Genomic DNA, 144,179 nt, shown 5'->3' on the forward strand with positions numbered 1-144,179 from the left:
GCGAATGACTGATGACGGTGTTTCTTTCCGTTTCCCTATATAGTGATGGCAGAGTCGAGCGGGGAGAGAGAGCTGGACTGGAATGGACTGTTTCCCTTGAGACCTGAGCTGTCAATAAAATACAAATACAAATACAATCACCGTGTGTGACGCATACTTTACAGTAACTAATTACTTTTGAAAATAAGTAATCAGTAAAGTAACGGGATTTCTTTTTTGAGAAGTAAATAATAATCAGTAATTAATTACTTTTTTCAAGTAACTTGACCAACACTACATGTGTTATATATGTTTCAGCACATTTAGCTTTTTATAGACAAAATGAGCTGCCTGTGATGCATCACATACCAGGAAAAAATGTGTTTATACATCTGTGGATGTTTAGACACAGTTAAGTCCAGGTTAGGTTTTTATATTATGTTTATGTTAGATATTTTTTGTGATGTTGCCTTTGTACACCACCACAGATTGAAGTGCAGACTTAATTCAATGAGTGTAATTTAGGCATTAAAAATAAGAAATATTTACATTTTAACCTCATAACTAAATAGTGAAAACCAGCAGGCAGTCGTGAAATTCTGAAAAAAATGATCAACCGATCTCCACACAGCGTCACCACTATCTTATGCTTATGGAAGAGCAGCTCCCTCTTCCTGCAGTTTGTAGTAACCATCCCACCCCCCGCCCCACCCACAGCAGGTTATTTTGTGTGTGTGTGTTGATTAGTGGTGTGGTGGGGGATGGGGAGATAAAAGGTAGATAAAGTCATATCTGCACAATATGGCTGCCAGTAGTGGCTTCCAGCTGTTTATGGTCCTCATGTAAAGCTTTAGGTAAATGAGAAATGTACGGTTCCTTAATTAAACAATATAAAGCGACTTTAAAATGTTGTCCTTTTTGTCATGCTACCTCATTCATGTTCTTCTCTTACTGTCTTGTTTTCTACAGGTACAGCGACATGGCTACACCCGCTGTGGCATTTAAGTGCATTTGAATTGATTTGAGAGCGAAAGAGAAAGAAATAGAGGGAGAGGAGGGAGAGAGGGAAGGGTGTGCGTTGCCATGACAACTGCCATAATAATCTTCCTAATGATTGATGTGCTGCGCTCCATTTCTCCCTGTTTGGACTCTCTCCCTCTCTCTCTGTTTTACTTTTTTTCATTTTGTCTGCCTGTCTGTGTCTGTCTGTGTGTCAAAGACTTTGTGTCTTGTTTTTCTGCATCCATGCATTATAACATGATAAATGCTCATGTGCTAATGAACAAATAAGCAAACACAAACAAACTGATGCTCATTAAAATCTTGGCGGAACAAGGAGAAATTGTCATTTTACAAAATGCACCTTTGTTAAAACACATTTTCTGCTTTTGTACTGCCATGAATAATGTAGAAGAGAAGAGAAGAGAAGAGAAGAGAAGAGAAGAGAAGAGAAGAGAAGAGAAGAGAAGAGAAGAGAAGAGAAGAGAAGAGAAGAGTATTTAATATGATGTGGCCTGTTTAGGAGCTTGAATCAATCCCTCTGTGTCATTGCATTAGACCATTCAGGCGTTGTGTCTGTCTGTGGGTGGCTGGGTGGGTGTATACAGTGTCATAATAGATAGCCCTGCAATATACTATGCACAAATTGCTCCATAAATGTTGAAATGGATTACTTTACTAGCCTGTCTGTATCCAGCCGTTTGATTTGAACTAAACTGAAAAAAGTGTACGTCTCTTGGTGAATCTGTTACTCTTTTATTTTGGCCTTTTGAATATGAGGTCTTTTATATGTGATGACATCTTTTTATGGCTTGGGGGTAGAAGGGGGTAGCACCTCTACCTGCACCCTGGTAGAGGTGCTGGCACGGACTTTCTGTCATAAAAATCTCACTTTACAACATAAATGAGAAATTCAAAAATGTTAAAAGGAATTTGCTTGTGCTTCTTCTTTTCCTGCAGATATGTACACTGGTGGCTACATTAGACAGAGGGAAAGTCAGAGGTTAGTGCACAAGTAATCCCTGTGAGTCACAGCTCAGATTTTAGACTGCTATGAATGCTACATTTCAGATTTTTTTTTTCTAATTTTGCCTTTACATGATGTCAGCAAGAAGGGATATACCTAATATGGACATGTGCGGCACACGACTCTGGCTATAAGCAGAAGCAAATCCCACCTACCTCCTGTTCAAACTGTCTGTTAGGTCTTTGCTATTGGCTTTCAAAGGGGAAGCCAATAGGAAAGACAGTTTGAAAATATGAAAATATAATCCAGTAATTAATAATGGAAAAACATGGAGCTGGAAATCTTGTCTAGATGTAAAATATGTACAATTTTACAGATGGCTGACATTTTTTCCAACAGTATTACAACATTGTTTTGGTAAGACACCCTCCATGTCCGCTTCCATCTCATGAGTCAGTGGAGGATTATAATATGGAGATCTTAAACTGTTCTTCTTCACAAAAGCAGCCTGTTGTGTGTTTCACTGCAATGCTGTTTGAACTGTTTGCTATCTCCAGAACATTAACCTGAACATTCAGTTCTTGTGCCTTATTCATTTTAGTCCATGATTTTACTGGTGGTTCTCTTCTGTTCACACATCACCCATTCAGCTTTGTCATGACAGGGTACGCCAGTGTGTTTTGTAAACAGACTCAAATGCACACACCGAGAGAAGAACTGTAGTCTTTAAACAAAGGCGAGCCTTTATTAGGGCTGATGACGACAAGTGCAAACAACATGAACAGTAACGAGAACTCAACTAACACCTAAACTGGAAAAAAAACCTAAAACTAACAGCTAACGGTGATAACTATGAATCAACTACGAAGACTATGAAGACTAAGACAAGATGTGGAAGGTAAACAGATGACCTGACAATGAACATAGGAAGACAAAGACACTTAAATACACACAGGAGGTGACAGGGGAAGGGAAACACATGGGGAAACAGCTGACTAGAATCAACATAATGACGCCACAGGGGAAGTGAAACTAAACACTATGACAAAGACACACAAGGCTCTTTCAAAATAAACCAGGAAACACTGAGAAAATAACAATAATCAAAGAATAAACCTAAAACACACAAAATACTGGGACCCAGTACTGTGACAAGCTTCCCATTGAATTTGTTTTTGTTGCTTTTAATAAACCTTGGATATACTTTGGATATGAAATATGAAGTTTAAAAGAAAAGTCTTTTTATTATTTGTTTCACCTTTTCTGTTCCTTTCTGTCTTTTTGATTTGACGTATGCAATTTATTTCTTTGACTGCCAGTTTTGATGGTGTATTTTTTAAAGAAAAGAATCATTAAGCATATTTATGTATTAGCTTATTTTTCAGACTATAAGGCGCACTAAAAATCCTTTAATTTGCTCGAAATGTTTCTCTAATTTTCTCGACAGTGTGCCTTATAATCCGGTGCACCTTATGTATGAATTCTGGTTGTGGTTACTAACCTCGAACGGATTTTATGTGGTACACAGCCCTCATAAATCTGGCAAAAAATGTTTTAGTTCAACTTTGGTAAGCTACGAAGCTGCACCGCTTGATGGATTGTCGGAGCATTACGGCTACTGTAGTCAGGAGCCTTGTAGAGTAATACATACTATGCTTCAACATAATATTACTGTATCGTGTGTGTATGAGGACCCCAAAAATAGCACCTGTTAAGAGACATGCTTACGAAGCAGATTTCAAATTCATTCAGTCAGTAAAACATGGGAATAAAGCAGCTGAGAAGACGAAGATTTGGATTTGTGGAAGAGGAATGAACCGAAAAAGTAAGCGTATTGTTCTGAATTTTATGTGTTACAACTGAACAATGTTGAGAGTTATTGTGAATGAGTTGAATAAAGTTTGACTTATCTGACTCTTTAGTTTCACTTAATACGCATTATGGTCCGAAAAATATGGTAATTGAGTTTTACTTATGTAGTTCAAATTCACAACAATAACTGCCTCAAGGCTCTTTATTTTTTTAACACCTTCAGTTCTAGAGAGAAAACTCCACAAATTTGATGATCCCCTCAAGCAGAACCACGCTTGGTGAGGAGTTGGTAGTTCAGGAGAAAGAGAAGACAAAAATCTATCTTGTAGGTCAGAAAATGTGCATAGTTAGATTCAGCAGGTCATTAAAAATGCTATTGAAAAATGCTATTATGCTATAGTGCTAGCAGGGTATAGTGACATAGTGTTGTGCCCAAGCAACCGTTACCAGTATTACCAGTATTACCAGTTAACAACATGATCTTTATCAGTAGAGAGAGATTGACACAGACCAAGTGCTGCCCCACAGGCAACTGCATTTTCCCAGTGGCCACAGTCTTAGCAGGACAACAAAACATTGGAATGGTCTTCCAATTTCCACGATCAAGTTAATTTAATCATCCATGGGAAACACTGGACTGAGTCTGATCTTCATTGTCTTGAAGGAAGACGAGGCTAATGAATGTGGTTTTAATGTTTGGTAAGACAAATAAGGAAGCATAAAAAAACAACTACTTTAGGGTTTCACTTGTTAACATCTACCAGGTTGTTGGTAGGTTGGAGTTGGGTTGTTTTTAGGTATGCTGTATAAGCAATGTTGGGGAGTAAAGGAATACATGTACTGGCGTTACATATTTAAAATACAAAATATGAGTAACTGTATTGGGCAGTGTAGCCCAGTTGTAAGTAAGCTGCTAAGACTCAACTGTACACTGTGTTCGTGTTTTTCTCCAAAACAATAAGTACTGTTGGAGCAGCCTTTCAACGCTTCTCTCTGTCTCTCGCTAGCAAAGTTCACCCAGACAACAAAGTAAAGCTAGTTTTTTCGGCTACGAGCCCGACACGGAACCTGACGTATTGGCCAGAGGTCCCTTTACTACAGTTCGGAGCCGAGGACCTGTTTTATATACGCCCGGAATAGTTTTCTATATGAGATCGCTTCAAAAAGTGCAGCCTTACCTAATGTGCACCTACTGTTACGCATATATTAAAATTTAAAAATCTAGTTTGTATTGGTATGGCGAATAACCTTCAGTAATAGTAATAAATCACACAGCAATAGTACATTCATGTAGTTGTAAAAAGTTTGACAATATATAAAGTAATCCAAAGTATTCAGAATACGTTACTCTCATGGAATATGTTACAAAATACATTTTGGGGCATGAATTCTGTAATCTGTAGTGGAATACATTTTAAAAGTAACCTTCCCAACACTGTGTATAAGTGTAAATTCCATCCCTTTATCCTAGCCCAAATAAAATGTCACCGGTGAAGGGTTTACTGAGTCTAGCATAATATTATGAAATAATAACTGAATGCAAAGCGTATTGAAGGGCATTTAAAATATCTTCTAGGAGCTGTAACTAAATTCGACAAAAAAATTTAGAAAAAAGTTTGAATTACAGTGAATTACAGAAATGCATTAGATATGAAAGGGAACACACAAAAAAGCCTGAAGTTGTAGGACCCTCTTATATCAGTGTGCATATTCTTGTTCTGATTAGTTTTTTGTTTACTACTAATCAGTTCAGTGCCATAGTATCTATAGTTCTTTGCCTCACCTCTCTGTCACCTTGACAACTAGCAATTACTTTAAAATCATGTGGTCCAATTTATTATTCCCTTTCTGCAACATACACACACTCTTGTTATATCGGCGTGTGTGCAAGTGTGCGCGAATAGGGCAACCTGTCAAAACGGAGTAGACCTCATCGTCACATTGTTGTCAATGCAAACTGACGGGCTGTCACCAACACTATCCCTTCTCCCTCTCTCTTACTTTCTCTCTCCAAGCCCCGTGGTGTGTGGTGATCACATATAGACAGCAGCCAAATAGAAGCTTGAGTCTCTCTGCAAATACATATTAATGCACAGTGAGCTGGTATTGGAATTTTTCAACACTTTTCAAGTCTTATTGACCTCACTTTAAGCAATTTAACATGAAAACCCACACTCATTCATGTATGCATTCATAAAGAACACATGAGGAGTGACTCAGGGTTCAGTGGCTTCAGATTTATCTTGGTTAAAGCTGAAACATTTATTAAACTCCGCCCCCCCCCCCATTCTATCCAAACTTTATCAGGTATATGGGCGAAGTCACATACTTGCTCTCCAGTCTGTCTCTTGGAAACAGGTCAAGGCTACTTTTTCTGACAGTTCACATTTTTCAGCATTTTCTGTCATTTTAAGCTTACCATCATCTGTACAGTAGTGAAGGTGCTGGGACACACTTTCGACATGTTCACTAGTAATGATTTTATTTCTGCCATGGCAGCGGAACAATTAACATACCTTGGGAAAATCCTGTAGGTTAACTTGTGCTAAGGGAATTTTCAGATAAAACAGAGCAATACAAACTCATAAATTTTAGCCGTGACTTGGCCTGATCACAACCGATCTCAGCTTATGTCTTTTATGATCTGCTTGGGTTCGCTGGAAATTTGGATCCCGAAAAAAATTACAGGAAACAAGAGTGTAAGCAAAATGGAAAAAAAGCCATGAATGATACCTGCTGTCTTGTGTAAATACTAAAAATTAATGAAAATTTGTCAATGGGCCACATAAAGACGAGGTGGGTTGTTGATACTTGAGAATCATGCCATCATGTCATTTGAAAGAAAGTTTTTAGCTCCTTATGATCAATGTTGAAGAGATGGATGAAGACAGTGAGCTATTTGTTAAAAAAAGGGTAAATATTCATTTATTCATTTGTTGTGCTTCTTGCTGCTTTCCCCCACGAAACACAAATGAATGAAACAGAGTAGTCCTATAGTTTTAAGTCTATTAGAGCAGCAGTCCCCAACCCCCAGGCCACAGACTGGTACCAGTCGTTTGGTACCGGGCTGCGAGAGTTGATACTCGGATATTAAATCTATGGTTTTCATGGTTTTTATCATTAACTCGGTTTCCCTGGGTCTTTTCCCGTGTTGTAGTTGTGTGTCTTATTTTGAAAGAAATATTTGTTCGTTACCACAGCGACCAGAGAGCATTAAGGGGCAGAGAGGAGGATGTTACTCTCAATGTTGTTGGTGCATTTCAGGAGGACGCTGCTAATAAAGTTACACAATTACAAAGTGAATTTTGCATTTACTATTATATATATATATTCACAAAATACCACAGTTTTTGTCTTGGTCGTATCATTTTATTTTGTTGTATTTATCCGCGACACCTTAAAGGCCGGTCCATGAAAATATTGTCTGACACTAAACCGGTCCGTGGCCCAAAAAAGGTTGGAGACCGCTGTATTAGAGGGTCAATTATTGTACTGCAATTAATGTAATATTTATACTAAACTAAACAAGTTCATGATTTTCTTCAGGACTGCCAGTGACAGTGATCTGATAGACCTTACCTCCACTAATTCAAATCTCACAACTGGACCTCAGCACTGTGTTTGTGCTGTTGCCCCCTTTTGGAGCATTTTAATGGACTTATCTGATAACAGTGTCACTTTCTCTGTAGCACAGTCCAGCATGTTCTTGCTTCCATTTTTGTGAGTAAAATTTGAGCGTTTCATTGGTATATTAGCACAAATTAGGCATAACAAATGCTAACTAAGTTTGCTAGCGTTAGCTGATAACTAGCACTTGTTAGCCGATAACTAGGCCTGCTGACTTCTGGCAAAAAAAAATTTAATCAAATTAAATTAAATTTTTTTTTAAATAAATAAAAGACTGGCCAACTTGTCACTGTGGTGACCTCTTTTATTTACAGTTTTTGGAGTACATAAAATTTTTGTGTTAGCGCTAACAGATTCTGATGAACAGAGACCACAGAGATGCACAATAAATGTTGAGTTATCCTGGAATTACTTAAGTAGATGCAAACCTCAGTTTGATATTTGAAATCAGTGAATAAATAAAATGAATACATCAAATTGTATCTATTTGGCCGCCCCTCCCTGAGCCTGGTTTTCCTGTTAAAATTGAGTTTTTTCTTCCCACTGTTGTCAAAGTGCTTGCTCATAGGGGGTCATATGATTGTTGGGTTTTTCTCTGTATGTATTATTGTAGGATCTACCTTACAAAATACAGTGCCTTGACTGTTGTTGTGATTTGGTGCTGAATAAATAAAATTGAATTGAATTGAATTTGCTGCACTGTGCTTTGCTATGCTGAGTAAGATGAACACATGGAAATGCTACCAGTCTCTATCTCTACATACATTTTAAAATAGAAGCGTCAGTGCCGCCCTGTCATACTGACTGAGTTTTACCTTCAAAGAAGCACAGGTCAGAGCTGGAGTCGGGTCATTTTCCATTCAGATTATCTCAAAATGCTTCACTGCAAACCTCAACTAATTTCCTGTCACACATATTCCCTGTCAGCTATCTGAGTGAAGATGGAAATGGCGAATGACAGTCTGGGCATGATATGATGTACAGCAAAAACTGAGGGGAGTGTTTCTGCAAACCGAAACAATAATAGTTTGAGAAGGAAGTGTAAGTGCACATTTTATCTTAATGTAATGAAGTCAGAGATAAATTCTTACTGAAATGATCAGAAATGCTCTCACTGACAGACCATTGTTTTCTCCCACAGCATCCCATCTCACAGTACAATTTTCACTTATAGTAAATGCATACTTGTGAGTTGAGCCACTCCTCCTGCTCCTACCTGCGTATGCAAATGTTAAAATAGTTTTTCCCCAAAACAGGATTGTTTGTTCACAGTGTCCAATGTTGCTTCAGCCAGACACCTTTTCTTATCTCTAAGACACCAATAAATAGCTTTGACAAAACTACTTGCTTGACTCTCTGCAGATGAAATTACCCCAAACAATCTCCTGCCGAGTGGACTTAAGTGATATAAATGTGGTGTTGCACCAGTAATAATTGGGAAGATAATCCAGTCTTACAGAAATATCATTTCAAGGAAGACCTAGCTTTGTGATTCAAGGAAGGAAGGTTCAAGGAAGCTTCATGATTAAAACTGGAGAGAATTTGATAAGTAAAGTTTTATACAGTACAGTAAAAAGGTATTTGTCGCCATTCTTTCTTGTTTTTTATTTTTTGCATTTTTGCCACACTGAAATGTTTCAGATCATCAAATAAATTTTAACCTTTTAACGCCGAGTGTATCATATTTGATACGTGGGTTTTTGTGAGTTTTTAGAACTTCTACATCAGTGGGATTTTTCTTTCTCCTCTGAAAAACTGAAATAAGTTGAAGAATAAATATTTAATGAATACATTGCAAAAATCAATCAATAAAAAAACCAATCAATCCCTGATGCAGCAAATATGGTACAAATTAAAAGTTGTAAATGCAAATTAATATTTCATTTATTTTCTAATGTCATCACTAAATGTTCACTAAACTCCATTTTCAAAAAATTTGAATTTTTTGGCAATTATTTAATGGTTCAGGTTTAAATAGTTTAAGATTAGGGTAAGATAATTCGAGTAAAAGCAAAATGCAGTGTTTAAACGGTGATTTTAATTATTACAGGGAAAAAAACTATCCAAAAGTAACCGTCTGTGTCCAGTCCCCCTAAAGACTGGATCTATGGGGTAAACACCTTTGTACTGGTTTTTTTTGCACCCTTGCCAGCAAGAACAGTGTTCAAGAATTAGCATCTACTTCTTGCTCAAGGATACTTTGCTCGCAGCCTGGAGCAAACTGGGATTGAACCACCAACCTTCAGGTTAGCAGGTGACCTGCTCTACCAGCTGAGTTACAGCCGCCCCGCTATATTGAGTCATACGGAGGTGGGTGTGCTGGTGTGTTTCAGATCATTGTCCTGTTACATATACTAAGCAAGCTTGAGATTCAGGGCATAAATTGATGGCTAAATATTCAGGCTACCACGGTGTTTGCTGGTAAAATGTTCCTTTTATGAAATTCAGTCCTGTGACACCTGACTTTCACCCAAACCTTCAAAAAAAGTTCCACTTTTGTCTTGTCATCTTTTTTAAAATCTCTATGAATAAATCATGAACTGAGGCCGCAGTTATTTTATTTGCATTCTTTAGCAGATGAGCTGTTGGTGAGTTGTGGATTCAAATTTGATGCTAACTCTGGACTCAGGAGAAAATGCGTCCTAATGTAGCAAAGGACTTGTATGTAGATTTGCTAGATTTTAAAGAAAATCTAAATGATAGACACAGAGTATAAATGACGAATAAGCTAATCACTTAAATGCTAAGATAACACAAGTGAATTTGAAGACAACCTGCTGCAGTATTTTCACCATACAAAAATTAACCTGAAATTGATCAGGGGGAACAGTTAGAAGTGACTGATAACAATCAGTCATTATATTATATAATAAAAATCATATGACAGCTACAAAAGTCTTCAGACAAAATGGCTTGTTTAGTAATGATGTAATTTCCCATTTAACATCAGTAAGTCTGTTATATACTATAAAAGAAATAATACCACCACCATCACAATTTTAAAACCTCAACAAACTAAAAAATTAACTACTTCTTTTATACCACTGCTTAGTAGAGTCAGCAGCCATCAGTTATGTAACCAAACAGGCCCAAACAGCGTGAGGCAGAAAGAGGAAGTTACCCCATAACACTGAAATGTATACCCTGGAAGACGTGTGATTGGTTGAATTATTAAGAGATCTTAATCTGAGTTACATTTATTTTGCCTGCACTCACAGCTGTTAAGTACAGTACAAACACAGGGCTTTTTCTCTGTACACATCGACACACTGAAGCTGACACTGCTAAAACATAGTCCAGTATTAGAGACACACACATACACATACACCCCGCCCCTTTGTGTTAGCTTTAATTTTATATGTGTGTGTGTGTGTGTGTGTGTGTGTGTGTGTGTGTGCGCGTGTGTATTGACCAATATCGGTGAGTTAAGCATCCAGAATAGCTTCAAGGTTCTTGTGTTAGATTCTACAAGTATGCTGGACAGGAGGAACGAAGGTCATTCTTCCAAAACAAATTCCCTTACTTGGAAGTATTGTCACTGTGAGGTAGGGTCAATATATAAAGCTACATCATTTCTCTGGAAATCTATTTAGGTTTTCCCAAATACAAACCTCACGTCACGTCATGTGAAATCTACCAGCAGTTAAAGTAGTATATAAAACTGTATAAGCTTAAGAGCAACTGATTGATTTGCCTTTGATTTCAGTTCCAAACAGGCTGCTTCTGTATTTATGCACATCTAATCTGTATTCATGCGGTGTATATGAAGCCATACAGAGGGTTTATTCTAGTGTGTGTGCGTGTGTGTGTGTGTGTGTGTGTGTATGTGCTATACAGTAGCATAATAAATAGCCTTGTATGAAATAATGATGAGATGGGGTGTAAAACAGTGACTGCGGGGAAAAATAGGTCTGAATGATGCATCAACCTTCAGCTAAAAATGTGCAAATGAATTCAGTGGGCATTCATCGAATATGAGACTGTCAGATCAGAGGAGACTGCCTGTGTGTGTGTGTGTCCAGGTATTTCTCACATTATGGCAACAAACCAAGTACCTAAATATTAAGATGAAGACATATTTGAGTAGTGCTGGATTTGGACTGCATAATGTCAGAACAAGTATGGTCTAATCCTGACATCAAAAGGCCTCGTTGAAGATGAGAATGAGAATAGGTGTCATGTATGATTTTGTCTTCTGTCATACTAGACAAAAAGTGGGAACGCATCTGGCAAACTTCACAAAGTTTAGGCAGAAGAACAAGTGAGATGTTTTTGGTCTTGCACAAAGGTTCTGTCACTTTTGTGAGACCACAGAGCTGTTGCAGGTGTTCCAAAGGTTAACTGTGAAACACAGGGCGTCACACAAGAAAGAAAACTATAATACAGTGCTGTGTGTTTATTTTCCCATCCTGCAAGTGGCTAGCTAGCACCTCCTTCCCTGACTGTCCAGCAATGGGTAGTCTATCATTTTGAGAAAAAAAAATAACAGCTCTACGTTTGACAGGAAAAAAAAAAGAAAAGAAAAAAAGACAGCAGCATAAATTAAAGTAAACTTAAGAAAGCTTGTATATACATAATACAGGGGAAAGACAATATCTGGTCTGATTGTGCTCCATTATAACACAACTAGCTTTCTTTTGTAGTCGGTTAGTGTGAATATGACTGAGAAAGGCTAGAGTTGCACCAATGACACGCTGTGCTGTCCTCACCACCTGTTGCAAGTCTGTTTCTGTTCTCTCCAGAAGGTCAGAAGGCTCTCTACTCTTGACCAACAGAGCTGATCAGCAGAGGGAAAACCTAGTAAACTACACAAAAGCGCTTGTGTGAATGGGTGAACGAGACAAGTTGTATAAAGTACTTTGAGTGCTCAGAGTACAAAAGTGCTATTTAAGAACCAATACATTCAATAAACTATTTATACAGTGTATCCTTTTGTATTTTTTTTTGTGTGTAGGAAAATTGCACATTTAGTATATTTTCTGTCATGTCTAGCTGAGGAACTTGGATCTATATCTGTTTCTACAGTGGGGCAAAAAAGTATTTAGTCAGCCACCGATTGTGCAAGTTCCCCCACTTAAAATGATGACAGAGGTCAGTAATTTGCACCAGAGGTACACTTCAACTGTGAGAGACAGAATGTGAAAAAAAAATCCATGAATTCACATGGTAGGATTTGTAAAGAATTTATTCGTAAATTAGGGTGGAAAATAAGTATTTGGTCACCTCAAACAAGGAAAATCTCTGGCTCTCACAGACCTGTAACGTCTTCTGTAAGAAGCTTTTCTGTCCCCCACTCGTTACCTGTATGAATGGCACCTGTTTGAACTCATCATCTGTATAAAAGACACCTGTCCACAGCCTCAAACAGTCAGACTCCAAACTCCGCCATGGCCAAGACCAAAGAGCTTTCGAAGGACACCAGGAAAAGTATTGTAGACCTGCACCAGACTGGGAAGAGTGAATCTACAATAGGCAAGCAGCTTGGTGTGAAAAAATCAACTGTGGGAGCAATCATCAGAAAATGGAAGACATACAAGACCACTGATAATCTCCCTTGATCTGGGGCTCCACGCAAGATCTCATCCCGTGGGGTCAAAATGATCATGAGAACGGTGAGCAAAGATCCCAGAACCACACGGGGGGACCTGGTGAATGACCTGCAGAGAGCTGGGACCAAAGTAACAAAGGTCACCATCAGTAACACACTACAACGGCAGGGAATCAAATCCCGCAGTGCCAGACGTGTTCCGCTGCTGAAGCCAGTGCATGTCCAGGCCCGTCTGAAGTTTGCCAGAGAGCACATGGATGATACAGCAGAGGATTGGGAGAATGTCATGTGGTCAGATGAAACCAAAGTAGAACTTTGTGGTATAAACTCAACTCGTCGTGTTTGGAGGAAGAAGAATACTGAGTTGCATCCCAAGAACACCATACCTACTATGAAGCATGGGGGTGGAAACATCATGCTATGGGGCTGTTTTTCTGCCAAGGGGACAGGACGACTGATCCGTGTTAAGGACAGAATGAATGGGGCCATGTATCGTGAGATTTTGAGCCAAAACCTCCTTCCATCAGTGAGAACTTTGAAGATGAAACGAGGCTGGGTCTTCCAACATGACAATGATCCAAAACACACCGCCCGGGCAACAAAGGAGTGGCTCCGTAAGAAGCATTTGAAAGTCCTGGAGTGGCCTAGCCAGTCTCCAGACCTCAACCCCATAGAAAATCTGTGGCGGGAGTTGAAAGTCCGTGTTGCTCGGCGACAGCCCCAAAACATCACTGCTCTCGAGAAGATCTGCATGGAGGAATGGGCCAAAATACCAGCTACTGTGTGTGCAAACCTGGTAAAGACCTATAGTAAACGTTTGACCTCTGTTATTGCCAACAAAGGTTATGTTACAAAGTATTGAGTTGTATTTTTGTTATTGACCAAATACTTATTTTCCACCCTGATTTACGAATAAATTCTTTACAAATCCTACCATGTGGATTCATGGATTTTTTTTTTTCACATTCTGTCTCTCACAGTTGAAGTGTACCTCTGGTGCAAATTACTGACCTCTGTCATCATTTTAGGTGGGGGAACTTGCACAATCGGTGGCTGACTAAATACTTTTTTGCCCCACTGTACCCTTCTTGTTACTCTACTAAATAAAATATAATTGGAGTGTTTCCTGGTTGAGTATAGTTATTTCTCTGAGTCTCTACTGGGTCTTTGCCAACCCCACAGTAACAACAGAGCAGGAAGTTGGTGTTACTGGCCAAGAAACAGTCAGGCATGAAAAAAAAACCAAGTTTTTTAATCATGAAAAAAATTAAGGAGACAGAATATAGAACTTTACCTTCAAGAATCTATTTTGTCCAAATCTATTTTGACCAAAGACAGATATAAAAAGACCTTTGTTCTTTTTATATCTGTCTTTTTATATCTATCAAAATAGATTCGATTGCAATTGTATTTCATAATAACAGCTGTAATCGGTTAATTGTTGAAATGTTGCAGACCAAAGCAGTGCCAAGTAATCATTTTGCAAAATTCTAGGTTAGCCGACTCTTTTTGAAAGGGAAATTAGTTATACTCAACCTTTCTTCATATTTATTTATTGGTTTTTAAGGAAAAACTAACCTCAGGCTGTCTTGCTAATAAGAATGAATTCAAGCCAAACTTACAATTTGCCATTACAATCAGTTTTGAGTACCACTAGTTATTCCTTTTCATTTCTTCTCAGTTTATTTGGACAAGATAATTGCTTACTTTTTCTTGTCTACTGTAATGGAATTATAGTGATACACCAATTTTGTGGAATATAAAAAGAAACAAACACAAATTGAGTTTAACTAAATAATGGTTAAGTTCTCAATAAAAATCAAATCATTTATTTGACTTGCATTAACAACCATTACATTTTCATTTCATTTTCTGTGATCAGAGGCTGTGTGTACCTCATTCAAAGATTCAAACATCTGACTCTGATGGGTTTACAGTACACAAATATGAATCATGCTTACTGCCGTAGTTGGTCATTCTGAAAAGTCTGCATTGACTACACAGTCTAACACATATTTTACATATGAATCTAAAATTGCTCTATGTATGTGGATATGGTTCAACTATTTACGTCCATTATCCAATCAAACACCACCTGAGATTGGTCTCGCAATCTGGAATCAATACTGTCGGTCCAATCCGAAGTAAAGTCTGGGTTCAGGCTGAGGCCAATGTCTATCAGTTTCTGCAGGAAGTGATTAGTGCGTTGCAGAAAGATGCAACGAAAAGACATAAAAAACACAAAAACAGAAACAAGTGCCCAGTAGATGGGAGCACTGTGCAAACATCTGACTGATGCCATAAGCTCATCTGGAAGTTCCGAATCAAAGTATTTTCCAATAGATGTTGCAGCTGGAAGTGTTTTTCCAACAGCAGGATTTCCCTAGCTGCCATTAGAAAGAATGCATAGCAGTATCTGAATGTACTTACTCCAATAGAAAAAGTGAACCATAGCTCAGGTTATGACCAATTATTCAGACTTTCAAGTTCTGTTTATTATTAAATTTTTATTTATTTTAACTCTTAGTTTCCTTAATGTTTATCTTTTCATCTTTGTATATTTCCTGGGTCTTTTTAGTCCTAAGTTCCTAAATTCAGCTTTTAGAATTTAGAATTTCTTTCCTTCAGTGTTTCTTGGGCCAGCCTTTTGTGTCAGCTCCCTCATGTTAAATTCATTCATGTGATTGCTTTTGCCCTTTATTGCCCTTATTTTTGTAGTTACTTGTATTTAGGTCTTCTTCTTACCAAGTCAAGTCAAGTCAAGTCAAGTTGGCTTTATTGTCACTTCAACCATATACAGTTAGTACACAGTGAAGCGAAACAACGTTCCTCCAGGACCAAGGTGCTACATAAATTTACAACATAAATTAACAGAAAACACTAAACTAGCTAACTAAGAGGCCTAGTTAGCTGGCTAGCAGAGACAAGACAGACTGACCTAACATAAATTACAACATAAATTAACAAAAACTAACTATCTAACTATCTAAGGAAGACTGTTTTTTTTTGTTAACAGACAGCAGACAACAAAGTGTACATGCAAATGTGCAAACAAGAGCAACATAGTGACAATGTGACAAAAAAAACACAACGTAACATAATAATAAGGTTTTGCGATGATGAGTTGAAGTAGTGGAGGAACAGTAAACATTCCTTAGTGTAGCAGCAAAAATTAGGAAGTAAAGAAGTTAGTGCAAAAAGACCAGTAATAATATTGTGCATTTACAGGTTGGTGTGTACGATAGTTTGGTGGTGTAGGTCAGTGTGTTTGCGCTTGTGTTGATTAGACCGTCCAGTCTCAATGTTTTGAGGTAGTTGAGTTAAGCTGAGTGATAATGTTTGTGTGTGTGTGTGTGTGTGTGTGTGTGTGTGTGTGTGTGTGTGTGTGTGTGTGTGTGTGTGTGTTTATCAGTCCAGTTCCTTTTTGCTGAGGAGACGGGTGGCTTGTGGAAAAAAGCTGTTGCACAGTCTGGATGTGTGTGCCTGAATGCTTCGGTACCTTTTTCCAGATGGCAGGAGTGTGAAGAGTGTGTGAGAGGGGTGTGTCCGATCAGCCACAATGCTATGGAAGAAATATAGTATCATCAGAATTCAAGTTCATTAAAGTTCATCACTTTTGCAGTTGAATTTTTGCAGGTGAATTTTTTGCAGGTGAATTTTTGCAGGTGAATTTTTTGCAGGTGAATTTTTGCAGGGAAATTTGGAGGATAAAAATTCAGTGTCATAAATTCAATGTCTAAAAATACTGTTTTAATGACTTTACAATATTATTTACATTGTGTTCCTTACATTTTCCCCAATTGTATGTTATATTAATCCTATATTTCCGTTTTAATATTTCTAATGTTTGCCTTGTTTTCTTCACTGTCTGGTCTGCCTCTGTCTCACCTTTATGGATGCATTTACACCTAAATGTCCCCAACAAAGGATGTTTTAATTCACCACTATTCCAGTGAAACACGAGTCTCCCACCTTCCTGCTACCGGTCTGGAGTTTTTGTTCACCAAAGCACACACCAACTTCATACTGACGGACAGATCACTGCCCTTTTGCCGCCTTGTCTGACCGTGTTTTGTGGCTTTGGTTCACTTCGCCTCACTCTTCCCCATTCTTGTCATTAAATCAGGCCGTTCTGCAACCATGGCAGCCATTCAATCTATGGCTTTATTCATGGTGTATTTTACCACTTCACCAAAGGCCGTTTTCGTTTACAACATTATATTTGCAGTGTTCGTCTATCTATCAATATCTGCGGAGTATTTTTTAACGAGTATCCTATTTTCTAAAGCACAGGATGCTAGCATGTAGCGCTTAGTGAGACACGCCTCAGACGAGTTGAGCAAAGACCCCGTCTGTGTACTTTATACGTGAGCAACGGATTTAAATAAAATTAACGTTTCAAAAGACAAACTTGAAGATAAAAAACAATATACTTACCGGAGAATCGCCAGGGTTTGCCGCTTCCATCTTGCTGCTCCTAAATTCAAAACTGCCTCTGCAGTCAGGCAGGGGAGGCGTGGAAATTGTCTTTGAGTTAGTCAAACGTTTTCCTTAGTTCGAGTAGATGATAAAATAAAAATAAATGGGATTTTAAGTAGGACTAGGCGTTCTGTAATGATCTCTATTTAGGAGAAAAACTTAATCACTCACCTCTAAACAGCTCTCTTTTAGGAGACAAACTGCTGGCTAACGGTGTCATGTGATCAAACAGCGTAATTTAGTTGGCCGAGAGCCACTCGACTCGATCTGGTGCTGATTGCTCTGGCTTGGGTCATTAAAGTTCATCACTTTTGCAGTTGAATTTTTGCAGGTGAATTTTTGCAGGTGAATTTTTGGCAGGTGAATTTTTTGCAGGTGAATTTTTTTCAGGTGAATTTTTGCAGGTGAATTTTTTGCAGGTCATAAATGTGTCATAAATTCAATGTCTAAAAATACTTGAATTCTGATGATACTATATTTCTTCCATAAAAAAACAACACATTAGCAATATCGCACTGTGTTCTTTTCTATGCAACAGTTGCCTTAATAAACTCTTTTTTTTTTCTGATTTCCTTCCTCTTTTGCATTGTCTCTTTCCCACTAGAAAGCTGTAACACATATAGCACTGGCTGTTTTCATTCAGGAGTGCATGGCTGTGCCATGAATCTATAATGTAATCCCCCAACATGAAGGGACACACATCATTCATATGCTATAGTACACTGCAATTTTAACCCAAAATATGTTGGAAAGTTCATGCATGGCAATCTTAACACTGTATGAGGCAGAGTGAGTCATGGAGAGAGAGAGAGTGCGGTCTTTTGTTTGTGCACATATTTGTGTGTGTCTTGACATGCATTAGCATGTGTGTTGCAGCACAGGCATGTGTGTGTGTTTGCAGTTCTGTCCTTGCATCTACTCTTATAGGTGTGTGAGTGTGTATGTATGTGTGTGTGTGTTGACTGGCTCAGTTCATGTGCACATCGTGTGTGTATACAGTCTATGTATGTGTGGAGTTTTATAGAGAGGAACTGTGTGTGGGGGAGGAGAATGTGGAAGTGAATTATGCCTTTTTCAGAGGGGAGGGGTGCATATATGTATGTGTGTATTTGGGGGGATGGGCAACTCAAACACTGTATGTTCGCTAAGTATGTGTGGGCTGGTCTGTGCTGTGTGTGTTTGTGTGATGTGAGAGTATCAGGGATGTATAAAAATAAGAAAATGTATTTTATGATACCTGCTTGTGTGTGCAGTATGTTCGTGAGTGTTCTGGTATGAGCATAGACATGTTTCCTAAGAGTGTGTGTATTTGGACTGCACACAAATGCTTATATGTGGCTGTGGCATAATTATTCCATATAGGGTATAATTATGTGGGGTTCTGCACATACTTTTTGTGTGAGCAGTTTTTTTTATATTTGATGTGCATGTGTGACCATCTGTTTAAGTTCACTGTGTGTGAATCTGCAAGATGAATATATTGTGTGTGTGTGTGTGTGTGTATTTTAGCGTAGGGGGAGAGCTTTTCTTTGTTTATGTGCAACTGTGTACACATGTGTAATTGCAGATACTGGCTATATGTTTTGTCATTAAATATCATGAAAACATGAAAGGAATCATTCCTCTTTCGTTTATATTGAATGGTCTCTTTCTTTCACTCTAAAACACACAGCCTGCTTCCTTGTTTCTTTTACAATATCCCTACCCTATGATTATCTTGTTTCATCTCCATGATTTACATGACTTTTGAATTTGACACTATTTATACTTTGCCCAAACCTAAATTAAGGGCTACACTATCAATTATCTGATTTAAAATGAGCACAGGAGACTATAAAAATAAGTCTTGTTTATATCCATACACAAACAAATTTAAATGCATTACTTTTCTACCACCACATCTGAAATTAGAGACAACATTGCAGTTTTTCCATTTGCTGTTTTTAAATGAAAGTAAATGATTTTCACAGAGAGACAGACCATCACACTTTCTCACATCAACATCTATAATATGGTAAATTTAGAATAACCACATAATAAACTTGCCCTTTGATGGACTGGAGACCTTTCTGGGAGGAGGGGGACCCCAACCCCAATGCAACCCCTGATGCCCCCCCCCCCTCCCTGCCTACCAAAGTTCACACTCATTTATTTGTTTTCCTGTCTACAACTAAACCTAACACTGTCCCAGAGTATACCTCCCAGACTGAAAATTAGTGTCATTATTTCTGCTTTTGAAGTCCTCCCCACCCCATTATTTTCTCTGTGGCAGCGTTTTGGGACTTCAATCCACCTTTTAGGAATGCTGTTTGGGACATCTGTAGACAAAACAGCAAACAAAAACTGTCACACCATACTGACCTGATAACAGACTGAAAAATGACGGCTGGGCTGAACTGTATTCTGATCTGTAATAAAGTAGATGCTGCATCAACAAAAAGAGTTTTAACCCAGTATCTGAACCTTTCCATCGATTTTCTGACAGTTTCATAGAATGTGCTATGATGCTGATCAAAAACAAAAAAATGAGCTAAAGGACAAACAGACTCTGGCTCAGCTTCTCCAGACAGGTCCACCCACTGCTTTCCTTTCTTGTTTCTTTACATTCTTGTTTCTACAAGTGCATATTCTGGTGCATATTCATCGTGTGTAGTCAAAATTTGACATTGCACAGCTTGTACTTTTGAAGAGAAAACCTTTGTCTGTTGAAGTGACATCAGTTTCCATTTACGTAAAGGCATTCTGACAGAGGAATAAAGAGAGATGGTGTACTCTGCCAACACCAGTTAGACTGCATTGCTCAAACTGAAAAATTAAAAATTAAGTGCAGTTATCACAGGCCCTTTAAACTCTGGTGGAAACATTACTTGAATGTCAGGAGAATGTATTTTAAAGGTTCCACATACCACCTTAGTTCGATAGATTGATCTGCTGCCAGTTCAGGCTTTATTTCTGAACTAGCTCTCAGAAACTCTTTGGAGATCCAAGGAGAAATATGGACCACCAGATTGATGATCATGGCTCCACTGCTACCAGAGCCAGCTCAGACAAGAGAAATGAAAGTAAAATTTAGCTTACTTGTGTAGCATCAAAAGAAATGTGAAAGACGGTATCAGGCCTGGCTGGCCTAACCTGTTTTTTTGTACAGTGAACCTGTAGCCTGAAAATTTGCATTAGGCTACATTCTGCTATAGGTTCACTGTAGCTACCACCAGTGTAACCACCGAATTCAGAAGAGAATGCAGAAGTGTAATTAAATTTACCAGTCAGTCACTGATAGGGTGACCAGGTGTCCTACTTTATGAAACATTGCACAGCATTTCCATCTTTTCTGCCCCTGTCAGACATCTCTAAAGACTGCCTTTTATCCAGTGGCTGTGAAGAGAGCAGGAAGGGCTGCCATTATGGGCCAAGTCACACTATGCATATTTCAGCAGACACGATGGAAACTACCACAAAGAAAGGGAACTGCAGCTACAACAAAGACTGGAAATATTCTTATCACATGGGTGAAGCTGGTAGAAGGCAATTCTCAGTTTTTGCTTAGCTCTCAGGTGTATTGTATTTACTCAGAAAAGGAGTGTGGAAAGTTGAATAAAAATATTAGTATTATTAATTATAATAATATTAATATTAATAAATAAAAGTCCTGTACATGCTAAACATTGGTAACCTGTGTAGTTTTGTGTACTTGTTTTTCATACATAACAACATTTCAGTATACCTCAGCAGACTGAGTCATTAAGCATGTACAATTCTGGAGTGTTCTGGAACAGGTTCATTTCATAGAAAGTGGGAAACAACAATATTCCTGCCTTGTTGTCTCTGGCAAACCTATGTCCTGGTAAGACTAAACTATAATGATTAGCCAAAGTTTAACAGATAAGCCAACAAGCTGTTCAAGGTGATGACAGTCAAAATTAATACAGCTAACTGTACAGCACTGGCTGGACCTTATAACACTCTCCCCCCCTCTAGATGGAGCACGTGCTGCCATAAGCTCCATCTTTTTTTGCTAAGGTAGCTGCAAACGCCTCATACAGTCAGTTACCACCAAAATAAAGTCACTCTCTGGGGAATAGTATATTCTTTTAAATCATTCATCATTATTTTAGTCAGCGTGTTAATTCTACGAAAAGCCTGAAAAAGGTAATATTTGTATTGTCATCGCTAAGCTCTTATTTTTTTCTCCTGACAGAACCCGGGCTTTGTGAGGTGAAACGTACTTCCGGCTTCGTTGTGGCTAACTCTCGCTAACTTGACAGAAAAGCTCTTTGTATGACTGGTCCGCGAGGCACCGCAGCACTGAGCACACGCGCAGCGGCGGCATCAGCAGCAGCAGCAGCATCAGCAGTGGAGGAAAATTCAAACAGAGTCCCAAGCAGGGACAGACAGGGTCCACGACGTCCCCTGTCCGAACCATACACAGGGCTAACGGACGCACTAGAGGAAACGGTGCTTTTTAAAAGCACTACTTCATTTTAACGTTTGTTTTTAACGTGAGAAGTACGTGAACAGGGAACTTTGCTCCCCAGAGCAGCAGTTTCTTGGGCAGGAAAGCCGGTGTGTGGAGAACAGCGTCAGCCTAAAACTTCGCTGCCTCTCACAGCTTGGTTTAAGAATTATTTCACCAGTTAGTTTTGTCTTTGAAAAAGTTGTTTTTTTAGAGTAAGCTCAGGTTTTTGTTAAATCTCTTTAATTTTGAAATTACAAAAGCAAGGAAAGAAACTCGGAAGAGAAGTGGATGTATTTCCAGCCATGGATGTAACAGTTTACCCGCCTCCTCCTCAGTCTCTAGCCGCGCCAGACCACAATAGATTGGGACAGATTTCCTACCCTGACCCGGCCTTTGGGACCAACAAGGTAAGTGGGGGAAAGAAAGCAAACTACCGCACATAGGCTTCTCCTGTTAGCAGATAAAATACACTTTTGTGTTGTCTTATTCTGACTTATTAGTCCCACTCAGCTGTCTCCCCTCTCCGTGTTCATGTTCCGCGCCCTGCCAATTAAGGGGTAATTAATTGGCTTGTTAGGCTCCAGTTAATTATCGTAGTTACTGAAGGTAACTACATTTGAGTGCTTCTTTTTATATTTTTCACTCACTAGAGGGTGCAGAGCCTGTAATTTTATTCCGGCTTTGTCGTCTGTGATGTGATGACACCTATAATTAAAAAGACGCCCACTGGTAATAGAAAGGCCATCGGGTTTAAATATGCTGCATAGTTGAAGTCCAAACAGAAGATGTATGTTTGGAATGAAAGAGATGGCAAGCATGAGGGAGGAAAACAGGAAACCAGGATCTCTTTTTGTAGTATGCTTACAGAGGTGATCTTGTGTAGAATTTGCAGTACTCGTTTCTGATTCTATCTTGGTCAAGGTGAATGGAGTTTGGGAAGCAAAGGTCAGGGTTAGATTTACAGTAGAAACCTGGACCTGATAGGGATCCAGGATGGGTGGATGTGGATGCTTAGCTTATAGGTAGATTGCAGTTAAGGACAATCCATCCTCATCCAGTGTATGGGGATGTTTGTCAGAGTAAATTGTCTTGGTTCAATCAAATCATGCCCATTTGACAGTGAAAAATTGCCTAATTATTTAATTAGGTTTAGCTAATGACTGCATCCAGGTGAATTGACTGCTACTATTAACCTCGATTATCCTCTGTCTCAAATAGACTGGTTCATTTTGTAGTTTGGTACTTTTAAATAGAAGTAAAAAAAATAGTAATAATGAGTTCATTACAAGAAAATACTGACTTTAATGAACTATTAATCAATAAATCATTCTAAGTCAATTGTGCACCTGTAGTTAAGGTGTGTTGAACCCTTTCTCTCTATTTTCGTTTATACTTCAATTTGTTTTATTGACATACCATGCAAACAACAGCAACTGGAAGTTCAAATTAAATACTCATGTCATATGAAATTCTCCTAACAAACCCGTGCAGTAGTTTTCATGATCGGATGAAGGCCTTTTAACATCAAAATATCCATCAGGTCACTGACAAAGCATGTAGGATTAGTGTAAGGGTTGGATTTCATTCTAGCCACAAGCTAAACATGCAAATGTTCAGAAACTAGAAGAACTAAGTTTCCAAAGCAGGTTATATACATTCAAGTTTGCATTTCATTTTTTTTCCTGTAGAAACTTTTCAGCTAGTGCTGGAAAAAAGGTTGGAGGTTAACCTAACCCAGACTCTACTCGTAATCCTAGATTGGTCGCTAGTAACCTACTTCAGAGGGTAAAATGTAATGCGCACCGGGGGAACCAACAAAGGCAGGCCTGTAGCCTGATGTCATAACTTTTGACTCCACCTTTTCTTTGTTTCCACTGATGAGTTTAACTGAACTCTTTCTCATACGATTGGGTCTGTCCCATTGCGTCTTTGCCCGACAGTTCAGACCTGATTATTTCCGAAGCTCTGGAACCCCAAAAATGCCACCGTCAGGATAGTTCCTTCATTGTTGGCCACATGAACAACTGGAGACCATCTAATGAAACAGTCACACCAGCTACGGTGCTGTTGAGCTCGCTGACAAGACAGATGTTAGAAAATATTATATATCAGAGAATGACACTTCAAATGGAGAGAACTTACTTACAAATCACAAATTATGGGATGGGGCTGTAAAGTGGAAGTTGATTAAAATCAGTGAGAACCCATATTTCCTTTGGTGAAGCCCATTTTGAGTTCAAGACTTCTTGAGTTGCTTGAAGTGGTTAACCAATGATAGACATATTTAAATTAGTATGCTCATTGTTAAGTTCTTGTTCAATAATAAAATATGCTGATATACGTGTATATGTGCTGGAATAAGAAATATGCTCGGCTGATGGAGTCTGTGTATGCCACCGCTCTGTTTGGATTATGAAGCAGTTTGGTAAAAGTGGGGAGACTATTTCTTGACTCTGACATGACTGTGCTGTGTGATCTCTGATGGTGCATAAATGTAATTTTTCTTTGAATAAAGTACAAAAATAGCAGATTTGGAGAACTTCTAAACTATATGCAGTTTGTAGGTCATGGAGCAGAAGTGATGACAAAGCTGTTGTGACCTCTGACCTTAATCTGTGGTTATTGGGCGTAAGCAGCACATATGTTAGTTATTCCCCCATTTTTTTTTTTTTGATTTATTTATTTGTTACCGTAATGACCAAACTCACTGTGGTGTATACTGGGCTGTGTTTTTAAGCTCATAATCACATCAAGTGTGGAAAGGCCCCATATAGCACTGCGCCATGTTGTTGCTAGTGTGTATTTGTTTCAGAAAGAGGGAAGGAGAGATAGAAGATAAGAGCTCGGAGGATGTGGAGAGAGAGCAAGCCTGTGTGGTTGGGGGTAGGGATTGGAAAGAGAAAGAGAGAGAGAGTTGTTGGGGGTAGGGATGTTGTTGATGAGAGAGAGAGAGAGAATGCGAGTGAGGGAGACGCGCGCGCGCGCACACACACACACACACACACACACACACACACACACACACAGAGGAGGTAGAGTGTGTGTAGTGGGGGTGGGGCCACCAAGGTTTGTACTATATTTTTTTTTTCCTCTGTGTCTTGATTCACGGCCCTGTCGGCCTGATAGAAGAGATCATATTACTGCATAGAGAGGCAGAGAAAAACTGAAGAAAAGGGAGAGAGGCCAAAAGTAGGAGAGTTGATTAAACATTAATTCAGTTCTTTTAAAGACGTACTTGAGCTTCTTGGTTGGCTCTGAATCTGAAATGAGTGACTGTTTTCAGGAATTCAACCTCAAATACAGAGCAGTTTTACTTTTCTAAAGTGGCCAAAATAAGTCTGATTGCACCCTTTGCTCTTACACCAAAGGGTGTAATGCAGGCCATTTACCATTTACACCCTTAAAATACACTGCATTGAATAGCTTCACGGTGAGGCCCATGCTACTTTTAGCTTGTGAGTCTCTCTGTGTTACTGTCTGTGTCTGTTTGTATATCTTTGGCAGAATGTGGTCTTAGAATCCTCACTTCATCAACAAATGGATTAAACAAGCTAAATTATCCATCAATCCAAAATAATCCATTCTGATTAGAGCTCTGCATTAAGGCTGCTTTATAGCCAATTCATAACAACCTATTTCTCAAGGTTGAGTATGACAGCTACTGATAATGTAGGGTGTTTAATAAAAAGAAAAATGTTGGTGCAAAAATAATGAGTAGCTTGGTTGTGTGGAGAAATGTAATAAAAAAACAAAAATAAATATAAAGAGATAGTTTACAGCCGAGCCTTCTGGCATGCAATTGGCTGCAAATAAAAACCTTGAAGAATTGCAAGTAAACTGTGCAGCATGTCTGAATACAGTCAGAATTTTACAGATGTGTTGCTACATGTTAATGGGTGTAAAGTTCAATAAGAGGTTGTTGTCACATAGGGTTGGGTGATTGGACGAATATATCGATAGTTTTTACAAGGGCGATTTATTTCTTTATTTACCAGTGAGTAAGTTTGCTAATAATGATGGAGCTAATAGATGCAGTCGAACAGAAAAAAATAGCACTGTTTTAACAGCACCCTCTTTCATCTGCGAGCAAATGCACCCTCCTCAGAGTGCGCCCAAATGCTTGTTGTTGGAGCTGCAGAAGCTGGTGATAGCCTAGCATACTCAGGTGGATGGTGGACACGTACATGCTCATGCAAGTTAGTCGTGTTTGAGTATTTTGCTGGCAAAGTACTCAAACAATTTGTACATCTGCACAAGTGGCATGCCGCTTTGGTCACATCCTTAGGTATACCTCTTTCATCTGGTTTAAAGCCAAAGAAATCCCAAATTGGTGACTATATATATATATATATATATATATATATATATGATAACATTGCCCTGCCCATCAAAAAGTCTGCGCATGCGCAAATGCCCATCGGTGATTGTTGGACTGACGATTGCCGGTTGGAAAATTTTTATACATCGCCCAACTCTGTTGTCACATGATTCTTCCACCTCTGTCCAACATTGCTTGTGCTTTTAATATAGAGCTGGGCGATATAAGATTTTTTCATATCACGGTATGTTTTTTCATTTCAGGCGATAACGATATATATCACGATATAAGCCAAATAACTATATTTGTAAGATTTAAATGTGCCTTTGCTCACAAGTAAAATGTGAAATAATCAGCAGCTTGTTTTGATTTAAATATTTATTTCCCATAATAAGTTCAACAGGGTAGATGTACTTAAGGAACATGAGACTTTTTCAGATAAATAAAGGCAAATATTGCAAACTACATAAAAGGCAGCCGCTAAAGTGTTTAAGTTTCAAAATAGAACAAACAAAACAGACTAAATTGTCAATTCCACTTAGAAACAAAATATTAATTCTAAAAATAAATCTTAGTTTGTTTTACAGAAGAACAGACAAAATTGACTAACTTTTGTCAATATCAAATAAACTGAGAACTAAAAGGAAATTCTCAATCTCTCCTTGTTGTATAGCTTAGCTTTTCAAACAGTTTTAACAGTTACTTTAGTCTGCCAAAACCCGAATGACGAATTAGCGTTTTCAGTCATTGAGCATGCACCGGTTTATTGTATTTTCAGACTTGCTTTCAGCACAATTTACAGTGCGCGCTACTCTGTTTTTTTGTCAGACTTGAAATAGCCGAAATACCTTCACACTACGGAACTTCTGTGGCTCTTCTGTTCGACAATCTCTCCGGCATTGGAACCATCATCTGTTTTCTCTTTGGTAACCTTCGGTCACACTCTCGTTTCATTTTTCTCTAGTCAGCACACTCATTTCCTCCATTACCCGGGCGGCACGGCGGCTGGCTGCTTCCCAAACAAATACACATGTGCGGCTTGGCACTTGTGCTGTACGTAACAAGTCACGTGACGCTGTGGCTGTGATTGGTTCGGCTCTGCGCTAGTTAATTTGGATTGGTTGTAGGGGTGGGCGACATAAACGATATACGATAGAAACGATATAAATTTAGCCAACGACAGAGATTTTGACTCTATCGTGATAGCGCATGTTGATGATGTCATCAAGCTGTGCCTGTTTTGGTCGAAAGCATCGCAGCGGCTAAAACCATTCTCATCTGCAAATTATGGCGGGCGACAGTCATAGCAAAGAGATCTCGTCTCTCACTCTTGAAATATGGGGAAAGCCAAAAACTGCGCTTCCTCCACTTCCGTAACATTGATTCATTAATGTTGAATTCTCTCGCAGCTGCTCTATTCCCATGTTGTTGCAGTATATTAATAACTAACCTCGTATTGTGGATGAATAATCTCAGTTGTTCTCCTAGCTGAAGTTTGGCCCGTGTATAGCATCCTGCTATACGATTGCATTTGTCCCTGACCACCAGAATCCCACACATTAACTTTTATCGAGTGGAAAAAAAGTTGGCGTTTATCCTCCAGCTTCACTGTGCTAATGTTATGCTAACATAGCTGTATTGCTAGCAATCACGTAGCACAACATTATATACCAGGTAGTCCAACTTCAGTAACCCTGCAAACGTCACTGCTGTTTAGTTTTCTGTCTTCATTTATGTTGGAAGTGGTAGCAGAGCTGTACGTTTTAATTAGTTTCAAAAATCTCTCAGTCAGAACATGGTATGAAATGTTTAGGTGTAAACTAGCGAGCTAACTTCCTGTTAACTTCTAACTCCGTTAAATTTAATAAATTCTGTTTTCATGGATGCATGGATATTAAACTTAATTGTTACACCCGATAAAGCAGCAACGCTGATGATTTTATTAAAGATGAAATAATTTAGACCGTTTTTAACGCTTAGTGTTCGTTTGACTTTGGGACCTGACAATCCATCAAGCAGTGCAGCTTACCAAAGTTGTACTAAAACATTTTTTAACAGATTTCTGCAGCCAAAATCAGTTCGAGGTCAGTAAGCACAACCAGAATTCATACATAAGGCACACTCTCAATTTTTGAGAAAATTAAAGGATTTTAAGTGTGCCTTACAGTGTGGAAAATGCGTTATACAGAAGAAAAGAATATATCGTGATATATATTGTTACTGCACATGCTTTAAATTATATCGCGATATGAATTTTAGTCCATATTGCCCAGCCCTAATTGGCTGTTCTTCTTCTTTTTTTTTTTTTAAGAGGACAGGAGAGATGAGGCCTAGAGCAGGGCGATATGGCCAAAAATATTTATCACGATATATATTTGAAAATTTGCGATAACGATATAACTGACGATATATTTGATGCGAGACAAAATACAACTCCACAACATTAATAGCGCAAAAAGACAACCTTCCATTTATTTTCACTTAAACAAGAAGCTGGTTTTTATGTACATTAAAGCTTTATAAAAATGTAACAGTGCAAATGCAAATTCCTTGCTGAAAGTTTAACCAAAAGGCATTTCCAGTAGAAATGGGCTGACATATCCTGAGCATAACCATGTATAATATCCACTGAAGTTAAAAAGAGGTGCTTTGCAACATTAAACTGCAGTGTGCAGTACGTATTTTTTGGACCATAAGGTGCACGGGATTATAAGGCACATTAAGCGAAACAAAGCAGTCAGATAAATCAAACTTTATTAAACTCATTCTTCTTGCTTCCTCCACTTCTGTACCATTGATTCATTAATGTTGAATTCTCTGGCAGCTGCTCTATTCCCATGTTGTTGCAGTATACTAATGACTAACCTCGTATTGTGGATGGATTATCTCAGTTGTTCTCCTGACTGAAGTTTGGTCCGTTTACAGCATCCTGCCATGCGATTGCGTTTGTCTCTAACTATCAGGAACTTTAACGTTAACTTTTATAAGTGGAAAAGTGTTAGTGTTCGTCCTCCAGCTTCACTGTTTATGTTATGCTAACATAGCTGTGTCGCTAGCGATCACGTAGCACATCATTATATACCAGCTAGCCCAACTTCAGTAACCCTACAAACATCACTGCTGTTTAGTTTCCTGTCTTCATTCATGTTGGAAGTGATAGCAGAGCTGTACGTTTGAATTTTTTCAGAAATCTCTCAGTCAGAACATGCAATATCATGCTTAGGTAACTAGCGAAACTAGCGAGCTAACTTCCGCTAGCTTCCTGCTAACTTCTAACTCCGTTAAATGTAATACATTTTGTTTTCATGGATGCCTGGAAGTTAAACTTTATAGTTACACCTGGTAAAGCAGCAATGCTGATCGTTTTATTAAAGATGAAAGAATTTAGACAGTTTTGAACTCTCAGTGATGCTGCAGTGTTGTTTGACCTGAAGAATACGGAGTTTAGGACCCAGATTACTCCCAGATTTAAGAGCATCTTAGTCCGACAAATACGACAATAACAACGGCCGCTTGCATGTTCTGCAAAAAAATGTGCTTTGTCGTGTATCTGACGGACAAACACCAAACCAGTTCCACATCACTGAAGTTGCACCATTTTTACAAACCAATTCTGGTTCATCTGTTTCACTCAACAAGCGGCCATGTGCATATGAAAACAAAGGCACTGCGCATGCGCGTTTTACTCCCATTCTATCGCGATGTTTCATTTCCCTATCGTTGCCTAACATTATACCGGTATTACCGTGAACGGTATAATATGGCCCAGCCCTAATGAGGCCTATCGCAATAGTTTAACTTTTCTATTGAGAAAAAGTTATTTCGCAATACATATCGTTATCATTCTATCGCCCAGCTCTATTTTAATATACAACTTTCTATTTCATCTGCATATACACTGTTCTCCACTTTACTTGGGCATTTGTCCATTGGTAAATTGATTGCCATTTGCAATTAATTTAGTAATAAACAATTCCCCTCTGTCTCATTTTAAAAGTTCAGTTGCTGTTGTCGTTGTGTTCCTGAATGTTTCATCTGCCTCTCGGAGGGCTTTCAGCTAGCAGTTCTTGTTCTACTCAGAGATCCTCTCAGTGAACAGGAGGGCAAATTTAAAGTGTTCATGTCCACAGGTCGCCAGTATCCTGTTTAGAGTTTGTTTTACAACTAGCTCTTCTCACAGAAATTCTCCCTGTATGCTAATGGAAGTGTTATCACAGAAGGCCAGATGCCTGAAGACTTGATATGTAAGGTAACGTCTTCTAGCTTCTGAAACTGTGCTTGTTTATGGCTAAAAGCAGGGCTCGCAAAATGTCAAAATCCCTGTTAGCCCTTCGGGCAGGCACTATTCAGTTTTTGGTAGCCCAAAATAAATTTAAGTAGCCCGAATAAAAAAAAAAAAAAAAGAAAAAAAAAAAGGACAATTTTTTCATTAATGTTTTGTTTCCTTGTTATACTTTAATGTATAATATTGTAAAGGAAACAAAACATCAATCTAAAAAAATTTCAAACACAAATTACAACAAATTACAATCATCAACTCAAATATTTGGTTCTAATTGAACAGAAATTTCTATGAACTTGCAAGAACTGTGTAGAACATGAATCAGTGTTCAGTAAGAGGCAAGTGGAACCAAGATCTAGGACATTTGCTTTTTGAAGTTTGCAAAGACTGCTAAATCTTGCCAGTGGTAGTTCACTCTACAACATAGTACGCTGTTCTAAACAGCTTTTTCAGGACTTCTTGTTGTACTTGGTTTATTTTTAGTATGTTTTTTGCAATTGGTGTTTGTTCTGGGAAAGATACTGCAGACTGAGCAATAATGCATTTCTTGCATTTCTCATGGGTTCTGATGGGGTCTTTCTTAAAATGACTGGTCCCAGTAACAAAGGCGCTTGTCGACTCAGAAATCGAGGGAAACTCACAACACACCCGGCAGAACATTATGTTATTTAGCTCGTCATATTCCAGCCACATAAATTCTTTTGTCCATGAAACCAAAAAAGCTGCGCTTTCCTTTTGCCTCATAGTCTGATTTGTCATGACTTTTCCGTTTTGTGGTAGGCTTTTCTTTGGCTGCCCCTTCTTCACCCTGACCTGTCTTGTTTGGCTCTGCAGAACTAAAATACCTGCGTAAATCCATCTGCTTTTACACACATACTTACATAACGATCAGCAATTCTCTGCGCAATCAACCTCTCTCACATGTTCAAGCTTGCTGCAGGAGATTTCACTTGTCATGTTTGATAGTTGATAAGACGATGCCAGAGGAATTGTTGCGCAATTAATCTGTGACTTACCAATCAGTGCTGCCGCTCTCTATACACAGTTCGCGCGATCGCAAAGTCAAAGCAAAAAACAAGTGCAAATTCAAACGCGATTTCAATAGTTCAATAGTTTCAACGAATCAACACCCCCGAGTCATTCTAACTACCAGAAATCTCGAAGCACAGGCCGAGGGGGCGGTGTGGCAGCAATTTTTCACACCAGCCTATTAATTAACAAAAGACCAAGACAGACTTTTAATTCATTTGAAAGCCTGATGCTTAGCCTCGTCCACCCCAGCTGTGAAACTCAGAAACCAGTCTTACTTGTTACCATCTATCGTCCACCTGGGCCTTACACAGAGTTTCTGTCTGATTTCTCAGACTTTTTATCTTATTTAGTGCTCAGCTCAGATAAAATAATTATTGTGGGTGATTTTAACATCCATGTAGATGCTAAAAATGACAGCCTCAACATGGCATTTAATCTGTTATTAGACTCAATTGGTTTCTCTCAAAATGTAAAAGAACCCACCCACCACTTTAATCACACTCTAGATCTTGTTTTAACATATGGCATAGAAACTGAACATTTAACAGTGTTTCCTGAAAACCCTCTCCTGTCTGATCATTTCCTGATAGCATTTACATTTACAATAATTGATTACACAGCGGTGGAGAGTAGACTTTATCAAAGTAGACGTCTTTCTGAAAGCGCTGTAACTAAGTTTAAGAATATAATCCACCTACTGTTATCATCTTCAATGCCCTGTACCAACACAGAGCAGAGCAGCTATCTGAACGCTACCCCAACAGAGGTCGATTATCTTGTTAATAATTTTACCTCCTCACTACGTACGACTCTGGATACTGTAGCTCCTGTGAAAACTAAGGTCTCAAATCAGAAGTACCTGACTCCGTGGTATAATTCTCAAACACGTACCCTAAAGCAGATGACTCGTAAGCTGGAGAGGAAATGGAATGTCACAAATTTAGAGGATCATCATTTAGCCTGGAGAAATAGTTTGCTGCCCTCCGCAAAGCCAGAACATCTTACTATTCATCACTGATTGAAGAAAATAATAACAACCCCAGGTTTCTCTTCAGCACTGTAGCCAGGCTGACAAAAAGTCAGAGCTCTTTTGAGCCAACCATCCCTTTAACGTTAACTAGTAATGACTTCATGAACTTCTTCACAAATAAAATTTTTATCATTAGAGAAAAAATTACCAAAAATCATCCCACAGATGTAATATTATCTACAGCTACTCTTAGTACCATTGATGTTAAGTTAGACTCTTTTTCTCCAATTGATCTTTCTGAGTTAACTTCAATAATTACTTCCTCCAAACCATCAACATGTCTTTTAGACCCCATTCGTACAAAACTGCTCAAAGAAGTCCTGCCATTAATTAATTCTTCGATCTTAAATATGATCAACCTATCTCTAATGATCGGCTATGTACCACAGGCCTTCAAGCTGGCTGTAGTTAAACCTTTACTCAAAAAGCCATCTCTAGACCCAGCAGTCTTAGCTAATTATAGGCCAATCTCCAACCTTCCTTTCATATCAAAAATCCTTGAAAGAGTAGTTGTCAAACAGCTAACAGATCATCTGCAGAGGAATGGTTTATTTGAAGAGTTTCAGTCAGGTTTCAGAGCTCATCACAGCACAGAAACAGCTTTAGTGAAGGTTACAAATGATCTTCTTATGGCCTCTGACAGTGGACTCATCTCTGTGCTTGTCCTGCTAGACCTTAGTGCAGCGTTCGATACTGTTGACCATAATATCCTATTAGAGAGATTAGAGCACGCTGTAGGTATTACAGGTACTGCACTGCAGTGGTTTGTATCATATCTATCTAATAGACTCCAATTTGTACATATAAATGGAGAGTCCTCTTCACACACTGAGGTTAATTATGGAGTTCCACAGGGTTCAGTGCTAGGACCAATTCTGTTTACATTATACATGCTTCCCTTAGGCAGTATCATTTTAAGACATAGCATAAATTTTCACTGCTATGCAGATGACACCCAGCTCTATCTGTCCATGAAGCCAGATAACACACACCAATTAGTTAAACTGCAGGAATGTCTTAAAGACGTAAAGACCTGGATGGCCGCTAACTTTCTGCTTCTTAATTCAGATAAAACTGAGGTTATTGTACTTGGCCCTGAAAATCTTAGAAATATGGTATCTAACCAGATTCATATCACCCTATTAGAGCACTTCGCTCTCGCACTGCAGGCCTACTTGTTGTTCCTAGAGTATTTAAAAGTAGAATGGGAGGCAGAGCCTTCAGTTTTCAGGCCCCTCTTCTGTGGAACCAGCTTCCAGTTTGGATTCAGGAGACAGACACTATCTCTACTTTCAAGATCAGGCTTAAAACTTTCCTTTTTGCTAAAGCATATAGTTAGGGCTGGACCAGGTGACCCTGAATCCTCCCTTAGTTATGCTGCAATAGACGTAGGCTGCCGGAGATTCCCATGATGCATTGAGTTTTTCCTTTCCAGTCACCTTTCTCACTCACTATGTGTTAATAGTCTCTGCATTGAATCATATCTGTTATTATTAATCTCTGTCTCGCATCCACAGCATGTCTTTTATCCTGTCTTCCTTCTCTCACCCCAACCAGTCGCAGCAGATGAGCCTGGTTCTGCCGGAGGTTTCTTCCTGTTAAAAGGGAGTTTTTCCTTCCCGCTGTCGCCAAACTGCTTGCTCATAGGGGGTCATATGATTGTTGGGTTTTTCCTCTGTATCTATGAAGCGCCTTGAGGCAACTTTTGTTGTGATTTGGCGCTATATAAATAAAATTGAATTGAATTGAATGTAGATGTTCAGATGTAGTTTGTTTTGATTTATTTTCCCCCAAAAAGTACCTAACAAAAAAATCTGTGGGCAGATCTGCTTTTTAGATTTTGCTCTCCTCCCTGTACCTCTGTGCCGCTAGTGAGGCACTCCTTCTTTCTCACCCTCTGTTGGAGAGTTAGTAGGCACCCAAAGTTTATGCGTTGTGGTAGAAAAACAACAGACATGTTCTGGCACGCTCTGTGATTGATCATTAAACTTGTAAGTTTAACCAACATTGCATCAGGGCCAATGACTTATGTGCAGTTGCAGGTTATTTAGTTACACAATGTAGTGCTCATCCCCACATCCAGCTGTGAAAATATAGAAGTTATTGTCAATGTGTTATTTTTGTAAATCTTAGAATTCACTAAATGTTTCACACCCCCTGTCTTATTTGTAGGGCGTCATTTGTGTTGCACGTAACATTGATTGACATCAGCTGGACTGTGCTCTCGCTGCCAGATGGCATGGTGTATTTTTAATTGGAGCAACAATGTGTGCTTCATTCTTCTAGTTCATTTCTGGGTTTTGTACTTTTTGTTAACAAAGAAACAGAAGGTAAAGAGCATCAGGCTCGTCATCCCTGTGGCCAGCTGCTAGTTTTAATGAAAGTATATACAGAAGTGAGTTGTGCTGAACTGTGATTGGCTGACAGCGCTCATAGTGACTCTGAACAGATGTGAAAAGGAGAAGGTAATTTGATCCAAAAGTGAATTCACTGTAAATCTGAAGTACCGTGAAGTAACATAAGTGCATATATGTCAACACAAGTATTTGTGGTGAAACTGTATGCAAGTGAGAAAGGAATGAATAAAGACTCACTGAGAGAAAGAGAGAGAGCCTAATGTAAACATGATGATTGGGTAAGCTGGGTGAGGTATTTCTAAAGCAAATACTGAGGAAAAAGTGAACATGGCGGAAAAAGCAGGGCATGAGACAAGAACAGAAAAACATGGGGGATAGACAGTAAGCTGTAGCTATCGAGTAATCTAGTTATTTCAGTATTCTATGGATTATTTTGTGTTGTTAATGAGCAGCAATAAATATTCTAAAGAAAAAATACAGGTTGTTCAAATCAAACTGTTCATGTGTTTAAAAATTGCAGTGTTTTAATAGTTTAACTGCATACAACATCTGTGAAAAACCTAAACCCTCGCATTGTGTTTACATGCAATATCATAATCTTAAAGAAAACATGTTCTTAAATGTAAAATAATCACAAGTACAGTCATGTCAAGGTGTACATGCAACCTAAAGTAAGGCGTAAAATCAAACTGCCTTTACTGTGGAAGGCTTTCTTACATTAATATGTAGCAAAGGAGTTCTGACAGTTTTGTGTCTCCTGGATATGAGGGAGATTTGGTGTGTGTTCCTGTGAGTGTGTTTACATGTTTAAGTGTGCAAGTGAAGGGGTGAGTGTGTGTGCCTTTAAGCCTGTAAAAAGAATACGTGGTGCCTGCAATGAAGAATGGCGAGCAGTCTTCTTTGCCCTGTATTTTGATGCAATGTTTCCTGGTCCAGAAAAAAAAGGACTTGATGATGGTGTAGATGTTAATATTTAATGTTAATAATCATTCAGTGTCCAACCTAACAGCGTTTTACTGGTCGAGGTATATTTTTACTGTCCTGTAGAAGAAGGGGGTGAAAAAAGCTCTTGTTTTTATATTTTTAATTAATCTTAACTCATTCACTGCCATTGACGGCTATAGCCGTCAATGGCAGTGAATGAGTCAATGGGTTTAACTCATTCACTGCCAATGGCTGGCAGTGAATGAGTTAATACTTATATTTAAGTGTGCCTATGCGAAGGCACACTTATTACTATTGCTCGGATTTATTATTATTATTAAGTGTGCCTATGCGAAGGCACACTTATTATTATTATTATTATTATTCTTTTTCCGCCTGAAATTTTGGACCTTAACTCGCCCCACAGTTTTGAGACAAGGTTCACATATGATATATCATTGTGTGCGGCTGGAGCTGGAATGAGTTGCTATGACTTTTGGTGTTTATTACTTCTATAGTTTTTTAAATATGAATATTTTAATGCAAGTTTTTTCCCATTGAAATGAATGGAGAACAAGAAAACTTCATTTGTGGTGTGCTGGCTCACTCTAGTGGTATGTCGGGAGTAATGCGAGGCGGCCGCTGTGTCCCTGTGGACGCTTTTATTTTGTATAACTACCGGAAGTAGTTCCTGTGTACTGACGCTAGCTGGGTAGCTAGCGCCGCGTCGCTTAAAAAGCAGCCGGGCTTGTCTTAAACTTAAGAGGCTGACACTCGCTAAACCACCCGATCGCTCGCCAAGCGACTGTTTCACACTGGACTTATTTTTCGTTTATATGGGCCGATGATGCTGGTCGATGAGGAAAAACTAACTGAGTTGTTTGGTGGTGGCTAACGCGGAGCTAGCTAGCCACCGGTATGTGTCTCTTTCCCCTCATATGTGGGGAAAGAAACATGTGAGGCGGCCGCCGATCGACCGGTTTTCAGGTGAGAATGTAGGTGTGTAAACGTCAAATATCTGCTCGTTTTGTCAAAACATCCCATATTAGCAACAGATTTCTCACGATGTTGCTGCTAGCCGGCTAGCTAGCTCGGCTAGCTAGCGCCGCTTCGCTCAAAAGCACCCAGGCTTGGCTTTCAGTGAGGCGTCTCTAACTCCTTTCACCCCCGATCGCTCCGCAAACAGTCTTTGTCTTAGCTGGACTTATTTTTCGTTTATATGGGCCGATGATGCTGGTCGATGTGGAAAAAATAACTGAGTTGTTCATATACCGGTGGCTAGCTAGCTCCGCGTTAGCCACCGGTATATGTCTCTTCCCCTCGTATGCGGGGAAAGAAACACCGATCGACCGATGGTGGCTAACGCGGAGCTCAATCGTGGATAAGGGAAACCCAATGCAGGAGAAGCAGGCGGCTGGTGAACTGAATTTCAGGTAAGACGTTATTAACTGCACTCTATTTGGGTCAGATATAAACCGAGTTTAGGTGTAGTTTATTTTCGTTGTGCTGACAGTTACAATAACTGTACTGCGTGCTAGCTAGCACGACGGAGTTTCTATACAGCTGTGCGCGCTAAGTTACTGATTTTGAACTTTATGACAGCCTCCCCTATTTTCAGGCGAGAATGTAGGGGTGTAAACTTCAAATATCTGCTCGTTTTATCAAGAAGTCCCATATTTTATCAAGAAGTCCCATATCTCTCACGATGTTACTGCTAGCGCCGCATGGCAGCTAGCTGGCTAGGGCGGCTTGGCTGATACCCAGGCCGGCTCACGCTCACGTTTCACCGCCGCATGGCAGCTAGCCGGCTAGCTGGCTAGCGCGGCTTGGCTGCCACCCAGGTCGGGCTGGCTGCCACCCAGGTCGGGCTGGCTGACACCCAGGCTGGGCTGGCTGACACCCAGGCCCGCTCACGCTGTCGTGTCACCCCTAGTCTTTCGTGATGACTCTTGGTTGGCTGCTGGACTTATTTTTCATTTATATGGGCTGGTGATTCAGTATGAGTGTCCGGTGAACTGAATGTCAGGTAAGACGTTATGTATATGTAAGGTAGTGACTGGAATAAGTCACAAGGTGTCGCTGTTGAGCTGCATATATGTTGTAAATTTTAGCAATTTTGACCATTTGTCCTCTGCAGGACACCGTAGTTCAGATTTCTCGTTCGCGTGGGCGCCATCTTGGTTCAGTGTTTACTGTGATGTGCAAAGGTAAGCACTGTCAGTGGCGAACTGCATTGGTTTTGTTTAAAAATAAGTGTTCCACTGTGTAAAATAGCGGTTTGTCATTTAAGCCGAGCAAATATTTTGTTTATTGAGAGGTTCATGTATTGTCTGATGAGAGTATGAGACAAAGATATACTTTTCTTTCTTACTCTCATATAAAATATTTAGCTTTTATTAAATAGTTATCTGAATCTTATAACCAAAGTTTGTATAATAATACACAAGATTGGCTGTAGACCATTGTTAATCATTCAGAACACTGTGTAAAAATAACAAAAAAAAAAAAGTGAATGAAAAGTGCATAAATATTTATTTTACGTGTTTGATGTGTGTGGCAGGGCGTGGTCTGCAGTGCCGCTGCAGGGGAGGTGGACCCACCTCAGCGGCATCTGCAATCACGCCTCTCAGGTGTAAAGTCTGTGCTCTCTCTGCTTTTTTTTTTTTTTTTTTTTTTGTGTATGTGTCGGGCTATGAGATGAAAAGCTACAGCCGGCTGTGTGGGTACAGCAACTATGTGTGAAAAGTGGTCCATAACGTAATGCTTCAAAGTGTGTTCATGCAAACATTGTCGGGTCTGCTTATGAACCTCTGCGCACAGCGTCTACAAATTGGGGCTGTACGAAGTCACCTCATCTTTACACAAAACTGTAAGCTGTCATCTGTGAGGCGCGAGCGGTGTTTGGTTTTACCATAGTTCATGGTGGAGAATGGCTGCTCCGGTGAGTTTTGCTCTCTGTAGCCGTTTGAATGGCAAACTATACTGATTAGCGGCGGCATAGGCACACTTAAAATTTCTTCAGAAATTTTCGCTTTCTAGTTTATATTAATCTACATAAATATGGCCTCATACACCCTGCTGTGTAAAACAAACAGCCATGGATGGGCGCAGCTACAAAGTTTGCTTTTCTTCACTTGGATCTTATTGAACAGGGGGTTTGATTTCTGCCAGCTGTTGTCAGTAAAGGTTTTAATGGCAGTTACAGTAACAAACACTGCTCTTTTTGCCGTCTCTTCATTCGCCTCTTTGCTCTTAACGCGCGTGTGTGTGTGTGTGTGTGTGTGTGTGTGTGTGTGTGTGTGTGTGTGTGTGTGTGAACGCGTGTGTATAGACCGACTCTGGCTTCATGTTAAACTCCTTCCATAGTGACAACTGAAGCATTGGAGCAAAAAAATTTGCGTTGAGGACTTTTTCTAATTGAGTTATTCAAGTTACTCGATGAATTGTTGCAGTCCTAGTAGACAGCAAGGGGAAAGACGAGGATTTGTGAAACACAGAGATTTTTTATTTTATTTTTTTAAAGAAAGAAAAAGATGGAATAAGCGAAAATAGAGAACTGAACTTGTCACATCTTGCACATATTTTAGTTTAGTGCATATAATGTACTGTATCATGATTATTTTCTCTTACTGAACATGGTAACTGAACTATAGGTTTGGCTCTCTTTACTTTCTGTAGGTTGTTAGTAAGTATTGTGTTATGGCAGGTGATGCTGGATTGTTTGGTGACAAAGAAACCACATAGCAATAATCAGCTGCCTCTCCATATCACTTTATCTGACACTTTGACATCAATGTCCATCAATGGTCTTACTGCCTCTGGTTCAGATCCCGGGCTATTTTAAAGTAGAATAAGTTTAATTTGCTTCTTTACCTTCATATGCACCATTTTGGCATTAACCATCTTCATCCAACAGATGTCTTAAGAGTGCTTACTTAAAGGCTGCTGGCATCCCAGATCAGTAGCTTTTGAGATGGTTTATGTGCAGGTGGTTATGTGGACTCCCCATTTCACCACAAGTATGAGTTTTTCAAGAACTGGGTCACAGCCTCTGCTATTGCTTCCTAAAACTGGCTTTCAGCTTCCTTCTGAGGAAGTATCCGACCAATCTAGGGGTCCAGGACATACCATGAAAACAGTGAATTGACAAACTTGGGAGCGTCAAATCCTTGGGGTGAGCCAAGGCTTAATAATACAACATCACCAGTTAACAGACTCTTAGATGTCGACTGCAGGTTTTCATACAACCCCAAATTAACCCAACAAACATGCCGGCTTTTACCAAAGCCGACAGGTTATTTGTTAAAGCATTCTAAGTCACCTTGGGGGACTTTACATTATCATCATCATCACACCCTGTTCTCCTCAGGCTCAGTGTACGCCTGCAGGGAACATGCTCTGTGTTCATGTAATAATAAATCTGCTCCACATGAGCTGGCTGACTTAGCTTACTGTATATTGTAATTGCTGGCTCACAGCCATGTCATAAACAGACGATCCTCTCCACTGTGAAAAAGAATGCACTCCTCACCAAACCCTGATGGAAGTATTAGCATTTTTAAAGAACAATCGCTGTCACTCAGGATTACAAAAAATGAATTAATAGGGATTTGGCAGTGACTTTAAAATGACATATCAGCAGTATGAAAATGTGCTTCTGTGCACAGTGAGTGAGAACAGTGAGTGAGAACTAACCTGCTCTTTGAGTAACAAAGTGCTATGCTGGACTGCTAGAATGCTCTTGTCATATATCAGCAGTGCTGGGTATTTAAAAAGTTGTACAGTACCTCTACAATAGTCTTACTCCTATAGCACTCTCCAAAGTGTCGGCATTTCATCTAATTATCTATCAGAACACAACCAATCAATCTGTCCGTCCGTCTGTCCAAGTTGGCTGTCATACACGCTACTGAACATCATGCCAACCCCCCCCCCCCCCCTGCACGATTGGGTGAGTTTCAGCACTGTTGCTTGTGTGCCGGTGTGTCTGAAAGTGTTTCAGTTGGTGGAATCATGGGGACAGGGTGGCGAGGGACTCCTGGTTGGTGGAGGGATGCCAAACGGAACAGACGGGCAGAGACAGTGCGCTGCCAGAAGGGACTAATTATCAGGATTTCATTTCCAAAACAAACATATTGCAATCAAATCACATACTGCATTCGTTGCTGCATTGTTCTGTGTGTGTGTGTGTACTGTATTAGTGACAATGACTTGGATCAATTGTCGTGGAAGAGATTGGATCAGTTCCCGAGGCATTATTCAAGAGCTGTTGCGGCCCGTATTTATTTTTTTTATTTTTTTTAGCACTCAGCTTTTGTTCCTGATCATACAATCATAACTGTTGCAGTGAACTGCTAATTACCATGGATAGATTGAAATAACTTTGTCACATTAGAAATGTGTAAACTTGTATCTGCTTTGACCCTGTTTCCTCTTCTCTTATAAACTATCTGAGACTTCAAACAAACTTTTCTGTGATTCTGCTGCTCGTCTCAGTGCATGGAGTGTGACGTGTCAGTGTCAATTTAATTCTCTCAGGAAAGGTCAGACTTTTTTCACAAAGGTGCTTGTTTATGATGGATTTTCATAAATGTTACTATCACAATGTAAACCTCAAGTCCTGCTGCAAGACAGTAAACGAAAACATAGCAAAAGTGAATGCACGCTCTGAAGTTCTTTCAGGTATTAAAATTTCTTGCAGTTATATAGGAAATGCTGGTCATGCCATGAGGAAATTGTGCATAACATCATTGTATAATTAGTTGTGTAACAAGTTAAAGCTGTGTAACTGTGGAAGCTTTCTGGTGATAAAACTGCAGACATTTAGGTGTGATCTGATTTACAGCCCCCCACAGCTCTAGAGTGACTTTCACTTCATAGTTTAGCAGTTTACTGTTTACTGCTGCCCAACACAATTACTGACATCTGTTACATTGACACACTTGGAGCAGGCCCTTAGTCCGACGGCATTTGTTGTTACTTCTGCCTCTTACAGTTATACCTGTGTCCCTGAGATGAACAGCTTAGAAACATCCACTTTCTATAACATCATACAAAACCAGTAGGGTAAAAAAGAAAACCTGTCTGGAATATCAGTGGGTCTGCTATTCGTGCTGTGGTTGTCCCGCGTCCTGCCTCCTGCATGTTCTATCATGGCATCTCCTTCACCTAAACCACAGTATTTCCAGCAGCGAGGACATCATCTAATGCTCCATCTTACAAAAGGCAAAACTTCACACGGTTTATTCTCCCAGCATTTGATGCATTAAAAAAAAGTTGTTTTTATGCATCACTGTTGGACATTAGTTTAACTCACTGGTTGAGCAGGTGGATGGCTTAAATACAGTGGCCAGAGTTCGAGTCCAACTTACAGCCTTTTGCTCTTGCTCTGTAAAAACAGCAGACTACTAAAGGCCACTATGCATTCTCTGCTCAGCACCAAACAGCAGTGTTTTTTTGTTTTTTTTTAACAGTGAATAAAAAAACATTTCTCAATATCTTCTTCTCTTTTGGTCATTAGTAATGACACATAGCTATTAGACACAATAGACCTCTGTAAGTGCGTTTTTTGATCACAGGGTCTGCTGAGCTGAACGTTTGTTATCAAACAGGTCCGCCAGATCTTCTAGGATAATAACACATACCATTATCACTAGGGCTGCCACAAACGATTATTTTGATAGTCGACTAGTCACCGATTATTTTTGCGATTAGTCGACTAATCAGATCATCATCCATTGGACGTACAGCTTATTGCACCAGCAGCATCTGGTCTTATATAACTATCGTTAGCTTACAGCTTGAAGTGTTTGTGCTAACTAAAAATAAAGACAAGATGGTAGTTTATTAATTTTTAATGAAATTTGCAGATTGTTTCGGTGAAGTTTAATAAACTCCTTGCTTTCTAAAATATAACAGGACACCGGAGTATATTCTCCAGCGTCTCACACTTCTGATAATCAGCTGTCTGCTTGACAGTTTTAGCTGTGCAAAAACTATAACTTTAATCTCAGCCAAACCGATTTACTCAGGAACAAATAAAATACTAAAGAAAGCCAAACAATAACATTTTTAAGTTATCTAAGTGACTTATATATATGTTTAACCTGACTAGCGAAAGACGGCGGTGGGTTTGAAAACGATTTGCCGGGAGTCCGGTGTTCTCACGGCTCTAGTTAGCCTTGCCCCCGCCTAGCTAACGAGCTAGTGGGTAACAGACGTCTCCGAAAACGTCGGAGCGCTTTTGAAAATATGTGGTGTCTTGATAAACTGAGCAGATATTTGAGGTTTACACAGCTACATTCTCGCCTGAAAATATGTTAAACGTTTATTTTGTGACCAAGAAAGAATAATAAGAGTAAAGTTAAAACTAACTAGCTGCCGCCATTGTTGACAACTGCGCTGGGCTGCGCTATGAATTCTGGGACACAGCTTCTTCTTCTTCGGGGTTTAACGGCAGCTGGCATCCTTGTACATGCAGTGCTGCCATCTTCTGTTTCAGTCCGTTATTACACTCTTAAATCCTACTACTCATTCCTGCGTCCTTTGTGATCTTACAAAGCTTCAAACGATGCGTCGACTATTAAATTAGTCGTCGACGATTTTAATAGTCGACGTAATCGTGACTAGTCGACTAATCGTGGCAGCCCTAATTATCACTACAGTAGCGGATTAACATTAAGGAGGTAAAGAGTCAGAGGCCTTCTGGAGTTACGGTGGACCAGAAACAGAACAAAAAGAGAGTGCATATTGGGCTGACAAATTAACAGGTAACCACCAGCACACTTGCAGTTGAAAGTTTGTGTTGCTGGCTAACTGCTGGATGTGTACACAAGCACATTAATCTCATTATGTCAAAGTGATAGCCAGTTGTGTTGGTGTATTGAGTAATTTTGGCAAAGGCTTGAACTACACTTTAACGCTAAACTAACTTTTTTATGATCGTGCTAGATGGTGTAAAATCATAGACTGTATTTAAAGGATGGTTTTCAGATCTGAAATATGAAACTGATGCAGAAGTTTTGTTAAACAAGCATCCTTTGTAATTGCCAGTGGTGGGCAAATGTCCTGGTCTGATGTTATAGAAGACTAAATAAGAGTGACTCTTTAGCTCACTTGATCTGTGGGCTCAGCAAATATTTTCCTAAAGACTGGATAGTCTGTTTTGAAGTCTTGTTGAACACAACATGGAGCAGATTTAAATGAAATGTGTATAACAGAATGCGTGACTTGTAAATCTTTTAAACTCATATATTGTATTCACAAAAATAAAGAAAACATTAATGAAAAATCCGACAAAGAAGACCTGGGACTGTTGAGGAGCTAGAATCCTGCATCAGACAAGAATAGGACAATACTCCTCTCAACTAGTCTCTTCTGTTCTGGAAGTTCAGACTGTTATTAGATGAAGAGGAAATGCTACAGTGGTAAACATGGCCCTCTCCCAACTTTTTTTGCTATCCAAGTGAAAATAACCTTGTTTTTTCTTTAAAAAGTACATTTTCTCACTTTAAACAGTTTGTTTTCTATGTTCATAAAATATGGGATTATGAGATTGGAAAATCATTGCATTTTGTCTGTATTTACATTTTAGACAGCACCCCAACATTTTGGGGATTTGGGGTTATATATAAAGTGTATAGCAAAAGATTTGTCCCCTTGTTTAACACCAAATTTGCCAAATGTGTTAATAGCCTTTTATTTGACTGCGTTGCCTTCGTAGACCTACTTGCCTGTGTTTTGCTAGTCGAAACAAGTAATTCTTGAATAAGAACCTGTGTTCAGGCTTTTGTTTGCTGGTGGTAAGACGCTGTAATTTACAGAAAATATATTAGAAACTCAAAAGACAGTTTGTCTCATGAGATTTATTCAGATTTTATACTTGGATTACTCTTAGCTCCAAATTTAAAAAAAGATTGCTGCTATTTACTGGCAGCATAATGGGGAAATGGCCACCACAGAGCCAGCATAAACACACAGAAGAATATGATTAAACAGCTGTTTCAAGAATGTAAAATTTCTCTTCACACTCAGGCACGCATATTTGAACGATATTTACATAAAAGTGCACACACACAGTCTAAATTTACAGTCAGGGTGAATACATTTAGCCAATAAAATTTGGTTTATATTGTTGTCGGGGTGACAAAGAAAAGACAGATAAACAATTGCAGAGCTGAACTATCATAGCTCCCCACACAAGCACGTACACACACACACACAAAATAAGTCTTCCTGTCCTTCTCCATCTATCTCTCTGTACACACTTGTATTTTGATTTATGTCTCCTGATGCAGTTCAGAGTGAGCTTAAATCTATTCACTCTGGTCCAGCCAAGTAGTTTCAACCTCCACCCAAAACCATGAGTGATAAATATGGTTACTTTGTCTTTGTGACACATTTAGTCAAAGATCTTCACAAGAAGAGGACATGTCATGTTTCCCACTCCAGCTTGAGCTCTGTGCAAAGAGTAAGTCGAATCCAACGCTGCAAACACGCTGAGCACAGATCGTTTGTTGTACACGCATCTGCAGTTTTTATTGCTGTTCTAACACCTAAAGCTATGCCGTGATCTCTTTAAGCTAAAATTTTACTTTATCCTAAAAATTAAGCTTTTTTTGGTTTTATGATTGGGGATTGATGATTCCTCACACTTAAGATGTTTTTCATTTGATTTTCAGACTCAAGTAGATTACAATATTGAGTGCGAATTAATGTAAAAAACCCCTGAATGAATTTCTGTAACCCTCACAAATGACTTCTTTTGATCTCGTTTACTACACATTTTATTTCTAACCTCTCCCCCTTTCTCTTCCACATTCTGCTCCCCTTTTTCTTGATGCACTGTATTCCACTGTATTCTTTTCCTTTGTCCTTGTCTGTCATCCTAATAGTCTCTCTCTCCCATTTCTCCCCCTTCCTCCGACCCTGACCCACTTAGCTGGCTGCTTGTTATTCAAACCTTTGCTTTACCCACACAAATACAGACTCACATACACAGAAATGAAGAAAGGGAGCAGCAGAGATGAGAGAGTGTGAGAGAGAGAGAGAGAGAGAGAGAGAGAGAGAGGCATGAGAGGGGAGAGAGTAAGAGATAGGAATTTGGTTCGACTACAAACCTTGCCATCCTTTTTTGTTCTCTCAGTGGTAGGTTTGAGATGCACACTGATAACTTTTACAATCATTCCTGTTTTGTGGTACGACTACTGATAAGCCTATAAGTGTAAGAATGTCTGATTTTTAACAGCAGAGTGAAATCGAAGACAAAACACCCCAAACAACACATTTCCACATAAAAGCCACACCGTGCTAATGAGGGTGCTTCCCAATCAGACTGACGCAGAGCTGCTGCATCAGCCGTGAACTACTAAACCCCAAATTAGTTTTAAATACTAAATTAAACCTAGCTAGCTAGTCTTAATCAGGTACTTACGGTCGACAGGGTTTATAAAACTGATGATTTTATATCTACAGGGTATAACACATTACACTAGGTTGGTTGGTTACAGAAATGCCGCCCAGAGAAGGTCACAGGACATATAGACCATTCATTGTACTGCACATTAGGTCTGCGCCAGCAGAACACCATCTCCAGAATTGCCAGTATCTTGCTAGTTGGGACTATTTTTGCTCTTTTTTTCACCCCTTTTCTTTCTTTTCTCGCAATATATTGAAATGAATGTGTGTGTGAGGATCACAAAAAGCGATCCTTTAGAAAGTAGCAGAAAACAGAGAAACAGAGCTTGCTGTGATTAAGTGGTTAGCACAGCAAGATGGTTCCTGATCTGAATCCACTGGCCTCTCTGTGCCTGCATGGGTTCTCTGTTGGTACACTAGCTTTCTTCTAAAGTTCATAGAAATGCATGTTAGGTTAATTGGCTGTAGATGTGGTTGTGAGTGTGACTGGTTGTCTATCTCTCTAGCATCCGTCTCAAAATGTACCCTGCCTCTTGCCCTGGGCTGTAGCCCCACCGTGACCTTGGATTGGGGAAGTAGTAAGTTTTCTTTAAACAAAAACACTATTGCAATGCTAATAATAAGAAACACAGACTTTTTGTCTCAAGCTTGTCTCAAACTTATGACTTAAACTTTGCCAACCTGACACCTAATTTGCTACAAATTAGCTGCTATAATACCCGTACCCCCCACCCTAAACTGGCTAAGTAGTTAAGAAAATTGATGGATGGATTTTTAATATAGAGCTTAAAGTAATTTTGTTTGCAGAGACACTAGTTTCTCCCCTCTGCTCCATGTTTCACCCTGTGTGTATGTGGTGCATAAACACAGACTGTATATGGATGGAGAGAGGAACAGAGCGATCGTATCTCACATCATCAACTGAAAAGGATGATATAAGGTCGGTTGGTTTATAGAGAATATAACCCAACTGTCGGTTGGTTTATAGAGAATATAACCCAACTGACTGTATGTTAATTTTGTTGGAGAAAATCCAGTAACCAGCTTGTTGCCCAAAAAAGTAATGGTTTCAAGTTGTGACTTTTTTCTTTTAATTTATATGAATGTTTACAATGGTCATACAACAGTACTGTAAACTGTAGCCATCTGCAGTGGGGATGATGTCAACTCTCTGACATAATGTCTTTAGGAAATTAACAATAAATGGCAGCCCAGCTATCAACCAGCTCATTAGTAACCTAAACAGATGAGCTGTGTTTTTGCTGAGATTGAGTATGTTGCACTGCTAATCAGCATTTGTGACTTTTTGCCCTCAAACATAATTGTGGTTTAGGGTTGTAACAATTCATCAAGTAATTTGAATAATTTGATTGTAAAAAATTCTCGACACACATTCTTTGCCTCAATGTTTCTTTTAAGGCACGATTCTGCAGCAGATGTTTTAAATGATGTAAACAAAGAGCGTTTCACCCTCATTTGACGACTAAGAGGCGGAGCCATTATTGAATGAAAGAAAATATGTTTCTAGCTTCCAAAACAGCAGCGCTGTTCCTGTGATCAGCATTAAAACCTTTACTGGGAAAAAGCTGGTGGGAGTCCTTCATCAAAGCACCTGATCAACAAACTCAGGCGTGAATAAAAGCAAACTTTGTAGCTGCTCCATCCACCACCGTTTGTTTTACACAGAAAAAATCGGCAGTAAGCCTCCAGAAGTTGTAATAAAATATGCAGATGAACTGTTATCTTAGTCTGATACATGTTTAAATTATACAGCCTAATGACGGCCGACAGCAGCCGTCCTATCTTACATGGAAGCCGTACCTGCAGCAAACGGGTGCGTCTAAAGGGGGGGATGGGGTGTACTAGACCTTATTAATTTCAAGGCTTTCGTAACTTTTTTAGATTGAAAGTGAAATCATATAAAATACTGTAATAATTCAACTGCATTAATATTTAAAAATATAAAAAATTCACAAGCCAATAAAAATGAGCCAACAACCTGAAGGTTGTTAAGTAGGCCACTGAATGATTATTAATATTAAATATTGCCTACACCATCATACGATCTGTTTTCAGCAGCACAAAAACATGCCACCTATTAATTTCAGAAAGCCTTCCAAGAAGACAGAGTAAGGGTAACATTTTTATGTCTTGCTTTAGATGATTATCTTTTTTTAAATTTGACTTTGATCTTTTAATGTACTTGAAATTATTTATATATTTTTGCATGTAAGAAAATGTTTTCTTTAAAAATTTAATTTCAACATATAATCAAAAGGTTGGATTTTTTTTTTTGACAGATGTTATATGCAGTTAAACTTGTAAACATTGGTTTTCATTTTAGAAATTGCAATGAGCAGTTCATTCTGAAAAAACAGTGTTTTTTTCTCTTTTGAATATTTATTATTGCTCATTAATAAGACAAAAGTATTTTTTACACAATTACTCGATTAATCAATGGAATAATCAGTAGATTACTCAATTACTTAAATAGTCCACAGCCGCAGCCTTATTGTGGTTAATGAATTGAAATGTGCAATCAGTAATAGTCTCTACAAACGTAATGATACTAGTGAAATCAAGAAATATTTGTCCTTGGTAATGTCGACGGCAAACCACCACCTAATGGTACCTTGGTCAAATAAATGTTAGTGTTTAGGTTGAGGCTGCATCTTTTCAACACGGTTGCTGAGCGAATAAGCACAAATTCAAGTCATTGAAAGCAACTGAGATCTCTGTCGGTCCTTCTGACTTAATGAAAAGCCTAATAGATTCCACTCTGCCTCCCAGACTGAGCGCCCGTTGAAAAGAAATCATCACCATTTCGCTTTTTTTCACCTCTCTGCCCTCATTCTTTCTCATCTCCTCTCTTCTCATGGTACTTACTGTAGGTTGAGAGCTGTATTTGTCCTTTAGATAGCAAGAACACATTAGCCACTTGGCTTAGCATGTATAAATGAGTATTTGTACCCTGGTTTGTAAATGTGGGTCTTGAAATTTTTCATGTTTTTTATGTAAAGTTCAGGAATTGATGAATTGTTATTTATGATTTGCAGAGGGTAAGTGTGCATGGCATTAACACCACAATTTACAGTCTTAAGGCACCAGCATCAGGCTGAGGTTAGCTCATACGTCAAAGCAGGTGGTTAAGATAAGAGCTGAGGCAGGTGCTCACATTGGTTGTCCTCGTGTGAGGGATATTACGCTGCCGCAAGACTAGAGGAACCTTCTTAAATGAATGCAAGCGGCACCTGAAGTGGAAATTATAAACGTGGATGAATTTGTCAGCTGATCAGTGGAAAGTAGCGCAGACTGTATTGTCAAGCTGTTGCTATACATCCTCCCAATAATAAATTATACTGATGCGAAAAAGTATTTTTGTTTTTTAAGTATTTGTATCCTTACACACTTGGCAACATACATCAGTTATGGTTAACTAACAATTGTTTTTGTTATCAGAGCAAATATATTTACTAATACTTGGCTAATAATAGCGGTTTGAAATAGCAGCCATACTCCTCCTTAAACTATTTTGTATGCAGATATATTTTAACCTATATTAGTTTGTTTTCCACTGTGTTTAATGAGATAAAGAAAGAATCAAATGTAGTAACAAATGGTAAACTTGTCAGTCATCAGTCTTGATCCATGATGGTTTTTTGCATGTTGCTATTTGTGTATATTTCTGAAGGGCTTCCCTGTAGTTTTTGTGTGTGTGCCTGTGAGATGTCATATATTCAGGTCAAAGGTAAATGGAAGAAGCTAGGTTAGCAGTGAAGTCAGCAGGTCTGCTTGTTTCTTTTTGTCCTCTGATTTTTCTGGGAAACCCACACAGAGAGAGAATGGCGAGGAGAGAGATGCAAATCTCACCTTTCCTGTAATTGTTATGTTTTTTTGAGGACGTGTTCCTTGTAAGGCATTAAAAATTAACTGTTAATTCTACCAGGCAACAAGCAACACTGTTCTTTGACTTTCTGTTGACTCTGTAAACCTACACCTCATTTGCATAATACCCAGCAGCTGGCAAATGGATAGAGCAGCTACACCTGTCTGTCCACCTGTCACCTGTGTGTGTATGTGTGTGTGTGTGTGTTAGTCTACAAGAAACAGTGCTTTGCTTTTACCCACCTGTTCAAATGTTGTTCTTATGTTTGTGTTTGTCAACCAAGACAATGATTATCTACCAAGGATACCATGATTGATTTGAATATGGTTTCTGGATTCAAATACTGTTTTGTTTAGTCCCATGAGTTGTGTAGGCTTTTATTAGTAATAGTCACTGCTGTTTTACACTAAAGCAGTAGCAGTCAGTACCTTTATACCATAATAAAAGTACAGCACACCTAGCCTAGTCTGGCTTTACAAAAATGTGTGAACAAATGTGTTGTTCTAAAGAGCTCAAAGAATTGAAGTGTAGTATTTTAAATAGGAGGCCACTGTTGTCAGTTTGTGAAATTTCTTCCCTCTTAGTAGGGCTGGGCCATATCATACCGTCCACGGTAATACCAGTATAATGTTGGGCAACAATAAAAAAATGAAATATCGTGATAGAATATGGGTAAAACGCACATGCGCAGTGCCTTTGTTTTCATAAAGTTGTGGAGTTGTAAAGTATTTTGTCTAGTGTCAACTAAATAATGTAGCTTCATGGGCAGTGTAGTCTGTGCTGCGGGGAGAATGGACTGCCATACCCGTTATGTGTCTGTGAGCGCGAGGTGGGAGAAAAAGGAGAGTGGAAAAGTACGAATTGTCACCGACCAGAAACGGGAAGTGGAAGCATGTAAATATAACAATAACCACTGCAGCCAAAAAGAGTGGCTGACGAGCCCAGTTGTAAGTCAGCTATTAAGACTCGACTGTTCGTGTTTTCCTCCGAAACAATAAGCTCCGTTGCAGCAGCCTTTCAACGCCTCTCTCTGTCTCGTGCTAGCAAAGTTGACCCAGACAACAAAGTAAAGCTAGTTTTCGGCTACGAGCCCGACACAGAACCCAACGTATTAGCCAGAGGTCCCTTTACTACAGTTTGGAGCCGCGGACCTGTTTTATATACGCCTGGAATAGTTTTCAGGGATTGCTGCAAAAAGTGCAGCCTTACCTAATGTCCACCCTACTGTTACTCATTTTATATTAAAATTAAAAAATCTAGTTTGTATTGGTATCGCAAGTAGCCTTCAGTAATAGTAATAAATTACACAGCAATAGTACATTCATGTAGTTGTAAAAAGCTTGACAATATATTAAGTAGAGCTGGGTGATATGAGATTTTTTCATATCACGATATGGTTTTTTTTTTCATTTCAGGTGATAACGATATCTATCACGATATAAGCCAAATAACTATATTTGTAAGATTTAAATGTGCCGTTGCTCACAAGTAAAATGTGAAATAATCAGCAGCTTGTTTTTATTTAAATATTTATTTCCCATAATAAGTTCAACAGGGTAGATGTACTTAAGGAACATGAGACTTTTTCAGATAAATAAAGGCAAATATTGCAAACTACACAAAAGGCAGCCGCTAAAGCGTTTAAGTTTCAAAATAGAACAAACGAAACAGACTAAATTGTCAATTCCACTTAGAAACAAAATATTAATTCTAAAAATAAATCTTAGTTTGTTTTACAGAAGAACAGACAAAACTGACTAACTTTTGTCAATATCAAATAAACTGAGAACTAAAAGGAAATTCTCAATCTCTCCTTGTTGTATAGCTGAGCTTTTCAAACAGTTTTAACAGTTACTTTAGTCTGACAAAAGCCGAATGACGAATTAGCGCTTCCAGTCAGAGACTGAGGCTACGTCCACACGTACACGGGTATTTTTGAAAACGGAGATTTTCCGTTTTCGTTTTAAAAAATAATCCCGTCCACACATAAAGGCAGAAATGAAGGAAAACGCTGCTATGAACATGCCAAAGCAGCAGGTGGCGCTAGATTCCTAACCGTGCAGAAATGTTGGCCAATCAGAAGTCTAGAAGCCTCGGTGGGAAAAAGTAAACAAAGCTGGGGCATAGAAGCAGAACCGAGTCGTATGTGTGGACGGACAGTAACTGTGTGTATATGTAAGCATTTAAACACTGCAGAGAGTACAAGTAACAGTATTGTAGAAATTCATTTCACCGAAACAATAACGTGGCGCACAGTGTGACGCATGCACCAGTTTATTGTATTTCCAGACTTGCTTTCGGCACAATTTACAGTGCACGCTACTCTATTTTTTGTCAGACTTGAAATAGCCGAAATACCTTCACACTACGGAACTTCTATGGCTCTTCCGTTCGACAATCTCTCCGGCGTTGGAACCGTCATCTGTTTTCTCTTCGGTCACGCTCGGTTGATTTTTCTAGTCGGCACACTCATTTCCTCCATTACGCGCTGGCTCCATTACCCGCTGGCTGCTTCCCAAACAAACCCACGTGCGGCTTGGCACTTGTGCTGTATGTAACAAGTCACGCGACGTGACGCTGCAGCTGTGATTGGTTCGGCTCTGCGCTACTTAATTTAGAGGACAAGAGCGGCGAGGTCTATCGCGATAGCTTAATTTCTCTATCGAGTAAAAGTTATATCGCGATACATATCGTTATCGTTCTATCGCCCAGCTCTAATATTAAGTAATCTAAAGTATTCAGAATACGTTACTCTCATTGAGTAACGTATTCTGAATACGTTACAAAATACATTTTGGGGCACAATTAATGTAGCACCATCCACGTGCTATATTGCTAGTTGTTAAGTGTAGTTGCACGTTTAGAGCAGCTGAGCTATTTGTATGTAGCTCTGCACACAGGAAGAGAGAGGCACCATGGAGTTTATTACCCGCTTCCAACATGAAGACAAACTAATCTGTATATATAGCAGCAGGAGAACAGAAATCATATTTAACCTTATTTACATGGAACAGTGAATGACTGTTAACTTGCCGACTTAAGTGTTTAGATATCAAATGAACAGATGAAGCAGATAAACAAAATACAAGAGAAAATTTCATATAAATCATTATTTTGCATGTTGATAAAAAAAGGTTAACTGGAACAGTAGGCTAATAGAGACCATAGCAGTTAATGAATTTAGTTTTTTATCACATGAATAGACCTGCTGGGGGAGTCAACCTAGTCTATAAATACACTGCCAGAAACATGTATTTAATGAGCAATTATAATTATCTTCTTCACTATGAATGTCTTTGAACATTAAATGCAGTTAAAATGAAAAACAAATAGAATACTGAAATGTAAAAACCATCTTGTAGACTGTTTTTCTTCTAGTGGCTTGCCTGTGACATGCAGTGACATTAAAACCCTTTGTTCTTTACTGCTGTCTGTGATGTAGGACAAATAAAAGCTATTGTGAAAGAAAGGGCTTCACAGGAGGAAGTGTTGTGCAGATAAGAGAGAGAAATAAGGAAGTAAAAGGCCCTGCATACAAATAGGATGCTCTGTGTAAATATAATGTTTTATTCTCATAGTATATGAGTTGCCCTGATATAAAGTATAGAGTAATATTTCCTGTTGTGAAAGTTATGTAACGTGCTTTAACAAATGTCAGTCACACAGTGACTTAAAATGGCAGGATCAAAATTCTAGATTCAGCATATCAAATTTGCAAACAACAAATACTAATATCTGTCATTCTGAAAATGTCAAATTCTGAAATAATAGGGTTGTTTTATGGTGACTGGCAAAGACAGTCACTGTTAAATCACCTCATCTCTGCTTGTGTATGATGGACATGGACAGTAATAAAACAGAAGTGTGTTTACGGCCCTCTTACTCAGGCAGGTTGCAGGATTTTCAATGTCTGAAGAAGATGGCAAACAGATAGTTGACTGGCAGCCAGCCAGCAATCTGCTACCTCCATCTTTACTTATTGTGTCCTTGCCGGCTTTCCGTTATGTGTTTGCTGTGTTTGATTATGGTTTGTTGACATTGTTGCTCTTGCTTTTTGTTCTCTCCAGCTGGATGGGGACACCATGTTCCTGGGTATGCCAGAACCAGGCCTTGACTTCGCCTCAACCAATCAGGTGTGTGTTTATGAGACTGTGTGTGTGCGTTCATTTGTGTGTAGAGACAGAGTGTGCCCTGTGAAGTTGTTTGTTTGACTTTCTGCTTTCAAATCACACTGAGCTGTTCTCTAAATTCCTTTTAAAAGTATGTCAGCAGTAATGTTGGATGTTCCATATTTTATTGAATATGGTTACTAATGAGAAACCGTAATCAGAACGCATAGAGTGCATTTTGAGAAAGTTGCAGCTTCTCTGACGTGCAGCCAAATTATCTTGGGGATATCTTGCACCATGGATCAGTGTAACATGGTGACTTCATGGGATGAGTGTTCCCTTTTTTCTAAAATCATGCAGTGTGGTTGTCATTTATCCGGAGTAAACAAAGGCAGCAGGTGTGTGTGTACCGGTTTAGACATCGTTGTGGGGATCAAAAATTGGAAGTTTACTATACTTGTGGGGACCAACAGCCTTTATGGAGACCAAAATCCCGGTACACACAAGTTGGAAGGCATTTTTGAGACTATTTTGAGACTTTACTATGTGATCTTGGAAGGTTTTCTGACATTAATAGGAGGAGTGCGTGCATGTGTGCTCGTGTGTGTGTGTCACTGTTTGAATATACATAAGTTGGGTAGATTAGTTTACTAAGAGGGGGAAGTAGAGATTTAGGGATTAGTTTGAAAAACCAATGAGACAAAGCAAGTCGTATCACCTGTATTCAAAGTTGTTATAAGGGAACTCGTGATGCAGACTACTTTGTAAACAGCTGCACTTTACACAGCAGGGCATCACGGGAGAAGAGAAAAAGGCCTCATATATATATATATATATATATATATATATATATATATATGTATGTATGTATATATATATATATATATATATATATATATATATATATATATATATATATATATATATATATATATGTATATGTATGTATATATATATATATATATATATATGTATGTATGTATGTATGTGTGTGTGTATGTGTATGTGTATATATGTGTATGTGTATGTATATATATGTGTATGTGTATATATGTATGTATATATGTGTATATATATATGTGTATATATATGTATATATGTATATGTGTATATATATATGTATATGTGTATATATATATGCAGTTTTCTCACTACGCTCTCTTTGTAAATACCAACGGTATGTTTCTTTACGCCAAAACCCAAATTGCACTGGCACAGCACCCCTATAGAAAAATTATTTTAATCAACTAATTGTCACTGTCAATCAGAAGTATTTGCTGGTAATCTTAAATGTGGGAATAATTGTTTTTCTTTGTCTTCTGTGATACAAACTTCAAATCCTTGAGTTTTAGATTTGTGGGGGGAAAAAGCGCTATGAAGGGTCTGCTTTCATTTAAATTTCAACTTACCTGAAAATATGGTCATGAAAAATGGGAAAATTTCCACTAGAGAACAATTGTTCATTATATAAAGTGAGATCAACATCAGCTGTTACAAGATAACTTAGCAACAGCCCTAGAACAGTACACTGCACAGACTACACAGCAAGTGGGTGTTGCTGCTTTTGAAAGTACACTTCAAGCTCCTAAGGGAAGCCTAAGATGTGTGTTTGTTAGTGCAGAATTACCTCACCACCAAGCAAAGCCTATATTAATAAGATGCACTACTATAGATACATTATTCATAGAGTACAATATAGAGAATATTGTGCAGTAAAGAAATACATGATTTGATGTTTTATTCATAGTGTTTTGCCATAAGAAGATGGGGAGTTGTGTGTGTGGAATAAGAATTTATGGCTTTATTATTGAATCACCACTGCCTTTATAAAGGCAGGTTGTTGTGATGAATGGAACCAATTTCAGTCAAGTCTGACCCTCATCCTTGTCATTTTTGGAAATGTTAATGGAGTGGCAGTAATGTTAGTGTATTAATGCAGAAACAGGGAGAAAGACAGGTGAATCAGTGCTTTGGAAGGCATAAAAATAATACGTGTAGGTTTGCAGTCTAAAGGTATTGTGATTTTTTTTTTTTTTTTTCTACAGAAAATTCTACATGAAAGAATTGGTAATGTAAAGAATTGGTAACGGTAAAAAAAAGTAAAGGTGACTAATTGTTGAATTCATTTCACTGATTAGCCTATGAAATAAATTCATAGACTAATCAACTAGTATGGGTAAGACAAGACATCGATGCAGAAATATAATGCGTTGGCTTCCTGTTCCGCTTTACAAAATCACTGTAATGTGATGCCATCTAATTATGGACACTGCAGTGATGAGGAAAGCGAGGATGGTGTTTACCATCACATGCTTATATTTATTGTAGAAAACTTTAAATAATGTGAAAATTGACACTCTTCAAACATTAATTGGTCTGGAATCTCATGCCCATGGGAATTTTTTTTTGTACATCATTCATGCGTATACAAAACGTTTTTGTGTAAGAGAGTAGCTGTATAATGATTAGTAACTGCAACTTGATTTCTGAATTTAGAAATCTTCACATTACTGCTTTACAGACAAATGCACCCAGCACTGATTTAAGAGTTACATTCTGATTCCTACAGTAGTTAGTCTAACAGGAACAAAACACTCAGAAAACACGCACTGGTCAAACATTATCTGTTCTATCTTAATGTAGCTGCGAGCCATTTGAAGCTGTCTCAGTAACCAAATGGTATTTTAAATGCCTCTGACATGTGTGGAACTTTGTGCTCTCTATGACCTTTCACATGTACATTGTCTTCTTTTGATGCAGGTTAAAGTTCACATACATGCTGTTAATACTTCCACGCAGTGCAGCAGAATTTTATGAGAAGTCATCTGACCCTCTTTTCCATATTGCTGGTTTACAACATCATGGAACAGATGATTATATATATATCATCTGATAATGGTGCTAGGTGTTAAACCCCCCCCCCAAAACAAAACAAAACTCACTTTAAACCTCATGGTAGTGCTAGAGGAAAAGTCAGGGCATCAGCAAAGTCATGAAGATTCGTGGGCTGATACAGAATATCAAGCATAACAGCACAGAGGCAAATAAAAGGGTGGGAAAAACTAAACTGCTGAGTGAAGTAAATGTACCAGTATGATACAAGAAGTACAATTTATAGAAAAACTGACCTGCAAATCCAAGAGTATGGAGGATGTATTCGAGAAAAGATGGATTTATATCATGAAAATAACTTTCTTTACAGTATGTGATAATGTGAACATGTTTTTATCCAATAACAAATTAGTTTTTGGTCGGTGGTTGTTGTGTTAGCAGGAGAGTTTGAAATGTGAGTGCATAGAAATGAATCACAGCAGCACAGTGGTGTTAAAAAGAATGTGGTGATCGCCACAGTTACTCAAAGTGACTAGCCTGTTTGTAGCACTGTGTCACAATGATGTTTTTATGTGTTTGTCTCGGTCTCATTGCAGCTGTGCAGCACCGGGTAACCTTTTCTTATCGGGGATTAGCTGTGGAGGAAACAAACAAGCAATTTATTTACAGCTTCTCTTTCTCTCTTTCTGCTCCTTCTATCACCTCGGTATCATTGCAGCCCAACTTTCACATAAAGCAAAGCAATATTAGCCATTTATAAAGACAGAACTTTACTTGTGTTTTCCTCTGTATGAGTGAAAACTTGATCTCTCTCTCTCTCTCTCTCTCTCTCTCTCTCTCTGTCTCTGTGTGTGTCTCTTGCTTTCTCCTTGCTGCTTTTCATGACCTTTTGATTTGACCTCTGACCTCCCTCTGACCTCTGGGCCCATTTGAATTTGTATTTGTCTTTGTGATTCTTCCCACAGTTTCGTGTGCCACATCCCCCTCACCCTCTCAGCAAGGTGACACCACCCTCACAGCACTGGAGGAGAGACGCACACATGGCCGAAACACATCGCCTGCCCTGGGTGAATGTTCATACAGACACACACCTCTACATGCACAAAACCAAACACTTCCAGGTGTCCACAGAAAACTGTACCAAGTAAAAGCATTGACTGCAGATTATTTGGAATTTAGCATTTCACATCTGTAACGCTTGCGCAAAATCAGATGAGAATTTATGCAGCTGAAGTGTTGGTATCATTGCAGCACTATCTCTTTGTCAAAGCCTGCAATACCCAGAATTCAACTGGAGTTGCACATTATGCTTACAGCAACTAAGTTAGGTGGAAGGCATTTGCCCCAATTTCTAGTAAACTCACGCCCAGATTGAAGTCAGTTTGAATTTTTAGACTTCACTTGTACATGATATTTATTTTATTAAACGAACAGACTGACCAGAAATTGGTGAGTTCCCAAACTGTGACGCTTTGGCTTACACTAGCCAACCTTGTGGGAAAAGTCATTCTAATCATTTAAACCTTAATGCACACCTGATCTCTGGGATCAATATGTTTGCACCTACAGTTGTACATTGATGCTGCTTATTTTTATTTTCCATGTCTGATGGTGGTGCAGTTAAGTATGACTTAACAGCCTCTAATCATAGTATTAGTCAAAGGTCATTAATTGTGGTTAAACCATGCACTTTGTACGTTGTATTGTGCGTATTTTGACCTGGTTTAAGGAAAAATCAGCTTTTATTCATCATATGAGGTATATAGTCATAATATATATTTACTGATGCAGCAAGATATGGTTTAGTGAGTGCATCTGAGACAAAAACAACAAAAACAGTCTCTGTACATCTCGTATAATTTAGCTTTCATGTGCTTTCATGAAAATCTGAGCTGTGTATCATACAAAAGGTTTGATGTTTATTATTAGATAGCTTTAACCTTGACCTTTAGGTTTTGTCTGTTCAGTTTACACAACAAACACTATAATCAAAGAGTCTGACAGATTTGTTTTCTTGTCTTTTTTACCTTTGTTAGTTCATGGTTTTATTCATTTATTTATTTATTTATTACATTTTATTTTAAGATATCAGTTTGTTTCCAGTAAAACTCGTCAACATATCTTCATGCAACATTTCTCTTCAGTCTGTGTTTTGCAGTGTGGGAAATCATGATGTATCAGTGAATTACAAATTTAATATGTCAGTGGAAGATATGTCGGGGCACCAAGTCTTCCAAAATCTAAAAAACACTTTTGTTTCGATGTTCTTTGCTTTGTCTGTTTCTCTTTCTCTTAAACAAGCTCCCACGTTTTATCAGGAAGACAACTGACTGAGAAATTCAGCATTCATAAAACCATACTGTAGCTTCTGTGTGAGTGTGTTTACATCCAGCTCTCAGAGGATACAGTCAGTGTATGTGTATCTCTTCAGTTTACTCTGCACAATCAATTTAAACATCATCTTTCTACAAGCACTATTTTTTTTTATGAAGACACAGGAAAGAATCACAGCACAGTGGAATCATTTTCTGTAAATCCCCACCCACGTACACCAGGGCTTTATGCATCGCACACTGCTGTATAGCTGCTGTAACAGCTGGCCACTAGTGGACATTAAAAAACTCTAATTACCACCCCACCATGTGTCAGTAGAATTTTAATTCTATGATTTTTGGCCTTCAGTGATAATGAATAAGGGATAAAATTAGATTTTCATTTTAAACCTGGTGCACTTTCACCTCTATCTAAAAGCCCAAATTCACTCACTGTTTGTCTCCGGATCATCAAGGGTCTTGTCTGGTCCAGTTTTGGCTGTATGTGTTTGAGGTGTTGGTTGGCTGTTGACCGACTATCTGTGTGACTACTGTGCATGTATGCAAGGGCAACAGGTAATCCACCATGGCCCTAATCACCCCACTCTAGAGACTGTAGGCCACCAAAGACTTGCAGGAAGCAACTGCTCCAGCTGCATAATTGGCTTTACAGTGAAACAGCCATTAATCGGAGTCTGATTTCTTATGAGACCTTGATATATGACCTTGTGTCCCCCACCACCTTCACCTTCTATTTCTACCATTTATTTGTTTTTCATGTTAATTAGGCTACATTTAAAGTTCAAGGCAATCAACTGTTAAAAGGCACATTTTGTAAAGTTCATTAACGACATGATTGTTAAGTAAATGAATAACTGTAGTAAAATAATCATGATTATATTTTTATTTTGCTATAATCCATCAGTCCTAGAACAGGTCTTATGAAGGATAAATCCCGTTTTTAAAACTTTTGGTTCAAACTATCATCAAAGGACAGAGACAACACTGAGTGTCTACAGTCGTCTGTAAAACATAGTTGTGGTTTGGGGCTTCATTCCAGCGAGTGCTTTTGCAGATCTTGTCAATATTGATGAAATAATGATTGCATGTACCATCAGATTTGGATGCACCATGGAATACAATCTGGAAAGTGTCTGATTGACAACAACTTCATTTTTCAGCAGGACAATGATCTGAAAAAACACACAGCCAATGGAATAAAAGCGTACCTGGATAGATTACCATCAGTTAAGAACTGACATCCCCTGGAACCAGACCTTAACATTATTGATATAACATGTATAACATTATCTTGACGGAGAACAGAACAGCCAAAGAAGAGCTTTTGGAAAGAAAGCTTGCCTAAGATCAGAATCTGTGCTGAAGAATAAAAGTGGTCATACTGAATATTGACTTTTAAGCAACTCACAGTATTGTAAATTTAAGAAATTTCTAACTGAATGCCCATTGGATACTTCACAAATCAGCAACCTGTCTGCAGCAGATGTATTTGATAACCTCCTTCTGTAAATGCTGGCAACATATTACTCACAATCATATGTGCTTTTTTTTAATTTTATGAAATCGACATGGAGTTGTGAGACATGCATTTGTAACACGAACACTACATGTGGGAAAGGACTTAATCCTGACTACATTAGTCTTTCTAGGAGCTCCCATTGCACAAGGAACAGTCTATTGTACTACCAACATGAATGGAAGAGAGAAGGAGAAGAATAATTTATGCAGAAGTTGAAGGAATGACAGAGTTGGAGAGGGAGGGAGAGAGGCAGACAGACAAGCAGTATAATTTATGCACAGCTCAGAGCTCAACAGTGTAACAGTGATCCAAGAAAACGGACCATTCGGCTTGATGGTTGCCCGATAAACCCAATACGCTTGTAGGGCTATGTAGTTGGTCACACAGGTTTTAGTAAAATTACTGCACTAGATCAAGTTTTACTTAATGGTTTGGTATGTAAAGTTTTGTTTTATTTTAATGTAGAAGTGTCACGTACTCTCGCAACTTTAACAACATTCTTGCAAGATTTAGCTATTTTTCCCTTGTGGGTTATTTTTAAAAAGAAATCACCTCACAAAAGTCCACAGACAGCATAGGCAAGAACTGCTTTCAGAAATCGAGACACACCTTAGTCAGGTGAGACTGATGATAAAATGATAACATAATGCCTCCCGAAACTGTTATAGTTGTGCCATTTATAATTAAGCTATAGTTGAACTGCACTTGACCACACATGCACTGTAAACAATAAAATGGGTGTGGGGCTGATCACAGACAAGATGTGGGAAATGTACTATTTGTGAAATGTTGTTAAAACATAGAATATAATGATATTCATCGTAAGCAGAGTGTAAGCTGTGGAGAACCATGAATAGTTTGAAAAGTTGCAGAGAAACAGATGGATGAGTACAACAGTGAAAATGAGTGGTACATTTCTTTAATTAGATGCTAAAGTTACATGTTGGTTGTTGATCCTCTTTAACAATAATTAAAGGCTAACATTTCAGATTAAATTACTAAGTCACAGAACATTAACAGTGCAGTTGATTTGCATTATGTGAGGTACTGTATCCTGTTATATGTCATTACTGATCTTTCATTTATTCAGTTATTTATCATTTATTTTCATTTTCACATTTCCCTAAATTATCTTCCAATTGTCTCTCGTCTATAGAGCCCGATTATTTTCATTTTGGCTTCACAGATTTACTGTTTCTGACCAGATTTTGGTCAATTAAAACATTGTTGTCCATAATTTTATTTAATGAAATAGCTTGGTAACATTTCAGTATGGCTAGCGACTGTGTTTGTTGTTTTAGTACAGTTTACTGAAAACTGAATTGCATTTATTTTGGGACTATTCAGAGTTGTGCTCTAGATTGTATTTACAGCAACAGGACAGAGCCAAAATAAGTATCAGAGAATAAATGGCGTCTCTATTCAATCATGCAAATCTTCAATCCATATTCAACATTTTGATGCTCCTTTAAAGTGCAATTCCCCTTTGGGATTAATAAAACACTCTTTCTATATGCAGCATTTATCTATTTCGCTTCCACCGTATGACACATTGCTTGACTTAATTGCTTTTGCACTGTTTAGAATGTGCAAAAGCATCTTAAAATATGCCCCTGGCACCTCAAACTTTGCTACTCGTGTAAGAAGTTGATAAGTACTCAGGCTGTGAAGTTATGAAAAGACACAGTCAAGACAGCGTTGGTAATGCCAGTGCTGGTGCTACCTCGTAGCCCTTCTAAGCTGATACTGGGATTACATGACACACCCATAAAGACTTATTTAACAAACCTGTTTTGTAGATTGACTGTTGAATTGCAGCCAAATCAAAGTAGTTTTAAATTTGCCTAAAACTGAAAGATGTGAGAGGGAGCGATGCATATCTGCTGTGTTCTGTGACCCAGTGCAGCAGTTTGACTCACTGATGTGAGTTAGCTTTTGTTAGTCTGCACAACAAGCTTCATGGCATATAATATCAGTTGTTGGTTATTAATAAAATATAGAGAACATGAGCACAAAATGAAGGGAAATGAAAGTATTTTTTTCAATATGTTGATCATTTTGTTTTATTTTTATATCTTGTTTCCTAAATATTAAATTGAAGCGGAAACTTATAAGTGGAACCGTGTTTTAGCACGGTGGCAGTGAGTTCCACAGTGAACCTATACTGTATAACTCATCGTTTAGTTCACAAGTCATGCAACTTGTAACTCAACACTGCATGGGGTTTGAGATAGAGCAGAAAAGAGTGAGAGATGAAATGGAAATTGAGGATGAGATTAGGAGAGAGAGCAAAAGAGGGGTGGAAGGAGAGGGATGGTGAGAGATGAAGAGCAAAAAAGTAAGAGATGGAGAGACTGGTGTGGCTAGCCAAGCAGAAAAGACTGTCAGTCTCTATAAAAGATCTCCTCTGTCAGATTAGTATGAGAGGGCTTCTCTAACACTGCCTCTCTCCCTCTCTTTATCTCTCACTCCTCTTGCATGATTCTCTCACTCATTTCCCTCTTCATGTCTCCCTCTCATGTGTCTTTGCTCTCAGCATAATTTGTTATGATATGGGGACTGCTCCTGTTTTTGTTTTGTTTTTTGGTATGTCAGATTAGCACCTTTGTATTTTTTACACACAAAAACCTGCCTGTGTCTATTCTCTCAGGCAAAATGGGCTTGTACATATAAATTACTGTATTGTTGTGTCACTGAATGAGCAAGTATTTGTTCACGAGGCTTTTCTTTCAAGACGGGGAATATCATTAGCGATAATTAGTCTATGATACAAGCTGTGGCTGACGAAGACAGACTGCATGACACAATACGGAGCTGTAGACTGGAGTCTGAGGAAACAATGGTGTGTAGTTTTTCCACTCGCAGTCATTTAATAACTCTGACAGTAATGTTTTATGACTCTTGTACTCCTATAGACCTCTATGCAATTATTATTGATTTTCTTTAAGTTGTGCACTCTGCTAAAAGCAACATAGCCCAGTCACTTCAAGTTTTAAGTGTTGCCCATCATGTTATGTCAGCTACTCCACACCTGACTTTAACATCCATAACATTTCAGAAAGCTCATAGCAATGTTTGTTTGTTTAATAAGATAATATTAAGAAGCACTAAAACCATGAATTTCAGCATTTCTAGTAAATCAGCTGATCTCAGCACCAGCCCACAATAGCTGATGGTTTAGTTTATACCCTCCAGCGATCATATCCCGTATTTGCAAGCCACATGGATGCCCACATCTGTTCAAAGTACAGTGTAGATTCAACACTCTAAGGAAACAACGATGGATGGTTGGACTTTTTCCAACACCAATGAAGTGCCCATGAGGCAACAGCAATGTACATTGGCTTAATAAAATTAGAAGTCTAGTTGGCATTAACCTTCCTGCCTTCTTGGGACCTTTTTGTGCCACTGCTATGTGTTAAATGGCTGCCATTTCCACTGTGTTCAGTGGAATATAACCAAACTTGCCACAGGATAGTTTTTACCTGTCAATGTTAATATTCCAGTGTGAATTCCTTAAATCAGCCTAAAATGGCTGAGCAGCAGAAATCCCCACACCCATCACCCTGGGGACCATTTTCTGCCCATTGACTTCCATTATAAACGCTATTTTTCAACCCCAAATTATCATCATATGATTTTATTTTTTCTTCTTTTCTTGGATGTCAGTGAAGACTCAGGGCCTTGAAGTTTTAATTTTTAAATTGCAAAAAAAATGCAAAAAAAATAATGGCAGGTCAAAATGTATGTTGGTGCCAATCTTTGGTCCATCTAAAGGCCTACTTATAATGACAATCACATATTACTTCAACTGGTTTTTTGTGGAAATATTTAGTTTCGTTTTTTGGTTTTTGGGGCTTATAACACAGGGCGCTCATGTAATAACACTGGGATTTGAAGGGTTAAAACAACGAAAATATAATTAAAACTTTACATGAATATTTCAGGGAGAAGTAGTTTTACAAGGTTGGCTAATTTAAAGTGGAATAAAATTTGGATATATGGTCTTTTTATGGCGTGGCTGAGAATGGTCCCTAGGGTGATGGGTGTGAGTTTTTTAAAGGATGGCAGGAGGGTTAAATAAATGCCTACTTCCCATCACCCCAGCCTCTGAGCCTGGTTCTGTCAGAGGCTGATTCCTATTAAAAGTAATAATAATAATAATAATGGGTTGCATTTATACAGCGCTTTTCGAGACCCCCAAAGCGCTTTACAATTCCACTATTCATTCACACACTGGTGAAGGCAAGCTACAGTTGTAGCCACAGCTGCCCTGGGGCAGACTGACAGAAGCGAGGCTGCCATATCGCGCCATCGGCCCCTCTGGCCAACATCAGTAGGCGGCAGGTGAAGTGTCTTGCCCATGGACACAACGACTGAGACTGTCCGAGCCGGGGGTTTGAACCGGCAACCTTCCGATTACAAGACGAACTACCAACTCTTGAGCCGCGATCGGAAAAAGTGAGGTTTTCCTTCCTGCTGATGCCAATAGCTTTTTCGTAGGGGGGCTTCTTGCCCCCTACGAGCAAAGGGGCAGGACGCTTGTTAGTTCAGGTCAGCCATGAAGTCAAAATCTGATATCATACCAGCAGTCATGAGCTGATGGTGATTTAGCTTTTACACATGTAAGATGTGCTGTTTAAGCTACTTTACCCTGCCCAATGTTACTGCATACATGCAAGCTTCTTTGCAACCCACCTCCACTGCAGCTTCTATTTTGATGCAATCTTTGTCATGTCTGTTGTCACGGATACCTGCTCTGTTCTGTGCTGGGATCTTGCAGCTGCTCTTTCCGTCTCGTACTTTCCATGTGTGACAGAACAAGGAATCCCTGAGCAGAACCATGTTGCTAATGATGACTCAATATTTTATTGAATACAGTGACCCTGACTAAACTGTATTTGTTTATTTTCATTGTCCTGTCTGTCTTTAGTCATACCCAGTCAGTGGTTTGGGCGATGATGATTTCAACATTCCACCCATCACTCCTCCTACCCTGCCAGATCACATGGTACCCCCTCACCTCCCCCACAACTCCCCGTCTGGACCGTATCACTCTCTGGACCCTCCCTCCAATTCAGCTCCACACCACCCCTACCAGTTGCAGGGCATGGATTTGCCCAGCATGCCTGGTAACCAGGATGGGGCCACTATGTTGAGCCAAGATGGAAGCACATTCAGCCGGGATGGTGGCCCAATGACTAGCACTCTGTCTGTGGTAAGTGGTTCCAAATAAGTCACTGTGTATACACCTGGCATTTATGCTTTACTAGTAGGGAAATACAATTTCAAAGATGGATTCACGAATATAAATACCAGAGTAGCTTTACATGATTCATTTCAAAATCGCCCCTTTACATTTGACGCGAGACCTTGGTGCAGGCACTTTAAGCCAGTTTTGTTCTAATTGGTGTCTACTCACAAACACAAGGTTTGTATGGCTCTTCTTGTGGTTTGTACACACAAGTTCAGATGGAATCAAAAAATGCAGACCTACGCAAAATGAGTCTGAGTAGACTTTTTTTTTCTTTTTCTTTTTTTGGCTGAAGTCTGAGTTCTGTGACTTTACACTGAGGGTTCTGCACACACAAAGCAGGGAGTCAATGTTAAAGGAAAGTCACAATTTGCTGTAACATTGGCCTTAGTACGATGATAGGAACCTATTTGAATTAAAGAATTTAGTGTTTGTTTTTTACTCTTTCCAATTTTATGTCCTTGTGTAGTGTATTTAAGTTATTTTTCAATTCAATTACATTTTTGTAGATTTTTATTTTTTTCTCTCTGATACAAAATCTTTTTTTTCTTTTGACATGTTAGATGGTATTTTACTGTAAAACATATAATCCTCAGCATGGATACAACAGTTCCCTTGTTAGTTGTTATGTATTTACCTTGGAAAAACTGACTGAACTTTTGTTCCAACAACATCTCACATTAAAAGTGAGGTACACACTACATTTGCCCTAGATGAACAGTCATCATCTCGTTCCACTTACCATCAAATCATGCTTGATTAAAAGCATAAACATAATTCACATGATTAAAATCAATTAAATGATAAGAAAATGGATTTTGGATATTTAAATTTTATGTTACTATATATGTGTGTGTGTGTGTGTGTGTGTGTGTGTGTGTAATGTGCTGAAAATGTTTAAAAAGCACACAATGAGGTCACATTACCATGTTTGATGTTGAAAAGTATATGCACACACTCAGATGTAGATTCTCTTTTCATTCACGTATAGTTCGATACCGGGTTTGACAGCACTTAATGAACAAAATATGTTGTGTGGGTGACTAAATTCGGTAATGTGCGGTTGATTGGGTTGGGTGATCAGAGTTTACAGGAACACGACGCATACGGCAGCCACAATCTGAACTGCTGTTTGTGTGACAATGTGAAACTTGAAATCCACTGCCAAGCTTTTCTTTATTTATTGTGTTAGTCAAGATAAACTTGTTGTGACAAATGTGTTTCCATGGATGATCTCAGAGGCATTTGTTGATATTTTTAAGTCTTTAAATCAGTTTTGGTTTTTGTATTTAGCCATATTTTGGTCATTCACATGTACATTTAGATGGAGGAGATTTGACCATCGCAATAAAGGGTTTTGCATTTATTTCCCTCTAAAAACCTCTTTAATAATCTAACTACATACCCTTCATACACGGAGTTGTTGCCAAGTCCTAAATATCAGCATCTGTGGATGTTCTTTTCTGGGCTAAATATGTCTGGTCTTCAATGGCTTATAATTAGCCTAAAAAATAATCATCGTAAACTCAGCTGCGTTAGGCCTAAATGTAGCCCAAGATCAGTGTGTGTATTTTTATAGCCCTATTACAACGATGAAATCATATCCCACTCAAGAAAAACAATGACATACTGGAAAGAAAATTTACTCTTTAGGTTTTGAAAAGACTTGCACACAGAGACACGTATGACTACAAACTCAAAAAGCAATTTTCCATTTACTAGAAGTCAAAATGTGTAAATAGTTTAGTTAACTGGACTAAAATTGGATTAACAACAAGTTTAGTAAAGCATTAAGTATAGACATTTCAGTATAATATTAATGATTCCTTAAACAGATGCCACAGTGGTGCGGTGGTTTGCACTGTTGTCTTATACCAAAAGGGTCCAAGGGTTCAAATCCACTGGCAAGATGGGGCCTTTCTGTGTGGAATCTATGCGTGTGTGTGGGTTCTCTCTGGGTCCTGTATGTTAGGTTAACTGGTAGACTGGCTGTAGGGGCGAATAGCTCTCTCTCTCTTTGTGTTAGCACTGCCACAGACTGGTGCCCTGACTCTCAACCTGTAACAGTTGGGATTGGCTCCAGCCCCAACACAACCCTAAATCGGATAAGTGGAAGAAGATGGATGGAAATCTATAAACAAAAACACATGATTGCAAAATTATCTTTTCAATTAGGTACAAAAAGTACAAATGTACTTATTTCAAGGAAATGGAGACTCCAAGAGAGTGAAACTGACAGCTTTATATGTTTTTAACTGTACTCTTTAATGGTTTAACTGTGTGAAAGAGGATATTGCCCAGGGCAGTGTTATTTGAAGGCCAATCATGGCAGCTGGTTGATCTGACATTTTCTTCTTATGTTCAATCTTCGTTTCACAGTAAAGTGAAACTCTTGCTTTTAGCGGTGACATTCACATGTGGCTCACTGTGTGATACAGTAAAGAAATGAAAGCCAGACTCGAGACTCATAGTTATTTGAACTGTCAAAAAAAAAAGGGTTGTTCAGAGGAAACAGTATCAGTACTTGTCAGTCTCAGTAATAAAGATTGCTCCAGTGTTTGTTAAGAATGAAACTTTCTCATCTCCCACTCTTGATCTTTCAGCCTTTTTGTCTCTTGTCTCCATATGAAGTGTACCTGCTGTAATATTAAGTATCATTTTGAAAAAACACAGAAAGCTGTCAGCTTTGACTTTAGGTGAATAGACTGTTGTAAATAACTTTTAAATATATTCAGTTTTTTTTTAGATTCAGACTCTTTGATTGTGATTAACCTGCTTGTTAAATGCGGAACAATACAGATAATTATTTTAATGGGCTGAAGGGAATAAAGGTAAGCTCTTATTTCTCAGTCGCTGTCTGTCTCAGTTTCTCTCTTCTCTGTACCTCAGTTTTATATTTTCATGCTAACATACATTTATTGCCAGTCCATGAATTATGGTTGCCTAGCAACCGTGCCTGGCTCAGCCTAATGTTGGGAGGGTGGTAGCAAGAAGGTGTGTGTGTGTGCGTGTGAGTGTGTGTGTGTGTGTGCGTGTGAGTGTGTGTGTGTGTGTGTGTGTGAGAGATTCCTAGGACGGGCAGGACTACTCAGATGCAGTTAACATTCAGATGTGGATGGCTCTGTTTTTATGTTTGGCTGCAGTCTGATTGGAAGTTGTTGCTCTGAATGGTGATTTTGGTGGAACTTGGTTCCAACTCATTCTGTGATATTTATCTTTACGAAACAGCATTTTTCCTTTTGTCTATTGTATAGTGAAGGAACAAGCTGTGAACTCAAATGTATGAACGCAGGAATGAGCACCACTCTGCAGAAATGTGTCGCCCCAAAATTGGGCATTATGAATAAATACAAACAAATCATAAATGATAATACAGATTGCATGATGACATTTACAAGTTTACAAACCCTCTAGTATTTCGAGTTCATTGTGGAGCGCTTCGTACATCTGCTTTATGCGGTGTTGGGAAGTACTATGATATATTTTCCTGAACACCTGTCGCCTGAACAGATATTTCCATCTCAGCTTTTTAATTGGAAATCCAGAAGATGTGCTGCCATCCATATTATTATACACATTTCATATGATGTGGTGCAATGTAATTATTGCTTATCCTAATATTTCAGTTGCAGACACGCAGCAAGATTTCTAAATTTAAAATCTGTTAGACACAACTTACAACTGCTCAGTTGTAAGTCACTGTTCTAATTGAAGCTGCAGCAATTAGTTGATTAATCGATTATAGCTGATGGATGTGTGAAAATTGTTTGTGCAAAAAGGAAAAATATTTGATGACTTAAGTCTTAAAGATGAGAGTTAGTTGTTCTTCTTCTGGTCTTTCATTTTGGTAACAAGTGAGCTCTAGGATATTATCTGGGGATTTTGCGGTTACTTATTAAAAACATGAATAACAATGAAGGCAACGTTTAGGTGAAGCCTTAATGAAAGCAGTTGTGGGTTGAATTCCAAGCCCACCCCCCCCCCCCCCCCAAAAAAAAATATCAGTAGTAAAAATATCAAGTTTTTTTATTGATAAAACATTTAAAATCTGAAAACTTTCCACATTAAATGTGAATGTTTCGCGCATCTACTTGTCCTTGAGTCCCAGTGTCAGTAACCACAAGCAATGGTGCTGGCTTCAACAGGGTTTTACTTCCATATAAAAACAGTCTTGATGCCAAACAAAGGGAATATCACTTGTGCCATTTTAAAAATATTTCTTAACTGGGGTTTAATTAACCAGAGTATAAAATGACAAGAAAATGCATATTAAATTGGGTAACACAGACTCTTTGCTTTAATTAAATATGTCAGTCATTGTCACTATGCATTCACTCCCATTTAAGCCCATTTAGCTAGGAAACCCCTTAGATATAGATGTATAGTGATAAACAACACAATCAAAGATCAAATTGATCTTTGGAAAATAACTTTTTAAATACAATCAAGGTTAAAAGAAAGTACACCTTCTATCATTTCTATGATTTTACATTTCAGGACGAAATAAAAAATTATCTTGTCCATAGCAGGTCTTACACTTGGGTAAATACAACATCAGACCAATGACTCATGATGTATTGCACCACATCATTATTTAGTCAAACAAAGCCAAAATGCAGATTGTGAAAAACTAAGTACAAGTATTCGTCTCTCGCATTTTTTTGGAAGAATTTTGGTCCATTGATCTTTACATTGATGCTTCACTTTGTTTATACGAAGCTTTCTTAACCAGCGGCATTCCAATCACGTTGAGATCTTTCTTCCTTGGCATTGCGTTAACACTCACCTGAATGCTCCAAACCTGTAAAATGCCAAAACATTAAGGTGCTCACACTTCCTGATGTTTGCTGCTTAGTGTCTTAACCTCTATGGAAGCAAAGGGTATGGTTAGTTTTTCACATGGTGCTTCTGCATTTTGACTAAATCGTTAAATAAATAATGGCAGGCTGTAATATATAATATGCTTTCTAGCTCATCTGAAGTTGTATTTAAATCATTTTAGGACCAAACCAAGGACCAGTTTATTTGTTATAGTATCCTGAATGTTATATGCAGTCTTGTTTACACATTAAACATATTGTATGTTCATCTATGTTTACTAAGCTGACATTTTGTTGTTTAATTGACCAGGAAAAAACAACTTTATAAATCCTTTATTTGGCATGCTTGTTGTAAAATGTCATGTAGGTAAATGGCTTTTCTGTTTGTTCAGGCATGATGGCAGCTCTTGCTGGCAGTTTTGAGATTGCATGCAAAGGAGTGATACAGATTGTATTTGACTAAAAACAGGAACATATTTAGAATTTTTCACCTCTACTTTTCATAATGAAATCCAGTAATAACCACACCTGTGTGAAGGTGTGAAAATACCGCATACAGCACTTGTTTCATGGCATGAGTCAGTCATTACTCAGCCTTCGGGGGTTTCCCCTCTGTGGCTGTCTTAGGCCATCATCAGAAATGACCCCCGCAAAGGAAAATCAGATTTTTTTTTTTCTCCATCGATAACGTTTTTATCTGTGAAACAGTTTTGTTATTTTGTGCCTACAGCCTCTGGTATAACCTTGCGACCTTTATTTCCAGTTAACTGTTGCTACTCGTGATGTTACGGGCATTTGTTACATATCTTGCTCTGAATTTTCCATTGGTACCTTTGCTCCTTTTCTTTGTTATTCAGAACCAGGCAGTTTAAAATTTGTAATAGAGTTGAGCATAGTAAGATTGTAATCAAATAAAATAACTAAATATTGATTTGTAATTTTATTTCAGTAGGTATAGTAAGAAAATATTAGATTTTTAATGAAGCTCTAATATCATTTCCTCTTTTTATAGTTTTGCTGTCAAATAAATCTGGCAAAGAGCAAAAGCATTTGTGGAAAGTTATGGCGATAGGGTGTTTTGACAGTTTATTACTATGACATTTATTAAAGTCCCAACCCAGGCAATGTCAAACCACAGCTCGTATTTTCAGCATTTCCATCAGCACATACACATCGTTCTGAAACCTGTTCCCATGTAAGAGAAATGTCACTCACAGTTCTATCGAAACGCCAAAGCAGAGACCGCTGCCGAGACACAGAAGCCGAGTTGAGGTAACATGTTCCCAACAGGGACACATCACACTAGACCACATCCGTTATTATTCACATGCTTACTAAGAGGAAACTCTAAATACAAGCCATCATCGGAGTCCCGTCTTCATATTTGTGATCATAGGTGTCAAAGTCCCCACATCTGTGGTGTTAGCAGTGATAACTTTTGTTTTCCTGAGAAGTGGACTGAATATCGCTGATGACTGGCTCACTGCAAGAAGAGCTCAACCTTAGGAATGGCAGTAAAAACTCAACTATTACAAGTGTTCACACAAAAACGGGACACAAGGAGATATCTTTGTATCAAGTCATTCATTTCTTTAAGTAAATGATTTTCTATATTTAATAAATATGTTTTGACATCTACTTAATAACATTAACAAAAAAGATGAAATATTATGTTTTGAGTTTTTTGTGGGATTTGTTCAGCATTGTTCAACCCTTCATTGTGTTCATACAGTTAATCAATTGACTTTTATTTATATAAACTCACAACAACAAATGGCTCACATCAGTTTATTTTGTAAGGTAAAGAAAGTTTTCAAGTTTAAAGTTTGCTCTTTTTTTTAGTTATATTAAATAATTCTTTGTTTGTAAGGGGGAATAAATAAGAGAAAACTCAGTGGAAAGTGTTGGTATCTGCCATACCATTGTTATAAACGTAAGCCCGGGATTTGACAGACATTGCAGTCTAATAATTAAGGCACTCACGCAGTAAGGTAGTACGTTATTATTTACTTTGCACTCATCCTCTCCCACATGTGAAGTTTTGCACTAGCTTCTCATGGGAGTAGCAGTGGAGTTTAAGATCTGTAGAGAATACTTTTGGGCTTCTGATACCATCTTTCCTCAGACCTGTCAGTTGTTACCACCATTACTGTGAGATTTCATTATCAGTTAATCCCGGACTGCTACATAGCAGAGACAAAACCTGATCAAATGAGGGGTAGAATGTCCACACACAGAGGCCCAGATCAAGGATGCTTCATTTTTTTTAATTTTTATTCTTATCCAAATCAACTAATACTGATTGGATTTTGCATCCCAGGCTGTAGTGCATTACATAATGTGTTTTGCCTTTTTGTAACAAAGATTCTACAATAATGTACAATAATGAAAAGCTAAGAGAGCTAACAGCAGATTGGAATATTTTAAACATAAATGCAATAAAGGGAAGTCATCCACTTTTTTCACTGCCATAATCACTTGTTTTGTTTACACAGATGCAGCAGATGGTGAATTCAGATTCTCGGTTTACCAGCAGCCAACAGCCAATCGAAGCAGCGCTTGGGCCCAAGAGCCAATCAGGCATGAGCCAGCAAAACCAGTTGTCCACCATCAACCAATCCCAGCTGGGACTGAGTGGGAACTCTGCTACCCATAATTCCCCTTCACCTCCTGGAAGTAAATCTGCCACACCATCTCCCTCCAGTTCAGCACACGAGGACGACAATGATGATGGACTCAGGGTAACAACACACAGACACATGGACGCAGCATCTTCTGTTCAAATGACTCACATCTTGTTGGGCTGTAACACCCAGTTGTGTTTTCTTTTGTGAGAGAGCTATTTTAATAATGTTATGTGTCATCATGGAGGCATTCTCCATGCATATCAACTAGACAGAAATCAGCTCTCTCGTCGTTGGCTGTCTCACACCACTCCAAACTAACTGCTCGTTTTCTGGGGAAATGAAACTATTACTGTGTTGCTGAATAATATTTACCAACTTGGTCACACACTATAGATAGGAAACGGTATAAGCCACTGTGCAGGTAATTTTTTCTTCAGGAAGGGAAGGGTGGAAAATAAAAGAGCAAAAATGAGTCTGATACTCATACACATCATAACAGGGGCACCCCTTTATTGAGCCGTATGCAAGCTCAGGAAAACCCAGCGTGCTTATTAGACAATGCAGATTAATTTATCTGGCGGCTTTTGCTCACAGATGGTTTAGAGTGCTTTAAGGAAGAAAAATTATTCATAAGAGCAATATTAAAGGCATTAATTTACCATGATAAAGAAAGTGCAGTTGTGGTGCAGCATTACAGGCTAAATATGACCTTCTTCATAATCCAAGTGAAGGATCCAAAGATTTTGGTTATGCCATTGGCCAGATGGTGATGTTACGTGAATCAGATAACAGCAGGAGGATTTTTTTTCCTATGATTTAAGGCTGCAGACAGATGAATTTGATTAAAGCACATACTGTGCTGATGAAGCAGCTTAGATGAGTTTGTTTTGGTTAAGTGAAAATGTATTTCTCTACAGAAAATCACTGCAACAGCTAGCAGCCATCAAATCATAGAGAAAGCAGCACAACTGATACCACTTTAATATAATTTGTAGACACAATAATGTTGCTCAAGGGTCATTATTGCAGCTTGACCAATCGTGACATTATGATGTCATAACTTTGCACCCTGGGTCCAGTACTTTCCTTCACTTTCCAGTTTGTGTGTAGTATTATTTTCAGACTTGCTGTTTTCAGTCAAACATTAATTACTTAATTATGTTTTAACGCCCTTTCTCAACATTTCTTTATATCATTTCTTGTCATTTTTAAAGTGTTATTGAGCACTAGTTTTCCAGCTTTCTGAATGTCTTTCAAAGTTATGGTTTGGACATTGGCTGCTTTTTCACTCATTTTCAGAGAATTGTTCACTAAGCCACTTAATAACACTGACCTCAAGTGATAAACCAGTGTTGTGTTTAAACATATTAGATAACATAGCAATGACACAACTCTATATTGTACCTCTAGGCACATCGTTACTAGCAGCCTGTTGCAAAAACATATGACTACATACTACTTCTTTAGGTAAATCCATGAAAATTGTCAAAGATGACACAATTTGACAGGCATTTTTGCACTAACAAGGTGGTTTCCAAAAAGCTATTAGCCAATAACTTGACGCATCTCAGCATGGTATGCAGTGTGCCCTTTAAACATGTGAGCAAACTGCACATCAGCCCCCGACGTCATGTGCACCTCAAGCACACATTTATACAAGGATTTCTTTAACAGTATAGAAAATTCTTCTTCCTCAGCTGGGCTTATGTTGTTATGACATAAAGTATATGATCTGAACACTGTTAAATGATAATCAGTAATTAGTGAAAGTTTCTCAGAAGAATAACTTAGAACCATATAGACAATAACGTTTGAGCAGATGTGCTGCTTTTGCTGAGGTATTATGGCGACTTCACCCGTTTAGCGCAGCAATGACTGTAACCACTCTACTGAGAGGCTCTTCTGCTGGTGGGGACTTTCCCTAAGACCATCTCTGCGGTTTACTTATTGCTTAACATCAAAGATTAGCTGAGGACATGTTTTAAAAACAGTTTTGGTGTGAATTGTTCAAATGCAAACTTGCTGACAACAGAAAGAAAATCACTCACTCTACAGTTTTTAAGGATATATTTAATTTACATTCTAACATTTTATGCTTTACGTGTTATATACAAATTTCTCTTTGTCAGTCTATATCGGGGGTATCCAAGTAAAATTTAAGGAGGTCCAGTTAGAGAAAATTTCCTCAAACATTGGTCCAGAAAATCATAAAGTTCCACATAATTATATATATGTAAAATATGTTTTCAAGTAGACTGACAGTTGTAAAAGAAAGTACAATTTAACAGTATTTTAACGTTTGCAATTAACTTTTACAATGGACTGGCAGGTACTCTAACAATAAAATAATAATAAAATGTTCTTTTCTCATTTCAAGTAAAACAGGATTTGGAGTTTTTTGTTGTTTTTTTTTTTTAAAAAAAGGTGTCTTCAAATAAAATGTTTAATTTTGAGAAATGAAAAGGTTTCATTTAAGTTTCCTTTTTTCTTCTTTTTCCTTAACTACACTTCACATGCAAACAATCTCGGTGTTAACACTCCTTTTCCCTCTGTCTGTTTCTCTGAATTACTGTTTTCACATGCGCTTTTTTGATTGGCTGAGATTGTTCTATGTTTTTCCTTAATAATTAATTACACTGACAACTGTAAAGACAAAGGAGGTTAAAATAACCTTACCGTAAACAAGAGAAAAGCTGAAAAATAAAAACAGTCTGTCAAAATCTAGTAATAGTCGCAGTCCACCTATTGGTGACCTAGGATCTATATATTCATCCATTCACATTTTCTCTATATACAGTGTTAACCTTTATTCTGTTTCGGCAGGGAGAGAAGAGGCCAGCAGCAGCGGACATCTCCAAGAAACCGAAAACGCCAAAGAAAAAGAAACGAAAGGACCCCAATGAACCAGTGAAGCCAGTGTCTGCCTACGCGTTGTTCTTCAGGGACACCCAGGCTAATATCAAGGCACAGAACCCCAATGCCACCTTTGGGGAGGTGTCAAAAATTGTGGCCTCCATGTGGGATGGTCTGGCAGAAGAAGAGAAACAGGTAAGGGGAGGGAAGGCTGTACTAAAGTAGGAATAAGGGATAATAAATAGGAAAAGACAAATTTCACTGTATCTCAGTAGTTCAGTTTTTTGTGACGTCTCCCTTCATATGTGAAACATTTCCAAAAATGTCATTAGCACCACCCCACCCCCATGACTCATATTGATTCCGATGAGTGTCACTGCTTATATTTGGTGGTTTGCTGCACAAAATTGCAACCAAACTGATAGTAATTCTGCAAAGTTCTAGTTAAAACTGATACTGTGAAGGCAGGCTCTTCACTTTTATAGAGCTCATTTTGAAACAAAATGATTAACACGGCCCAAAGCAAGAACATCAGAAAATCAAATACTGCTAAGAACATGAGCATAACACACACTAAAAATGATTAAGCAGAGAGAGAAAACATATTAAAACAGATCAAAATCAAATCAGAAACGGCTTACCGATAAGTTAGTCTTCGTTGGTCTGTGAGTGACCGACTTAACCTGAATACTCAGGCAGTTCATCCCACAGCTTAGGGCTCTGACAGCAAATGTCTGCCAGCTGCAGTTTTAACAGATGTCCTCTGTTCAAAGATCTCAGGCTCTATCGAAGCTCATGTCTGACTAGCAGGTCATATAGAGGACGGATGCCACGAAGATCCTTAAAAATCAGCAGTAGCATTTTAAAAGCTGAGTACCAACAGTGAAATGAAGCTAAAACAGGTGTACTCAAATTTAACAGTAAGTCGTTTTTTCTGGTACTTGCATAATATACAGAACTGATTCTCATTCCTCTCATCTGTCTTTTGTATTTGGTATCAGTTTACAGTAAAATCCAAAATTAGGATGCAAAATTGAGGTTGGGATGATGGCAAACACTATTTTTATATTTGTGAGAGAATGTTGACATTAGTGATTTCTTTATATCACCACTGTCTAAATAAATCAAATCAAATCACTTTTATTGTCACATCACGTGTGCAGGTACACTGGTACAGTATATGCGAGTGAAATTCTTGTGTGCGAGCTTCACAAGCAACAGAGGTGTGCAAAAAAAAAAAATACAATAACATAAAACAAGCAAAATATAAGAAAGGCTAAATCTGAGAGTAATAAATATATGTACAATATAAGAGTGTGTGCATTACTGGATGTGTATACTAAATATGTTTTTCTACGTGTGTGTGTGTGTATATACATATTTTACAAATTAAATAGAGTAAACAATAAAATAAAATATATAAAATATACAGAGGTTGGTAGTTGAACATGTGCAAAACAAGTGGCATTTATATACAGTGTGGAGTGCAGATATAGCTTCAGAGAAGCACTAGCATTACTGCACTCTTGGCCTTGAGGCATAACATGCTCATTTTATTCTGTGACATCATGAAGGAAGCAAATGCAGAGTGCGTGAAAAAGGCGATAAGTGTCAGCATCATGTTTGTGACAGGAATCAACCGTTTATTAGGGGAATGTGAGCTCTAACAATACCAATGAGATTCACAGTCATTAATGTGAACCTAACAGTTATACAAGTGGCATGTCAGCTGGACTGATCGCTGCTGGGCTTCAGAGAGTATTGGCACATGCTTTGGGAATTGATAAATTTGTGTTATTAGAAAAAGGCATTAGCTCAGCACTAGAGTGATATTATTATTATTCTGATTAAATCCAACCTAATTTTTGTAGTTGTGCCTTTTGTTTATCAAATGCTGTGATGAAGGTTCACACTTTCAGAGTTAAATGTTTGCGTTTCAGGTGTACAAGAAGAAGACTGAGACAGCTAAGAAGGAGTATCTCAAACAGCTGGCTGCCTACAGAGCCAGTCTGGTTTCACAGGTGCGCTACACACACTGATACACGCCAAGTTAAGTTACGGATTATAAGAGTGAAGGGTCAGAAAATTCCTGATTTTCAGTTTTCCTTTTTCTTCTTCTACAGAGTTACAATGACCCATCTGAAATGAAGCAAACCCACTCTTCCTCCTCATCTTCCCCCTCTTCTACCTCCATGATTACACCCAAACATTCAGTGTACCCTGGTCACCCAGGGCAGCACCCTTCCTCCAGCCCACTCAGCCACCCTCTCCCTCCTCATCACCATCAAGGCATGTACATGCCCTACCCTCACCCCTCACACCCTTCCCACACTTCGAGCCCTGGCCTCAGCCCCCATCTTCCCCCTCCCCACCCTCAGATACATCCCCAGCTCCAGGCTTTGTCCTCCAGAGGGACGGTGCCACGAGCCAGCGTCCCCCATCAGGGAGCCATGTCTCTTGGCACTGTAGCGGCCGCATCCACCCCTCCTCTCCAGATCAGCCCTCCGCTCCACAGCCAGGCACACCTGGGAGGGCTGCACAATCCACACCATCAGCACCAGCAGCTCAGTGGCCACTCAATGGGAATGGCACACTCCCCTGCTATGACACAGGTCAGTTGCACTTGATAAATCTTACTATGATGATAATGACATATGCGTGTGTATGTATGTGTGTTTCCTAATTTCTCCTACAATCAATCTGCAGGGACAAGTCGCTGCCCTGTTTCCATCAGATGTGGGTCATAAGGTCATTTATGTGTGTGTTGGACCGTAATGGTGACGCAGCATTTGATTCAGTTTACTACAAGATTTTGTTCACTTAGAATGATTCCATGTCTTAATTATATGTATCTGTTTTAGCATAAATCTTAAATAAGTGTGGACAACTCCAAGAACCCGCTGAGCAACCGTTGTGTTTGTGCGTTTGATATCGGTTTGATGTGGAAGTAGGAAAAAAGTGCAATGCACCAACCACATTTGCTGCATAATTGGCAAAAGTCATTTTTGCTAGTAATACTTTGAGATGGTGTGAGGGGTGAGGACAGCTACAACACACAGATACTGCTGTTTAACTACATGTAAGAACATGTGGTTACCCATCACTAATGGTGTTGCTGGCAGGTGTTTGAAGTCTTTTGGCACAGGTACCATGGCTTTCTCCATCACTGATGTGGATTTGCCTGAATGTTAGTGATTAAATGTCTAAATGGCAGAATGTTGTCACTTTAAGATTAGTTAAACCGACAATGTTACACAGCTGAAAAAGGACTTACCTCGACTGTAACAGAGTCAATCAGTCTGTCAGTCAGCCTCTCTGCCTTTACTGTCAGTGTTAGCTGCTCATTTAGTATTTCTGCGAACAGAGGGGAAAAAGAAAAGATGAACAGCTATGATATGAATTCATGGAAGACGGTTTCCTCCAGAATAGTTAAAATCCAAAGATTACCACTGAGCCTCACTTCCCATTTGATCCCCCTTCCTTTTTATGGTACACTTTTTAATCCCCAACTCCCATAATCCCTTTCTCTCCTCCATTTTGCATATTTTTAGAAAAAGAGAGACCCGAAAACACAGAAAAGTAAAAGAGAAGGCAAAAATGAGAGGACACAGCTACAGAGCGCTAAAAGTTTTTTTTTTTTTTTTACTGAGTCAAGAGTGAGAACTGATGGGGGAAGGGAGAGAGGAGAGAGAGAGAGACAAAAGAGGCAGATGGGGTCTTTGTGAAGGAGTGAAGGAGAAGAATTTGCTCAACAATAGATGAATAGGTGAGGTAGAGGAGGAGGGGGAGAGGAGAGCAGGGGGAACCAAACCACCTGCTGTCCTCCTCTTTCTCCTCTTTCACTCACAACACTCAGATTAACTTCCCTTTCAGTCCCCCCTCCCCCACATACACACTTTTGTCATTTTACACACTCATTTTTCCATCTCTCTCCTCCCTCGAGTATCCTATGGTTAGAGACATGCTTGCTGATGTTTTTTTTCCTCTTCCTCCTAACTTTACATTTTCACTTTTTTCCCTCCCTCCTCCTGGGAGATAGAATCAGAAAAGCTCTCAAAATTCTGTAATTACTGCTCATGAACCTGCGACCCATCCCTCTCCTTTTCATGCGAGTTTCATTCAGAACTTCATTCCTATCTCTGTTCATCTGAAACCATTCTGCCAAAGATGTGCTAATAGATGGCTTTCAGAACCCATCAGCTGTCCATGGACTAATTCAAGTTGAAGGGGGAAATAAACAGTATATCATTAAAACTTTCCTTAATGACACTTTAATGCAAGAAAAAAAGATTTTACTTTTTACCTGCTTTTTTCAAGTACTGTGACTAAATTTTCACTAAAGTTATGTTTGGCACAGTGAACCCTCTCAGACTATTCAGGACAACTTCTCCTTTAAACCTTTCATTTTTTTCTTGTTAAACACTTTTATTGCTATTGTCTGAATGCATCTAGTGTAACAAAAGAGAGACCCCAGTATTTTTCTTCAATGCTACTTTTCCTGTCTCACCATCAACAATGAGCAGCTGTGACATAGACTCGTTCTATGACACAAACTCCACATAAGGACAAAAACACTTCATTATTATTTTACTAGCAGCAATATTAGCAGGCAAGCAAGTCACAGTGCATTTGTGACCTAAGTGGGGAAATAGGTGAAATAAGTTAATCTTTTTCCACCTTTAGCAGGAACTGTTTTGTGTTACAGGTTGTTAAAATAATATTTATTTATTTATTTATTTAATTGTCATCGGATTGTTGTTGCTGTGCATGCTAGGAATCATAAATGCATGGCATCGCTACATAAGTGTAAAAATGTACTGTATGGTTGTCGCACTGGGTCTCAAGCGGTTTGTTAGCACTAGCAGGTAAGCTAACTTTTTGCCAGATAAAAACTAATTTTATCTATGAAATCAAACCATCTCATCAACCAGTATAGATAGCACCAGTATTGTATTTAACTATCGGTCATCAGCAGGGAATTTGAAACGTGGGGCTTGGGTTTAAGAAGTTTAAGTTTGGGTTTAACATAAACTTTTGGCTTGTGTTAACGCTACCATGTTTGCTAACATGCTAACGGCGGTCTGGCGAGGAAGGAGCGGCTAGTAGGTCCAGCGGGCATGTGGTGTGGAGGTTAGCCGGACAACTCGGAGGCGAGTCACTTAAATAGAACAAAATATTAGCAGAACAAGACCATACAAGCTAGGTGTCCACGGCTCTACTCTATTCGTACATGCATGTGCCGGGGGTAGGTAGTCGCCGGCGCCAGCCCATTACAGTGGTACGGTCTCTCTAAACAGATGCTTGGCTGTAATGACGGCCTCTGCACTCACACTAGGAGACTCTCAAACTACTACAATAATAGGACGACACTCCCTAGCGGTGCTATGTCATAATAAGGGTTGTTACAATGGACAAACTACAAACTATCTCTTAAAATAAAATTTCATTTAACATTGCATACTTACGGAGCCCCTCTGATGACATGGTCCAAAAAATAAATAAATTGTGGCCACAAAATATACGTAATGAGTATAACGTGCCCACGAAATACTTATTTGTGGCCACAAAATGTTATTTTGTGGGCACGAAATATGTATAACATGCACACGAAATGCTAATTTGTAGCCACGAAACACTTGACCGATAACTGTGATCTTTCCCAGCCCCTTGCAGTTGGTTGACAATAAAATCGATCCCGGCGTCCAGGTCGTACTTACGTCTGTAAAGCAACTGGGCTCTCAATATCCTGTTTAAATGTCTCTCCGTAATAATGGTTCCTTGCATTGCCAGGCTTTTCAAAATGCATTTGTAGCTCATTCCCAGCCTAAAATAAAAATCAATCATACCGTCTCTGTCCATGGTTTATAGGTTTAGCCTACTCTCATGCTTATGTCTCTACGCGGCTATCCAGGAATTGTATCAATATGATGTGCACACATCTATTTCGTGGCCACAAATGCGTAATTCGTTGCCACGTTATACCCAATTCGTGCCCACAAATTAGCATTTCGTGCGCACGTTATACCTATTTCGTGCCCTTGAAATAGTATTTCGTGGCCACAAATAAGTATTTTGTGGGCACGTTATACTATTTCGTGCCCACGAAGTAGTATTTTGTGGCCACAATTTATTTATTTTTTGGACCATGTCATCAGAGGGGCTCCGTACATACTAACCTTGATTGATTGATTGGTAATTTATTTCAACATGTGAACAATATACAAGTACATTTAGAAAAGAAATGAGAGAAAAAAAAAAATACTATACAAATTACATACAAAAAAACATTCTGATTAATTTACATGTTGAAAGGGAGTGGGAAGAAGTATACACTTATTTAATCCCACCCCTGTCCCATAAATTATCAGTGAATATTTAGTCAGCTTCCTTACTGATATAATTTGTAATAAAAATAGTGAACAGATTTCTGATATACTATATACTATAATATCACATCATGAATTTTTTGTTTGTTTGTTTTTAAATAGAGACATTTAAATATTTTCCTTTTCTTTATAGATCGAGAAGATCATATTTTTATAACTCTTTTTGAACAGTTTTATGTTTGGACATTGCTTTAATTCCATATTCAGTTTGTTCCATAGTTTCACTCCTTGAACAGAAACACAAAAGCCTTTTCTTGTAGTACGTACCTTCATTGTTTTGAAGTTACAAAAACCCCTTAAATTATAACTTCCTTCTTTCAAAAAAAACATACTCTGAATATTACCTGGCAGTTCTTTATTTTTTGCTTTGAATAGAATTTGTGCTGTTTGGAATTTCACTATATCGTCAATTTTCAATATTTCAGACTGCAAAAATAGTGAGTTTGTATGTTCCCTATAACCTGCATTGTGGATGATTCGAATTGCTTTCTTTTGAAGAGTAAAAAGTGAATGTAATGTGGTTTTATAGTTATTGCCCCAGACCTCTGCACAATAGCTTAAGTATGGTGAAACCAGTGAACAGTAGAGAATATGAAGTGATGTTCTGTCGAATACCTGTTTTGCCTTGTTTAGTATTGCAATGCTTCGTGATACTTTGGAATGAATATATCTTACGTGAGCTCTCCAGTTAAGTTTTTCATCTATTATTACCCCCAGAAATTTATTTTCACTGACTCTTTCAATATCAACACCATTTATTTGAATCTTTGCATTTGTATTTAAACTACTATTTCCAAATAACATAAGTTTAGATTTATTCAAATTTAATGATAATTTGTTTTTATCAAGCCAGAACTTCACTTTACTTATTTCATTAGTCATATCCTCCAATAAATTCTGCAGATCATCACCAGAGCAAAAAATGTTTGTATCGTCAGCAAAGAGAACCATTTTTAATACTTTGGACACTTTACAGATGTCGTTAATGTACAAGTTGAAGAATTTTGGACCCAAAACTGACCCTTGGGGTACACCACAAGCAATGTCCATACATAAGGAGCAACCACCATTTATTTTCACAAACTGCTTTCTGTCACTTAAATAACTCCGGACCCAATCTAAAACTACCCCTCTGACACCATAACGTTCCAGTTTTCTTATTAATATATCATGATCTATAGTGTCAAATGCCTTTGTCAAGTCTATGAATAACCCAGCCACATATTGCTTTTTGTCTATGGAATTTGTGATGTATTCTATTGAATCTAATAGTGCCGATGATGTTGATCTGCTTGATCTGAATCCGTACTGACTCTCAGTGAGTAGTTTATGTTTATCTATAAATTTTTCCAGTCTGTTTTTAAACAGTTTTTCAAGAACTTTTGAGAATTGAGGTAGTAAAGAGACAGGCCTGTAGTTTGTGAAATGGTGTTTGTTTCCAGATTTGTATAGAGGTATAACTTTTGCTATTTTCATTCTGTCTGGAAATCGACCAGTTTGAAATGATAAATTACAGATGTATGTAAATGGTTTTATAATAGCCTCAATGACTCTTTTAACCACTATCATATCAATATCATTACAATCCAAAGATTTGTGATTTTTACATTTTTTGACAATTTCAAGAACTTCATTTTCATCAACGGCTGTGAGAAACATAGAATATGGATTTCTGTCAATCAGTGTATCGGGTTTTTCCTGTGCTTTCCCAGGATGAGTGATTGTTCTTGCTAAATTTGGTCCAGCAGTTACAAAGAATTCATTGAGACTATTTGCCACAACATCCATATTGTATTCTTCATGGTCATTACCAGAGATGGGCAGTGATGGGCAGTAATCTGATTACTTTTTTCAAGTAACGAGTAAAGTAAGGGATTACTATTGCAAAATCGGTAATTAGATTACCGTTACTTTCCCGTAGGAACGCTGCGTTACTGCGTTACTAAAACCGTGATTTTTTTTGCGAGAATGTCTCATGACAGTGACGTAAGCAAGTGCGACGTTGGTGACAGCAGCTGTGTGCAGATCAACAATGGATAATATATCGAGGCGGGAGAGAGTATGAGCGTGCAGCGTTTAAAGTGTGGAAGTACTGACCTTACTTTGAGTTTGATTCCATAAAAAGTGACAAAAACATTAGCGTCCATCGTGCGTGGGAAGAAAACTTCTTTTTACAGCGAAAAAAACCCCTAAACTTCCGAGCAAGCACCGAGTAGCTACGACGTGATGGGAAACTCACAGAGACACTCGCGCGGATTCTTCAACTGACCGCAGCACACCTACACCAGGGTAACCCTCCGCCTACCCTGCTCCTGCTTTACAGGTGAAAATAGAGCAAAAGGACCGCTGAGTCTTTGACTTTATTTATTTTCTGCTGTGTTTTACTTGCATCTGTTTGAAAGAGTGAGTGAAAACACAAAAAATATTTTATTTTATGTGCTGGAATGTGTAGAAAATAGGTTTAAATGTTAAACTAATTTATTCAAGTCAGAGAATGTTGCATATAATTAAATGTTTTGCTTGATGCATAAAGTTAAAAGATTAAAACTAATAAAACAAGTTAAAAAAAGAGACTTTTCCATTTGATTACATTTTGTATGATGGATTATGTAGAAAAAGTAGAATTGGGCTGAAAGATCTATCGCTTTATCACCTCTTCAGGTTGTAAATCGTGTTTTTAAAAAGTAACTAAGTAACTAAGTAACTAAGTAATTAATTACTTTTGAAAATAAGTAATCAGTAAAGTAATGGGATTACTTTTTGGGGGAGTAATCAGTAATTAGTTACTGATTACTTTTTTCAAGTAACTTGACCAACACTGGTCATTACAAATGAAATACTTGGGATAGTTCTTTTGTCTAATTGCTTCTTATAGTATTCCTTTTTACTAAATCTAAGTATATTAGTTAACCTATTTTTATATCTTTTGTATCTGATTTCAGCATCTTTAGTTCTCGTTCTTAAGAACTCTCTGTATAGAGCATTTTTCTTTATACATGCATTTTGCAGACCTTTTGTTATCCATGGACAGTCCATATATTTCTGTTTCCTACTATATTGCTTTATTGGACAGTTGGTATTGTACAGTAATGTAAATATTCTAAGGAATTTATTATAAGCACTATTAACGTCCTGTTCCTGATATACTTCACCCCAGTTTTCCTTCAATAAATCTTTTTTAAATGCATTCATTCTTTCTTCTGTTCTTACTCGTCTGTACTCTTTTTTACTGTCCATTTTATTGATCTTGTAATTCCTATCATAGATTGTAAAAATTGGAAGATGGTCACTTATGTCGTTAATCAGGAGTCCACTTACAGTCTTATTTTCAATGTCATTTGCAAAAATGTTGTCTATGAGAGTTGCACAATGTGATGTAATCCTGGTAGGTCTAGTAATTTTAGGGAATAGATTCATACAGTGCATTGTGTTTATAAATTCCTCAGTGGTTTTATGTTTATTTGGGTTTAGCAAATCAATATTGAAGTCTCCACAAATGAAAACTTTTTTGCGAGCTATTTCAATAAATGTTTCTTCTATCCAGTCTTTAAATGTCTCAATACTACTACCTGGAGCTCTGTATATACAGCTAATGATTACATTTTTACTTTTTTCTTTACAAATTTCAACTGTAATACATTCTAGTACATTATCAATCACCATCGTCATCTTTTCCACCACATTAAATTTCAAGGATTTGTCCACATACAAGGCCACTCCTCCTCCTCCTTTGTTTCGCCTAGTTATAAATGTGAATTCATAACCCTCCAGTTCAAAGTCTGTTCCTTTTTCCATATTGATCCAAGTTTCTGATAAGGCAATGACACTAAATGGATGTGAAAACTGGTTAAGATATTCTTTGATATGACTAAAATTAGCATAGAGACTTCTACAGTTAAAGTGGATAATTGATAATTTATTCTCAGTTTTTCTTGCTAACATTATTGCTTTCATCTAAGTGGAAATACTAGTTGGCTAGCTTGCTAAATTATTTCACCAGCTAATGTGATCTGACACATACATTTATATCTGGGGCCACAATATGTTACTGTTTTAGAACTCTCCACTGCGGCGCTCACAAATCCTGTCCTGTTGCAAGCTTTGAAAGTGGCCACTCAGAACAAAGTGGGCTTGTAATTGTGATTTAGTTAAAGAATGAATATTTTCAAGGTCTCCTTTTTTGTCAAATGCATATTTGAAATCACTAACTTATTGTTAATGGTGCTCCCTCTTGAATTTATTTATTTATTTTAAATAAGTTATAATCGTTTTGTTTGTTTACACCTTGAGGCAGTTGTTGTTGTTGTGATTTGGCACATTATAAATAGAATTTGAATTTAATTGTTTGGGGTTGTTTGTTTGTTTGTTTGTTTGTTTGTTTGTTTAGGGCTACCTTCCCTCCCTCCAATCTGACTACCAGCCAATAGGTGGAGGTATCATGAACAGTGGAGCAGTGATGTCATCATCGGTGGATTACCACCAGATGGGTCGGCATACACCGAATCATCACCCCTCTCTGGACTGGAGCACTGATTACCATGGCAACGGGTGTGTACTAACACTGCACTGGATTGCAGGTGTTTAAAAAGAAACCCAATACTCGACAGACGTGTTGTTGTCTGCAGTGATGTTAGATGATGTGTGGTTACAGATGGCAGTGGCCACATCCGATCAAGAAAACATGGTTCATGGAGGGGGAAAAAAGTAACATCAAAGATACATTTCAAGAGCAGCAACAACCCCTTTCTGACTACACCTTTCCTGTGTGGAAGTCTGTGACATGTTATTATAATCCTGGATAACAAAACTTTTAAAAGTAACTTGTAACATAGCAGTATTAGTACCATTTAAAAAGTTGGCATGTAACATTATATTCCATACTGTAAGAAGAGAGATTGTTAGTCAAAGTTTGCGTTTAACTTTCACTTTTGCATTTAGCATCTCTACCACCACATAACCAGCAAAAAGCTTGGTAATTTCTATTGAATTAACAGCTTTAGCCAAAGTAAAAGTTAGCTAACTGTGATTTCAGGGCTGTCCTGCCCAGTGAGCCTAACCACTAGTGTTGTGGAGCTGTAGTTAGCATTAAGGTAACTCTTCCAAATGCAAAGCAGAGCTCCTTAGCAGCTGATAGACACTTATCATTGGCTGACACAAAATAATGCAAATACTTCCACCATGGAACAACCAGCCTGTCTGTCATTGCTCACTGATTCAACTGCACTATTATTAGATGGGTTTCTAGGTGCAGCATATATTTAAACAAAATAACAGAAAGAAAATGTTACCTGTCCAGATGGTGCTGCTAAACTGTTAAAGGATAAGAGAATACAGTGAGACGATGTCAATGAAAGACAAAGGAAAGTTGGTGTTGAAAACATGATGGGAATGTGGTGTTTCTATTAGTCTTTCATATATAATAATGTGAGGAACATTTACCCACTGCTCTTGATAGCCATCCAGTGAAGCAGAAGCTTTTCTATCTTAGCTAAATATAAAAACCTTTTAGCAGTAGTTCTCAGTTTCCATATGAATGTAGAAAAATGCCTAAAAGCAGATGCGTGGGATTACACCTATTAAAATGAAATACAACTGTATTACCTGTAATATTAACCAATGTGTACTCTGCAGTCTACATTAATCACTTTAAATGCATATCACCTCGGCATACAAAAGATTTGGATTAACGTAAATTAATCTAGAGTAGAAATGACCAAAACCAGTTCATATAATCTTATAACAGACTTGATTTTTCTTGAGGCTCGTTAGGAAACAAAAGGGGAAAAACTCGTGGTCATCATTGAAACAATGAAGCGTGTCAAACATGTCCTTATTGATTCTCCTCTCTGCTTCCAGGGCTCTCCAGAGAGACAAACCTCTGTATCTGAGCTAATCTCAGGACCAAATGGCATCAACCTTCTGCCAAGCCCTTCTACTGCCACACCACAGAACCTCCAGCTTGTTCTCTCCATCCTTAAACACAGCGAGAGCCAAAAATCAGACTCACAGTGGATCGTCTAAATCCGTAATAAATTAGTTTATCTCTTAAAATAATAGTTCCAGCAACAGAAGAATGGAACATTTCTCGAGAATGCTGACAAAACATCTGCATTTGGCGCTTTCTACTGTCTGTTTACTGCATTGTACCACCATTGAACTGAAAATGTGTACACCAGCATGGAGAGGTATATTGGTGTATATACTCCAACCTTTGTCTGATTTCCCATCTGCCCCAGTTCCTCTTTTGCAAGGATGGTGTTTACAATTAGTTGCTGTAAATTGCTGTAACATAATCTTTTCAGTTGTCCATATAAGGACAATTACTCATTTCTTTTTTCTTTAACTCATACTTGCGGTCTCCTTCTATAGCCAAAGTCAGAGGAACGGCAAAAAAAACAAAATGTTATTAACCAAATACGACACAAATTGTGTTTGATAACTGGTTCTTTAATCACATGAACGTTAGCCCTCAGTTTGATGCCGTCTGGTCTGAAGTCCCACTCGGTGTCTGCAGAGACAGAGAACATATGGTTACTGTGAGTGTGGAACACTGCGATAATGACTGAAATCCCACCGCTTCGTTCGGCTCAAGACAAATTGGAAAAAGATCTGGAAGAGCACCTGAAGCTGTTTGTTTAACCAGGCACCGACTGTGAATAATTGTGTACGATTAAAGAACGTTTGTTGTTCTCCTGATGAAATCCACTGTATTTTAGTCCATGAAATAATAAAATGTCAAACAATTGTCTGCTGAAAAAAAACATCCCTTTGTATGATGACAGCTCCTCCTCCTGGCATATGTCTGTTGATAATATTGATTTGGATCCAAACTGTGTGAGTGTGTGAAGTGTTAATGAGAACGCACAAGTGGGTTGCATGGTCTCCTTTGTCATCTCTATCTCTCTGTTCACAGAGGCTATTTAAGAAACTTTAACTGTTGCTGGGTTGGCTGTGTTTAAATTTGTTTTTGTTTTGTTTTTTTTAAATCAGCTTTTGTTCTAGTGTTAATGATAACGAGACATATCGCTCTCGTTCTGTATCTCTTTGTATTAATGTGTTTTTTGTTTGGTTTTTTTGGCAGATGAAAGCACGCTGGGCAACAGCACCCATTTCCTTATTTTTAGATTCTAATAATGTGTTTGAGAATAAAGTCAACGCTGCATTGACATGCACTCATTACTCCAAACCTGCCTCTTTCATGTTATTTCTGAGTGCTTTGTGACAGCTGTTTTAATTAACTGCACATAATAGCACAGCCCTTTACAACTCCTTTGACACAATACACCTTTGTCTGTATCCTGCCCCTTCATTTATTTAAAGTAGTTTGCAAGTGCAAAACAAATACCTTTGAAGTCTCGCAAAATAAGTATTTTTAACCTTTGTTAGGTCAAACAGAAAATCCTACTTTAGTGTTTCTTTTCTTTTGTAGCCACACAGCTTTAGTTTCTTAGATGGAGACGTCAGTGAAAATGTTAATATTTTTTAAATGGTCTAATGTATTGGCTTTTCACATTGTGTTTAGTATTGAATTTCAGATTTTTGGATGCCATTAATATTATAGGGTTAAAAATAAAACCAGCACTGATTAGCCAAAAACTAATGGACTCTTGAGGCTGATTCCAAAAGCCACCCCATACAGAGTCTATATGTGAAAGATATCCACTATGATGTCACCAATTAGTTTTCAAGTCCAGCATGTTGTTGGTGGTGTTTGGAGCCAAGAATTGTTCACAGTGGTGCAACAGAATGAAGGGCTAAGTGCAAGCGTGTTTAGCAAACTGTATGAGAGCAAATTCATAATTAGCATAAACATGGATAAGTGCAATTAGTGCTCATCAAAAGTGAAGTATAAAAGCTTATTTTGTTTTTAAATGTTCTGTAGGAATCCAGTTATTTGGCTTTAATTGAGGTGTGGGCTTTAACATTAAGCCACAAGAAAATCTACATTTAAACACTAAAGCACATTTTGTACCAGGTTGTAAACGGGCTTTTTAATGCTATAAAGTTATGGGAGTATGACTCACACATGGTGCCAGCCTCATGTGGCCAGATGAGGAACTGCAGTTTTTGGCACTTCATGATGTCCTGGTTTCTACATCCATTTTTTTCTATCTACTCTTTAATGATAACAAGCTAAAATAGATGTAGAGGAAAGATTTAAACCATGCAAAGTGGAGGCTGATTGGCTTAAAAAAAGGCAGGTGAGAAAATGATTGGACTAGAGTTATGATATCAGCATTGAGATGAACAGTGTGGTAAAGCAGTAGTCATGTAAAGAACAGAAAAGCAGGAAGATGAGTGATTGCAGATCTTTCTTACTGAACTTTCCATATGCTTCATATTTTATTTATTTCGTGCTATTTTTGTTAAACTATTTCTATACATGTGCGTGGGAACATCTACCATGGGTGTGGGAAGAGTCAGAGCCACAACGGAGCCCACTAGACATTACTTCTCTTGCATTCAACGTTTGCATTTCATGTAGATGCTTGCAGACACAGTTACATTTGTACCAAGGTGTACAAGGTGGCAGCACAGGGTGAAGTTACTGCACAATAGTCTTATCTTACTGTTTTTGGATTGCTCATATGTAATAAGAATATTACGGTTTTCTTGTCCTTCTGCATTGGCATACCTTTTCTACCTATTTCTCCACCTTCTGCTTTCTTTCTTTCTCCTCTGTTGGTGTGGGTGCGGAGGAGTTTGGTGTTACTCTGTGTGTTTCAGAGGTGAGGTCTTGCTAGCTCGCCTTCCTTCCTTGTTGGCGCATCTGCAAACAGTTTGGTAGGTACCCACCTATGTGCAATCTAATCAATAATTACCTGCTACTTAAGGCTGAAAAAAATCCCTCGTTGTTGCTAAATTGTTGGACTGATGTTCAGGTTCCTTGGTTCCTGATTAGAGCTGTTTTTGCTGTGGACTTTTTGTCATGACCTGGATCTGACAGTGGTTTTGAGCCTTTTAGGCTGTATTCTTTTTTTAGTGTTCATAATTTTATTATATCCATGTTACTGAATATTTGGAGTCCTTAGGTCCTGTTATAATTTAGTCACACTTCTAGAGTTTGCATATATGTGTCTGCATTTCCCTTTTTAGTTAAGTTTAGTCACTTCCTGTTTTATTTTGATATAGTCTTGTCTTTAATGTCTTAAGTTTAGTTTTATTTCTTCGCCTGTCTCATTGTCTTTTTTTTACTATTATCGCTTGCATCCAGTTTCCCTGCTCTGCCTACCTCCCCCAAGTGCCTGTCCATATAAGAGATAAGATAAGATAAGATAAAACTTTATTAATCCCTCGGGTGGGTTCCTCTGGGAAATTCGGTTTCCAAAAAAGCACAGCACCGTCTGTATGTCTGCAGCACCGTCACCAGGCTTTGTTGTAGGTTGTCTCAACAAAAATATCTCTTCTGTCACCTGAAGTCTTCCCCAGTGGACAAATATCGATACATTGTCACCTAAAGCTGTCTTGTGTCTAGATGGATCCATTGTACTCAGATGGGTATTGCCAAACATCACTCACTCAACTAAATCATTGATTTCAGGTGTTCCAATCATTTCATGACCACAGGTGTATAAAATTCAAGCACCTAGCATGCAAATTGTCTCTACAAACTTTTGTGAAAGAATGAGTCGCTCTCAGGAGCTCAGTGAATTCCACTGTGGTATCGTGACAGGATGCCAACAACAAAACAAGACCAGCCCTGAAACTTCCTCACTACCATATATTCCACAGTCAACTGTTTGTGGCCTACCAACAAAGTGGTAGGTCCTCCAAACTTCATGTGGCCTTCAGGTTAGCTCAAGAACCGTGCATAGAGAGCTTTATGGAATGAGTTTCCATGGCAGAGCAGCTGCATCACCAAGCAGCAGCCTTATATCACCATGCGCAATGCAAAGCATAGATAAAGTGGTGTAAAGCACGCTGCCAGTGGTCTAGAGCAGTGCAGATGTGTTCTCTGCGTGAAAAATCACACTTCTTCATCTGGCAATCCGATGGTTTGGTTTTTGCCAGGGGAACAGCACTACTCTGACTGCATTGTGCCAACTGTAAAGTTTGTTGGAGGGGTGAGGTGTGTGGGACTGTTTTTCAGGAGTTGTTGTAGGAGTTTCATATTTCCAATGAAGGGACTCTTAATGTTTCAGCATACCATATTATTTTGGATAATTTCATGCTGTGAAATTTGTGGGAACACTTTAGGGATGGCCCCTTCCTGTGCCAACATGACTCTGAACGAGTGCATGAAGCAAAGTCCATAAACACATGGATGAGTGAGTTCGGTGTAGAAGCACCTCACTGGCCTCAGTCCTGACCTCAATCCACCTCAGTTCTTCTTGTCCAACATCAGTGTCTGACCTCACAAATGTGCTTCTGGAAGAATGGTCAAAAATTCCCATAAACCCATAAAAATTACTTCTTAAACCTTGTGAAAAGCCTTCCCAGAAGTGTTGAAGCTGCAAAAGGTTGGCCAACATCATATCAAACCCTATGGATTAAAATGGGATGTCACTGAAGTTCATATGCTCATGTGAAGGCAGATGAGCAAATACTTTTGGCAATAATTATATTGCCAAAAGTATTTGCCAAAGGTATATCAGTTTATAGATTTTTAATGCTCCTGGTAGGCTGCTTGTTCTGAGTCACACTTGGCTGAAAGGTTGTGACCCCCCAAAATTAACTGGGATTCAAATAAGATTATTGGGTAGAGCCTTCATTGCCATGAATTTTGTCTACAGTCTGCTTCCCCTCCAGGTTTGAGTGTGCTGCATCCTCCAGCACAGATTCTACATATCTTTCAATCAATCCTGCAGAATATCATGATTTGGAGAAAGTTTTCCTTAAAGATTTGGTAAACTGCTCCCCACGAATTATCGCCACAGCCTCATCACACCAGGACATGATGTAATGGGAAAATATATCCATTACTCCCTTGCTGCTGGTATGTATCATCCGGCCTTCAAGACAAAACTCTGTATCAACTTGACAAGACTCTTCTTCGGCATTAATTTCCAAGGTCTGAACCAGATCACTGTTAAAAGAAAAATCTCTTTTATCTTTTCCAACTGTTTTAAAATATTGCAAGGAGCCACTGTCTTTCCAAGGTTAGACTTCCTACCACCTGGTCCACGTCAAGGAAGGAAAATACTGGAAGACAACATTTAACTCATTTGGGTCACTTCAAGGACCATCGGATTTACCAATGCTCCAGCTGTTATCCAGGTGTTGGTGAATGATGTGCCTTGAGAGTTCCTCAACCGCTCCATACTAATCTGTCTGGATAATATTCCCATCTTGTCTCACACTATTTTGGACCATTAACGCCATGTTTATCAGGTACTCCAAAGATTACTTGAGAGCAGACACTATGTTAAGGGTAAGAAATTGAAGTTTCATGTTGAAGGTCAAGGTGTACTCAGCCAAGGTTCAAGCAGTGATGGAGTGGCCAGACCCCACAAGTCAAACAGTTGCAACACTTCATAGGGTTTCCTAACTTACTGGAAGTTCAGAGATTTCGGTAGACTTGCCCTACCTCTCACGAGTCATGGAATGCTGCAGCCCATCAAAAGCATTTAACACTCTCAAAGGACGGTTTCCCCAACTTCAGTTTTGATTGGGCCAAGAGTTGCCCTCTCACAGCAACTGAACAACAAAATATAGTTAGCTCGCTAGTTTCCATCTAAATATAATATACCATGTTCTGACTGAGGGATTTTCGAAACAAATTAAGACGTATACTGTAGCTCTGCTATCACTTTCAACATAAATGAAGACAGTAAAGTAAACAGCAGTGACATTTGTAGAGTTACTGAAGTTAGGCTAGCTAGTACATGATCGCTAGTGACACAGCTATGTTAGCATAATTAAAACAGTGAAGCTGGAGGATGAACGCTAACTTTTTCCCACCCGATAAAAGTTAACGCGAGGGTTCCGGATGGTTACAAACAAATGCAATCGCATGACAGGATGCTGTAAACGGACCGAACTTGAGTCACGAGAACAACTGAGATAATCCATCCACAATACGAGGTTAGTCATTAATATACTGCTGCATGGGCTGTAGTTACATCATAAGATTTTAAAAACTGAGCTTTAAAATGAATAGAGGTAATAAAAACCGAGAGAGGCCGACAGTGATCACTGACTGTGATCACTGTTGAGATTAAATAGAACAAGATACAAAGCATTAAAACATATTAAAAACACAAAGGCCTTATTAAACACAGGGTAGTTTGGGCCCGGAAGCAGGATTTGTCATGTCATCACTTAAAGACCGGATAGTTGATTGGAAAGGATATCTGCCAGAGGAGAGGACTTTGGTTCCACAGTCAAGGATGCCTCCTTGGTTAGAGATTTTCAACGTAGGCATTCCAACAAGCCAGGTTAGGTCATCTGGAGCCTCTTATTGTTGAGGGGTGGGGTAGGGGGTACGTCATGGTCTCCTTGTCCTCCTGTGTTTACCATCGTTTTCTACCGTTTCTCCACCTTATGCTCGAACGCTTCTCTCTTCTGTGGTGTGTATGTGTGTTTGTTGTAACTCTGCTTGTTTGTTTCAGCGGCAAGGTCTTGCTGGCTCTCCTACCTTCCTTGTTGATGCACCTGGAAACAGTTAAGTAATGATCTACCTGAGTGCAATTTGATTACTCTCCTGCTACTAGGTCCTCAGTTGTTGCTAGATCATTGCACTTACTGTAAATGGTAAATGGCCTGTATTTGTATAGCGTTTTACTGTGGTAGTGTTCTGGGTTTTTGATTTGTTCTGGACTTATTCTGTACTCTATGGCGAAGCCATCATGGTTTCTAAAGAGAGAAAGTGGTGAAGAGAAAACCAAACAGGTTACCTGTTTGGGGGGTATCTGGAGTCCAGTCCAGATCTGTTTTGGTACCTTGAAAAAGAATAATTTTTGCCCACAACACCATCTTTGGTCTATCATAAGTGTTAAACCTTTATACTGAGGGAAACCTCCCCCTCCACAGAATATAAACCTGTGTACATTTGACATTTTGATATTTTAGAAGATCATATCAAATGTTAAATGGTTTCATTCTCTCCTGTCAGCCTTTGTCTTTTTGGTAAAATGAGTTCAAATTCAACACTCAGGCCCCTAACTCTAGCAAATTAGGTATTTTCCCCTCTGTTATAATTATGTCTCCAAAGTGAGTCATAAATCAAAAGTGCAGCTGCTGAAAGGGTGCCTCCGTTTGTGTGTGCAGGTACACACTGCCCCCTAACAACCACAGGCAAGGACTGCAACCACTTCTTATATGTCATACATTTCCCGGTGTTATTACACTATCCCTAAATCCATCATCGTCACGTCATCTAAGCTGATTTTGTTGGAAAAGCACCAGATTTAGCTGTGAAGTAGTGGAGTGAATAAAATAGTGTGCATACAACTAGAAATATGTTGAATGGTTGGGGGGGAGGGGGGGGCTGCAGTGTGTTACTCTACTTTTGGAAAGTAAAAGAGTTACATGGGATGTAATGGGAAACAGACCAATGTAAGAAAAGAGATGATTTTTTGAAGAAAAAAAAAATCTATTGGTGCATAGCTTCATGTTACTTATACATTATATAGTTATATGCTGCAACATCCTGGCAACCTGTCCAGGGTGTATCCCTAAGGGGGAGCCCTAAAGTCAGGTGTTGTGGTGCAGCTGGGAGAGAAGACATGCATAGAAAAATGTTTCATGAGTTGTTTTGTGACTTTCAGTCAATTTTCCTTTGTGTAAGGCTGCAATCAGCTGGCCTGTGCTGCTACTCTGATATTCACTGTGTTTTGAGGATCAACCCCACTGAATTCAACAACATATAAGCAGATGTTTCACAAGCTCTATGGCTGATTTCCATCCCCTGGACACTAAGGAAGCTAGTATGAAAGGGAGTCTGTGAGTGAATCTAATCAGCATCATGACCTCAAATATACATGTTTTACTCTTGATGTAATGATTACATTAAACACCACAGCATGCTATGCATCAGCCCACCATAGTGCATCACTGCAAACTACACTGCTACTGCCAGCTAACCAGTTTAGCCTGTACAAAACCATACCAAACTTTGTAGTAGTAGTATGTTTTTATGCAATATATATAATTCAGCAACACATCATATATCAATCCAATATCTGTTTTGAAAGCTCTACAAAGAATTAGGACATTAAAATAGGCTTTTTATAGCCTGTTTATAAAGTTTGCTTGCTGAAAAGTCCTTACCTTTGTAAAAATCTTTCTCCATCTAGGTGTGTTACAAATTAACAAGCTGCTCCTAAATTCAGATCAAACTGAGGTATTTGTACTCAGCCCTAGAAATCTTAGAAACCAAATACTTACTCTGGGTGGCATTACTTGGCCTCCAGAAACACTGTGAGAAATCTTTGAGGTTTTTGTCTTTCAATACCTTTGAATTAAGCAAATATGTAGGACTGCTTTCTTGCATTTTGCAGTATCTCTAAAATTACAAACACATTACAAACAACAGATGCTAAAATGCTACTAATTGTATTTATTACTTCTAAGCTGGACTACTCTAGTTCATTATTATCAGGGTGTCCTATAAACTCCCAGAAAAGCTTTCAATTGATCCAAAGTGCTACAACAAGTGTACTGACACGGACTAGAAAGATAGTTGTCCCATGATAACTTCTCTTCATTGGCTCCGTGTTAATCTAATAATCAGGCCCCATCTTATCTTAAAGACCTCATAGTACCATATCACCCCACTTTGCTAACAGACTACAGGCTTACTTGTGGTTCCCGCTCTGGGTTTTTAAGTATAATGGGAAGCAGCGCTGTGTGGAACCAGCTCCTAGTTTGGATCTACTTCTAAGATCAAACTTTCCTTTTTGATGAAGCTTATACTGTATTAGGTAACCCTGAATCTTCCCTTACTTAAACTGCACTAGGTCTAGGCTTTCTTCACTCACTTTGTTTTAATTCATTGTGTGTTTATTCACCACTCTGCATTTAATCGTTAGATATTATTCCACAGTATGTCTTTTGCCCTGTCTTCTTTTCCTCACCCAAAGCTGCCCCTCCCTGAGTCTGATTTCTTCTTTTTAAAAAGGAGTTTTTTTTCTCCCCGCTATCACCAAGTGCTTGCTCAGAGGGGGTTGTTTGATTGTTGCCATTTTTTCTCTTTGGTACTATATAAATAAAACTGAAGTGAAATGAATTTTTTGTGACCACAATTTTTAGGTTGGAGCTCCAAAACTTCGGAACAGCCCTCCTCTGCCTTATCAGGTCAGCTCAATGTTTGGTTTGTATTAAAAAAGTGTTTTTATAAGTTACCTTTACCCTCATCTTTAATTTTTGGCTCTCATTCTTCTTATATGTGTGTTGAAGTGTGCATGCAGCAGTTAATGTAAGTATTTGTGTGTTTAAATGTACACTTATTATTAACACGTGCTTCTATCCAATCTGTGAAGAACTTTTTTTTAAACTGTGTGTTTTAAAAACAGATATACAAATAAAGTTATTGTTCTTAGAAATGCAATGCCGTCTAAGAATCAGGACCACAGACACCTTCTCTGTGATCATATCCATGAACAACATTAACAAGATAGTGACGTTCGACAGTATAATGTATCACAGTGACTCACGGGAGGAGGAAAGCTCAGACAGTAAATGGACCCCTGTGTAGGTAGCATGTAGAGCTCTGCAGTGTGACCAGGAAACCTAATCCTCTGCAAACAGCCACCCTAGGGCCAAAACTGAAACCCAATCCTGCATGCACACCAAAACCCCAGAAACCTGCTGCAATCTGCATAAAGGTCAAAGTTACAGTGTTTTAGTCCTCAGATCACTGAAAGATGTTGTCTTTATTTCACTACTGTATTTACCGTAGAACTTACTGTACTACTCGAGCAATTATAACCTCAAATGTGTGAATGGCTGTTGTAAGTTAGCAGCTGAACTAAGCAACAGCTCCGCCTTACATGAAACTGTGCTTCATGTCCACGAATAAATGTCGTCATTTTTAACTATACTGTCACAACACACAAGGAAATACCATCTGTAGATGAAGATTGTGAGGAACGACAGAAAGCTGCAGCAAAGCCACTAAATGGTTTTCATGTGATGTAATTTTATTCAAATGCTGCTTCAAAGGCCATGAATGATTTTAAAATGCAAAAATACTAATTGATAAAAAATAAACAATATGAAATCCTCTAAATCTCAAAATGATTCAGTAGTAACATTAGCTCCTTTTACTCAGATAAAAAGTAGTTTAAATACTGAGTTAGCTTCTAACGTATTTTCCTCTCCAGAGCAGTGAGAGGACGGCTGGATGTCTTCTCAGGAAGCACCAGTCTCAGCTTCCTCCTGAGGGAAGGGGAGCCTCCTTCCTCAGGCAGGTACTCTTGCTGCAGCAGAGCAGCTGCTGTGGAGGATTCACTCTCTGTGGATATACCGGGCACACCTGATACACCTGCCTCCTGCATGCTGGCTCCAGACCTTTCCACTGCAGGCACCTCAGTTTGAGCCACACCCCCTACTGATATATCAGCTATTGTACCAACAGATACATTCCCAGTCTCTGCCTGACTGTTACTAATTGATATATTCTCCACTGTGCTCGCTGGTTCGAGTCTTTTGGGGGCAACTTCAGACATACAATCCTGCGAGGCAGGGAGGTTCTCTTTGGTCATGGATGTTTGAGGTTCAACAGATAGCTCATGCAGTCCTGCATTCTGAATGACTTGTCCCTGCACTAGTTCAGGTTTTGGCATGGCTACAAGAGGAGCACTGTCAGGAAGCATTTGGCTCTGAGAGGGGGACTGGACAACTGCAGGATTAACACCTGGGTTTGCTGCTAAGTTCAAGGGAGCTCCTCCGGTCTGAGGTGTTGCACTTGCATGTAAAGGGTTAGCAGCAGACAGAACTCCCCCTGCAGCTTCTCTAATAAGCATGTCTGGAGCACTGCTTGGAGCCACGTTAGGCCCACTGAATGCTATACTAGGAGCTGGACCTCTGGGGAACAGCAAATTTGATCCTGAGGCCAAGGTGCTGAGCAGAAAGTTCCCCCCTGGAAGAGAGAGGCTGCTGCCGCTTAGCTGTGAGCCAGCTGAGCCAAGCAGTGAGAGGTTGGTAGACGAATGCTGAGCACTACCCAGAGTCAGGCCAGTTCCTTGATACTTATTACCCAGCAGACTTTGCCCATGTCCACTAACAATAGTGGACCCTGATTGGTCAGCAGCACTGCTGCTTTGCACAGACTGGTTGTTCTCTGGGTATCTACTGTCTTCTGTACTTTTCTGGTCACTGTTATCACTTTTGGAAGTTGTTTTTTCAGAGGGTGTTTGGCTTTTCTGTCCTTCCTCTCCTCCGACCTCTTCTTCCTTGATTCCAACCTCAGCCGATGTCTCAATCTTGGAGGATTTTCCAATTTTTTTCTTGCTAGACTTTCCTTTTTCTTCCTTCTCCTCACGTTCTTTTCCATCCTTTCTTTTTTCTTTGCTTTTCTTGGAGCTGCTTTTCTCCAAAGGACCCTGCTCATTTTTCTTCCTTGGATGGACTTTGCTTTTTCTTAGTGGATTCAAGTTTAGTTTGACCTTCACCAACCGGCTGGACTGAACTTTCTGCCTCTTTTCTCTTCTCTTTCTTTTGTCTCTTATTACGTCCTCCTCTCTCTTGTCCTCAATTTGACTGTTTCCTTCCTCCAGGGTTCTTGAACTCTGCAGATCAAACGACACATTTCTGATTACTTTTCTCAACTCTGTGTTCTTCATCATGTCAGAGTGGTTATGAGCATTCCTTCCGCTTTCATTCAGCCTGTACTGAGAAGAGAAGCCATTAGGGAGAGCAAAGTCTCCTGGATTGGTCCCAATCTTCCGTTGTCTCATGTCCTGCTCTGCTCTGTATGTCCTGTGACAACTTTCACAGCGTAAACTCTCATATCCTTTAATCTTTACTTCTGCGTGTGTCCTGTGATTGTTCACATTTCTGCCGTTCTTGCGGGCTGGCAGGATCTCTGCTCTCTGATTAAAGGCTTCACTCTGTGGATAAGAAGATGAATTTGTATTTTCTTGAAAAACAAACTTGTTAGGGGTGTCCCTGTTCAAGATTCTATGCTGAACTTCTGTCCTTTTCCCCTCCTCGTCGGGTATCCTTCTTATTTTTCTCCTTTCTCTGTCCACCTCTGCCTCAATCCCTCCATTCATCCTGTTTTCTCTTCTCATTGGGTTCAGCTGTGGTGCATCACTGCTGCAGTCAGCACAGCTGAAACAGCCACCGTTCTCATCAGTTCTAAATCTAAACTGGTCTCTGGGTTCATTTGCCCATATGTCCAAAGTCACGGCGTCCTTGTTCCACTGCTGCCTGCTGTTTTCTTGCAAGAAAACATCCCTCCTCCTCTCTCTAACATCGAGGTGATTAACACGGTGGTTAGCTGTGCTGCTGCTTCCTCCTTCTTGCTCTTTCAGTCTTTTACTTTCTTTCATTTTTTTCTTTCGAGACACTTGATAGTAAATCAGAACTATCAGCAGAGTCAAGCCAACGCCACCTGAAGCACAGGAGAATGAGTATGATTGGGTATTAAAGGTTCTGCAGTGTATTTTTCTCCTGTTTTTATTTTCGAATGTTGATCATGTGTTGCTTCAGCTGGGTGTTCTGTGCTTATGATTCTCCATCTAATACTCCTCTTTTCTTATTCTTTCATTAACGTCTAAGAGTTAAATCATTGTTCTTTTATCCTGTGTTGTTTATCATTCTCACCAATAAAGCAGATGACTGCAGTGATGGCTAGATCTCGAGCATACAACTGAGGCGTTACGCTGGCTCTTGGCTCTATATGCACTGTGATGTTCTGATTGGACGGGACACAATTGGCATCGGTCAGCTCCAGCACTGTGGTTACAGCTGGGTTGTCAGCGCTCGCACAAACCATCCTACGGCCATTGTAGAGGATCTGAGATCAGCACAAATAGAAAGAGAAAAGATTTAAGTCAGTTCAGGTTGTACTGGTGAGTGGACGTAGGTTTAGTGGGGGGAGTTCCTGTACCTTGTCAGGTTGTTGGATGAAGGTGGACAGGAAGTCGGCGAGCTCCAGCAGCTGACAGGAGCAGTTCCATGAGTTGAGGTCCAGGTTGAGATTTGTCAGCCAGGTGAGGTAAGAAAAAGCATCCACAGGAGCAGAACTCAGGCGGTTTCTGGAAAGATCCAGAGTCGTCAGGCTCACCAAGCCACGGAAACTAAGACACAGAGGGTTATATATATATTACATTAGGTTTGGTGAAGGTCCTTTATTTCTTTTAAAGGAAGGAAATAAATAAACATTGTAATATTAACTTCTTACCTGTTTCTCTCCACATGCTCAATCAGATTATCTGACAGATCCAGATTCCTGAGTTCTCTGAGGTCATTTAGAGGGAAGGAACGAGAATCTAAGCTGGTGAGCAGGTTTCCCTCCAGTGTAAGACTCTGCAGAGCCTTGGCACCTTTAAACCAGCCACCCTGGATCTACACAGCAACACAGAGTTGATTCTTACTTCATGTATTTAGTCCCAAAACTTAAAATGCTGTATGTTCTTTAAATGCACAAGAAACGTTGTGGAAGACGATAAACATCTACTACCATCTGCACATAGTATTTGGTTTTACTGTCTATGTTTTATATAAAGGTTATCTTCTTTCTAAATGCCAGCAGGTAGAAAAAGGTTCAGCTTCCATAGGAAGATTACCCTGGGCAGCCTTGCTCTATTACCTCAGTAAACACTTTACTCATCATTTGTGACTTCTATCTCTGGTTTCAATTTTTGCTGAATACAATATGATGCTCATTTTGCTCATTACTGTCCCCATAGGTGTCCAGAAGGAGAAAAGGAGGATATGCTTCACCATATATGATGAGTTAGTCACATCAGGTCTTCAAAAAACTAAGATGTTCAGCTCGAGCCTTCAGCTGGTAAAGTGACAACGGCTACATCCATCTTTTCCATGACTTACTATCCCTGATTAATGAAGTAATCACTTAACTGTAAAATCTCTCAACTGAAAATGCTACTGTTGCAAATAGTAGCATTTTCCCCAGCAAAGGTACCTACCGTGCTAATAATATTATGGCCCAAGGTAAGGACCTGTAGCTGGGTTAGATTCATCAGAGCTCCACCCTGTAGAGACTCACTGTTCAGGAGGTTGTGGTCCAGCAGTAATGTGCGGAGGAAGGGCAGATTTCTGAAGGACTCTTTACCAAGTTCTGAGATGTTGTTATGACTCAAACCTGGATGATCAGCAGGGAGAAATACATTTGAACACTATAAAACCGGGAGTCTAAATGTTTTAATGCATCTAAAAAGTGAAAGATGTCCTGTTGCCTGGCTATGCTATTGTTTCTAAAAAAAGAAAAGGACAATTTCCCTTCTTTTGTTCTTTTTCTGTCTGTCATCTGCCATTGCTTTGCAGTATTTTTATGGTGCAGAGGACTTTCTTCTGAAGTTTAGTGGGTCAAAGTTTTAAAAGTAACTCTATTTCATCTAGCAAAAGGGTTTGGCACACTGACCTCTATGGATCAAAAGTTAAAGGCTGTACTAAGAGGGAACATGTAACACAAGCAAGACTAATTGCCTTGCTTGTGTGTAGTTAGTCTCGAGTCTTTATTTTTTGTAAATTTGAGAGGCAAAATTTATCATAGAATGAATATGAAAAGCTGCATTAGAAGCTTTTGCTTGCTACCTTCAAATACCCCTCTTGACCATTGTGGCTGCTTTTTGATTCACTATTTAACCCTGGAGAACCCATGGGGTCAAATTTGACCCCATGGGTTCCCTAGTAAACCAGTGGTGTCGGATCTGACCCCATGGGTTCTCCAGGGTTAAACTAACTTTGCTTTACTTTGAAGGACCCGTCCCATCCTTCAATAAACTGTTCAAACTTCTGCAATCAGGCAGAAGGTTCCATACCATACGGGCAAGAACAGAGAGACTCAAGAGGAGCTTCTATCCCCAAGCCACCCAGGTCCTAAATCAGAACATATCAGAACATGCCCCCCGTGAACAGAATCAACTTGTCTTACCACTATTGTTGCTGTTTTGCAATTCTCAGAACTCACCAGTTTACTCACCAATGACTGTAATGTTGCTCAGCTCAGACAGTGAGGCAGGCGGAACTGTAGAAATTGAGCCTTCTGTTAGCAGCAGAGCCTGTGTGGTATTCGGAGCAACTGGTCAAGGCATACAAAAACACACAACATCATCAGCATATTAGTGCCTTTCGGTTACATACATGAGAAGTAAATGTACCACATTAAAGTGGTACATTTTGCATTATGCTACATCATAAGCTTATAAAAAAGTGTAATATATGACAGTTTTTAGTAATGTCAAATTCTGTTGGTTTTCTTTAGTTTATATTTTGCAATACTGGCTTTTGTGTTTCTTTGAGCTTTAAGGATTGATTTTATTATTATTACATTTTGTCATTTTATAATGCATTGTGCAATAAAATATGTATTAGTCAATCCATTTGCAAATTAGTATTATGAATTACGAATTGCGGAAGGTAACACGAAAGTAGCACGTAACATTAGCATCACTCCAGGTAGCCCTACCCTTGTAGGCTTGTGTTAGTTTGTGATATGGGGGTACTAGCTAGCTACTGTTAAGAAATAAATAAATATATATATATATATTCTTAATGCTTATTTGCTGATTATATGGTTTTATGTATTTTAGTAATGAAGGCTTGTAAACCAAGGGCACTTTTGACTCACAAACTAAGTGCTCAGCCAGACTGAAAAACAGGAAGTCCGTGTGCAGCTGTACACGCATATTAATAAATAGAGGAAGTTAGACAGAAAAAGAGGAAGCTACTGACATATAAGGAGTTGTTTGTATTGAAACTGTGTGACGTGTGAAGTACCAAAATAACACTATATGAGACACAGGCTGAGCTTCTAATGTTAGAGATTCTGCAGCTGGCTATGGGCTGTGCAGGGCTCTCTCTTCCGGAAGATGATTGAATAAAGAATTATAAATGTTTTGACCACTCTGAGTCGGGTTTTCTCTGTTCTATCAAAGGGATCAAAGAATCGGGTTTAATTCTACCGTTTTTAGTAAGCTAATGTCTGCTTTCACAAATAAACTTGGAAACTAATCAAACTTCCTTGTGTTTTTGTCCATTAAATTACCATATAATGGATATTTTTTAAAACAAACAAACAAAACAAACATAATCAAAAAGTAATTAGCAAATTATTTTATTAATTTACAATTGATTATTAAAGCATGAAATGCTTTATTTCAGTGTAACGTAACTCTCCCAGTCCTCCATATCCCAGTACCCTCTTATTCGATTGTTAATCCTTCATGTCTGTGTTCAGTGTTTACCTGTTTAGTTACTTTCTCCTTTATTTTGTTAGTTCCTTTTCTCTCGTGTTTTGCTGTCTTCAGCTCTGAATACTGACAAATAACGTTTTTCATATGACTACCGTACAGTAGGACTATGCACTTATTTAGGCTCAGCTTTCAGTTATAGAGGGCATATTTTTTTTACCTATAATTTTAGTCAGTCTTTGGCAGATGACAGCATCCTCAGAACAAACCATACAGGAAGCAGGACACAACGGGACTTGGGACATGCGCTGGGCGCTGATGACTAGCAGCAACAACATCAGCAAAATATCTGAAAAGAAATTTGCATAATCTTAACTGCCTGCAGTGGGCCTCTGCGATGCAAGAAAACCATGTGTACTACTCACTGTACATGTTGTGTTACAGTGCAGTGATGATGAGGCCTCTCTTCCACAGGGTCGTAACCTGATACAGCTTTATCCGTATCGCCATTATCATCCGTTTGTCCTACAAAAAGACGTAATTGTATCACTGTAAAAACACCATAATCACCCATCTTGTGTAGTCAGACCTGCATGGCTGAGTGTGGACCTTAGCCTGCAGCTTCCTGAAAAGAACAACACACAAGTACTGCAGACGAATGAGTGACATCATGAATAAAACACATACAGACGTCTTCATAGGTGTTTTCACAGACTGAAAATAATCACCAAGTACACGTTTGCTCTCTGTTGCTAAGCAAACAAATAAAGCTAAATGGTAATGCATCACCATATGTACTTGTGTGTTAGGCAGCACTGGGGAGATAGAGTTTGTCCCCAGAGGAGGCTGACTGATGGATAACAGCTCGACATTGTAGCCAAATGAGGCCTATCATGTTTCTGCTGAAGCTCTTTTACTAATGGACTTTTCTCTGGTGATAAACAAATGTAAGCTACTCCACAATAACCATAAAGCAGAATGGCTCATCAGATTGACCAGCAAGACAACACATTCATTACAGAGTGCAATTATATTTCAACCCGGCAGACTTTTATCTCCTATACAAGAAACGCATTTTGCAGTTTATTCCTAGCGCAGACAGCACTGCTGGTTGAAACAATAACGTCTAAGCACCACTTAAACCTGATTTAAGAGCTATTTAAGCATTATGTTTTATTAACACTGAACTCAATGTGGAGCTTCCATCTTCACTAAGCTCTTTTTTCACTGTTGTAAATGTACAGCTGCACTCTGATCTCGTGCATTTTTACATAGTGATTTTGAATTTCTTGGTAGTTGTTTTGTGTCTGTTTTTCATCACATCAAGTCTCTTTGTTGTCATTTCATGCATCTTTGTGTGTCACGTTAATCTCTTTTGTCTCTGTCATGTTGCCCCATTTTTGTGAGTCTCGACACTGTTGTTCTTTTGCATAGCTTTCTTTTGTAGGGAACTGTTTTAACTGACATTATAGTTCGTCTTAATACTACTGAAGAGACAGTAGACACCTGGGAGACAGGTGTAACAGTGAAGCTCCTAGGAATAGAGGAGTGAGGGTAGACAACTTTAAATATCTGGGGTCAACTATCCACAGCAACAGACAGTACACAAGAGGTGAAGAAGAGAGTGTAGGCAGAGTGGAGTAGGTGGAGATGGTGTCAGGGGGATTTGTGTCAAAAGGATAGCAGCAAGAAAGGGAAGGTTTACAAGACAGTAGTGAGACCTACTATGATGCAGGGTTTGGAGGCAGTAGCTCTAAGAAAAAGACAAGAGGCTGACGTGCAAGTGACAGAGTGACCAGGATGGACATCATCAGAGGGACAGCTCAGGGTGAGCAGTTTGGGGACAGAGTTAGAAACTCGAGTTGGAAGTGGATATATTAGACAAAGGATGTTGAAGATGGAAATGCCAGGCAGGAGGAAACGAGGAAGACCTCTGAAAAAGTTTATGGATGTAGTGAAGGGGAACAGAAATTGTTGATAGAGGATAGGGTTAGATGGAGGCAGATGATCGGCTGTGACAACACTTAAAGGGAGCAGCCAAAAAAAAAAGTTGTTTTGTGGTGCATCTCTTTTTTGTGTACTGTATTTCTTTAAAGCTGTTTTGTGTCTCTTTGTTGTCTCTTGACAAGACACATGTGGATGAGACAGAAAACAAAGAACTCAGACCGAACACCATAACAGTAAAGCAATCTAGACTTGTAGCCAAAATTTCATAGAAACTAAACAGCCAACAGACTTCACACAATACAACAAGAACTGACACTCAGAATTAACAGTATGATAGAAAGTCAATCATCAGATAGTAATCTAAATCTTCAGGCATAGAATAACAGTAATAATAAGTAAACACAAGAACCTAGGACCAGGACAAATATACATTTGTAGTGGAACAGAATAGAACTGCCCTTTATTGTCCTTGTACATAAAAAATGAAATTGTGGATGCTCCACATCTACTGTGCAGGAACAAAATATAAATAATAAGACATCAGAACACACAGTAGGAGAGCTTGCTCTACACTGAGGAACAGTAGCAGCAGCAGCTTCTGGTCCATGTTATTCTTCCTCAGGAGGAAGTGTAGCTGCTGCTGCACTTGATCAGCGGAGATGTGATCGCCCTGAAACCTGAAGGTGGAGACAGATTCCACTCATTCTCCATTTATAATGAGAGGGCAGTGAGCCTGTCTGTGCCTCCTGAAGTCGATGTGTTATTTTGTTTTAAGGATGTTCAGCTTCTAGTACATCTGCTTTAGAGATTTTCTGCCTGCTGTTAGTAAAACATCACTGAGCAACGTCACAGCGTAGTGGTTCATACATTCACAAAACAGTCTGAAGGTCCCTCAGTTCAATCCCGAGGAGGCACACAGATCTCTTTGGGTTTGTGTGAGGAACAAAAATCAGCCAAGTCAAAACAGCTACCTGCTGTGGTGGCTCCTTATGATTAAAGGGAGCAGCCAAACATAGCTTCAGTGGTAATACTGAATGGATTCGTTCTTATGTGGCACTTTTCTAGTCTATGTCTCATTCACCCATTCATACAAGCACTGTTTACCATCTTTCTATCCAACAGTCACACTTCAACAAACACAATTTGGGGTTTAGTATCTTATCCAGGATATTTGACCATGCAGACTGAAACAATCAGGGATCAAACCACTGACCTTTGGATTAGTTAGTACATTATTAGGAAGTCACAATTAGTACCTAACTTGCTCTACCTCCTGAGGTAAAGCCAACCTCATGCTGGTTTAAGTTGAAAATGGCATTACCAGCTGGTAATATAGCCTAGATTTCCTGATGAACTGCACTGGTTAATGAAGTGCTGGGAAGAAACTACGAACTTGCCTGGAAACTACATTAGTGAGACTTTCACTGAAGCACGCCAGGCCTTATGATAGTGTGATGGTCAGGGTACACACATGTTAACCATGGGATATTAGGTTTCAGTCCAGTTCAAACTTTTCCCATCTTATTAGTTGACTGACTCCTTGGATAAGTTTGACCCACCATCGTCACGGCAACTCACTAGACAGTTACAACATTTGGAAAATATGCTTTTAACAGAGCTTATTAGTGACCCAATTACAATTTGGTATTTACCAAATACCAAATTGTATACCTTTATTCCAGTGTCATCTACTACAGCTTGGTTTCTTAATCTGAACATCTAAATATTAATTTTAAAAAAGATCATTGTCAGATCGTCATCATAGAAATCCATTAAAAACATTAGCAGGTTCCTTACCTGTTCCTAACCAAGTGTTTTAACCCTGCTCCTGATATGGTGCACTCCACTCACATGATCCATCAGAATGACCTGTAGTGCTTGTCTGCTGTAGAGCCATCATTTACTGGTTGCTGTAGTGCTGCAACACGTACCGTGTATATGAGTGGGTCTAGCTCAGGTTACCTGGCCGTCTCTGAAGCATGCTCAGTAGAGCTGGCTGTTACCTGAGAGGAACAGATGTCATGTCTGACTTGGAAATAGAGCCTTAAACTTTGTCTTAGTTTTTTCGTTGTTTGTTTTGTTTATCTTAATTCTAAGTATAAGTATCACTGATGTCTAGAGTGACTGCAACTGAAAAGATGCATTGTTTTACATAATAATTACTATTTGCTTTCAAAGTGAGGATTTTCTATTGATGTTTAACCATTTTTTGTGTGTGGCCACTTATGGTCTTTATTTGTACTATATGCACCTTCTTCCTGTCATTCTGCATTTCTGTTGGTTGCCCAAATGAATGTCACAAATTTGACCATGGCAAGCATAAGTGCTCCATGATCAGCACACTTTCACAACGCAGGACTCAGCACATTGTAACTGCTACATCTGAATCAAAGCCAGTCTTGAGATTCTGGTTCTCTCTGCTATGTATATGCTACATTATACTGCATTTAAAGATGCTCTAATTTCCATTTAGGAACTAAAGACCAACTTAAAGCTGGAGGACATTCACTGATGTCAGGAAGTGATGCCAGTAAAAATACAGATTTTTTTTCTTTAAATGTCGCTAAGCAGCAAACAAAGTAGTTACCAGGAGGTAAAAATGGTGCATTTTTCAAAATGAGCAATCGGCTAATTAAATTGAGAAAACATGCTATTTTAAGAAAGAAAATAAGGTGATTTTGAATTTGATGGCAATGACATGTTTTAAAACAGTTTGGACAGGAAGAGTATGTAAACATCTGGGAGCTGAAGACACCAGCTGCTGGGAGAGGACTGTTGTCCCATTCTTGTTTGATATTGGATTCAAGTGCTGAGTCTGCCATTTAATATTTGCCATATTTTACATTCATGAGAAATAGAATGTTTTGAACTGGTGAAAGATCCAAACTGTAGGCAGACTAGTTCAGCACCGGATCCTCCTACTACAAAGCCGTGCTATTGGAATAGATGCAGCTGATCTCGTTTATTTACATTGTTACGTTTCGGTGTTGTCAGTGTTTTGTTTTTGCGTGACTGTCATGTATTTCCTGCTTTACTTTGAAAGTCTGTGTTATCTTAGTGTGTTCAATTTACGTTTCCTTGTCTCGTCAGGTCTAATTTGCCCCAGCTGTGTTTCCCTCCTGTGGTCCTTTCCCTTATTGCTCCTTCTATGTATTTAAGCCTTGTGTTTCAGTATGTCATGGTCGCGATCTCCCCCCGCGTTGTAAATAAATAGTTTGTTGTAAATAGTTGTGAATGGGTTTGTCAATACTTTCGTTATGGGATATTTTCGTTTCGGGATTTTGGTGGAGAGCCTTCGTGGTTTTATTTTCCTTATTTCTGTTTTTTCTACGTTGCACCCCGGTTGCCTAGGCCGGGGTGTAATAACATTAAAAAGATGTCATCTGCATGCATATGTTGGTGTTGGTCATAATTACAGGATGTCTGATCCTTAGCAGTCTGCAAAGACTCTGTGTGCCTTCCACAGCACTCTGGCATGCACACACATCTTAAGGTCATGAGAGAGGTCATACCTTCTCTTACTGATTTATACTATAGGAAACCTACTCTATATCTGTTTTAGTATAAGTCCCTTTTGTGTAGATGAACTGCTGGACTTCCAGGCAAACACACCTACACTATGCACAGACTGGTACTCTTTGTTTACATGTATGTAAACAAATGTAAGATGTAAGATGTCATATGGTAATGAACCTACGCATATTCATGTAACCTCAATAAAGTGCAGTGTTACGAGGGAGCAGACGAGAGCAACTGGGGTCAAGTGAAGGAACGGCGCTCGTCCAGTTCTCTCCCTCATGCACGAGTAACACAAAGAACTTTGGCAACTTGTGTCTTGCTTTGCTGTGTAGTAGAATTGTCTTGAACGTTCCAGCAAATAGGTTTATGCTAGACAAACCCATCAACATGCTTATACCTTCCAGCACTGATAGTGCCTTTCCAGATGAGCAAGCTGTCGGTTCTGTAGGCATTAGAGATTCAGGCTTTTGAACTGAGGGCTTAAAAAAGAAGTGTTTTCCACTTTGTCACAGGCTATCTTAAATCCAGAGAAGGCAGTGGCTTTTTTGGTGGATGGCTTCTTTTTGCACAACAGAGCTTTAATCTGCATTTGTGGAAGGCACGGTGAACTGTGTTCACAGACAATGATTTCAGGAAGTGTTCCTGAGGGTAGGACAGAATCATGCATGCTTTTCATGTAATTTTACCAAGGGGCCCAAACATTACAGATATACAATACTTATTTTTGGCCTTATCCCTTGCACACAGAGAGTTCTCCAGATTTTCTGTCTATCTTATGATGATGTTATGAACCGTAGATGACAAAACCTGCAATCTGGTAGAAGGTTCCGCATCTTCCGGGCAAGGACAGAGAGAATCAAGAGGAGCTTCTATCCCCAAGCCATCCGTGCCCTAAACACACACACCCGCCCTCTCACATCATCTATAATTGACTGAGACAGGACTCTTCCAGACACTAAACCAAGGCACAATGTACATTTCAATTCCTTTAATTTTAAATATGTTGATATTGTCTATCATGTAAAATAGTCAGATATCTATTCATATTAATGTACAGAATTCACCTGCTTGCTGCTACTACTGCACATTCACCCAGTGTATATACTATATGTGTGTGTATATATATATATATATATATATTTATATATAATGTTCTTCCTCTACACCCCCCCCCCCCCCCAATTTTTGCACATGTCGAGGAGCGTGTCAGGCTACATTTCACTGTGTGTTATACTTGTATAACTATGCATGTGACAAATATTAAAGAACCTTGAACCCATATTTTGACACAGTGTGTAGTGTGTTCTTAAAACAATGTGAGGAAACTGAACAAGTGAAGGACAAAAGAAAAGTGGGAGGCTTAAAAAAAAAAAAAACTATCTACAGCAGATGAGCAGTCATGTCCTTAAGTAAAAGGGTGAAAGACACCAGAATAGACGTGACACAGGACATGATATATGCATGGAGTCCTTCAGTTTATTCATCTACTGTTTAATGAAGCCTCATCACAAATGCTCTCAGGCGAAGGCTGGCTGTCAAGATGCCCTTCATAAGGAAGGGTAACAAGAAGAAAAGAGTGAGATATGCCAAATTACACAAGAACTAAACCTAAAATCAGTGACAACAGACCTTATGAAGAGATCTGCAAAAACACTCTGATCATTCTGGAAAAAAAAAACTATTAAATTCAGCTTTAGAAATACAAAAGTATATTAACACGAACTAAAGAAATAACTTCACTACAGTAAGGTTTCATCCAATTGGTAAATCGCACCATGATGGTACAGTAAAAACAAATCCAGCCTAAGGATTTTCTGCATTATTTTCTGTGATCTAGCAAACTGATTTTTGCCATAGAAGCAACAAACAACAACATTAACTGTTCCTGAAAATTTTTATTAAAGTATCACCCATTTAAAAACAGCCTGAACTGTAAAAACTGTAAAGGTGACCTGTGACCCATTACATGGTCGTCACATAGTCAGGACCATCTTCCCAGCAGCCCCGGGAGACTCAATGATATCATGGTGGGCCTGGGCAGCTTTTTCAAGCGGATACTGGGAACCGATGACCGGACGCAACCAACCAGCTTCCATCCCTGCATACAGTAGAGCTCCACACTCCTTCAACTCCTCCTGAGAGGAGCAGGGGGAGAAGAAAGATGTCCAAATCACCAAGTGGGGCACGGAATAAGAATTCTGTACATATTTATCATGTATCATGTATGGAGTCATAGCCAAAGGTTTTGGCAGTAGCATTACCAATGTGCATGATTTTGCTTACTTGGAAAACTAAATAAAATAAAAAATAATAACAATAATAGTACGGAACACTAACCTTAACAAACTAAACATTTTCAAATAATAACAATCAAACCTACTCTGGAAAATAGGCTTAACTGAATTAAAAACAAAATTTTAAAATGAAATTTAAAAAAAATTAGATTACTGACAAATTTTGTGATGCTGTTATTTTGTACCGGTGTTGCAAAGAAAAGGGCCACTCCCACTATGCTGCTCTCTTTAATCATGGTGTCTCTGGGATTGATCTCTATAGATCCTCTGGAGCCAACAACCTAAAGAAAAAGAGCAAAGTAGAGGTATGATTAATGAGTGTTTGTAAACTACTGTATATAACTATATATCAGAACATTTCTGGTAGATACAGGGAGTGCAGAATTATTAGGCAAATGAGTATTTTGTCCACATCATCCTCTTCATGCATGTTGTCTTACTCCAAGCTGTATAGGCTTGAAAGCCTACTACCAATTAAGCATATTAGGTGATGTGCATCTCTGTAATGAGAAGGGGTGTGGTCTAATGACATCAACACCCTATATCAGGTGTGCATAATTATTAGGCAACGTCCTTTCCTTTGGCAAAATGGGTCAAAAGAAGGACTTGGCAGGCTCAGAAAAGTCAAAAATAGGGAGATATCTTGCAGAGGGATGCAGCAGTCTCAAAATTGCAAAGCTTCTGAAGCGTGATCATCGAACAATCAAGCGTTTCATTCAAAATAGTCAACAGGGTCGCAAGAAGTGTGTGGAAAAACCAAGGCGCAAAATAACTGCCCATGAACTGAGAAAAGTCAAGCGTGCAGCCCCCAAGATGCCACTTGCCACCAGTTTGACCATATTTCAGAGCTGCAACATCACTGGAGTGCCCAAAAGCACAAGGTGTGCAATACTCAGAGACATGGCCAAGGTAAGAAATGTTAACTTGTTATTTTCTGTTTTATCGCGAGAGTACTGTTGCCCGCGAAGTGTTGTTGTTGTGGTCCGTATGAAAAATGGCGGAACGAATAAAGCGCTGTGAATGAGAGTACGACGTCGTGTCTTTTGAGTTAACATTGGTAGCAGAGGATGGTTTCCAATTACAAAGTACCACCAAAGTTTGATGAAGCCAGGCCATACGAATGCTGGAAGAATGAAGTCAATATCTGGAGACGAGTTACGGAGCTGGATAAAAAGAAACAGGCACTCGCGGTGGCGCTGGGGCTCGAGGGAAGAGCCAGAGAAACGGCCATGGAGATACCCGCGGAAGATTTGGACAAAGATGACGGTATGGAAATACTACTTGCAAAACTTGACGCGGTGTTTCAGAGAGAAGAGAAAGACCGCGCTTATGAAGCCTACTCGTGTTTTGACTCCATTGCAAAGAACCACAGCGTGTCCATGGCAGACTACATTAAAGACTTTGAACAGCGTTATAACCGGATGAAAAAGTACAACATGACGCTGCGCTAGCATTTAAGCTTCTAGATACAGCTTGTCTTGATGAGAAAAGTCGACAGCTTGCACTGACAGCGTGCACGGACTTAACGTTTGCGTCTATGAAGTCTGCACTGAAACGGATTTTCGGAGGGAAAGTAACCGGAGTTTTCAGCGGAATTCAACTGAACCAAGATGCAGTTTTCCTTACGGAACAAAAAGGTCCCAAATACAAACGAAACAACGGTACTTCGTCATGGAGTGGACAGCGACAACCACTACAAGGTACCAACCCAGTTGACAAGTTTGGCAAGCGAACAAGATGTGCTATTTGTCAGAGCACTTACCACTGGGCGAAAGACTGTCCTCATCGTAATGGTGACCAAGTAAAGCTAACTGAAGATGGGAAAGTGGAGGAGTGTAACATTACTTTGTACACTAAAGCCTCAATGACAGACTCTGAAATCTTCCTGACTGAGGCACTGGGGTCAGCCATTATTGATACTGCATGTACACGTACAGTTTGTGGTCAGAAGTGGCTAGATAGTTACATAGTACAGTAAAGACAAAGAAAGCTGCAGAGATCGTCAACTCCTTCATTCACACCTGGATAAGCATTCACGGTGCCCCCAGACGGCTCTACACAGACAACGGCGGAGAGTTCAACAACACAGACATTCGGGACATGGCTGAAAACTTCAACATTGAGGTAAAAACAACGGCGGGGTATAGTCCCTGGAGCAACGGACTACTGGAGAGACATAACATGACACTTACAGAAATCCTCCTGAAGGTAAAAAAGGAACGAGGATGTGACTGGCACACTGCGCTAGACTGGGCCCTTATGGCCAAAAACAGTATGCTTAATGTACATGGTTATAGTCCACATCAACTTGTGTTTGGCCAAAACCCCAACCTTCCTTCTGTGTTGATGGATAAGCCACCTGCCTTAGAGGGCACAACTGTAAGTGCAAGAGTAGCTGAACATATCTCAGGATTACATGCTTCCAGGAAAGCATTTACTGAGGCAGAGTGTTCAGAAAGGATCAGGAGAGCACTACGCAAACAACTTAGGCCTACAGATGACAAATATGAGGCAGGAGATAAAGTATACTACAAATGAGTCGACTGTACAGAGTGGAAGGGTCCAGGTGTAGTTATTGGGCAGGATGGAACTGTTGTATTTGTAAGACATGGGGGGACTCTTGTAAGAGTACACCAGTCAAGATTGACTAAAGTGGATTCACAGACTGGACATAAACAAATACCACACAGTACTACTGATGATGACAACAAAGACGCAGTTGAAAATGATGACACTGACACACCCGATGGTGAACAGAGTATTAGTGAGGAAGAAGACATCACTATTGACAGAGAAACCAACACTACAGAAAACATGTCTGTCACACACACTGCAAATGAGCCCTCTACACCCACTGATCATGTCTCTGCAAATGCAAAGTTAAGATCAGGACAGCTAATTGCTTTTACCAACAGAGACAACGGTGTTCAACACACAGCCAGAGTGCTAGGCAGAGCGGGAAAAGCAAAAGGGCAATACAAAAACTGGTACAATGTGCAATATCTTGAGCATGATGGTAGTGAAGGTGAAAAGAAAGCTGTAGACATGTCACTTGTTGATGGTCTTTGCACTGAAGCTGAAAACAGAGATGCAGATGTACTCATAACAAAAGATATTTCCTTTGATTCTGCTAAGCAGCAGGAGATTGAGAGCTGGCAAAGTAATGGTGTGTTTGATGAAGTGAAAGACCTGGGTCAAAAATGTGTGTCTACTAGATGGGTCTGTACACTCAAAGAAACTACTAATGGTGTTGTCCCAAAGGCTCGACTTGTGGCACGGGGGTTTGAAGAGGCAAATACTAAAGAACTACAGAAAGACTCTCCAACATGTGCGTCTGAGTCCCTCAGACTGGTGCTAGCTGTGATATGTCAAAACAAGTGGAGAGTAAATTCAATGGACATTAAATCTGCCTTCTTGCAGGGAATGGAACTGTCAAGAGACATCTATCTTCGTCCCCCACCTGAAGCTGGCAAGGACAATGTTCTATGGAAACTGAAAAAGTGTGTTTATGGACTTACAGATGCTTCACTTTATTGGTACAATAAGGTCAAAGACATTATGCTCAAAACTGGTGGTAAAATATCACAGGTTGATCCTGCAGTGTTCTATTGGCAGAATGAACAATCTGAGGTTACAGGAGTGCTTGCATGTCACGTTGATGATTTCCTTTGGGCTGGTTCAAGTCACTTTGCAACTCATATCATTCCTGTACTGAAATCTACCTTCCTTGTGGGCCGTGAAGAACATGACAGCTTTTCTTATGTTGGTATGGACATTTGTACAGTTAATGATGTAATAGAGGTGCATCAACAACTTTACATTGACAACCTACAACCGGTTCAGTTACAAGCAGCACGGGCTGTACAGAGGGAGGCTTCCTTAAGTGAAACAGAACGTGAGCAACTCAGGTCAAAAATAGGACAGATTTTGCTTTGTCTGTTATTTGCTTCTCACCTCTTGCTTTGTAGTTGATTGTTGCTAGAGGACATTTCAGCCTGGGGAACCCTCTGATGTATTTATCACACCCTGATATGTCAACAACAGCTGACTACTCCCTGTGTGGAGTGAAGTGAGTGTTTCCTTATAGCTGTCCTGTTTTTAATATTGTACTATAATTATTATTAGTCCACCACAGCTGGATTGTTAACAACACATTTCTGAGGAGTAGTAAACTGATAAACCAGTAAAAGATCCCACGACTATACTATAAAAAAAAAAGAAAAACTGTAGTCCTACCATCACTCGCCCTCCATAGGCCAGCATCTGGAGGTCCTTACTGAGGTTGACATTTGACAGCATCTCCACTATCACATCTACACCTCGGCCCTTTGTGGCTTCCTGGAATACATAAACACACAGAGCATTTTTCAGAAGGTCAGAACGAGTTTTTCCTGCCACTTGACTTCTATGTGAGTGAATACCGTGATTTTGTCTGTGTATTCTTCTTGTCTGTGATTAAAGGCCAGGTGAGCTCCATTGTTAAGGACCAACTTCATCCCCTCTGGTGTCCCTGCTGTCCCAAAAACCTGAAGACCCAGAGCACGGGACAACTGACAGGCTGCAATGCCCACCTATAGGATGAAGAAAGTATTTGATTGTAGCTAAATTTCATTTTAGCACACATTTCTAGTCACTTTTATTTAAAGCTGATGAGCCACGGTAGTACAAGTAATGCAAGAATATACACTGGCTTGCAAAAGTATTCGGCCCCCTTGAACTTTCCCACATTTTGTCACATTACAGCCACAAACATGAATCAATTTTATTGGAATTCCACGTGAAAGACCAACACAAAGTGGTGCACACGTGAGAAGTGGAACGAAAATCATACATGATTCCAAACATTTTTTACAAACAAATAACTGCAAAGTGGGGTGTGGGTAATTATTCAGCCCCCTGAGTCAATACTTTGTAGAACCACCTTTTGCTGCGATTCCAGCTGCCAGTCTTTTAGGGTCTGTCTCTACCAGCTTTGCACATCTACAGACTGAAATCTTTGCTCATTCTTCTTTGCTAAACAGCTCCAGCTCAGTCAGATTAGATGGACAGCGTTTGTGAACAGCAGTTTCAGATCTTGCCACAGATTCTGGATTGGATTTAGATCTGGACTTTGACTGGGCCGTTCTAACACATGGATATGTTTTGTTTTAAACCGTTCCATTGTTGCCCTGGCTTTATGTTTAGGGTCGTTGTCCTGCTGGAAGGTGACCCTCCGCCCCGGTCTCAAGTCTTTTGCAGACTCCAAGAGGTTTTCTTCCAAGGTTGCCCTGTATTTGGCTCCATCCATCTTCCCATCAACTCTGACCAGCTTCCTGTCCCTGCTGAAGAGAAGCAGCCCCAGAGCATGATGCTGCCACCACCATATTTGACAGTGGGGATGGTGTGTTCAGAGTGATGTGTTGTGTTAGTTTTCCGCCACACAGAGCGTTTTGCATTTTGGCCAAAAAGTTCCATTTTGGTCTCATCTGACCAGAGCAGCTTCTTCCACATGTTTGCTGTGTCCCCCACATGGCTTGTGGCAAACTGCAAACGGGACTTGTTATGGTTTTCTGTTAACAATGGCTTTCTTCTTGCCACTCTTCCATAAAGGCCAACTTTGTGCAGTGCACGACTAATAGTTGTCCTATGGACAGATTCCCCCACCTGAGCTGTAGATCTCTGCAGCTCGTCCAGAGTCCCCATGGGCCTCTCAGTGCTCTCCTTGTTCGGCCTGTGAGTTTAGGTGGCCTTGTCTTGGTAGGTTTACAGTTGTGCCATACTCCTTCCATTTCTGAATGATCGCTTGAACAGTGCTCCGTGGGATGTTCAAGGCTTGTGAAATCTTTTTGTAGCCTAAGCCTGCTTTAAATTTCTCAATAACTTTATCTCTGACCTGTCTGGTGTCTAAATCCAATCGAGAATCTGTGGCAAGATCTGAAACTGCTGTTCACAAACGCTGTCCATCTAATCTGACTGAGCTGGAGCTGTTTTGCAAAGAAGACTGAGCAAGGATTTCAGTCTCTAGATGTGCAAAGCTGGTAGAGACAAACCCTAAAAGACTGGCAGCTGGAATTGCAGCAAAAGGTGGTTCTACAAAGCATTGACTCAGGGGGCTGAATAATTACGCACACCCCACTTTTCAGTTATTTATTTGTAAAAAATGTTTGGAATCATGTATGATTTTCATTCCACTTCTCATGTGTTGTGTTGGTCTTTCACGTGGAATTCCAATAAAATTGATTCATGTTTGTGGCTGTAATGTGACAAAATGTGGAAAAGTTCAAGGGGCCGAATACTTTTGCAAGCCACTGTATTTATGTAACAGTAAAAAAGTCAAAAAGCCCCACATTTACAGTGGGGCAAAAAAGTATTTAGTCAGCCACCGATTGTGCAAGTTCCCCCACTTAAAATGATGACAGAGGTCAGTAATTTGCACCAGAGGTACACTTCAACTGTGAGAGACAGAATGTGAAAAAAAAATCCATGAATTCACATGGTAGGATTTGTAAAGAATTTATTCGGAAATCAGGGTGGAAAATAAGTATTTGGTCACCTCAAACAAGGAAAATCTCTGGCTCTCACAGACCTGTAACGTCTTCTGTAAGAAGCTTTTCTGTCCCCCACTCGTTACCTGTATGAATGGCACCTGTTTGAACTCATCATCTGTATAAAAGACACCTGTCCACAGCCTCAAACAGTCAGACTCCAAACTCCGCCATGGCCAAGACCAAAGAGCTTTCGAAGGACACCAGGAAAAGTATTGTAGACCTGCACCAGACTGGGAAGAGTGAATCTACAATAGGCAAGCAGCTTGGTGTGAAAAAATCAACTGTGGGAGCAATCATCAGAAAATGGAAGACATACAAGACCACTGATAATCTCCCTCGATCTGGGGCTCCACGCAAGATCTCATCCCGTGGGGTCAAAATGATCATGAGAACGGTGAGCAAAGATCCCAGAACCACACGGGGGCACCTGGTGAATGACCTGCAGAGAGCTGGGACCAAAGTAACAAAGGTCACCATCAGTAACACACTACAACGGCAGGGAATCAAATCCCGCAGTGCCAGACGTGTTCCGCTGCTGAAGCCAGTGCATGTCCAGGCCCGTCTGAAGTTTGCCAGAGAGCACATGGATGATACAGCAGAGGATTGGGAGAATGTCATGTGGTCAGATGAGACCAAAGTAGAACTTTTTGGTATAAACTCAACTCGTCGTGTTTGGAGGGAGAAGAATACTGAGTTGCATCCCAAGAACACCATACCTACTGTGAAGCATGGGGGTGGAAACATCATGCTATGGGGTTGTTTTTCTGCCAAGGGGACAGGACGACTGATCCGTGTTAAGGACAGAATGAATGGGGCCATGTATCGTGAGATTTTGAGCCAAAACCTCCTTCCATCAGTGAGAACTTTGAAGATGAAACGAGGCTGGGTCTTCCAACATGACAATGATCCAAAACACACCGCCCGGGCAACAAAGGAGTGGCTCCGTAAGAAGCATTTGAAAGTCCTGGAGTGGCCTAGCCAGTCTCCAGACCTCAACCCCATAGAAAATCTGTGGCGGGAGTTGAAAGTCCGTGTTGCTCGGCGACAGCCCCAAAACATCACTGCTCTCGAGAAGATCTGCATGGAGGAATGGGCCAAAATACCAGCTACTGTGTGTGCAAACCTGGTAAAGACCTATAGTAAACGTTTGACCTCTGTTATTGCCAACAAAGGTTATGTTACAAAGTATTGAGTTGTATTTTTGTTATTGACCAAATACTTATTTTCCACCCTGATTTACGAATAAATTCTTTACAAATCCTACCATGTGGATTCATGGATTTTTTTTTTTCACATTCTGTCTCTCACAGTTGAAGTGTACCTCTGGTGCAAATTACTGACCTCTGTCATCATTTTAGGTGGGGGAACTTGCACAATCGGTGGCCGACTAAATACTTTTTTGCCCCACTGTATTTATTTACTCCATTTCTGTTTATATTATTTGATTAAAGACAATTTGTTCTAGAAAACTGCATCTCTTTAGTTCATAAACTAACACAATCTTGTATTAAAAACAAGTGTAAAAAACCGGGGGAAAAGTTACCCTGGTTAGTTGTTTTCATGTTAGTTATACAGCAGTGACATACACAATCAGGCCAGAAAAGGTCAAACAACATAATTTTACCATAAGAGTAAGTACATTAAATCAAGATACTATATATAAGGTACTGAATTTATGTATTTTACCTTATCCTTAGGTTTTAGATGTCAAGATTATTAGACAGGAGGTTTACTAATATGGTCTTAAATCTTTTACACATCAGATACTGCAGTGGTTTGAATCATATCTATATAATAGACTCCGATTTGTTTATATAAATGGAGAATCCTTTTCCCACAATAAAGTTAATTATGGAGTTCCACAAGGTTCTGTGATAGGACCAGTTCTGTTTAGATTATACAGTGGGATGCAAAAGTTTGAGCAACCTTGTTAATAGTCATTATTTTGCTATATAAATCGTTGGTTGTTACAATAAAAAATGTGAGTTAAATATATCATATAGGAGACACACACAATGATACTCGAGAAGTGAAACTAAGTTTATTGGATTTACAGAAAGTGTGCAATAATTGTTTAAACACAATCAGGCAGGCGCATAATTTGGGTCACTGTTGTCATTTTATTGATTCCAAAACATTTAGAACTAATTATTGGAACTCACATTGGCTTGGTAAGCTCAGTGACCCCTGACCTACATACACAAGTGAATCCAATAATGAGTAAGAGTATTTAAAGGGGTCACTTGTAAGTTTCCCTCCTCTTTTAATTTTCTCTGAAGAGTAGCAACATGGGGGTCTCAAAACAACTCTCAAATGGCCCGAAGACAAAGATTGTTCACCATCATGGTTTAGAGGAAGGATACAGAAAGCTGTCTCAGAAATTTAAGCTATCTGTTTCCACAGGTAGGAACATATTGAGAAAATGATAGACCACAGGCTCAGTTCAAGTTAAGGCTCAAAGTGGCAGACCAAGAAAAATCTCGGATGGACAGAAGCGACGAATGGTGAGAACAGTCAGAGTCAACCCACAGACCAGCACCAAAGACCTACAACATCATCTTGCAGCAGATGGAGTCACTGTGCATCGTTCAACCATTCGGTGCACTTTACACAAGGAGATGCTGTATATGAGAGTGATGCAGAGGAAGCCTTTTCTCCGCCCACAGTACAAACAGAGACGCTTGAGGTTTGCTAAAGCACATTTGGACAAGCCAGCTTCATTCGGAATAAGATGCTGTGGACTGATGAAACTAAAGTTGAGTTATTTGGGCATAACAAGAGGCGTTATGCATGGAGGAAAAAGAACACAGCATTCCAAGAAAAACACCTGCTACCTACAGTAAAATATGGTGGTGGTTTCATCATGCCGTGGGGCTGTGTGGCCAGTGCAGGGACTGGGAATCTTGTCAAAGTTGAGGGACACATGGATTCCACTCAGTATCAGCAGATTCTGTGACAAAGCTGAAACTGTGCCGGGGCTGGATCTTTCAACAAGACAACGACCCGAAACACTGCTCAAAATCCACTAAGGCATTCATGCAGAGGAACAAGTACAACGTTGTGGAATGGCCATCTCAGCCCAGACCTGAATATTATTGAAAATCTGTGGTGTGAGTTAAAGAGCTGTCCATGCTCGGAAGCCATCAAACCTGAATGAACTAGAGATGTTTTGTAAAGAGGAATGGTCCAAAATACCTTCAACCACAATCCAGACTCTCATTGGAACCTACAAGAAGCATTTCGAGGCTGTAATTTCTGCAAAAGGCAGATCTACTAAATATTGATTTCATTTCTTTTTTTGTGGACCCCAAATTAATGCACCTGCCTGATTTTGTTTAAACAATTATTGCACACTTTCTGTAAATCCAATAAACTTCGTTTCACTTCTGAAATATCACTGAGTGTGTCTCCTATATGATATATTTAACTGAAATTTTTTTTATCGTAACAACCAACGATTTATACAGGAAAATAATGACTATTAACAAGGTTGCCCAAACTTTTGCATCCTACTGTACATGCTTCCTTCAGGCAGTATGATTTGAAGGTATAGCACACATCTTACAAATATGCTCAATGACACCAGGGTCGAGTAAAATGCCAGAAATGTTCCACATCATGAAAATATTACCAACAGTTTTATTAAATATTTTATCTCAAGAAAAGAAAATCTATCCATAACTATTAGCCCTCTTCAGTGTGTCACTTATAAACAAAAGCCATTTTTTAAAACTCTTTCTTTTTACACCAAGAGATAAAAACAGAAGTCAAGCTCCCTTACATTAGGTGTGAATGATATTTGTAATCAAATTAAATTAAAGAAAAGGGAGCAATATGTGTGTGTAAATGGTAAAAATCTCAAAGTATAACTATCAAATATGGGGTCCCACAGGGATCAGTATCAGGACTACTTTTCTTCCTTCTACACATTTTGCTCATTCCTTTAGTATTTTGTGTGCAATATTGTAATATTTTTCATAATGCATAATGAAGTATTTAGACTCGAGGACAAACTTTGTAATACAGTGGAACCCCGACTTACGAATACCCTGTTAAACGAAAAATTCAAGTTACGAAGGCACTGAACGCCAATATTTCTGCCCGTGTTACGGCAAAATGCCCATTTTACGAAATCCGCTGGCTCTGATTGGCCGAGCCCAGAATGCCCAGAATGCCTTCCGAATCATGTGACAACCCCTTGGCTTTCGTAATTGCGCTTCGCTGTTCCACTTGAACGACGTATTGTTGTTCTAGTTAGCAATTAGTCTATAGTCTATCGTTCAGCATCGCCTCACTCAAAAGGCGCGATGGGTGCTTCGACTTACGAAAATCTTCGACTTACGAAAGACCCTCGGGAACAAATGAATTTCGTAAGTCGGGGTTCCACTGTATTCTCCATCATACTCTCCCTTAACCCACTCACACACATAACACTTCAACTTTTGAAGGGAAAGAAAGGCAAAACAAGTTTTAGCGTGACCTACAGATCAGGAAAGCACTGCAAGTGTTCAAAATCTTTTTCGGGCTTTAAAAACAGATTAATACAACAGCTGCTCCTAAAATATGTTTAGATGTATCGGATTGGTGTCACTATACTTTGGCATCCTTGCAGGATATTTTAGGGATCTAGGGCAGCCTAATGATGACTTGTTAGAAATTGGAGCTATATCTCCTAGAGCTGAAGAAGAGTCTCACCCCTCCACTGGCTCCATGGATAAGAACGGTCTCTCCAGCCTTGGCGTGCGCTCTGCACAACACAAAAAACCCACAGAGAAGGTGAAAGTTAACAGTATGGTGCTGCATTACTAATTAACCACCCCCTCTATTAAAAACATTGATCTTTCCTTTGTAACATGATGTATGTTCAGAGTTGGGATATGCATATATCTGGACTTGTCAGCGTGGAAGGAAGAAGATCAAGGTTTTGACCACCAGAGGGCAGTATAAGTACCACGCAGCTGTGTAGACTTGGTCATATGCAGGAAGAGATACATGTATTTCTTGTTGTTATAATATATTTTAGCTGACATTATTTTTTCAGCACTTTCTATTGTCATATAAGCCCACTAAAAGATTTTTACTGGACCTTGTAATTTGAATTAGAAATATTAAATTGAATATTATATTGAATTTCATTGCTTTGCTCTTTAAGATCTGCAGATGGTGGAATCCTGCTACAGCTCACCCTGATTAGAACAGGTGTGTCTTACTTGTGGATCAGAGCTCTGTAGGCGGTGAAGTACGGGATCCCGATGGCTGCTCCCTGTGTGAAGTCTAAAGCATCAGGCAGCTTGTAAACAGAGTCGCCAGCTGCTACAGTGTACTCTGCATAGCCTCCAGTCTCTGTAGCTGTGGTGAACACACGATCCCCTGCCTGGAAAACACACACACATGTTCACACACTGTGCACACCTCCTGTATCTCCTTATTTAAGAGTTCCTTCTCACATTGTCTCTGTGTATTTTCTACAGGATGAACTTGAACTTGGATTTACACAAGTTTTAAGTGATGCTAAGCAGAAGATGGAGGACTGATCCCACATGATTATATAACTGAACTGACATGTAGCTGCTATCACATCCATACAGTCGTCTGTACTCTAACCTTCACTGCAGTCACTCCTTCTCCAACTGATTCCACCACTCCTGCTACATCAGAGCCAGGTGTGTAAGGCAGGGTGGGTTTCCTTGCATACGTCCCAGCTCGGATGTAAGTTTCCACAGGGTTCACTCCACAGGCATGGACACGGATCAACACCTATATGAGAGAGAGAGAGACTTCAGATGGACTATGCCATGTGGGCTGAGAGATTAGGAGATTTTAAACACTATTACTCAAATATTTCATTTAAATCACTTGAACTTGAATAATAATCACAGGTTAAAAACACTGGCTGTTTCGGGGTGGCTGTAGCTCAAGCGGTAGAGCAGGTCATCTACTGATCGGAAGGTTGATGGTTCAATTCCTGGTTTCCCTAGTCTGCATGCCAAATATCCTTGGGCAAGATACTAACCCCAAATTGCATCCGTATGAGTGTATGTGTGAATGTTAGTTAGAAAGCATTCATACAAGCACAAAAAAATGTGCTTGGGTGAATGCACAAGTTGTGTAGAGTGCTCAGAAAAGCGCTATATAAGAACCAATCCATTTTCCATTTAAACAACAAAAGTTTGTCCACCTCGGGCCATTAATTCTAATCTTAGCTACTTCAATCTTTAAAATTTCTAAATGTTTCAATTTGACCGTCATTTCAAGCTTAAGAAACAGCTGCTTGACTACAAAACTTCAACTACTGGATACATTTCTCAGATTTTACCCTTGATTTATTTGCTATTGACTATAACAAAATCAGATTTCTGACTTTAAAACATGTTCACAGCTTTTTTATTTCAAGTAAAAAAATGTAATTGCAATGACACTTGATGCATGTTCTGATGCAAGTGGGGGTTTACCCTTTTGCCACTTTGATAGTACTGTACAGACATTTAAATGGTAAATGGCCTGCATTTGTATAGCGCTTTTCTAGTCCATAGGACCCCAAAGCGCTTTACACTACATTCAGTCATCCACCCATTCACACACACATTCACACACTGGCGATAGCAAGCTACATTGTAGCCACAGCTGCCCTGGGGCGCACTGACAATTTAACACTCATTCAGTGCCAATTTATTCCTGTGTGATTCAGTACATTTCTTTGAGAACTGGATAACCAGTGCAGAAGTCTATCCAGGATCTGTCATCAGAACAAGTGTTACTTGTACTACTGTTTGCTAATAATTAAATTAGATTTGACTTCTACATTCACATGTAGAATTCATTAACATCATTCAGAAAAAGGCAAGTATATTTGTTTTGTCAACAGTCAATTTAAAAAATGACTTTATGGGCTTTATTAACTGAAAGGAAGCAGGAGATGAATTTGCACTTGTTTTGTAGCAGTGCTGTCAGGTCATTGTTGGTACACGTTCCTTTTCCACCCTTCCCTAATGGTCATACCTTTCTGTTCTATTATGCTTGCAGCTAGTGCTCTGCGACACTGCAGAATCTGGTATTAATCTGATGCCAAGTATCAGTGCCACTTTACAAATACTTATACTTTTTACTGAAAAAAGGATGTAGTGGAGAGCAGGGTATCATGAGTTTTGAGACAAAGTGTCTCAGTTTTAGTTTTTCATGTGTTTTGAAACTTTGTTTTTGAAGACCTGGAATGTAAATGTAATGGTGTCTAAAACACTTGGGTGAACCTGTTATTTAAATGTGCTGTAGGATATAAATTAGGGATGCACCGATACCGATACCAGTATCGGCCTCGATACCACATTTTCTAAAGTACTCGTACTCGTTAAAAGTCCCCCGATACCGAGGACCGATACCACGGTCTGAGACCTGTCTATGTTTGAGCGGCATGTAAGGGGTTAATCACAGGCGCCGAGTGCCCGCCCCCAGGCCCCGAGTGCCCACCCCGGCTGCAGCTCAGAGCGGGGAGAAAGCGAGGCGAGACATATCAGCTGAGTGGAGCTATTTCAAAGTGAACGAAGATGCGAAAACAAAGGTGGACTGCAAATTGTGCTCAGCGAAATTGTCCAGAGGAGGCTCTAAAGGTAGCGCATTTAACACAAGCAATTTAATCAAGCACCTAAAATCCCAACACAACAACGAGTACAAAGAGTTTAACTAAAAAAGTGAGCAGCTACGACGCACTAGCCTCTGATGTCATCCCAGCTGTGACTGTGCTAGTGAAACTTCTAAACAGAGAAACAGACGAACAAATGTAAAATTAAATTTTGTTTTTTTATAATTATTTATTCTTTAATATGTTACATACAACATGCTTTTCATTTTAAATAAATGTTCTTAATTCCAAACTAGTCCCTTGTTTATTTTTTGTTAAATTATAGGACTAAAGCTGTTACCTGCAAATTTAAATCATGTTTTTATTAAGTACTCTGTATCGGTGAGTACTGAAATGCAAGTACTCGTACTCGGTATCGGTGCATCCCTAGTATAAATAAAATACACGTGACAGTCAACTAGGGCTGCCACAAACGATTATTTTGATAGTCGACTAGTCACCGATTATTTATGCGATTAGTCGACTAATCAGATCATCATCCACTGGACGTAAAACTACAGCTTATTGCACCAGCAGCATCTGCTCTTATATAACTATCATTAGCTTACAGCTTTAAGCTTTTAAGGTGCTAACTAAAAATAAAGACAAGATGATAGTTTATTCAATTTTAATGAAATTTGCAGATTGTTTCGGTAAAGTTTAATAAACTCCTTGCTATCTAAAATATAACAGGACACCGGAGTATATTCTCCAGCATCTCACACTTCTGATAATCAGCTGTCTGCTTGACGTTTATTCAGCTGTGTAAAAACTATAACTTTAATCTCAGCCAAACCGATTTACTCAGGAACAAATAAAATACAAAAAAAAAAAAAAAAAAAAAAAAGCCAAACAACAACATTTTTAAGTTATCTAAGTGACTCATATATATTTAACCTGAGTCGCGAAAGACGGCGGTGGGTTTGAAAACAATTTGCCAGGAGTCCGGTGTTCTCACGGCGCTAGTGAGCCTAGCCCCCGGCTAGCTATCGAGCTAGTGGGTAACAGATGTCTCCGAAAACGTCGGAGCGCTTTTGAAAATATGTGGTGTCCTGATAAACTGAGCAGATATTTGAGGTTTACACAGCTACATTCTCGCCTGAAAATATGTTAAACGTTTATTTTGTGACCCAGAAAGAATAATAAGAGTAATATTAAAACTAACTAGCTACCGCCATTGTTGGAAACTAAGCTGGGCCGCGCTATGAATTCTGGGACACAGCTGCTTCTTCTTCTTCGGGGTTTAACGGCAGCTGGCATCCTTGTACATGCTGTGCTGCCATCTTCTGTTTCAGTCCGTTATTACACTCTTAAATCCTGCTATTATTCCTGCGTCTTTTGCGATCTTACAAAGCTTCAAACAACACGTCGACTATTAAATCAGTCGTCGACGATTTTGATAGTCGACGTAATCGTGACTAGTCGACAAATCGTGGCAGCCCTACAGTCAACACAAAAAGGTTCAAACATTTTCATGTCTTTCAAGTTAGGAGGCATATTTTTCATTAATATTTAACACAATTCAGTGGGCTACATACTACAATGTATCAATCAGATACCAATACCAGCGTTGGTATCAATACTATGGATATCTGGCTCGATCCACCATTTCCAGTTGTAGCACGGATATTGTTCACATGTGGTTACTTGGCTATGATTAAAGAGGCAGCTTTACATCTCAATGTTAGTGTAGTATTCTTAATATCTGACTTCCACAAATATTCAGTTCAATTCAATTTTATTTGTGCAGCACCAAATCACAACAACAGTCGTCTCAAGGTGCTTTATATTGTAAGGTAGACCCTACATACATACAGAGAAAAACCCAACAATCATATGACCCCCTATGAGCAAGGTGACAGTGGGAAGGAAAAACTCCCTTTTAACAGGAAAAAACCTCCAACAGAACCAGGCTCAAGGAGGGGCGGGGCCATCTGCTGTGATCGGTTGGGGTGAGAGAAGGAAGACAGGATGAAGACATGCTGTGGAACAGCCAAAGATTAATAACAAGTATGATTCAGTGCAAAGAGGTCTATGAACACAATGGCTGTATCCCAATTCAGGGTCTGAAGCCTTAAAGGCCGCATTTTAAGGCCGATTGCGTCACAGCGACGCGACGAAGGCTGTCCCAATTCAAAGGCTGCTCGAAATGCGGCCCTCAAATGCGTCCTTCATTTTCCTGAATTTTAAGGATGTGGCGGTGTAGACTTCGTGGCCCAACATATCCCAGAATGCATAGCGCAGTGGTGGGTGTGGATAATTTTGCCGGAAAAAAACGGCGGATGAGGGGCGCCCGAAGAGTAAACTTTAAGTAAGTACTGAATATTATGTCACTTATTTATGTGCGAATGTTTAATAATGAAGAACATTAAAACATTACTGTTGGCAACATGTCGGCGAAGTTATGTGACATTAGTGACGTTTGTACTAACTTGGTTTTAAAGCCTTTACTTTAAAATATACACCGTTCAATAGCTGACCTTAATCTTACAGAGAATGATCAAAGCTCATGTAGAAAGAAACAAACAAAAGATTTTCTCCTTCATTTCTGTCAAACAAAGCTGTATGAAACGTTTCCAGCTGTTAGTATCATGGTTGCTAGGCAACCTGGGCAGCGCGACGGAGGCTAGACCGTCCCATTTTACGAGCCTCGCACTTCTGGCCTTAGCGGTCTTTGAGTACGCGGCCCTTGTGGATCGTTAAGGCTGCGTACTTTAAGGCTGCAGACCCTGAATTGGGATACAGCCATAGTGAGTGAGAAAGGTGACTGAAGAAGAAATACTCAGTGCATCATGGGAATCCCCCAGCAGCCTACACCTATTGCAGCATAACTAAGGGAGGATCCAGGGTCACCTGGTCCAGCCCTAACTATATGCTTTAGCAAAAAGGAAAATTTGAAGCCTAATCTTAAAAGTAGAGATAGTGTCTGTCTCCTGAATCCAAACTGGAAGCTGGAAGTCATTAAGATAAGATGGGGCCTGATTATTTAAGACCTTGTATGTGAGGAGCAGGATTGTTAAATTCAATTCTGGATTTAACAGGGAGCCAATGAAAGGAAGCCAACACAGGAGAAATATGCTCTCTCTTTCTAGTCCCTGTCAGGACTCTTGCTGCAGCATTTTGGATTAAATGAAGGCTTTTCAGGGAGTTTTTAGGACTTCCTGATAATAATGAATGACTACTACTACTTTTAGAGCTATTGCGCAGTGTTACTGGAGGCCAAGGTAATGCCATCCAGAGTAAGAATCTGGTTAGATACCATATTTCTAAGATTTTCAGGGCCGAGTACAATAACCTCAGTTTTATCTGAATTAAGAAGCAGAAAGTTAGAGGTCATCCAGGTCTTTATGCCTTTAAGACATTCCTGCAGTTTAACTAATTGGTGTGTGTTATCTGGCTTCATGAACACATAAATTTGTGAAGCCAGATAAAACACAAGTTTGGTGTCTTCTGCTTAGCAGTAGCAGGGCTTTCTTACAAAGCAGCAAACTATTTCTCCAGGCTAAATGATGATCTTCTAAATGTGTGATACACCACTTCCTCTCCAGCTTATGAGTTATTTGCTTTAGGCTACGTGTTTGAGAATTATACCAGGGAGTCAAGTACTTCTGATTTGAGGCCTACAGGAGCTACAGTATCCAGAGTCACTCATAGTGAGGTTAAATTATTAACAAGATAATCAACCTCTGTTGGAGTAGCGTTCAGGTAGCGGCTCTGCTGTGTGTTGGTACAGGGCATTGAAGACGGTCAGTGGGTGGATTATATTCTTAAACTTAGTTGCAGCACATTCAGAAAGACGTCCACTGTGATGAAATCTACTCCCCACTGCTCTGTAATCAATTGCTGTAAATTTAAATGTTATCAGGAAATGATCAGACAATCAAGAAGTAATGCAGAAGGCCAAGCACCAAAATCAAACACACCGTAATGCAGGTTTATGATTTCATGAAACTCTATACGCAGATCATAAGCATTAGCAGTGAGTGTGTTTCAAACATCACGCATGATTTTACTGTGACGTGCAGCTGCTGCTGTGTGCCCTTTGCACGGAGTAGTCCAGCTGCGTGGGTCTCACCTGTGTGCGCCCGGGCTGAGGGACAGTCACGTCAGAGCGCAGTCTGAGGACTGACGGAGCTCCGAACTCACTCACTCTAATGGCTCTCATCAACCTGCTGCCTGACATGCCCGCACATGCGCTCAGATAAATCAACCTTGAAACTCGGACGTCGTACTCTTCAGGACTTCCACACTGCGTCAAATTGCGCTGCTTCTTCTACGTTTTGGGGCATTTGTTGAAGGTTTTCTGTATTGTCGCCCTCTCCTGTGCGGCTGGGGAAGTGCTCCGTCGACTACATCTGCAGTCCAGGCCAACACTGAGCGCACACGGCTTTTACTTTGTAATTCTGTGGGATACTCCAGCACAGCTGCACAAGTATTATGTGTTACATTTAGCAGTACTTTTTTTTTTAAATACCACACAATATTTACACATCACACTGGAATTATTATGCAAAGTCTGTCTGATACTCGACACTGATCACAGTTGTTAGCTGGATCCCTTTCCACTAATTTCAGTGCACGTCAGCACAGTAAGTCCAGTTCTTAATGTGGCATTCATCTGTGTTGTATGTGTGTCAGGAAAATTTACTCTGCTCATTTTCAAATCTGAAATTTTCGGATTTGAAACTGTAAAAGTGGAGCACTGTCAGAGGAACATACTGGGCGGTTGCCCAGGGCCGCATCGTGGTGGGGGCGGCATCACGGGCAACAAAAAAAAGTTGCTCGTACTCATGCTGCCCCGACGTCAGCCAGCGCATTTTGGCGATGACTATGGGCACCGATCGGTTTTCCATCGCCCGTTTGCTGGGAGTAAGGGCGCCCTCCGTTTGCGAGGTGCGGAGGAGAGGGCGGGGCGGCGGGGGATTCTCTGGCTGGCTGGAGCAGCATCTAATAACCAACTCACAAAATAAAACAAAATATAAACAAACCAACAAACACGAAAACACCAGACATGATACAGACTTATAATTTGCACCGATGTTTTTTCGAAATTCTATACGTGAAAAGTGAGCGCGAGAGCCCTCGGTGCGCCTGCTCGCTGCTGAAGTCAAAATAAACTTTATTGTCATCTCCGCTACATACAGTCCAGTATATAGAGAGACGAGACGACGAGGCTCCAGTTACAGCAGTGCAAGTAAACAAACATTATATATAAGAAGAGTAAGAAAATAAATATACAATTTAGGACCGGGGTAAAGGGATCAATAACAATTTAACATTTATAATTTACTGTTTGATGATTTAAAGTCTCACTCAACTTGTTGAAAGGGGAAGGGGGCGGCTGCTTCCAAATAGAGCACATTTCATTCATAATGTTGTAAATCCAAGCCCATTATGTATTCATGATTTGAATCCTGGGCTGTGCGAAATCCCAGAAATAAACCCTAGACAAAGCGAATCTGTGAACTAAGGTGTAGGTCTGTTAGGTTATGTTGTGGTGATCCTCGTGTTGGGGGATGGGTGTTCTACAGTGCAAAATTAAAACCAATGGAAGGTGGACAAGAAAAGGTCAAAGCCATCAGGTGCTCAGCCAGAGGGGGTGTTCGCCCAGGGCACCAAACAGGCTAGGACCACCATTGGCTACTTGGATTAGGGGAGTATTAGTTGGCCTCTCTCAGCCTTTAGGCCATTCGGGCTTATTTGAATGTTGTTTGCTTTACACAGCACAGGAACACACACTACGCATTACCACTGAACTGACAACATATTTGACTTTTGTTGGGCTTTTTTTGTTGTTGTTTTATTTTTATTTTTTTTTATAAATTAGCTTTTTGTGCAACTAATGTGTGATGTCCATCTTTTGTGGTGTCCTTGTCACGGTTCTGGGTCAGTTTGACCCAGTATTTTGAGTTGTCATGTTTTTGCAGGTTTAGTTTAGTTCCATGTGTCATTCTCTCTATGTCGAGTCTGCGTCTTAGTGTGATGGTTTCTTGTTCCTGTTTTATTGTGAAGGTCTGCGTCTCATGTGAGTGTGTTCAGTTTTACCTCTGTCTCGTCTTGTTGATTATTCCCAGCTGTGTCCACCACCTGTGTGTAATTCCCCTGTGTATCCACCATGTCTCACCCGTGTGTTCTCCCTGCTGTCCATCGTCATTCTCCTCTGCTTGTTCTCATTCTTGTCCAGGTTTGTGCTTGGTAGTTTAGTTGTTTCCAGTCTAGTTTAGTTCGTGCTCTATTTGCTGTTTGTCTATATTTATTTTGTATTTAATAAACCACCCTCACCCCTTTACAAGTGCCTGCTTTTGGATCCTCCTTTATTTCCCACACGGCTCATCGCACTCGCCGTGACAGTCCTTGTGTGGTGTCCATCATTTTGGCTGATCAAAAATCTTCATAGTGTCACTACAGGCCAAGGTAATGCCGTCCATGGTAAGTATCTGGTTAGATGCCATGTTTTTAAGAATTTTAGGGTTAGTTTTGTCTGAATTCGAAGCAGAAAATTAGAGTTTGTCCAGGCCTTTATGCCTATAAGACATGTCGTATTTGTGTCATCTGACTTCATAAATAACCATAACCATTTGGAGTGGAGGGCCCACTCCTGAAGAAATTCTATGACTCTGTTGTGGCTTCTGCTATCTTTTATGGTGTGGTCTGCTGGGGCGGCAGCATCTCTGCTGGGGACAGGAAGAGACTGAACAGGGTGATCCGAAGGGCCAGCTCTGTTCTAGGATGCCCTCTGGACCCAGTGGAGGTGGTGAGTGACAGGAGAACGGTGGCTAAGCTGTCATCCCTGATGGACAACATCTCCCGCCCCATGCAGCAGACTGTGACAGCACTGAGCAGCTCCTTCAGTGGGAGACTGCGGCACCCACGGTGTGGGACGGAGAGATTTCGCAGGTCTTTCCTCCCCACTGCTGTCAGACTCCATAATAAAGACTTTAACTGATCAAGCACACACATCCATACATATGCAATAATACTAAGTGCAATAATCCTTTCTGTCATCGTTGTATTTTTACTCAGTTGTATATAGTATTTGTATTTGTATTCTATTTTTATCTTATTGTATATTTATTTTATTTTATTCTACTGTATATAGTATTTTATTTTATTCTATTCTGTACAGTTGTGTACTGTATTTATTCTTATTGTATTCTAATTTTTGCCTCATAACTTTTGCACTGTCCACTTCCTGCTGTGACAAAACAAATTTCCCAAGTGTGGGACTAATAAAGGTTATCTTATCTTATCTTATAACTGGGTATCAGCTGCATTGCATTGGAAATGCATCCTGTGTCTTCTAATAATACTTCCTAATTGGAGTAGGATTATGTAAAAAGGTCCCAGCAGAAAGGCAGCTGCTTGAAATGAGAGGTTGCAAATCTTTAGTTATATCATGGAGCTAGATTAAAATTCCCCCAGGAAATCTGAACAGAACCTTTAAAATCCAAATGCAACTTAACTGAATTGTAAAAGAGTGGACAAGCTCAAAATGTAACAACCCTCAACTTCTGTCCCTTCCAGGACTCTGACTGAGTGACTATAATAGTTAATATAGCCTAAGAGCAAGTACTTGGCAACAGTGAGAAGGAAAAACTCCCTTTTAACAGGAAACAGCTTTGACAGCGGGAGAAAGAGAGAGCATACTTTCATTCTTGTAAAAAGATTATGCCATCTCAAGAGCAACAGAAGCATGAATTGTCAGAGAAACAAAGCACCTTCAGCACATCCAAACAGATGGAACAAGAGAAGGTTTCTAGGTCGAGCTGAACTCCTTTCTCTGCCATTTCTCCTCTCAGTGTCAGTGACTGTGTGAGTTTCTCTTCCTTATAACTGAAACTAGTCTGAGCTCTGATCTCAACATCATGTGTTTCTGCAGTGAATGGAGCCTGTCAAGTTTCATTCCAGGAGGAGGACTGGTTTGTGAGCGATACTGTGTTGAACCCTTTTGTAAATGTAGTTCTTACATCAACTTTTAAGCTTCTTAACCCTTTATTCTATATAAATAAACTTCACTTTAGAAATGTCAGAGTTCTCACTGAAGTAAACAAACAGTCCTTCAGGTTTAGTCAATGCAGGAGGATAATGATCCTAAACATACAGATAAGGCAGCCACTGACATGATACTTCTGTTGCATTTTAAGTTTATGTTCATTTCAATGGTTTCTGTCCTTAAAACAAACATCAAAGATGAGAGGGTGCAGCAGGCGTAGTAGTTGATATATGAGGCAGTAAATAAGTGAAAGGGTTTTCAAACACATTCAGCTCGACAAAAATGTGATAAATGTTTGACAATAATAATAAAAAGAAACTCTGACTCCTTCTTTTATTAAAAAAAAAAAAAAAAAAAAAAAAAGCACCGGACCTTCCTTGCTAAGTGCTCGGAGCAAAACTCTCCTTCTCTCCCCTTACTAGGAGTTTCTGCTGTTGACCCACTAGATGGCAGGCTTTTGCCATGAGCAGGCCAGGAATAAACATATTTGTTGACACATCTATTCAGTTACTTACAGCAATAATGACTACGACCTATAACATACCTCAGAAACAATCCGAGGGACAGAATACTCAGTTACGTTGCAATAGGTTTAGGCAGCTGGGGTATTCTCATGATGCACTGAGTGTTTCTTCTTCCAGTCAGCCTTTTTAGTCACTAGTGTTTATACATCTCTCGATATTTAATTGTTAGTTATGTATAATATCTGGCTCGCTTCCACAGTGTGTCGTGTCCCGATTTCCTCCCGTCACCTCCAACCAGTCGTGGCAATTGGTTAAATTGAATTGAATTGAGACCTCCAGCCTGCAGATGTGGCTGTTGAGACATTTTGGTGAAAATTTTAATCATGGATTCTTTCCAAAACATGGATATAAAACTGAGCAAACACCTGGATTTTCAAGAGAAGAGTGAGAGATGATTTCTTTGTGATGTAATTTTATTTGTAAATAACATTAATACTAGTGAATAAAATGACTTCACTAGCTGGGCCCATGTCCTCATTTTAAGTTTTTTAAGCAGTTTAGTAGGTAAAATTGAATGCTTTGACATGAATTGAGCTGCGGTTTGGGGAAGGCCTCGAAGGGGACTGGCGATGGCTCCTGGGCCTGGCAGATCCCAATGTACTAAATAGAAGTGAAGAAGTTGAAGAATGGAAAAGGAGGGAGGGAGGGTTGGGCACGTAAACGAGAATGATCAGCTTGCAGAACTAGGGGAACCTATATAGATGACAGCCGGAAGGAGTGTGTTTGGAGGTGTGGTCTTGCTCCTGAAATTCCAATACATAATCTCCAACACAAATCTTTGAGTTTATTTAATTCCTGAAAAAAATGACAAAATACAAATGTAGTGTAGCATGATATGATTGATGTATGATATGATGTATGAATCACAGCATCAGAAGTGTAGGTCAAGTTGATACTTCACTGGGGAGAACTCCAAAAGATATCCAGTAACATTTACATCTGATATGGCCTTTGTTGAAATCTCCCAATTCTTTGAATCTTTGGGCTGAAGGAAGGACAATACTCGGTGTATAAATGCTCAATCAACAATCATTTATTTCCATACAATTCAACAATAAGAGCATTACAACGTCCGGACGGGAGAGATGCTACCAGAGGGTCAGGCACATGTCTCAAAATGGTGACGGGTTGCTCAGCTTTTTATAGTCTCTAGTGGCCCCCAGCTAGTCGTAAAAGCCAAAACATCACATTTTTCTCTGTTACAGCGCCTAAGTTATGACCTCGGCAGTTGTTTCTCTGCTTTCTGTAAGGTGGGGGTGTGGAATGTGGTCTATCTATCTCCCCTGTCTTTAGACACAGAGTCTCCTGCTTACAACCTTCTCTTCATGATTCAACAATTAAGCATGTCAAGAAAACAGTGTAACACATTCCCAGCAGATCAAGGATACAGAGTGATGCACATTTATCTAATGAACTAATATGTGAATATGTTCTGTTAACTCAAAAGTATAATGAGAACTAAACTACATACAGCTCACACACTCTATATTAAAGGGTATAATGTGATCTACAGCAGTATTCTAATTCAACTACTTTGATTACATATATAAGGTAACATATAATAACAGAATAATCTAATAATTCCCCCTTTTGATCTCTGAAAGAGATCACTTACAACATGCACTCCAGGGTCGCAAGGTCCAAGTTTTCTTGATCCTGAGGCCCTCTGTCCCCCTTTAACGGGTGGACCATATGTGGGATGACCTCTGTGTTCACGCAGTTCAGATGCAAGCAAAGTTAGATTTACAACCATAACAGCAGTTACAGATGACTCTCCCATCACTCCCCAATTCTCCCACAGCTTTATTTTGGTGCTCCAGTTTTCCACTCCCATTTTAATGCCCCCTTATACCTTTCAAATGTACTTAGACTAGAACCTCTGTCTAAGGAGCTCTTAACCTTTATTTTTATTGCTGCAGCTACCAGTGTCTTCCAGTTGGGTGATTCTCAGCTTCTTTCTTCGACCTCCGGGGTTAGACCACCCTTTAGTCATTGCACAGTTCTGGGGATTATTCTGCCCCGATTTCAAACAAAGATCTGTGTATTTTGGGGTCACCGGCGTGTCCCCCTTTTTGCCAAGAGCCTCTCGAACCTTGTTGGTCTGGTGTTCCTGGTTTTCGCCAACCCCTTCATGGTTATTGCTGTGTTTGTGGGATCCATCTTCTCCAGGAGCCCAAACGTCATGACACTTGACCCCAGTTGCTGTCTCGGCAGTCCCTACATCTGTCCCTGCTGTGAAGGGTCCTCACATCTCCGGGTCCCCGTCTGGTGTCTGTTCCTTTCTCTGCAAGAGACAGAAAACCAAAACACCTCTCTCCCTAGCCTTGATAATCTAATATTGTTATCCATTGTTCTTCTAATGATTCAAATTTGGTTTAAAATATTATGTTCAGGACTTATTCTAATCATAATCTATGTGTGTGTAAAAGAAATCAAAAATTAGTGAACCCTTTCTAAGTCTAACACATTATAAGCTTAAGTTTTACCATAGCTAATTTATTAAACACAAAAATAAACTCATAGAAATTTTCATATCACCATTGTTTGATGTTCAAACTCAACTCCCCCTTTTTGACACACTCCCATGTGTCAATTCATTGGAGCTAGACAATTAAAAGAGAAGGTTAGTGACATCATATCTCAGAAAGTATCAGAAATTCTTCTCTCGAGTACCGTTGCTCCAGCCTTGTCATCCCTGAGGATCTTCGATCCCGAAAATGTCCCTTCTCCTCATGTAATAAAGTCTGTCATCCTTCCATGCCCTGGTAACTGGTCCATCCAGAGCTGTAACATTTTGAAATGTACATACAACAAGCCAAACCACACCTTGGTCACACCAACCCTTTTCTGCCCTGAAGATGTCCAACACCATCTTAGTCTGGACCAGGGTTGTAATAGTTTTGCAATTTTCATCAGTTTTAATCAGTTTTTACCAATTGTTTGCTAGTTTAGTTTAGTTTTTATTTTCTGAAAATCCTTAGTTTCAATTTAGTTTTATTTGTGTTTTGCAAAAAATTAAGTGTAACAAAATCCCAGTTCCATCATATCAGTCATGCTCTTCTGGTTATCCTTGGGTGTTGAGACTAATAACTATTAACTCTTGCCTCACCGTGTGGTCCTAATTTTGGTTCAAGTGAATTGATAACCTTTTGAAGGCGATTGTTTCACACCTTTATTTAGATGTCCCAGTCCTGTTGTCTCGGGATACATCACGCTGCCTTATCTGGGGTTAGCTGTTTTCTGGGGATGCGGGTTGAGTGGGTGAGCTCTTCAAGGAGGGGGAGTGTGCTCCCCCTGATGAGGTCTTCTAGGTAAGCTAGGTTAACCTTCTTGTGTGAGCTTTTCAAGTGCACTTTAAGGTCAGTGGGACTTTTAGTTTTATAAATGTCCCTCATGACCCCCTGATGACCCAGTATTTCATTTTTGCACACTGTAGTACACATTTTAGTTTTTGCTTGTAGCTCGCATACTCTACTTGCCACTCCTCTAATTCCTGATGTTTCTTAGAGAGGGCAACAGTACCTTTAAAATTATATCACATGTGTGGGGGTGTGGCCTTGCCAATTGCTTTGCCCACCTTTTCAAAATGGCTGGCGTGCCCACAAGCACATTTCATGGAAAAAGAAAGGTAAGCTTGATATTTACATTTAAAATGTTTTGTTAAACTCAGATTTTTATTTTATTCTTTTTGCAAGTACCCCTCCTCGGTGGCGAGAAACTGTTGGTGTGGTCAAGTTGGTGCTCTAGAAACAAACGCTCAGGACAGAACAGTTATCAGTCATGTACTTCCTACAAATTTTGCATATGTTTTATTTCATATTGATCCTCTGAGTGTAATGGTACATTTTAATTTGAATTTATCCAAACTAAACACAATATTTTCTTTATTTACTTTGCTCTTGTTCTTTTTCAGTACCACATCCTATCAAATGTCCCTGTCGATTATATTCTACATTTAATAACTTACTATTTCAAGTGAGAACCTAAATCACGTGGACCAATGTTTATTATTGCATATCTCTATTCTGAATGTGGCCAGTCATTCATAGGTATTGTTAAATTTTGGCGATTTTCCTCTATAAAATTTAATTGACTTTTTTACAGTGGCCTGCTATGGTTAATAGTAACATATTCCAGTCATGAGTGGTATCAAAAGTCTTCTCCACTGTAGCATTTGGCATTCCCAATAATATAACATGATACCTTAATCAAAACACAGCTAATATAGCACAGTTTTCTTAATGCAAACATCAGTAACTCAAAATCAGCAACCACAGTGTTAAGTCTGCAGTTCATACTTATGTGAAGCTAGAGTCTCCTCCTCCAGTCTCTCTTATCCTCCTGCTCCTGAAAAAACAAAACAAAACAAAGCGAAGCATCCACCCTTCTCTTGTCGGCTGGGTGAATTGTTTATGAATTGTTTATTGGCATTTACTAATCCTAAAGTGGGTGCAGTCATTGTCTCAGTATCAAGTCAGTCAAAGCTTTTAGTCGTCAGTCCATCACAGTCCATTCACATGCATACCTCCATACACATTCATACCAGATGTTGCTGATAATGGAGTCTCCCGCGCAACCTATTCGAGCCTCCATCACCAGCAAGATGACGTCATCATTTTAAAAGGAAAACAATTCCTTCTTGTTTTTTGGGCCGGATTGACTCGGTGCAATCCTTTTAGATCAGTGTTCCCTATAAGTGAATTTCTCCCAAGCCAATTACAATCATGGAGAAGCACACTTTGCAACTGTTTACAGTAATAATATTTTATAGCGCTTTAAATTTCAATCTTTCAGGCCTGGTTTAAAGAGCTGATTGTTAAATCATGAACTCACAAAATATCAACATATCACCACCGGTGGATCACACCTCTCAGATGTTTTTTTTCTCCAGTGCACTGTAACAAAAACGAAAACAGACATGACCAACAAAATACTACTAAAATAACACAAACTAGGGCCCGTTGCAGACATGTCCAAGCATAAAACTATCCTCTCTCGCTTACGAGAAAGAACACAAGCCAAAGCTCACTGATAAAATCAAGCTAGCGCTAAACAAAACCAAACAATCAACCAGAAATTCACAGGAACATTTTGCTTCCTGCCGGGACAATATTGTGTGGGAATGAGAACCTCAGGTGCCGTAACACCTTTTGTTCCTCCTTGAATTAAAACTCAATCACAGAAAATGCCGTACTCCGACCTAAAACTTACACTATTAATTCATCAATTTCACTCTGTGCCACTGTTCCTCATCAGGGCTGTGTGAAGCACAGCAAAGAATTCAGTCAAGGCCTTGAGCCATAAACAGACATCACGCACAGACATTGTTTTCATAACCAAACCGTTTTAGAGCTTATTCCTAAAATCTACATAAATGCCTTCTAGGTGACATATAACACATTCTAAGTAATCAATGGCTCCTCATAAAAAATTATGCATTGGGATGTTTGTGTGCAGCATTTTGCATATCAGCATAAGCAAAGCATTCTTCATTGCATCAGCGTGTGTGTGTGTGTGCGTGTGGATCACTCTTCATTGCACAAGCGTGTGCATGTGTATGTGTGTGCATCACTTCTCAGTGAATCAGCATTCCCGTGTGTGTGTGTGTGTGTGTGTGTGTGTGTGTGTGTGTGTGTATGTGTGTGTGTATATGTGTGTGTGTGTCATTTCTCACTCACTCAACGAGTGCACGTGTTCATGTGTGTATTTCACTTCATTCTGAATCTGTGTGTTTGGAGACGTGTGTGTGTGTGTGTGTGTGTGTGTGTGTGTGTGTGTGTGTGTGTGTGTGTGTGTGTGTGTGTGTGTTCATCACTTTCCTGTTCTGGTGTTCTGGGTAAACCACGGCCTGAAGCATGCCCTGGGGTCCTGCCCCCCTCCTTTTCAGTTTGTTTGCGACCATTGCTGCTGCTGCTGCTCAAAATTCAGTCCGTCCTGGTTCTGACCCCAATTGGGGCAGTCCTTTCTCCAGTGTCGATGTTCACCGCAGGTGAAACCTGCATCTTCTTCTGTGTTTTTGTCCATTCTGAGGTGCCTTCTGTCCTCAGTTACTCCTCTTGTCTCGGTCACGCCCTTTTTCGCCACCCGATCATCCGTGTTGGTCCATCACTGTCCTGCACAGTGTGAATGCAAAGTTATCAAGGTCAGCATTCTTTCGCTCGGCCTTACTTTTCATTCGGGCTTGGCGGGCGTCTCGTCACAGCTCTGTCAGCTGACGCAGTCTGGGAATTTTCCCCCGTGTAGTGAAACGGGCCTTAGGTTTAGTGCTCTCCGTCTCGGCTGCATGAGATCACATTCCTGCAGGTCTGTTGACATTCTCAGGTCGTTGTTGTGGGTCCAGCTGTTGCAGCATTTGGTCAGTGTCACGTATAGGGGAGAGCAGGAGTCCAGTCAGCCTCGGCTTTCAGGGCCGGCAAAGCAGCCTGTAATTAAATATGTATAGAAAAAAACAAAAACAAAACAAAACAAAAACAAACAAAAAACAAAAAACAAAAACAAACGAACAGGAAAATGTTGTTGTGTTGGCTGTGTTATTCAGAGGGGAGACAATGGGGCCAGGCCCTGTGTCAGCCTTCTCTCCCCCTTTTTTTTGTTTTTTGTCTCCCGATATGATCAACTCCTAACCCACCAAGTTGACAGGACAACACCGGTATATGTTAAAATTCTTAAGATCATGTTTAAAAGCCCAAAAAGGAACTTTCTTTCATTCAGTAATCACTTTTATTAATCAATCAACAGAAAACATGTCACAATTTGAATCTTTTAACCACTAAATTTGTTGTGTCTTGCCTGGTTGGTTAGACCAGTGTTCCTTTTTTTTTTTTTTTTAGTTAAATTGTTGTCCTGCAACCCAGAGGGTTTCTTTGTCAGTAATGTATAGACTTCATCATTTAAGTATGTTAATTTTTCTTTAACCTTGCTGGAAAATCTTCACGTGTTCATGAGTGTAAGCTGTTTCTTCATTGCGTGTATGTGCATTTGTATAAAAGCAGGTTAATTTTATCTTTTCTCAAACTAGGCGTTACCTTAAAAGGAGCCTTTCTCTCAGATTTCTCTGCTTGTGTGTGTTTTTGTTTCACCTTTTTGTTGTGATGCTCCGGACGCCTTCCCAACCTCCACAAGTCCGTTGGCCCCAATTTTATGTGTTAAAACTTCTCTTAATTTCTCCTCTAATTCTCTCCTCGCTGCTGTCTTTTTCACAGCTGCTGATTCGTGCTGGGTGTGGTTCCCATTACCTATAATTTTGCTTCGGCCGCTGTGCTTGTGGGGGCAGTTGGTCCAGGTCCGCAGCTTCCTGTATTAACACACTAAGAGATTTATTTAATTTCATTTTCATCACTGTTAAACAGATAAGCAGGCAACACGCCTACCTTGACAGCGTCATAATTCTCCACTACACACCTCTTACTATCTCTCCTTTTTATTTTTATTACACCACAGAGTAATACACCCAATTATGCCCGTCTATCTCTATGTGGCTCCAAATTCCCTCTTTATTTAATTTCACACTCGTCAGGGGACAGGCACACAACAATTTCAACCACTGAAACGAGGAATTCAACCTTTTTATTTCTTAACTAATCTAGACTCAACGTTTGTTCGCAAAATGTGTCTTGTTCTAGTCCGGAATAAATGTGAACCCGTGACTACACGGCCGTTCCAGTGTTATTTCCGTAGCTATGCGGGGGCCCTCACCTCCCCAAGTCACCACCTCGGCACCCGGACGCCGCCGGTCCTGGCCGCGCGTCCACGGACAGGAGGGTCGCCACTCCATAGGCAAAATGTTCCACAGGTACACTAGGCATCAACCTTTGATCCTAAAATGTGTATTTGCTCTAATGTCCTCCTAATCAAACACATCAACCGTCACTGTCACTGTGTTCACGCTTCACACTTCACACAAAAAACACACTCAGAGCGCGCCTCACTCACACTCTCACTCAGTGCGCGCTTTACACACAAGACAGCACCCAGAGCGCGCCTCGCAGCTTCACACACACTCTCTCACCCAGAGCGCGCTTTCACACTCACCCACAACACTTTTCCTCAGCGGGAATTTTACACAGAAACCTCTGAGCTCAACTATTAGATCTTCTTAAAGCACACTGCACCATAGACCAAAATACCCCTTTCTCTGCGCTTATGACCGCCACCACGGGGCAAAGTCGCATCATAAAAGTGATGCTTGCATCCCCGAAGTTATACCTGACATCATAAACCAGGTGTTGCTATGTACTAAATTTTTACTTTGTATTATGACCGCAGCCCTTTATACTCGACTGACGCCACAAACCACCGTCAAAACCTCTATCAAATGTACTAAAACTAGCACCAACCACTACTGCACTTCACGGCCGCACCACCGGAACACGCCGTATCATAAACCAAACCTACGGACGTGTTTCGCTCTTGCGTATAAGGTAACATATAATAACAGAATAATCTAATACCTTGTTTGTATTTGGTACCAATGTGTACAAAGATTAACTCATACACCTTTTGAGAGAACATGTCAACACCATAATCTCACAAATTCAACAAGGTAATGAAGCAGTGATTTATTTAGTCTTTAGACCGACTGCTTGAACTAATCAGTAAAATGAGTTACAGATGCAGACAGACCAAAGATCTAGCTTAAATTGTTTATTCA

The 144,179-nt window shown here is 39.4% G+C and overlaps 3 protein-coding genes and 1 long non-coding RNA gene across 5 annotated transcripts; 1 reads left to right on the top strand and 3 right to left on the bottom strand.

Annotated features, from left to right (window-relative positions):
- The first annotated feature begins 21,657 nt into the window (after window positions 1–21,657).
- tox (thymocyte selection-associated high mobility group box) lies at window positions 21,658–90,031 on the top strand. The gene is made up of 10 exons (XM_004573991.3): window positions 21,658–22,274; window positions 54,180–54,245; window positions 58,019–58,120; window positions 65,839–66,123; window positions 73,475–73,720; window positions 76,430–76,654; window positions 78,400–78,480; window positions 78,583–79,071; window positions 87,233–87,393; window positions 88,702–90,031. The coding sequence occupies exons 1-10, from the start codon at window positions 22,170–22,172 to the stop codon at window positions 88,736–88,738; spliced, it is 1,797 nt and encodes a 598-aa protein (XP_004574048.3). The 5' UTR covers window positions 21,658–22,169; the 3' UTR covers window positions 88,739–90,031.
- Window positions 90,032–98,946: 8,915 nt separating this feature from the next.
- On the bottom strand, window positions 98,947–105,594 carry lrrc53 (leucine rich repeat containing 53). The gene is made up of 8 exons (XM_076876644.1): window positions 105,536–105,594; window positions 105,331–105,459; window positions 103,901–103,999; window positions 102,885–103,060; window positions 102,137–102,300; window positions 101,843–102,032; window positions 101,557–101,749; window positions 98,947–101,344 (listed from the first exon to the last, which is right to left on the bottom strand). The coding sequence occupies exons 1-8, from the start codon at window positions 105,540–105,542 to the stop codon at window positions 99,090–99,092; spliced, it is 3,213 nt and encodes a 1,070-aa protein (XP_076732759.1). The 5' UTR covers window positions 105,543–105,594; the 3' UTR covers window positions 98,947–99,089.
- A 6,438-nt stretch (window positions 105,595–112,032) lies between these two features.
- On the bottom strand, window positions 112,033–131,290 carry cryz (crystallin, zeta (quinone reductase)). 2 transcript variants are annotated; one of them, XM_014412704.4, is made up of 8 exons: window positions 131,088–131,290; window positions 125,002–125,154; window positions 124,608–124,771; window positions 124,093–124,144; window positions 117,292–117,441; window positions 117,107–117,208; window positions 113,056–113,151; window positions 112,033–112,711 (listed from the first exon to the last, which is right to left on the bottom strand). In XM_014412704.4, the coding sequence occupies exons 1-8, from the start codon at window positions 131,193–131,195 to the stop codon at window positions 112,550–112,552; spliced, it is 987 nt and encodes a 328-aa protein (XP_014268190.2). In that variant the 5' UTR covers window positions 131,196–131,290; the 3' UTR covers window positions 112,033–112,549. The 2 variants fall into 2 exon arrangements, with proteins under 2 accessions (XP_014268190.2, XP_024661952.2); XM_024806184.2 differs by having other exon boundaries at window positions 113,029–113,151.
- A 5,250-nt stretch (window positions 131,291–136,540) lies between these two features.
- On the bottom strand, window positions 136,541–141,923 carry LOC143413597 (uncharacterized). Its single transcript, XR_013094201.1, has 2 exons — window positions 139,828–141,923; window positions 136,541–138,132 (listed from the first exon to the last, which is right to left on the bottom strand). It is a non-coding gene; the product is annotated as an uncharacterized LOC143413597 (long non-coding RNA).
- Between the last annotated feature and the right edge of the window lie 2,256 nt (window positions 141,924–144,179).

This window comes from Maylandia zebra, linkage group LG18, assembly GCF_041146795.1.
Source record: "Maylandia zebra isolate NMK-2024a linkage group LG18, Mzebra_GT3a, whole genome shotgun sequence".
NCBI lineage: Eukaryota > Metazoa > Chordata > Actinopteri > Cichliformes > Cichlidae > Maylandia > Maylandia zebra.

Coding starts and splice junctions, on each gene's coding strand:
- tox (XM_004573991.3), top strand. CDS start 22,170: ATGGATGTAACAGTTTACCCGCCTCCTCCTCAGTCTCTAGCCGCGCCA. Junction 73,721..76,429: donor ACAATGATGATGGACTCAGG/GTAACAACACAC, acceptor CTGTTTCGGCAG/GGAGAGAAGAGGCCAGCAGC. Junction 87,394..88,701: donor ACTGATTACCATGGCAACGG/GTGTGTACTAAC, acceptor CTCTGCTTCCAG/GGCTCTCCAGAGAGACAAAC.
- lrrc53 (XM_076876644.1), bottom strand. Junction 103,061..103,900: donor GAGCAACATTACAGTCATTG/GTGAGTAAACTG, acceptor CTGATCATCCAG/GTTTGAGTCATAACAACATC. Junction 102,301..102,884: donor GCCATAATATTATTAGCACG/GTAGGTACCTTT, acceptor GTTGCTGTGTAG/ATCCAGGGTGGCTGGTTTAA.
- cryz (XM_024806184.2), bottom strand. CDS start 131,195: ATGTCAGGCAGCAGGTTGATGAGAGCCATTAGAGTGAGTGAGTTCGGA. Junction 124,772..125,001: donor AAGGAGTGACTGCAGTGAAG/GTTAGAGTACAG, acceptor TGTGTTTTCCAG/GCAGGGGATCGTGTGTTCAC. Junction 124,145..124,607: donor TACAGAGCTCTGATCCACAA/GTAAGACACACC, acceptor TGTGTTGTGCAG/AGCGCACGCCAAGGCTGGAG.